Source organism: Peromyscus californicus, unplaced genomic scaffold, assembly GCF_007827085.1.
Source record: "Peromyscus californicus insignis strain IS unplaced genomic scaffold, ASM782708v3 Scaffold_8__1_contigs__length_139910024, whole genome shotgun sequence".
NCBI lineage: Eukaryota > Metazoa > Chordata > Mammalia > Rodentia > Cricetidae > Peromyscus > Peromyscus californicus.
This window is the reverse complement of record NW_026294606.1, coordinates 10042979-10176592: the sequence shown is the minus strand read 5'-3', so window position 1 is coordinate 10176592 and position 133614 is coordinate 10042979. Positions and strand designations below refer to the sequence as shown.

Here is a 133614-nt window from a genome sequence, read left to right as displayed (position 1 = left end):
TCCACTTAGTCAATCAACACATTTCATCTCCCACAGACATAGTTTTACTGGTGGACACATGACCCGAATCAGCCAATGAGTTGCTGCCCTAGAACTTTTGCTAGAGTATCTAGGAAACAGACATTTGTAGGTAGAGTTTTCCTGCCTGGCCCACAGTCAGGGCAAATCTCTCTCACCTGCCAGTCCCACAGCCGTCAGACCCGACCAAGTAAACACAGAGACTTGTATTGGTTTCAAACTGTATGGCCATGGCAGGCTTCTTGCTAACTGTTCTTTCAGCTTAAATTAATCCATTTTTATAAATCTATACCTTGCCACATGGCTCGTGGCTTACCGGCATCTTCACATGCTGTTTCTCATCGTGGCGGCTGGCAGTGTCTCTCTGACTCAGCCTTCCACTTCCCAGCTTTATTCTCCTCCTTGTCCCGCCTACACTTCCTGCCTAGCCAATGGCCAATCAGTGTTTTAATTATTGACTAATCAGCAACACATTTGACATACAAAACATCCCACAGCACTTCCCCCTTTTTTTTTTCAAAAAGGAAGGTTTTAACCTTAACAAAGTAAAATTACATATAATTTGGGAATTTGGGCGTAGCTTCTCTTACTACTTCCTGCTGGAGGGGGGCGCTGTATCTTATGGGGAAACAAAGAAAATTTTAGGATTATGAAATAGTCCATGAGGCTGTATCGTCTGAGCCAGTTGCCTTCAAATCATTCTGGATGTTGGATCATCTGGGCCATGGTGTCATCGGAGACCTTTCAGGGGGTCTTGGCTGGTCAAACCTGATGTGTCTTAATCTGGAACAAATCCATAGCCTCTGGCTTTCTGTGGAAACAAAAGCAGAGCCTCCTTTCCAAAGTAACATATCCTTATATCCAAATTTTGAAGTCAAGGTACCTTTAAAATATACATTTTGGCATAACTCAACAGCTTTTACAATCAAATGTTTTTCTGCAGTTAAAAGTCCCAAAGACAACACAATGCAGATTCTCTGTGTAATATCCATTTTTACGTGGCTTATTTTTATACTACCTTTACTGTCTCTTTAAAGACTTTATTTTTTAAAACTATGTATTTGTTTCTATAACTCTATATATCATCTTTTTTGTCTCTTTCAAGCCTACGTATCTTTTACACACATTGTAAACTATTACATCTGAATCTGTCTTATTGTGAATCTATTGCCTTAAACTGCAGCAGCTGTGGCTGCTGGCTCCACCCACCTCAGCTTCCCAACATGGCCATGGTTTACCGCCAGCTCTGGGAGCTATTGGGGGTCTATGCTTTTAGCCAAGCAGCGTGTAGCCCAGAAACCTCCCCTTTTGCTCTGCACCAGCAAAGGCTAAATCCACTATGCAGCTCAAAGTGCCACTTGCAAAGGCCTCATTCCCGCCATAGGCAGGTCGAGCACGCATGCTAGGAACCCACCAGTAGCTCAAACCAGCAGCTGCCGCTCATTTGAGAGAGACAATTAGGAACTGTTTTTAGCTCCGTTTTAGAATCTTTTCTCAGGTTTTAGGTGGAAACTCTTGCCACCACGTTAGACGCCATTTCACTCTGTTTCTTAGGATAGATGATTTGTTCCTTTTCTTCAGTTGTCTCATTTGTCCAGTGTTCTTCAAATTCGTTAACCTTCATTCTCCTAAAAGACAAAAACAAAAACCTTTCCCCAAGGTTTTTTGGGGATGTTCCTTTTTGACAAGTTATCTGATTAAATGAAAAGGCATGTGTTACTGGTGTAAGTTAGTTTAAATTGGATGTTTACGATAGTTGATGAACTATCACCTCCTCTAATTAAGTAGGTAGAGTTTTCCTGCCTGGCCCACAGTCAGGGCAAATCTCTCTCACCTGCCAGTCCCACAGCCGTCAGACCCGACCAAGTAAACACAGAGACTTGTATTGGTTTCAAACTGTATGGCCATGGCAGGCTTCTTGCTAACTGTTCTTTCAGCTTAAATTAATCCATTTTTATAAATCTATACCTTGCCACATGGCTCGTGGCTTACCGGCATCTTCACATGCTGTTTCTCATCGTGGCGGCTGGCAGTGTCTCTCTGACTCAGCCTTCCACTTCCCAGCTTTATTCTCCTCCTTGTCCCGCCTACACTTCCTGCCTAGCCAATGGCCAATCAGTGTTTTAATTATTGACTAATCAGCAACACATTTGACATACAAAACATCCCACAGCACTCATTCTCATTTCCTTTTTCCTGGAGTTGCTAGTTGTTACATGAAAGAGTGCCTCTCTAAGAAGGAAGCCAGAGTGGAAAGACACTCTTTAAGCACCTTGCATGCCCGGCGCTCTCTCTGCCTTTGGATATTCCATTATGTAAGTCGGTAATTTCCCCTTTCTGCTTAGCAATGCTTGAGATGGCTTATCACATGCATGACCTCTAGGACCAGGACTGAGTGAAAATACCTATGTGTAGAAGACGGTGTGTGCATGGAAGAAAGGATGTGATGTTCACAGTGAGCAGGGCGTGGCAGGAAATGAAGATGCATAGGCAGAATGCAACTAGGACCACAAGGTAGCGACAGGTGCATTGTGTCTGCATCACTGTGAACAAAATGCCCCACAGGCGCAATGGGCAGGAGAGGCTTATGGTTTTGAGACGGTTTCAGCCCATCATTGTCAGGGAGCCACAAGGGGTTCATGGTGGAGAAAGTGAGTGTTGGGGCCTCCTCATGTGCTGAAAGATTAGAAAACAGAGAGAGCAACCAGCCTCAAAGATGGCTATAACCTTTGAAAGGTTGCCTTTAGTGACCTACTTCCTCCAGCTGAACCACATCCCACAACCTCCAAAATAGTGCAAGCTGGGTCCTCACCGATGGAGACGTTCTGATTCAAAGCAGCCAGGCATAGGCTGCCGGAGCCTGGCAAGGACTGCAAAGCAGAGGAATGGCACCTTGTGTTATATGTATGTGCAATCACTCTGTTTATTCAAATGTGTTTAAAACCTAGAAAGAATTCCCAAGCGTGAGCCAGACATTTTTCTTCTCAGGCGGTGTGGAACGAAGGTGCTATCCAAGGTACTGAGAACCCCAAGGGGCTGTTCCAAGAAAGGGAGCAGGCTGAGCTTAGTGGGTGGAGATTGGCATGCTGGCTGGCACATTGAAATGCCACCAAGCTCTACCCCCTTCGCCTCTGCACAAGTGTGATCCATCCTGTGCCATGTCCCTACTCCCTCAGAAGGTGAGGAAAGTCTGTTTCTGCCCCATCTTCTTGGAAACCAAGCCCAGGACACCCCAAAACCTTTTCATAGTAATGAGTAATGCAGTCTTTTAGGGTAAGTGATAGATATCATTATTGAGCCCAGTTTTTACTTCTTCCTATATTCTTTGTTGTGTGATTGTAGAGTTCTTCTCATTAAATGACTAGGGTAAATCCCCCCTTCCTTTGACCTCAGTCACATGACTTGCTTTGGCCAACACAATGTAGTCAGAAATGATAGTGAACCTGTTCCTGGCCTAGACCTTCAGAGGACAGACACTTAGTCTTGTCTCCTTGAGTTCCATCATCACTGTGACAGCAGGCATGAGGGGAAACTACTCCTGGGAGGTCACTCCCCTGCCTCTACCCATCTTGTGAGCAGAGGCCGAGGATGGTTATGTAACTTGAAGGTTATGTAACTGCTGCACAATGATACTGCAGGGTCAAGACACCTATAGCAGGTCACTGAACCCAGCCAGGCTTCAGAAAGCCTACTCTGGTGGAGGCAGTGACAGCTGTTGTTTTGGTCAGATTGGCAGCAAACACAGGTCCTGAAGTAAAGGCCAGTTCACCACCTGGCTTTGGACAAATCACCTAGAGCTACCAATGATTTGTATTTTCAAATAGTTATAAGATATCAAAAGAAAGCCATCACTTGGTGACATTTTTAATGACATGAAATTTGAATTTCAGTGTTGAAAAATAAAGTTTTATTGAAACCTAGTCATGTTTGATCATTGACATCTTCTCTTTCTGCAGCTGCAACTACAAGACTACACCATAGTAGACCAGATGAACAGAGCTGTCATGGCAAAACCTGTAAAACTTGTTTACTTCTGAACTGTTTACTTTCGGACCTTTTATAGAAACAGTTGACTACATAGGAGTCCCCAGTGAATCCCAGCTCAGGTCAGCACCAAGATGTCATAGGGAGCATGCCTATTCGAGTGCTATGCTCCTGAGACCACATGAGGTACAGAACACACCAGGACCAACCTCATCCAGAGCAGCCTACTTTAATATTTCACAAAGATCCATATATGGAGGGCCTCCAATGGGGGTGGTGGAACTGTAAGGACACTGAGTCATCGCAAGGAGCCAGTGCACACATTATCTTTAGTTCCTCTCTTCTTTCACCATGGGGAAGCTTCCTTGGTGCTGGCAAGCCTTTGACACTTTTCTCTTTATTGATGATTTTTAAAAGCAGCTGTTGAACTCCACAGGTGATGGTATCTCTGTCACATAGGACAAGTGCTTGCTTGCTTTATACTTGCTATGATTTTACTTCCTATTTGTATAAGATACTGCTGGCCTTCTGTTTATGTCTGTGTCTTAATGCTCTTCCTCTGCCAGCTATAACCCCGCACAAGTCACTCATCCTCTCTGAGCCTCGATCTCTTTGCTGTAAAATGGAGATAACATTTGTCCCCACAGCTATGCTGTACAGTGAAGTCAGGCTGCCACACTCTCTTCTCTCCATATTCACAGTCCCGGTTTGGTTTGTGTCTACCTCTCCACACGTAGCCATGAGCTTCTTGGGAAACTGAGCGAGAAGCTATTTAATTGCCCTTGGCTTTTGCCGGTGTCTTGTTCAGGAGTGGGGCTATAATAAATAATACCCACAGGCATGAGAGACTTGGAGAAAACCGTTTAGCACCTGAGGGAGGGTCACTGGAAATAACATTCTCTCCTCTGCTGGGGTGTTACTGGTCTTTATGTGGATCCTGAGACCAATCTAACCATTTACTCCAGTGAGGATGACACCCTCACTGAGTTTGAGAGAGCAGTGGTTGGGTGGCCTGGGCTGGGTGAGGCTGTGGAGCAGTTTGCTCAGCCAGTCTGATTCATCTTCCTCGGGCCACCAAGTCTGAGGGCTGCAGCTACAGACAATGTTCATGTTTTGGGTTCAGCATCCCTTATCCAGAATGCTTCAGACAGCATTTGGAGTTGGATCTTTTTTCGGATTTGTGAATGTTAATTTACATAATGAGAAACCCTGGGGTAGGACCCATGTCTAGACATGAAATTCATTCCTATTTCATATGTACCTTTCATCCAACCTGTAATGTCATAGAGAGTTTTTAACAATTTGTCTATAAAATTTCATGCTGTGGAATTTTCCTCTTGTTGGAGCCTCTGGAGTTCTGAATTTTGAAACATTTTGTATTTGGGATTTCCAGAGTAGGGGCACTTGGCCAACATTTGCAGCTAAAAGAACCCTGACACAGATTCGTGCAGTGCACCCCTCCCCCTTCATGTGTTACTGCCCCCTGCCATTCTCTGTGTGATGATACAAAGTCCCTCACCAAATATAGATCTGCCAACTTTGAAAGTCCTGACCTCCAGAACTGTAAGAAATAAACCTCCACTCTGTATAAGCTACCCACTCTCAAGCATTCTGTTACAGCAGCACCAAACAGTCTAAGACTGTGTTTATGACCCACTTCCTTCTTTCTTCGGGTTCTCTGCTTATCTTCCTTCCAATTTCCCTACCTCCTGTAGGGGAAGTGGGAGCCCTGTGACACTGGGTGACTGACATAGCCCTGCAAGGGCATTTTAAGATGTTCCCTTCCAAGAGCCTAAACGAGCGGCCGATTAGAAGTCTCCGGGTGTCCAGTGTTCTTCCCACTGGAGAAGGGTGCTACACACAGAACTTTGTCAGTTTCTGGTACCGGCATGAAGCCAGCCAGCTTGCCTGCAGCTGATGAATTTTAAAGGAAGCATAAAATAATTTTTAATAACCTTGAAGCTGAAAGAGTAATAAATGTTTCAAAGCTTGGCTCGTTTGAAGCCTCTCTGCAGTGGATTAGCTCATTCACCGATGACAGACTTGGCGGCGGGGAAGGGGGGGATAAAAAGATTAACAGATTCCAAAATCCGGGTTGGAAATGAAAGTGTCTCTGACCATTTAATTCTTAGAGACCCCCATGAAGCAGGAATTGTTATCACACTCCCCCAAATCCAGCCATAGCTAGGGACCCAGCCTCAAGCCTGGCTCATCCTCTGGGTCTGTCATGACTTAGCTTTCCTACTCCAGCCTTGAGACTTCAATCCAACCTATCCAGGCTTAAACTCCCATATATACTTGTCCTCTGGCAGTCCCCTCTCCCAGCCTTGACAAAGAGTAAAGGCTGTGAGGCAGGGGCATGGGTCTCCCACCCATGCCGGTTCTCGGTGGGTTAGAAGAAGAGCAAAGTGGCCACACCCCTAGAATATACAAGAGAATGTGGCTCTGGGGGACCCCAAGACAGAGCAAGAGACCCCAGAGAGGCCACAGGGAGACAAGCTTGAAATCCATAGACGACCAGTGTCTTACACAGCTGCCCAACTAGGCAGGAGTAAACTTTCTTTTCCTAGGGGTATGTAAATAGAGACCAAACTGTCACCTCCTGGAATAGGGTGTGGGTGGTTGACAATGGGATTGAAATGACCTCAGTTCTTGGAGAGTTTCTCTGAGCCAGCAGGCAATGTACTATGCCCTAAGTGCCTGCTTTGGCCAACCCTGCCTTTCCCCACAACTCTGAAACATGGAGTTACTACTCTGATTTCACGGGTGCTCAAAGAGAGCAAACAGCTCATCGAGGTTCCAAAGCTTGCCCCTGCATCCACATGTCTCCTGTGCCAGCACGCTGGCCCTTCTGCGTGCTCCTTCCGGTCAGCCCCACTTGTAAAAAACAAGCCAGTGCTGCCTTGTTTATGATGGCGGTAGTCATTTCCAGGTATTGAGTTTGCGTTTGGTTCCTTCCAGCATGTCACAGTGTTGCCTTCTCTAATCCATTCAAGTCAGCTCTCTCACTGATGAAGAACTGAATCTCAAAGCCAGGGTGGCTTGTCTAACACCACAGCCAGTCTGGCAGAGCTAGCCTGGTACAGAAAGCCAGCTATGAGATTGCCCCTATTTCTGCAAGGGCCAACTTGATCACAAGGCACATGAGACCACATATAGAGACAATGAGAAACAGTGAAAGAGGGGTGTTGGGGCAGTGAAAGGAGGGGACTCATATGGACGATGAGAGGCTGAGGAAGACTTTCAGGCCAGCAACATGACTACAGAAAGGACGAGATCAGTCCATGACCCAGTGGTTGGTGTGGGTGTCTGTGTGCTTGGGTGAAGGCCCTACCCGCCCGAGCTTGGGATAAGCCATGGCTTAAAGCAAAGCTCAAGCCTACTAGGACAAGAGGACAATTTGGGAAATTGAGACAGGCAAGTCAATAAAAGCTCACAACTCCATAAACCCGGAGGCACCTGGGCTGCTCACTAGTTCCCAGCAAGGAACACAGTTACTTACCCACTCTGTCCCAGGGAGGCTTGCAGCAGGGCACTCCCAACATTTACCAAGAATGAGTCTCACCTCCTCAGAGAAAAACCTGAGGAGGCAGGAAATGAGGGGTTGCTTCCCTTCCTGTGTCCCCATAACTTTTGTCCTGTCCCTATTCTACTTCAAGACCACCATCGAGGCAGGTGATGTTCCAGGTCCTCCCAACACAAATGCTAGCTCACCCCACATGTAGTACTCTGCAGAGCACCATGCGTCTGTCGCTCTCAGATCCCATTTATGTATTTTGCCTTTTTCCAGATAGATGCTTCATGGAGCCAAGTTTCCAAACACGAGCAGTGGTAGAAAGAGACGGCACTGCCCTGCCGCCTGCCTGCCCTAGCCTGAGCCACCCCCTTAGCTTTTAAGTGCCTCCACTCAGGTAAAGCCAGATGCCTCTCCATGGGAAAGAACTTCAAAGCAAGCCAACATGAATCAGAGGTGGAGTTTGTTGTTTTATTTTAATTTGACATAGATATTAAGCACTGGAAGATGCTCGGGGGTGACAGATAAACCCACCTGTGGATATGAGCTTCCTAAGGGAGAGCCACATTGAAGAGGGTTTGTCTCTTGCTCCCTGAGTATCTCCCAGGGCTTAAGATCTATGTCAAATGACTGTATGTAGGATTTGGGGAGCTCTTGAAACCTCATTGTTTAGGGTTTCTAAGGGACTCTTACCCTGGCTCTATGTTCCTCTCTTCAATGACTGAGAGTGTAGGGAGGCTCCAGACGTTCCTTAGATAGGATTACAACCAGACAGCATAAAACCAGGAGCCACTAAGGTTGTCCAGGGGTCAGAACATGTCCTATCACTGCAAAGGGATTTCTGATGAGACTCCCGGGAGACTTCAGGCTTACAGCTGGGATGGGAAAAATGTCTTAAGCAAACGTAATCATGTTGGAATTCTTGATTGGCAAGAGGCTTCAACCAGACTCCAAGATGGGGGTTCTCTTCCCTTCCCCCCATCCCCATAACTTTTCCACTGTCTATCTTGCCTCACAACCACTTTCCAAGCACTCGATGCTCCAGTCCCCCTTGATCATGTGGTCACTCACTCCGCCTGTCGTCTTGTGGGACACCATGTGCCCATCCCCACATCAGGCACTTTCAAGACCACAACCCTTGCTGCTCTGGATCAGAGTCCATAGGTCCCTTGAACCCAGAGCAAGGAACAATTCAATCACGTTCACACAGCTAGGAAGAGGTGGAGGCAGTCCTCAAGTCCTGTGTCCTCGATGTCACACTGTGCTTGAGCCCTGTGTGCCTGTATGTCTTCAGGTCCTGGTTTCCAACTGCCCTGGCACCTGTCACAGTTTAGCAGGTTACCATGGTATCGCTCCCCAGCACCAGGGCAGCAGGGACCACCATCTGTTTACACTGCTGTCAGAGGAATTGATGTCATGTGAAACTGTCAGCTCAGCAGGGAGGGAGGAGGAAGAGTGGGCGGCTACAAAAGCTTCCAAGCCATCTAAACTCATCTCCATCAAGAGCCACTGCTCCCTGAGGAAAATGGAGAAGGGGGGGGGAGCTGTGAGAGCACTTCCCAGGCGGGGAGAAGTGAGTGGCTATTGTATTATTCTTTCCATTTGCTGCAGCCACAATTCACAAGTTCATGTCACTCTTCTAGCCCCAGGGTGGCCATCATTAGCCGTTCCTCTTTACAGATGTTCTAGGGATAAAGCAAAGGCTGGAACAAGAAGAGCTCTTTCCAGGTCAGAGGAAGCTGGGTCCACTAGGAATAGCTCTCCAATTCTCAGACAGCAAGTCCGGGAACTTGCTCTGAGTCAAGAAAACTCACAGGCTGGCTCTTGGGCAGCAGGTCCAGGGAAGCACCAGGAAACTTGCTGTTGGCCACACATGTAAAAAGAGAGAGAGGAAGGAAGGCCATGAGGAAGACTGGCTATTGGCCATGATGCTGGACTCCATGGTTCAGCCATGACCAATGCTTCAGCAAGGAGAGAGCAACTGCCCAGGACACCATTTCCAAGGAATGTCTAACTGGTCTAGAAGTATAACCAGAGGCATAGTGTGATTTGTCACTTTCCTGCTCAGAATCCAACCACTCCTCCTCAGTCACAGCCCCTTATGCTCCTGTGGGAAACTGCTGGTCTCATCCATTGGGCCTTAAGAAGGCTGATAACCCAGATCTAACCCAACTGATATATCTCAATCTCCATCCATAATGACTGGCTCAGGCAGAGTTCTATGATCTGAAACAAAGCAATGAAAATCAGGAATCAGGAAAGGGACCCTCTCTTCTGCTGGACGGCTGGAAGTGTGCAGCCATCTTGGTTCTGTACAGGAAAAGCTAGCCTGAGAAGGCAGCCAGCAGCATCAGGAAAGTAAGCTCAGGAAGTGGAGAGCAGCAGGTTTTTCTCTATGGACCCAATCAATCCCAAAGCACAGTCTTATCCTGAAGCAATAGCTGGGTTTTTGGGCACTTCTTCCTGGGATAGTCTCAGTGGGTTGACTCCATTCACCTCAGGGACAGAGCCCTGTGGAGTTGGGAAGAATTGATAAAAACTCTGGGTGAGGCCAGGTTGAGATCCCCAGCAGCAAGTTCAATAACAAGAGTGGTTGCTTCCTTCAAGGAGAGCAGAGAATAAGTGGTGGGTTTTAACAAGCAGAGACTAGAAATGGGCTGCTAGAGGAGAGGGAAGGCTCAGGCTGCCCCAGGAGCCCCTCTTCACCTCACCTCTGCAGTACCAGCCACACTTTCAGGCTGCCCCAGGAGCCCCTCTTCACCTCACCTCTGCAGCGCCAGCCACACTTCCAGGCTGCCCCAGGAGCCCCTCTTCACCTCACCTCTGCAGTACCAGCCACACTTCCAGGCTGCCCCAGGAGCCCCTCTTCACCTCACCTCTGCAGCACCAGCCACTTTTCTACAAACGAGTTGACCAGGTATTTAGAAAATATTGCTCAGAAGAGACTCTGGCCTGCCTTAGTGAACCTCTAGTCCCCAGTTAGCCTAAGTACTTTGAGAAAATCCTCTCCCTTCCTTGGGCCTGAGTTGTCTCCTCTCTAAAGTGGAACTGCTTTCTTGCACAGTGCTGGAGCGGAGGAAAGCAGGGAGCACACAAGACACACAGAGCCTCAGGGACAGGAGGAGCTCGACCTCCCACAGCCTCCCTGCACACCAGTCTGCTACAGAACAAGCGAAGATTTCAACTAGAAGTGCTTCCTTTGCAAGTATATCCGCCATTGGTTTTTAAAGACACAGATTGAAATACGAACAGGTCAGACCATCTGATGTCTCAGATTTCCTTCAGAGTGATGTGGAAAGGGAACGTGGGGAGGGGTAGACACAGACACTGAGGAAGCTGTAGTTAGAGGTCAGGGAGGTTCACTGCTGTTTTTTTCTAATGGTGTATCATTTGCAATTTTTAAAATAAAATGTTGAAAAACAAATAAGTAAAAGCCTGCCTGATACCAGGGTGGACTGTTCCAGTGCATGTCAGTGTAACACCCAGCACTGAGTCGGGCCAAAGGAAATGAAAAGAGGTGATCGGAATAACCGTTGGAGAGACTGCACTTCCTGTGATTTCTCTCTTCCTCTATCTCAAGCAAGATTCCTAATTTATGCTTTCTGATTTCCAGGGAGGCTAAGGCAGAGCAGAAACAGTTACTTGAGTCTTCATTGGAGAGAAGGAAGAATGCTATAGAAGTTTTTGAGAGACAAGTGGAGAAGTTTCCCCACAGGTAGAAGGGATCCCACTTTCACAAAGTTCCTCAGGTCCCAAGAGCAGCACAGAAGCCACAGAACCACCAGCCCTGTGGCATCCCAGAGCTGTTGGAGTGAGATGGGGGGCATCACCATGGTAACCAATGGGTACCAATGTCCAGAGACAAGGTGACCCTCAGGGAAGATTCGACAAGGTCCAAAAATGCAAAACCCCATGCCTTAAACCAGAGGTGAGATGTTCCCACAAGGTCTGATGCTGACCTTCTGGTCTGTCAGAGATGATTGAGTTTTAGATTTAAGACGATAAAAACTATGGGCTAGTTACACATGGCAGGGTGACATGGCAAAGCTGGTCATTGTGAGGTCCAAAGAGGAGGATCTGACCTTGTGAGTGAGACCCTGGATATGACCTTTGTCTCCTCAAGACATAGTTGCTTCATCCCTAAAAATAAGAATAACAGGACCTGGGAGGGAGGTGCCTGCTGGAAAGATGCCAGCAGCAGGGGGCCCTGCCTAGTATGCACAAGGCAATCCTGGCCCCTTCTCCCTCCTCCACACAGGGCAATCCTGGCTTCTACTTCCTCCTCCTCTCTACTCCCTGCATCTAGGAAGAAGCCGTGTAAATGGAACTATAATTAATATGCACTCAGCAAAGGCTAATTAAGAATTTATTTTTGCTCCTTGACTAATGACAGTTTGAAGTCTGTTTTCTCTTTTTCTTGGTTGGCGACACAGAGTCCCCGAAGTCCTCTGCAGTGAGTCAGGAGGCCCTGGTTAGATCAGCAAACAGGAATTAGTCATCACAAGAGCCAACGGCACATCTCCAGGTCATCTGTGTCCACCTGCAGTGAAGACAAACTCACACAGGCAACTCTCAGCTTCCTCTCAGCTCGCTCCTTTCCTGGTCTACTCCACCTCAAGCCCTAAAACACCATCTTCCAGAGCTATCTTAGATCACCTCCCTTGCCCACACCTCCCCGTCCCACCCTGAGCCAAGGCTGCAGGCAGCATCCCACTCCCGCCATCTGCCCACTTGCAGCCGCATCCCTGTCTTCTCCCAGTCTCAAGCTGCCATCTCCTCCTAGCCAGAGCTCCACACTGATCTCCATGCTCCATCCTCCCTACACATGACAGTGAGTTTTTCCCAAGTATAAAGCAGAACACTTAAAATATTAATCAAAACTCTCTCCTGGCTTCACAGGGGGCTAAGAGCAGAGGCCCACTCCACCCAGCAGCAGTTTCCCAGTCCTCCCACCCCTTCTCATTAAGCAGGGTTCCATCTTTGCTTATATGGTGTCACAGCCTCTGGGCCTTTCTGTTTCTCTGCCAGCCTTGTTCTTACTATTAACGTCTTTAAATCTTGCCACGGCTGCCTCCTCCTTTCTCCGGTACCAGCTCTGGTGTCTCTTTCCTCAGGAGACACGCTCCCTGACTATACCCTGTAAAGCAAGCTTCTCTGTCTCGTAGCGCTTTGATGTACAAATGTGCCAAAGATAGCCCTGTGTATTGGTCCCAAGGTTATTTCTTCACAGCAGGCTGAGTCTAGTTAACTCAAAAGCCCACAGTGGAAAAATCAAATTGTTACACATCTACTTGTTTTTAGAATAGCTCAATAAAGCAAAGTTTTTATTTACTCTGGACCTGAAGCTTTGCATATTTCATAAAACTACACCTTCCTCTGTTGGATATTAACAAAAATAACTTATAAATCTCAGGGCTCTACTGTCTTTGGGGAAAACTGACACGGAATCCCTGATGTCATCCTGAGCAACATCACCTAGATATGTCAACATAGCTTCCAGCACCTTAGCTTTTAGGGTGCTCTTGTCCTCCACCACTTTTGGATGGTGGCTCCTTGAACAGAACTTCTTTTAAAAGCCCCTGGGCCCTCCCATTCCCCACACCCTTCATCAGCCATGCTGTATCATTTCCTTCGTACTATTACTTTCCGAGACTGTGTGGTTAGTTTGTTTTTTTGTCTCTCTCCCTCATTAAGATATAACGTCCATCTAAGCAGCCAAGAAGGCTATGAAAAATACGTTTGCATCCTGCCCTAGCTACTCTCCCACGGCTGTGAAGAGACCATGGCAAAGGCAACTTACACAAGTGTTTATTTGGGCTTGCAGTTCTGAAGAGAGAATCCATCATGGTGGGCAGATGCAGATGCCTAAGGTCAAGCAGTTGTACTTTTCAGTCTCTACCCCAGAGAAGCATTCCCACACCCTTCCAAGGAAGAATGTTTAAAAATGTTCTGGGTATGGTGCCATACACCTTTAATCCCAGCACTCAGGGGGCAGAGCCAGGTGCATTTCTGTGAGTTCAAGGCCAGTCTGTTCTACAAAGTGAGTTCCAGGACTTCCAGAGCTATGTAGAGAGATCTTATCTCAAAAAAAAGGATGCTTAAAAACTGTAAAATAAGGCTTTGAACCACCAGGAAGATCGAGTAGACATAGTTTTCCCTATTCTTCATGTAGGTACGTACAACTGAAAACCCTGGGAATTATGTATACAGCAAACAACAAAGGACTCGAAGGTAGAAGAAAGAAGGCAGATTGAACAGGGGCCTTAGGACGTAAGGAACACACCTGTGATGTCACAAATTAAAGCTAAGGAAGACAGCTGCTGAGAAAGGTCTATGTATGCTGGCCAAAATGATAAAACCCCAAAAAGGGCTTCCTCTGGGCTAGTTAAGGCTGTTTGCTGCTATGACAAAATATCTGAGAGAAACAATTCGAGTTTGTTTTGGCTGGTGGTTTCAGTGTCTGGTCAGGTAGCTCCTGTTGCTGGGCCGTGGTGAGCAGAGCACCGTGACAGAGGACAGGAAAGAACAAAGTTGCTCACTGTGTGGCAGCCAGAGACAAAAGAGATGGGCTGAGAGAAAGGGCCCCAGGGAAAGGATGCCTTGCAAAGGCATAGTAACCCTACCTCCTAAGTCTCTATTCCAATTAACACTGTCAAATTATGACTCTATCAACAGATTAGTCCATTTAAAAAGTCAGAGCCCTCTTATTCCAATCACTTCCAAAAGCCTTTGGGGGATGTTTTACATGCAAAGGACCAGTAAATGTGCAGCCCAGAAAGACAGAAAGCCATTTACAACAGCTGACAAAGTGAGAGGAAGACCCACCCCTTGTCACCAAGCTATGGCCAAGCTGGGAGACTTGGCCTCCATCCCACCCGGCTATAAGCTTACCGTACCCAACCTTAGATACTATCAGCAATGGTCAGGTGGGGAGCTGTCGTAAGCCCCACTCACCTGAGGTATCAGGGAAGTCTGCCCGAGGAAAGATTATCCCTTCCAACCAGGAGATATAAACAGAGATGTTGTAAGGAGCTAGATAAAATGGGTCAATTCCCTGAAAAATACGACTTTCATCTTCCCAAATAAGAAGTAGATCATTTGGGTAGCCCCATTAAGGACATCCAATTCATAATTTTAAACCTTCCAAAAACAATCTCCAGACCCAGATGGCCTCACTGAAGAATTCTACCAAATGTTTAAAGTAACACCAGTTCTGTGCAATTTCTCCCAGAAAACAGCAAAGGGAGAGACACATCTAAGTTCATTCTACGAAGCTAGTACTACCACGGTACAAAAATCAAAGATAAACACGAATCCAAAAGAGGGGAGAACCACTGCCAGAGACCAGTGTCCTTCATGAATATAGACACAATTTCCTCAACAAAATACTAGCGAACAGAATTTGTAATATTTCACCATGAAATGCATCAATATCTAAAAACCAATCAACGCAACCCTCTACAGTAACAAACCAAAGAAGAAAAATAATATGATACGTAATTGATGTCAAAAAATTCAACAACCCATTCATGATCAAAACTTTGAGGAAAACAGGGCCAGAGCAGACTTCTTCAACTCAATTAAAATGGCTACACAAGATCTACAACAACACTGTAGTTAATGTGCGAACAGTCACGAGATGTTTTCTCCGTGGAATCAGAAAGGAATAGCATGTACAATCTCTGCAGCTTACTCCTCGTGGGCACTAGAAGCTATAGCCAGTGTCATAGTGCAAAAAAATATTTTCAAAGGTAAAAGAATTGGGCTTGCAGAGATGGCTCAGCAGTTAAGAGCTCAGCGTGCTCCTCCAGAGGACCTGGGTTCAGTTTCCAGCACCCACATGGCAGTTCACAGCCATGTATAACTCCAGTTCCAGGTAATCCAATGCCCTTTTTTTGACTTCCACAGGTACCAGACACACATATGGTACACAGACATACACACAGGTAAAGACTCATCCACATAAAATAATAAATTCTTAAAAAGTTAAATACAACAAAGGAAATTAAAAGTATGCGGACTAAGGCTGGGGAGACCACTCATTGAGCCAAGTACTTCTAGTGCCAGAGTGAGGACAGAAGTTCAGATCCCTAGACACCTTGTAAAAGTCGAGGACGAGTGGCCTACCTCTGCCTCAGCACTCAGGGGTGGAAACAGGATGTCTCTAGAGCAAGATGGCTAGCCAGCCAAGCCAGAACTGAGCTCTGGGTTCAGCAAGAGACCCTGCCTCAGCATGTCATGTGGAGAACTCAGTGCCAACCTTGGGCTGGGCCTTCATATTACATACACACACACACACACACACACACACACACACACACACACACACACATGTTTGCATGCACACTGTATTCACATCATACATGCATACAGATGCCCCCTAGAAGTATGCAGACCATACAGGAATAAACGAAAGTGTCAATTACTGTGGATGTCTTTCTATATGCTGTGAATATGTGTTGCTCTGATTGGTTGATAAATAAAGTTGTTTGGCCTATGGCAAGACAGCTTAGAGGCAGGCAAGAAATGCAAACAGACAGGCAGAGAAAGGAGAGGCAAGGCAGATGGGTTAGCCGCCACCAGGAGAAGCAAGATGTAAAGGTATCGGTAAGCCACAAGTCACATGGCAAAGTATAGATTTATAGAAATGGGTTAATTTAAGATATAAGAGCTAGCTATCAAGAAGCCTGCCGTGGCCATAGTTTAAAAATAATATAAGCCTGCGTGTGTTTATTTGGGACCAAGTGGCTGCGGGATGTGGGTGGGAGAGATTCCACATGACTGGAGAAAACTTCTGGCTACAATCAATATTTTCAGATGCCTTAATTATATATGTATAACAATATAAGGAACGTAAATATAAAACGCAAATCTGGAACTATGAGTGAATCTGGCAATAATCTGGGAATCTGGGAAGTAAATAAGTGTGCAAAACTCAAGCATGTTTCTGTATGCTAGTGCCAAGACGTTGCAAGCTCCCATTCAATGCCACTTGCAATCACTCAGAAAAGAGGACGTGCCATACCTAACAAGACATGTGCAGGACTTATGTGCTGAAAATATACAATGCTGATGAAAGAAGCCAAAGGCCTAAATAAAATTATAAAAAAGACTGCCATGCTCATGGAGCGAAGGCTTGACATAGCAAAAATATCAATTTCCCCCAAAATTAATGTACAAATGCAATACATTATCCAAACCCAGGAAATGTGTCTATAGCTATAGGAAAGACTATTCTAAAATTCACATAAAACAGAAAAGCAGCTAGAATAGCTAATGTAATTTTAAAAATCAAGGATAGTGTGAGAGAAATTGGTCTACTTGATTTCAAAACCTAGGCTATCCTCACTGTATAGAAGTTCACTGAGGTGTATGGACTTGGGGTCTGGTTAATACTGGTGTATAATGTTGGTTTTATTTGCAACTTTTCATAATAACATGTATAAAATTATTATTTTAAGATTATATAGTTACAGGAATCAAGGCTATGGTGTTGGTCAAGGACAGATGCACAGATCAATAGGACAGATTAGAGAATCCAGGAAAAGACCCATGTGAATACACCCAAGAGATCTGACAGAGGAGCAAAGGCTGGACAGATCCAGACAATTGGTGCTGAGAGCACTTGGATGTTCACAGCCTAAAAAAAAAAAAAAACCTTCAAACTAAAGCTCACATCTTATACAAAATTTAAAATGGATCATAGACTTACATAGAAAATGTTAAGCTATAAAACCTTTTTTAAAAATAGAAGATCTTCTGGGTCTAAAGCTAGGCAAAGAATCTCTAGGCTCAACATCAAGACTCTAATTTGCAAAAGGAAAAATTGAAAATGGATCTCATTAAAATTTTAGTTTCTCCTCTGTGAATGATTTTGTTACTAGGATGGAAAGGGGAACGGCTGACAAGAAAAGACACGAAACGCTCACCAACACAGGACTGGTGGAGCAGCCGCAAGCAGCAAGTCCAGATCTGAGCTTCACTATTTCATGACACTGACTAGTGAGTGATATGCAGAACTGTTCAAATTCATCATATCAAGCCTGGCCTGGTAGCACCTTCCTGTAATCCCAGCTACGTAGGAGCTGAGTCAGGAGGATGACAAGCTCAAGGCCTGCCTGGGCTACAAAGGGAGCTCAAAGAGAGACTCTGTCTCAAAATGTACAAAGAAAACAAACTGGGGATCTGGTTCTGTGGTAGGGTACTTTCCCAGTGTGGAGAACTCAGAGTTCAACTCCTAGAAACCCCAAAAGCTGTAAATTGTATAATTCCAGTTATATTGCATTATGTTCTGGTTAGTTTTATGTCAACTTGACACACGCTAGTCATCTGGGAAGAGGGAACCTCAACTGAGAAGATGCCTCCATCACAGCAGCCTGTAGGCAAGCCTGTGGTACATTTTCTTGATTGATGATAGATGTGGGAGGGCCCAGCTCACTGTGGATGATACCACTCCTGGGCAGGTGGTCCTAAACTGTACAAGAAGGCAGGCTGACCAAGCCATAGGGAACAACCTAGTAAGCAGCATTCCTCCACAGTCTCTGCTTCAGTTCCTGCCCCGACTTCCCTCAGTGATAGACTGTGACCGTGGAGTGTGACCTCAGAGTTGCAGGATGAAATAAACTCTTTCCTGCCCAAGCTGCCTTTGGTCATGGTGTTTTACTGCTGCAGTAGAAACCCTAACTAAGACATACTGCTTTCCAGAAAATGCAAAACTATCAACTCTTAAGCAAGGGCGGAAAACATATCTGTGTTGCTTGGCATGGGGTTGACTAAAAAGAGGAATGAGGGAATTTGGGAGAAAGTGATAGAAATGTATTATATATTGTTTGAGATAGAAGTTGCATGATTGAACACATTTACCAAAATTAATAGAACTAGGTACCTAAAATATACCCAATCATACATAAACGTCACAACAAGACATCTAATTTAAAAATGACTCTAAGAACTTAGCAGCAAAGCAAAAAGCAGTCCAGCTGGAAACTAAGCAAGAGCTGTGAAGAGATGCTTCAGCCGAGAAGGAGCACAACAACAGACAGTGGTCAGCAGCCCTGGCCACCAAGAGGCGGAGAGCAAGGCCCCAGGGCATGTCGCTACAGCTGCTGGGAGGGCTCCAGTGGAAAATGATGACAGCATTGAACACTGATGAAGATGCAGAGACATCGCACCCCCCCCCTCCGTTGCTGGGATCAGTGTGAAGTGGTAGTCACTGCTGTAATCAGTTTGGTGGGTTCTTAATAGAACAAACTACAGTACACCTACCACACAACCAATCATCAACCACACTCTTGGAACTTCCCATGGAGGAGTCAAACCTAAGCTTATACAAACAACCCATGCAGGGATGTTTAGGATGGTCACAGCAGGATCTGACAAACCAACCGTGGCAATGGCTGAGGAAAACATCACCAAGGCACAGCAGCCTCGATGACTCTCCAGAGAGTTCTGCTGCGTGAAAAAGTCAGTGGGAAAGATTGCACATTACGTGGCTCTATCTGCAGTGTCTTTGGAATGAGAAAGCCTGGGCCGGGCGGCAGGGGGAGCAGCTTAGTGACCATCAAAGGTGAGTGGAGAGGGGTAGAAATGGTGTGTGGCTCTGACCAGGCAACCTGAGAGACCCTGTGCTGTGACTTGACTGTAGCCATGTCGTAGACAGTTTTCTTGTGTCCCGTCTGGTCCTGCAGCTGTTCAGTCCCAAATAAACACACGGAGGCTTACATTAATTATAAACTGTTTGGACTATTGCTCAGGCTTATAACTAACTAGCTCTTACACTTAAATTAACCCATAATTCTTGTCTGTGCTTAGCCACGTGGCTTGGTACCTTTTCTCAGCCCAGCACTGTCGTCTCACTTCCTGTGCATCTGGCTGGTGACTCCATCTCTGCCTGTCCTCTTGCCAGTCTTCTCCTAGTCTGCACTAGGTCACCCCGCCTGCACTTCCTGCCTGGCTACTGGTCAATTAGCATTTTATTAAACCAATCAGAGTGGCAAATCTTTACACTGAACAAGAGCACTAGCCCACAGCACCATGTCAATATCCTGATTTTTGTATTTTTATATAACTTTGCAAGAAACTGGGTAAAGAGACATAAGATTTCTCTGTATTGTGCAAGTATCTCAAATTAAAAGGTTTAATTAAAACTAATGATACGTGGGGCTAGAGAGACAATTCAGTGGCTAAGGGTGCTCACTGCTCTTGCAGTGGACCTGAGTTCAGTTCATAGCACCCATGCCAGGCAGATCACAACTGCCTGCAATTCCTGTTACAGGGACTCCTACATCTGTCTCTTCTGGCCTCTTAGGGCACCTGCACTCATGGGCACATACCCAGCATAGACACACACTCACATACACAAAATTAAAAATAATAAAAATGAATCTTTTTTAAAGTCATAACACTGCATTTGTTAGCAGCATTGCTTGTATTCAAAAGAGAAAAATCTGGAAACTACCTAACTGTTCATCAGTAGAGAAATGGTAGACCATAATGGAATGTTGAACAAAGTATCTAAAGTTATAACACTTCTGTATGCACAAATGTGGTGTGTGTGTGTGTGTGTGTATAAACCTAAGTTTTAATTCCTTGGTGGCAAATGCCCAGAAGTGTACTTACCGTGTTGCAAGATAGATAGATAGATAGATAGATAGATAGATAGATAACAGAACTCTTTATACAGCATGGTATCATTTAAAAGAAAATGTGTACACACAAGTACACACACACACACACACACACACACACACACACGTGTACAAACACAATGTGGCTTCTGTGTAAATACCTATGCCTTGAATTCTAGGCAATTTATTGTCCCGTAAGGGTCAATAACTGATTATTGGGAACCTAAAAGACTCTTGCAGTTCTTATGTCTAGCACAGATCTAAGTGAGCTGATCCACACGTTAAAATCCTTCATGGGAGGAGGTGGGAAACAACAGGGGAGAAATGTCTAAAAGGCCTCTTCAGGGAACAGGAGCACAAAGAAAGGTTCACTACCTGGCCGGGATCAAAGTCCCTCGGCTGCAGCACTGCTGGCATTTGGAGTTTGAAAACAACACAAAACAAAAACACAACAAAACCTGAAGGCTGCTGCATTCCCTTCAGCTGCTCACTAGATGCCAGGAACACACATCCCCAGAGGTGAAGGCCAAAAATGTTCCCCTCACAGTGTCTCAGCTCCCCAGTTGGGATGGGAAGGGGGATGGCAGTGATGGACTGCTGGAAGTGTCAGCCCCAGCTGTGGGGCGGAGCTTGCGTGGGGGAGGGGCACCAAGTGTGGTGGGCACCCTGCTTCAGTTTTGACAGGGAGACTACATGCAGGTCTGACTAAGGTCATTAAAATTTCATTTTCCAAAAGCAGCTCTCACTGGGAAATATCGCCGTGGAGTGGGGAAGAGGCCTGGCAGCCCTGAGACTCCTAGCTTTGCCAGCCCTTCCTCCACTGCTGGAGGAAGGGGGGAACTGAGCAAGAGCTGTCACTGACTTACTGAGGAGGCCACCCTCTGGCAACTGCACCCCAACTCTTGCACACAGCCCCACACTGACCATCTCCACCTTCTCCCTCGGCCTCCACACTCAGGCCAGTCTGTGAGGAATGCTGTCTGTCCCTCCTGGCCGCTAGCCCATCCTTGGACATCCATAGCCTTCGCCTTAGAAAGTTTCCCATCACCTTACAAGCGCTAAACAGCGTGGGGCTGTGATGCCCCAGGATCTCAGTACCCACCTCCACACCGCCACTCCCCCATGCCTTCCATCTGTGTCTAGGCCCAGCTCCTCTGTTTCCGGATTCATCTTGGCTCAGAAAATACTGGCACCAGGGAAAGATGGCAGAGAGGTAGGCAATTAGTTTCCACATGCTTCTTGTCAGATCACCCTTTGGTAGCCCCAAGTTCTCTCTGTGGGCTTTCTCCCTTAGGCCACTGAGCTTCCAGGGTTCCAGTAACCATTCTTCCTCCTTGCCCCTTGAAACTAGCTCCCCTGTGGACATTACCTTCAGAGCCCTTAACCTGGTCCACAGTGTAGAAATCACTACTTCCTTCGCTGAGCCGTTTGTTTCTCTCCCCCGGTCAGCTGCACACATCCCCACTCACCAGGCACCGGAGCAGCACAGAAAGTGTGTCCTCCGGATCTGTGCTCTGGCATGTTCTCAGAAATCCTAAGCGTGGCAGCTGGAGAGACGGCTCAGTAGTAGGAGAGCTAGGTTTGGTTCCCAGCACCCACATGGGGCAGCTCACAGCCACTGGGAACTGCAGTTCCAGAGCATCAAATGCCTTCTTTTGTCCTCACAGACACCAGGAACACATGTGGTGCACGTACATACATACATACAGGCAAAACATTCATATACATAAAATTAAATACTTGAACAAACAAACAAAAAGAGTCTGGGATGGTGCTCACCTTTAATCCCAGCATTCAAGAGGCAGAGGCAGGAAGATGTCTATGAGGCCAGCCTGATCTATATAGAATAGTACAATACCAGTCAGAGCTACATAGTGAGACCCTGTCTAGAAAGAAAATAAAGAATAAAAGGAATGAAGGAAGAAAGCAAGTAAGATCCCACAGGCCGACTGACAGGACTAGGTAATGGGCAGGGTCCAGTAACAGCTCCCTGGATACATGAGTGAATAGATGACATTAGATGGCCAGACATATGGATGGGCAAAATGGCGGTGGCGGTGGGGGGGGGGGGGACGTAGACCTGGATAGACAAATGGGTGGGTGGGTATCCAGATCTCACTTTCACAAACGTTAGTCTCAGCTGAGATGTCTAGAGACCTCACCACTCACCGGGGACAGTGTGGACTCTGTCAAAGAAAAGACAGTCTTTTCTTCCACCCACTCACACCCATGGCAGTAATACCCTACCCCCACCTGTGGTTTTACTTTCCTTTTGGAAAATAATCAACTGGAGTCTTTAATATTAAATGGAAAATTCCAGAAACACATAGTCTGTGAGTTTTCAACTGTGTACCATCCTGACTTGCACAATCCCTTGATCTTCCGGGGATGTGACTCATCCTCTGACCAGCATATCCAGGCTGCACATGCTCCCAGCTGTGTGGTCACTTCATCACAGTGGGGTTGTCAGATCTACCATCGCAGCAATCCGCTGTTTGTGTTCAAGTAATCCCCATTTTACTTATTTATAGCCCAAAGTGCAAAAGCGGAGATGTGAGTCACTCAGATATGCCCAAGGGAAGCCAAGAAATGTTTGAAGTGAAAATGTGTATCATAGACGCATACTGTACATATAGGAATCTTCCAGTTCGCTTCAGCTGTCAACTTAACAAGCCCAGAGTTATCTGAGGGAATCCCAGCTGGGGGATTGCCTCCATCGGATTGGCCCATGGGCATGTCTGTGGGCATTCTCTTGTTCTTGATTATTGACTGGTATGGGAGGGCCCAGCCTACTGTGGGCAGTGCCATCTGGGCAGGTGGTCCTGGGTTGTATAACAAAGCTAGCTGAGCAAGAGCCAGGTGAGCAAGCCACTAAGCAGCATTTCTCTGTGGTCTCTGCTTCAGGATCCTCTGTGAGTTCCTGCCTTGGCTTCCCTCGATGGTGGACTAAGCTGTAAGCTAAGTAAGCCCTTTCCTCCCCGATGTTGCCTTTTGGTCAGGGTGTCCATCGTAGCAACAGGAAGCTCGGGCAAGGAAGGGCGCAGCGTGCATAAGTCTTGACTCTCTGAGCTTTCCAGCATCCTCAGGGTATTGGGTCATGTTCCCTGACCACCTGATAAAGTGGATGCCTCATCATATGCACTGCAGCACAGAGCATGCTCTCTCTGGTCACTGAAATGCACAGGAGTCTCCACACTAACAGGTAGCTCTCCAGCCAACACCAGCTGGGTGTCCTATGATTTAACTCCATCCTGGCATGATCTACCTGGAGTTACAGATCCAAGGCCTTTCACTTGAAAGACCTCCCAGCACCTGAGATGGACATCAAAGTCACAGCTTGTCACCTATGCTTTTGACTTACTATGAATCACGGTCCCCATGGCCCCTCCTTCGGGTCCATTTGTCTGCTAGAGCAACTCACAGGACTTAAGGCCACCTACCTATTATTATTAGAGAAATGATAAAGGTTTCAGACAAACTGATGCATGGAAAGCTGCATGGAAAAAAAGTGGAGTCCTCTAGGCTCTACTGCCCCTTGTTCAGGAAAGAGCGGCTCCCTGAAGCCTGCCCTTTGGGGGCCTTTACAGAAGCTTCCGTACACAGGCAAACTGATTAAAAAAGAAATCACTGTCCAGTGGTGACCAACCCTTAGTGCCCTGCCCCCACTGGAGATCAGGCAGCTATGTGAAAGTTTATCCTCAATCAATTGGCTGGTCTCCCTGGCAACTGGTTCCCACCCAGAGACTCTGCAAGAACCCCCCATGTATGAGACCAAAAGGTATTTCCATCACTTAGGAAACTGGGGAGGTCTTAGGTACTCTGTGTCAGGACCTAGGGCCAAGGATCAAATATCAGAAACCACAATTCTAGTCCCTTCCCCACCCCCATCTCCAGTGGTCTCAGGAGCACTCGGGAATGGAGGGACACAGAGACCAATGTCTCCATTTCTCATTATATAACAAGATCATAATCATCCAGTGTCCATGACAGACTGAGATAGGAATACTGTAAAAAATAAAAAAAAAAATTAAAAAAAGGGGGGACACCCAGGAAAGCAGTAACTCTGAAGGTGGGAGCCGTTTGCTCAAGGTCACAGGTGTGGGAAGGTAACAACTCAATGCACACACTTTCAAAATCCTGGACTTGCGATGCTGATGGCTGATGGCATGGAGATGACTCCAGGACACCATAGTCTGAGACAGGGGCTCACCTGGGCCCTCTCCTGCCTCCCAGAAACCCCCAGTCTCAGCCCCTGCCTGATTCCTGTTCTTTCAGCCCCTGCTTGGCTTCCACACACTTACATTCAGGTTTCCGAGAATGTCTGTTCTGTGTGAGAGGCCCAGAGCAGCAGGGAGCCCACCCACGCCTGGCTGAGAACCCTGTTTACCTCTCCAGCCTGCAGGAGCTTTGTAAATCTGAAGATTTCTGTTCAAAGAAAAACTGCCCAGCTTGTGAGGAACAGCCTCGGGCAACAGCTCTCCTTGGCTTGCCTCCCCTGGCTTTGGGGACAGGGAACGTGGCCATCCCAGCTCCAGAAACAGCACTGGACAGTATTCTTTGAGCCGCAGAGACTTAGGGAGCCTTCGGGCTTCCCTGTCATGTGACAGTGACAAGTGTCTATACACAGCTTACCTGGGCCCCTTCCCCCGACCTTCCATGGCTTCTGCTCTGCCACCTTTCTGCACTGTCTGATTTGGCCTTGGCTGTGAAGACTGATAACCAGCTTTTCCTTCTGTTTGGCGACTAAGAAGCTAAAGTGTACAAATTTATGGGGCCTGTGAGAAGCCACGCCCCCCGCAGGACATGCAAAGCCAGGTTCCCCTGCAAGGTGCAACATTTGGGGCAGCTCAGCTCAGCCAGGCAGCATCCTCGTGGAAGCTACAGGCGGCATTTATTTCCTTCATTATTTATGCGCAACACGTTGGAACAGGGCCCTTGGTGATTAAAGCGCCTCGGGACAGAAATGCCTGCTGAAACATTAGTGACAACACAAAACAACAGCATCAACAGGGACAGCTCAAGACCAGCGCTGAGGAGTGCAGCTGAGGACATGACCTCATCACTTCGCACTTGGGAGATGACCCTTCACCAGGGGCTCTGCCACCTTCTAGATTCCAGCCACCCCAGGACCCGGCTGATCACTATTATCGTTCTTAACTAGGAGTATCATCCATGACTCGTATCCAGCTCTGACAGTTCTGGCTATGTGACCTGGGATAGGTAATTAACCTCTCTGAACCACAGTGTAGTAGGCCATTTACTGCTTGGGGAGTATGTGGAATAATGCACATGAAACTGTGAGCTGAAGGTCTGGCATGTTACAGACTTCTGTTCTGTACATGCTAAAAAGCCTTTCACATACAGTTGTGGGTGGGGGATCAAGAAGAAGCAGGCTTCTAAAGAAGTCTTGTTGGCAGTGCAGCCTGGCTTCAGTTCTGACTCTGCTTGGAGAGAAATGTCTGTGACTCTTAAAGCCTTGTCCTATACACTTCTTGATGAGTCAACAATAGTCCACCCCACTCTGCTGTGTAGCAATCCCCTCATTCTGTCCTGGAGGAAGCTCCTTAAGACTCAGAAAACTCTAAAGGAAGGCTTATAAAGTCTCCAGAAGCAAACAACTCACAAGTCTCAGAAATCCCTGAAGTCAACCAGATTCGCATGGCCCCACCTTCCTCACAATTATATAAGTAGTGATGGCTGTTGAGGAGACTCAACCCAGCCAGCCTGCTTAGAGAAGCCTCTCTCACCTGTTGATCTGCCTAAAAGTCATTCAGAGAGCTCCAGGGCTCCAACTTTTGAGAGTCTTCACCCACACTGTGGGCTTTCAGTTGTCCTTTGAGTTGTCCCTACTCCTGAAAGTGACCACTCACCCAAACTCCTGAAAGTAACTACAATAAACTCATTGATCAACCACGTTGAACTTAAATGTTATGATTATTTTGGACTGTGATCAGTCCCTATCTGGGGTCAGCAGATGTGTGTGTATATATTCCCAGGGAAAGTACCATACAGTACCCCTGCCTCATAAAGTTGTGCAGGGCTGACACGGAATAACACAAGCAACGGGTTCATCTGTGTACCTGTCCCAAAACAAGGGCTCCATCAGATGGATTGAATGTATCTCTCCTAATGTTCAGGACTTGCCAATGGATCAGAGGTGGGCATGTAAGGAGCAGATTCTTTCGTCAAGAACAGGACTAGCTGCCCTGGAAGGGCCCACAGAGGGAGAGTAGGCCTGATCTACTCTTCTACATTCTGCCACACGAGGACTCGGCATTCTTGCCCTCTCAAGAGCACACAATTGAGGCACCAGAATAAAAGCAGAGCACAGCCTCACCAAACAACCCAACCTGCGAACACTTTAAGCCTCAACTTACCAGATTGTGAAAGCATAAGAAACGCAAACCATTTCTGCTCTTTATGTGTCATCTAGTCCTGGATATTACGTTAGAGCAGTGCATGAAGTCTCTGACAGCTCTGGAGCCTCAAGTCAGTACTCTTACTAGGGGACTCGTAAGGTGTCCATTCAACACTGTTTGTAGCCTTCCCAACAGAACAGACTGGGGAAAAGACCAAGCCACAGCTTCAGACTGAGCAAGTTCAAAGTCTCCTCTTAGCTGTGTGGCATCAGTTGGAACACTCAACCTCTCCAGGCTTCGATTTCTCCTCTCTGATTCATTGGTAGTAACTAGCCTTGTCCCTCCAGGTCAACGTGAGTAAGAATTGGGACATGCATTAAAAGTGCCCAGCACCCTACCCCAAACAGCATTGCCTCTATCCCCATCCGTACATCTGTCACCACTTCCCCTGAGGCTTCTGGAACCAGTTAAGTTACCACCCAAAGACTTGAGTGACCTACCCAGTTGACATCCAGTTGATAGAGCAGCTCTGCCTCCCTCAGGGCCCTGCAGCCTCCCAGGCTCAGCCCAGTGCTGCAGTCCTGTTTTCTTCTCTGGTCCTCTCTTTCTCTACCCCACTCCCCTCCCAACCATGATGCCTCCCTCATTCCTCCCACGCCTGTCAAGGAAGCATCTCCAAGGCTTCGAACAGCAACCCAAACATTACTAACATGTCAAAAAGGAACAAGATGACTGACTTCTTCCACAGACTCAGAGCATCCTGGTCAAGGGGTGCTACAAGGACATGAGAGGACAGTAGAATAAGACAGTCCTACCTTGGGAAACCTCCAATAGAACAACCAGGCAGCCATAGCAAAGTGTGAACAATGGGGTGCTCACATGAGCAATCCTCACAGCTGCCACTATACAACGCTCTGTGTGTGCCCCTGTTTATGAACAGTCAAGGTTCAGAGAGATCATATGTCTTTCCCAAAGTCCCACAGACACTAAAGAACGGTGCTGAAATGCAGACCCAAATCCACTCAATATCAAAATGGGTATTCCAAACTGGCAAGATGGTCACCAGTAAAAATGTTTGCCACCAAATCTGACAACCTGAGTTTGATCCCCAGAACCCACATGGTAGAAGGAGAGAACTGACTCTTGCTAGTAACCCTCTGACCTCTACATGCACACTGTAGCACATGGATGTTCAGGAGCACACACACACACACACACACACACACATGCATGCATGCAGGGACACACTCACACATGCAATAAATAAATAAATAAATTTTTAAAATTAACTTGGGTTAATTAAAAAAATTTTAATTTGTTAAGCTTTATCTCCATTGGGAATGCCCAAAAGAAAAGAAAAGAATCAATATGCAGCGTGGAACATGAAGAGCTCAAATCCAGAGCAACCCACTTTGGAGGAGCCCCATGAAGATGGCTGTATCTGGACACAGTTCCCCAGCACCTGCATTTCTATGTCTGCACCTGTGAGCATGTGTCTGTCCACACCTGCATTTGTGTCTATCTACAATGGAGCCCCTACCAGCTAGACTCCCAGAACAGAAACACTCTGTGCTCTGTGTGGTTCGTTTGCCCTCCCGTCACCCCAGGAATCACCACACACACAGAGTATATTGAACTCTGCAGATGGTCAAGTCCATTATATAAAGGGGCAGAGTGATTGCATGGAACCTGTATATAACGCCCCCCATCCTTTAGGTCATCTCCAGAGGACATGGTGGCTGGCAATGTGTGCTATACAGATAGTGGCTTACTGCATTTTAGGAAGTAATGAAAAGGGGTGGTCTGTAGCTTTCCTGGACCAGTGAAAGTTTTAAAGTTATATTTGAGCCATAATTGGTTGAATCCATGGCTGCAGAGCCCAAGGACACAAAGGGCCAACTACAATTGTAATTGAGTTCACCAAGTTGGGCCTCAAGTTGACTAGTCAATCAAAGAGATGAGCAAAGTAGGAAATGTTACAAATGATGAGCTGTACATAAAGATTCTATTCGAACATAAAGCAACGTTTGGTTGTCTTTTGAGTCAGGGTTTCTTTGGGTAGCCCCAGGCTGTCCTAGACTAGCTATAGAGACCAGACTGTCCTCAAACTCAAAGATCTGTCTGCCTCTGCCTCCTGAGTACCAGCATTAGAGAAGTGTGCCACCATGCCTGGCTCTCTAACCTAAAACATTTAAGTGAGCATCAAACAATTTTAAAAGAAGCTTTAGGAAGAGGTCTAGAGCTAGAGAGATGGTTTAGCAGTTAATAGGACTGGCTGCTCCTCCAGAGGACCAGAGTTCAATTCCCAGCACCCACATGGTGGCTCGTAGCCATCTGTAACTCCAGTTTCAGGGGATCTGATGCCCTCTTCTGATTTCCAAGGGCACTGTGCAAGCAAAACACTCATACACATAAAATAAAAAATAAATACAACTTTCCGAAAGCAGGTCTGTACCTATTACAGGAATGTATGGAAATCTCATAATGAAACTTATTCTGTATGATCAATATATGATAATGATCATGAAACAGTCTTGTTGAAAGACTTAATGCTGATGTGATTCTGTTCCCCTTCTGCTCTGAGCCACAGCAAGAAAAATCTTCTGCACTGTACTCGAGGCTGCCCACAGTGGACAAGAAGAAGCAACCTGCCTACAGACCTTTGGAATTTTAATTTTTTATTTTTGTGTGTGTGTAGGGGGGATTTGCATGTCTGTGCACCATGTGTACAGTGCCCCTAAGGGCCAGAGGAGGATGTTGGATCCCCTGGTACCAGAGTTACAGACATTTTTGAACTCCATGTGGATGCTGGAAATTGAACCCAGGTCCTGTGGAAGATCTTACATCTGAGCAATCTCTCCAGCCTCATCTTTTAGAATAATTATGGTTTCCACCTAACACTTTCAAGTTCTCTCTCTCTCTCTCTCTCTCTCTCTCTCTCTCTCTCTCTACACACACACACACACACACACACACACACACACACACACACACAATTGCACAGAACTTCCTTCCATTCCTGTGTTTCATTTGTAAGGAACTCACCATTGTAACCATGTTTTTTGGTTTAGTCCGGTGTGAACCAATGAAACACGATACAGAAGGAGCTGCTGTCCTTACAAAATCAAAACTGAAGCGCTCCACAGAAATGAGTAGTTGCGCCATGACAATGCTACAGACTCCTGCTAGGTTGCAGCTGGCTGGTGACATCACGAGGCTCAGAGAGTCACCTATGGCTGTGGAGTGCAGCTTGCCATCAGCATCAGGCAATATCACTGCAGAGGACAAGTCTCTGATGCAGAGAGGCAAGTTCACACAAGCCACATACCCAGCTGTCCTGTGCTCACTGTGGACTCCTAAGCTCCCCCAGCAGCATCATATGGAGTGAAGAGCAGTCCAAACTCTGGCCCACTCCTCATCCCTCTTCTTATTCTCCCAAGAGAAGGGAATGCACTTGTAACTAAGAGAGCCTACAACTCTGTGCAGAAGACTTTTACCAGAGGGTAAGGCCAGCTCACTGTTACAGTCATGTCTCTCTTCTGCTTTTCTGGAATCTTAGGTCTTATCTTCTACCCCATACTGATGATTTCAAATTGTCAAGAGATTATATTTTGAGGAGATGACAAAGGAGGAGGTATGTTAGAGAAGAGGTCAGGGAGGCAGACAAGGCATCCATTATGAAGACTCTGGATGTCTCCCGAGGCATTTGGCTCTAATCCTACAATGTAGTTTAATAGGTGTTGAATCTCTGCTAAAGAAGTGCTACCAACAAAACAGATATGGGCAATAGATGGGAGGAGACTGGAGGCAGGGAGGCTGTGAAGGAGGCTACTATAATAACCGGAGCAAGAGATGATGAATATTAAAATAATACGGGGAGCTGAAGTGGTGTTGGGGTACCACACAACATGACTGCCCTAGTTCACTTTCCATTGCTGTGACAAAACGTGGACCAAGAGCGACTTGGGAATGATAGAGCTTCTTCAGCTTCCATGTCCCAATTCAAGTCCATCATCGGGGGCAGCCAACGCAGGAATTAGCAGGAAGCAGGGAGACCAGGAAGGGTGCTGCTTTCAGGCTTGTTCAGCTTGATTCCCAAGGGTGGGATCATCCACAATGGGCTGGGCCCTCCCACATCTATCATTCATCAAGAAAATGCTCACAGATATGCCCGCAGGACAATCGGATACTCTCTCAATTGACATTCTGTCTTCACAGATGACTCTACTTTATGTCACTCTGACAAAATAACTGTCCAGCACAATGACCCACCAATAGATTAGGCATGAGAAATGGAAAGGAAAAGGCCTCTGCTAACGCCCACAATTCTGTCTTGTTCAATGGGCCAGACCCAGTGAAATGAAGAAGAAAGTAGGAGCTTTGGGATGGAGATGAAGGCTTCTGTACTGGCCAAATACCTTTGAAGCACCTAGCAGGGATATTCCGTGGACACAAATATGCTTATGCCTACTGGGAAGGTGATATCTTAGTAACAGGACTGTTGTAGTTCCTTTAATTGGGTAAGAACTCTTTCTCTGAGATTTCTGATTACTCCTCTTCCATAATGAGCATCAGAACAAGTAGAGTGGAGAAGCCGTGGCCTTGAGGCCATCTGATCTGACTGGAAACGCCTGGCTATGCTGGCATGCATTCTGTGCAGCTTTGGGTGTATGAGTTAATTAACTCTCTTGTACCTCTGCTCCTTCATCTACAAGGTAGAAATGGATAGTAACACATTCTTCATGAAACAAATGAGCATCCATGAGCTCACAGATAGAAAGCACTAAGCTACTGCCTGGCACATAGTAGGTATTCCATATATGGTGTCAACAAAATTCATAAAATCTACCTATTGTTTTATTAATGCAACATCAAAGATATAAATATTGAAATTCTAATGACTTGAAGAGATTTGAGAAGCAGATGTTTGTCCATCCCAATTTAGCAAACCTTTGCTCTTATCTCCTGGCTCTGCTAAGTTCTGGGAATGGAGGAAGTGCCCCCATGTTTACCCATGCTCTTCTATCCCCCTACAACACACACATCCAAGCAACAATCATAATCACTAAAGTGGAGTGGGGTCCCCCTCAACTGTGTACAAGCTCTCAAGAGTCCCATGCCGAATACCAGAACATAAAGAGAAGTCACACCAAACCTGGACTCCAGGAGCTCAGAGCCCAGTGTCTCAGGGAATCAGCAAATCCTGAATGAGCCTTTTCACAGGAAAGAGTGTCCACCCCCGCCTCAGGCTCCCTGCCCATGCCCAAGGCTGCCAACCCATCTGTGTCCTTGAGAGCATGCTGGGCTCCTGACCCAGGCAGCAGCTGGTCCTCTACCTGCTGCCCTGATCTGGCGTTTGTCCAGTGCTGAGACAGCAAGGAGAGTGAGAGAGAATCTGAGAGCTGGGAAATAATGGGAGGGCATCCAGATTGCAGGGTGTGCAACTCCTTGATCCTGGAGTGAAGGGGGCCTAGACTTAACAAGCTTGGACCTAAGCCAGTTGATTCTTTAATCTGAGCCTCAGTTTCCTTATCTGTAAAACAGGAACAGTAAGTGTCTACAATAGAAATATTCCATGAATTGATATGCTACCAAGACTCCTGATTGAGATGAGAGACACCAACAAAAATCAACAAGGAAGGTGATTAATGTTTCAAAGTGTTACTGAAAAGTTAAACAGAAGGTCTAACTTTAGACACAGCTGAAAGTAGGTACGTGAATGTCACCAAAAATCCCCTCTCTCCCTTCTGTTCTAATGTCCTCCACATGGCTATGTTTTCAAACACAGTTTCCCTTCTCGGTGACAATCTGGCCGCCAGTGGCTCTCAGTTCACTTTCCCCAGCCGAGAGAGTGCTTCTTTCCCAGCAGTCTTAAGGCTGGCCCTCATCACCTCTGATTAGACCACTTGAGGCTCCTTGTTTACTCCCTCAATCAACACTGCCCCTGGGGAGATGCCATTTTCCACTGGCCAACACTGGGTCACGCATCTTTGCCTGGATCCCTGGACTCCAGACTGGCTCAGCTCTAACCAGATAACAGTGGAGAAGGAAGCATGGCAAGGATATCAGGATGCTGTGCAGATGAAGGGAGGCCAAAATAAGAGGTGTTAATGACCGTGTGTAGGAGCCATTTCAGAAGCCGCTGTCGTCTTCTCCATCAGCATCGTTTGTCATCAGCATCCACACGCATTACACTGTGTGTTCCTGTGCCCTAGTGCCCTTCTCCATACCACCTTCCTGTTCATAGAAGACTTCTGATGCTCAGGTGGAGGTTTCTAAGCACCTACGTTCTCCTGCTTGCCTGCCCCCTAAAATTGACCAGCCTTCATGTCATTGTTCTTGTGTGCCAAGGTGACCTATTAGAGCATGGTCTCTTTCATTCCAGCCTGGTCTCTGCTCTCTCCAGCATCAGGCCTGTATTAGTTACTTTTCTATTGCTCTGATAAAACATTATGACCAAAGGTAACTTAAGAAAGAGAGAGTTTATTTTAGCTTATGGTTTCGGCAGGATAAGCAGCAGGCATGGCAGCAGAGCAAGAAGCTGAGAGTTCACGTCTTCAACCATGAGCACAAAGAGAGAATGAGCGGGAAGTGGCTTGCCAGGCTTTTCATCTCAAAGCCCATCCCCAGTGAAGTACTTCCTCCATCAAAGCTGTACCCACTCACTCTGCCTCCCCAAACAGCACCTCTAACTGGAAACCAAGTATTCAAATGCCAGACCCTCTAGGGGCCATGTTCATTCGAACCAGCACCGGCCAGTGTTTACTTAACCTGTCTCTCACCAGTGGGGTCTCCTGACCCCTGCTCTTTACAGACCCAGCTCTGTGTCTCTTTTGGGCAGACTCAGGAAGCCGTGTTCTCTAAGTCTCACCGCACATGGTACCACACTTCTGGCCTCAGCTCTGGGGTCTTCGCCATCAGTGGACTTTATCCTTGACCCCAGAAAACTACCATCATGGAGGAAGTATATTAGCAAACTTGTGTTTGCTCAAACTGACTTCCGAAAAACAAAAGGAATTTTTTGGTTGATGGACATAAAGTGTTCCAAAGTGGTCTAGGCCTCAGAGCACTGAACCAGAAGCTCCCACAGAGAACCCTGTCTTCTTCAGTGTTGACTCCACTCAAGGTGTGTCCCTGAGACTCCTAAAATAATATCAAGTAGATCCAAGAAGTTCATGCTTTTATTTGTCCATAAGGAATTGACAAATCATGTCACCAGAATTCCTAGCATATTTCTGACAAAATTCATGCCTGTTAAACCCACTTAGGTCCCATCTTGATGGGTTTAAGAGAACCATGGTATGGTCAGTCCCAAGCAACTCACCTGTCAAATGAGAGAGAAATGATTTCCCAAGGGAAAAGTGGGATCCTGTTGCCATTAAGGGAGAAATCCCTGACATGCAGGCAGAAGATATCCATTATCAGTAATGTTTAAATGTGCCTGGAGGCAAGCCTGAGGTTTGTCTGTTTTCTCTGGGGTACTCTGTTCTCTCTCTCTCTCTCTCTCTCTCTCTCTCTCTCTCTCTCTCTCTCTCTCTCTCTCTCTCTCTCTCTTTTCACTTAAGCTCTATTTTGGAAACAGGAGGCAATTTATCAAGACTATACTTCTTAGATGAGGAATACAGTAGAGTTTTTCACACTGGTCTTGTCTTTTTTTTTTTTTCCTGTGAGACTGAAATTAATTCCAAACAAGAATTTTAAAGTAACCATAGCAAATGACGCCCATCCTTTGGTCCCATTGCAAGAGTCCTGTATCCCGATACTTTTCTTATTCTTGCACAGAGATGGTGCAAAGGATAAAAACTTGTCCTGGAAAAAAATTTTTGAGGTTTGGTTGGTTAGATGTACATAAAGGAACACATATACCAACCCTTCCAAATGCACTGAAGGGATGGAGCCTCTACAATGAATACCCAAACATGTTGTCAGGATCATAACTCCTAGCTCAGTAGCTCTACTGCTCGGTACAGGCTGTGAGTTTTCAAGGACTGACCCAGAAGTTCTTGTAGCAGTTGCCCTGAAACATGGAAGTATTTAGAACATTGGTCTTCAGAGCCAAAAGAACAGCACACAAAGAACTGTACCCACAGCAGTGCACCCAAGGATCCTTGTTGTTAGAAAACCTGGGTTAGAAGCCAAGATCCTAGATCATGAGCTCACTACCCAGGTAACAGAGAAATGAGACGTGAGGACATAGTGCAAAGAGTGTGTTTAGCACATGAGATAAACATAAATGACTCCCATGGGTTCCTTAGCCCAGAGGTTAGACTGTAGTGATTTTAGAAGATGGCCCTGAAACTCAGACATTCCTTCCACATCAAGGTAACTGTGATTATCTCCTGTGCTGGTCAGTTTTTGCCAACTTGACCCAAACTAGAGTCATCTGGAAGAGAGAGCCTCTATTAAGGAATTACCTCCATCAGATTGTCCCATAAGCAAGTCTATGGACGTTTTCTTGATTAATGATGGATATGTTATGGATGATACAATATGGATATCCCACAGTGGGCTAGATTACCCTGGACCAGTGGTCCTGGGTGGTATAAAAAGGTAGCTGACAGAGTAAGCCAGCAGGCAGCCCTCCTCCATGGTCTCTTTCAGTTCCTGCCTTGACTTCCCTTCACAGTAGACTGTAAACTGAAAGAAACCACTTCCTCCCCAGGTGACTTCTGGTCATGATGTTTATCACAGCAATAGACAGCAAACTGGAACATCTCTCTTTGAGTACAAATGTAGTGATTAGTCAACCCACATGGCAAGAGTTAGTTTGAAATCTTAAGGCTAGACTATAAATGGTCTATAGTGCCCGTCTGTCTCTGAAGATGCCCACTCTTGGGACGCAGACAAGAGAACGAAGCTGTGGAAAGCTTTACAAGGAGAAGCCCACGTGGATGAGATGAAGGTGCCCTCCATTTTCAGTCCCAAATGAACTCCCACTACCGGTCAGCGGCCGTGTGCCGCCATGTGAGTGAGCAACCTCCAATCAGGCGGGCCTCACCATGTGCAGCAGAGACCAGCTTTCCTACTGTCCCCACCCAGACCACAGGTTTGCAAGCTAGGGAGTGATTTTCTCAAGGCACAGACTTTTTGAAGAGGCTGACTCAGAAACTGACTGACACACACACTCTTGGATGGAAAAAGCATTGCAGCGAGGATCTCTCTGGTCTCACCACACTAAGGAGATTGATTCCATCAGGGAAAATGCTCGAGTCCAGGAATATTTTGTGGGAAAAAAAGTCTTCTGGCCAAACATACTACAAAAGTCCAATGAAAATTAATGGAGGCAATATGGTCATCCAACAATTTTATTGGGAAAATATTACATCTTCAAAAGAACTCTCTTTTAAAAAGATTTGTTTCTATTTTATGTATATGAGTGTTTTTTCGGCATGTATGTAAGTGTACCATATATGTGTCTGGTGTCCGTTAAGACAAGAAGAGAGCATTCAAGCCATTGGAACTGGAATTACAGGCAGTTGTGAGCCACCATGTGGGGGCTGGGAATTGAACTCTAGTCCTCTGCAAGAGCAGCAAGTGCTCGTAGCCACTGAGCCATCTCCCCAGCATCCCACCACCACCAATAATTCTCATTTGTCATTAAAATCAGACACTATTTCATTTTTTTAACCTCTGTCCTGTTTTTGCTAAATGTAAGACATTTTAATTTTATCTTATTTTAGACTCTTGACAATCCAAGTCAAATCTTCTAACTTGCCTTTATGTCAAATTTCTAATTCCTATTTGCAGTAATTCACATTGAGTGGAATTTTTTCCTAGTCCCCAGTTATTTATAGAAAATTCTATTAAGCTTCTGCAGAAAAACTCTGTGTGTGCTTATGTGTGTGTGTATGCATGCTATGTATGTGCATGTCTGTATATTTACATATGTATATGTATATGTGTATGCATATATGTGTGTGTTTGTATATGTACATGTGTGCATGTATATATAAACATATATACATATATAGGCTCTGTTTCTCAGGAATGCATACATATGTATATATATGTATGTATATATATGTATATATATATACATCTATGTATGAAAAGATTTATTATAAGGAATTGGCTCACACCATTCTGGAGGCTGAGAAACCCCACAGTCTGCTACTGTCTGCAAGTTGGAACCCTAGGAAAACCAATAGTGTAGTTTGAAGGCCTGAGAGCATGAGAGCTGACGATAAACACCCAGTCTGCATCTAAAAGACTGAGAACCAAAAGGCTAGTGAGAGATGCCAGGCCTTGGCCAGACATAGTGAACATGCCCTTCTTACACTCCCTTGCTCTGCTCAGGCCCTTGGTGAACTGTGTGATGTCCACACACACTGGGAGGGCCATGTACATTATGGGCTCCACAATTTGAATGCTAAGCCCTTACAGAGATTTCTTCACAGACACACTCAAATGTTCCATCTGCCTGGGCATCCCAAGGCCCAACATAATGGGCATAAATGAAGAAGCCAGCTACCTCTGCTGGGTGCCTGGACCATATTGCTGCATCCTTTGGCTCCAGGACTCTGTCTGTCATTCCTCTTTTTTCTAAGCATCAGGAGAAGAGGATTGCCCATGCCCAGCCTCTAAGAGTCATCTTCACCCCCAGTTTCCCTACACATCATAAATGCACATCCCTTCTTTGCACCCACTTAGAAAGATCCTCAAAGATTCCAAAGTCTCATCATGTTCTTCCCTACCACACTTTCCTGCCTGTCTCCATCTCCTTGGTGTGGCATCATTGTTCATCCTGGTTCCCTGTGCTGACTTTGGCATGCCTCTGCACTCCATGTGGATGCTTGCGTATGCATCTCTGAATGCATCTAAGTATGGATTCTTGGTTATGCATGAGTATTCCAGACAGACAGATGCTTGGGTGTGAATCTTCATTGCCTATGCATGCTTCGTTCCATATGCACAAGTCTCCTTCTTAGAGGCACCCAAACCCAATCCCAAATACCAGATAACAATGCAGACACTTATTTATATTGGCCTCCAGCAAGTATTTATGCCATATTCATGAAAAACTTTGGAATGGGTCTTGGGGCAGGAAATCTATGGATAATATTTCATACAGATAACTCAAAATCTAACCTTTTTTTCTCCTGCCAAGCTTTGGAAACTTGTAATCCACTACATATCAGCTAGAACTCTTCGTGTTGAAAATATTAGGAAATGCAATTTAAATTGGTTTGAACAATAGGAGGAATGTGTCACCTGATGGAACAGAAAGGGATGGTAGCAGCTAGCTTCAGGTCAGGCTTGATCCAGACACTCAGATGGTGTGTGGGAGAATTCTGTCTCCTTCCTTTGTTAGTCTTTTCCTTCTGTAAAAGTAAACTTGTCTCCAGGTCTCATCACAAAGCTGGCCCTTTTTCTTAACCAGAAAACATTGTTCAGTGTCTCCAAAGGTTACACATTCACACCCATCAGCCCAAAGAGAGATTCAACACTGAAGCTATTTGGTTCCAGTTGGGTGACTTGGACTCTATGCCACTAGCTCATCTTCCTGCAACCTTTGTGGTCCAGAGGATGTGGCAAACTGGTTAGTCTAAACTAATGAAGTCCACCCTCTGGAAATTCAACTCATATAGATGAGAAATGCAAATACATTTAGGAAAATGGAAATGGGCATTTAAAAGCTAAAGATTCACTCTAGCTCACAAGTTCCACCTACTTCCTGGATGGAGGACATGTTAAATGCTTAACCATCCCAAAGATGGTTTACTGGTATGTGTCTGTCACCTTTTTCAAAATAGACTTTCTTTCTGGAGGAATTTTATATTCACAGCAGAACTAAGCTGGAGGAACCTCCCTCCCCCCACAGCACATATACAGCCACCTGCAGGAGTGACATGTTTGCTACATCTGATGGACTGTATTGACTCATAATAATCATATAAAGCCCACAGTTTACTTTGGGTTCTCTCTTGGAGTCAGACAATCTAGGGTGGCGTTGGGAATAGATAGTGACATCTACCCACCACTCAAGTACTGTTCAGAAAGTTTCGCAGCAACCACTGAGCTTTTGGCTACCTCTGTAGTTTTGACTCCTCTAGAATACCATAGAGTTGGAGTGATATGCTTTGTAGCCTTTGTGGACAATCTTCTTTCACTAATCACAAGTGTTTAAACTCTCTGTGTCTATTCAAGACTTGATAGTGCTTTTCTTTGAACACTAAAAATGTTCCATTATCTGCTGCTCGACACTTGTTTATCTATTCACCAACTGAAGGACGTCTCCAGCTGCTTCCAGTTTTTGCAAACCTAATGTTTACAGCCACAATAAACATCTGTGTCTAAGATTTTCATGGACATAAGTTTTCACATCACATGTGTGTATGTCTGTGTGTCACTGTGTGTGTGTGTGTGTGTGTGTGTGTGTGTGTGTGTGTGTGTGTGTGTGTGTGTGTGTGTGTATCTGTATCTCTCTGTGTCTGTGCGTTCATGTACCAAAGCACACTTGTGTGAGGGTACAGGTTTGCATGTGTGCCCATAAGTAAGAAGACCAGAAGACAACTGTGGGTACCAATCCTTGGGCATCAGTCACCTTGCTTTTTTGAGACAGTATCTTTTGCTGTGATCTGAAGCTCTCCTTGTGACTGGCTGTCCACCCCACCCCCCCGCCACCCCCAGCCCCGTCTCGTCTCTCCAGTGCTAAGATCACAAACACACACTGCTTTGCTTCCCTTTTTTAAATATGTGTTCTCAGGACTGAATTCTGGTCTTCGTACTTGCACGGCGGCAGCCTCTTTACTGACTGAATCAGTAACACTGTGTGTCAGACGTTTATAGTTTATCAAGTTTTTTATCATACACTCCTTTTCAGAGTCTCGATTTTTTTCTGAAAGGCAGATGCCAGTGACTCTAACAGTGGGCAAAACAAGGAGTTTGTGTCAAGAGCTGTAGCAGGAATCTTAGAGAGTCTTATTAATAAAATCAAACCCGAGGCCAGTTACTGGGGTGAATGCTGGTAGATCAGAGAGACAGAACAAGCCACAGCTACCTCACCTCACCGGATCCTCAGCTGGTCTTGTCTCCTCAGACTGGAGGCCTCTGAGTCTTCATCCAGAATGGGTCTCAGCTGAATTGCTGCTCAAAAGCCTGAATGCTTAACCAGCCAAATGCTTAACTAGCCAAATGCTTCTAGTTTCTGGTCCTCACACCTTATATACCTTTCTGCTTTCTACTACCACTCCCTGGGATTAAAGGCGTGAGTCACCATGCTTAGCTGTATCCTTGAACACGTGGATTTCTGCCTCTGGAATGCTAGGATTAAAGGCGTGTGCTACCACTGCCTAACTTCTATGTTTAATATTGTGGCTGTTCTGTCTCTGACCTCAGATAAGTTTATTAGGGTTCACAATATTTTGGGGAACACAATACCACCACATTTCCTCTCTTTTTGTCTAAAATTTTAAAAAAGCTTATAACTAATACAAGAAAAATGATATCCAATAAGTATATACAATATACACAGTCAAGATTACATTAACGATGTCTAGTCCATTAACATTTGACAAATTCAGGCAAAAAACTCCATTATATATATTAACAATGTCCAGTCCAGTAACATTTGATAAACTCAGACAACAAATTTTCATTACTTATCAAATTTAAACAAGTAGTTCCTTTTTAAAAGTAGATTCCATAATCTCCCTTTTTATCTTACCATATCCATATTCTCTCTTTTTTCTTTTCATAATAGATTCAGTAGTCTACCTTTTGTCATTTTTATATCTTCCCCTTTTTCTTCAGTGTAGATTCAGTGATCTACCTATTTATCCTATTATTTCTTTATCTTTTATCTCAGAGTAGATTCAATGATCTATCTCATATCTTATTCTCTTTTTCTTTTTGCTTTCTAGGGGTGAAGATATCTTTAGGGAATCTTGAAGAGAAAATTTTTGGGTTAACTGTCAAGTCCTGTATCATTTGTCCAGTCTCTGCATAAAAGGAAAGTTCAGGGCTTGTCACAAGTCCTTGCTCGAGTAGTCTGTCAGGCTGGATCATCTCAGCTAGTCATCTCGAAATTGTCCTGACCAGTTTGTAATCCAATGTAGATTACATTGGTGTTAACCAGCTTAATGGCTTTATCATAGTCCATGTGGAATCATCTTTGTGGAGTCCTGTCTTCTTTTTGAAGATTTCAAAGTCACTCTTAGGCGTGGTCATGGTTCCCTGAAGACTTTTTTTTTTTTGTGCCTCCTCTGTGGTTTGGAGCAATCACAGTCTGATAAATGTCTGTCTCTTGGAACCACGAATGTTCTTCCCTAGAAGAGAATATCTTCACAGCAATTTCTCCCAACCATTTGTCTTGCCAAACTTTTCCAAACTGACCTTGTTGATGCTTTCTTGTAACACGATGGTCCTGGCAATTCTTCTCTGAACAAGCGACGGTAAACCTTTCTTCCCAGGTAGCAGCATCACTACAGTCACCAACATGATGAGAAGAAGCCAGCAACTCGGAGCAGCAGCCACTGCCTCATGGTCCCGCTGCCACCGTTTGTGGCTAGGTCCTGACCGAAGCTTCTCCTTAGCAAGCCTCTAGGCCAGCCTCAAACTCGGGATCCTCCTGCCTCTGCCTCCTTCAGCAAATCCAACAGGCGTGCACCACCACAACTGGCTGAATGTAGCTCGGGTCTTTTCAAGAATTCGTACCACTAACATTGGGCGCCAGATATAGCATGAATCTTAGAGAGTCTTATTAATAAAATCAAACCCTCTCTAGCACTTTGCTTCTTCCTATTCTCATGTGGTCTTCCTTTACCATGGTCTCCTATTCCTTGTTCTCCCTCTCTGTTGTTGATCCAGCTGGGATCTCCCGCTCCCCCAAGCTCTCTTTCCCTCGACCCTCGCCTTTCATTACCCCCACTCATGTCCAGGCTGTTCATGTAGATCTCATTCCATTTCTCTGTCATTGGGTGATCCCTGTGTCTTTCTTGGGGTCCTGTTTTCCAGGTAGCCTCCCTGGTGATGTGAGTAGCAGACAAGTCATCCTTGTTTCATGTCTAGTATCCTGCTATGAGTGAGTATATACCATGTTTGTCTTTCTGAGTCTGGGTTACCTCACTCAGGATGATTTTTTCTAGATCCATCCATTTGTCTGCAAACCTCATGATGTCATTGTTTTTCTCTGCTGAGTAGTATTCCATTGTGTATATGTACCACATTTTGTTTATCCATTCTTCAGTTGAAGGGCATCTAGGTTGTTTCCATGTTCTGGCTATTACAAACAATGCTGATATGAACATAGCTGAACAAGTGCTCTTATGGTGTGGTTGAGCGTTCCTTGGGTATATGCCCAAGAGTGGTATAGCTGGATCTTGGGGGAGATGGATTCCCAATTTTCTAAGAAAGCACCATATTGATTTCCAAAGTGGTTGTACAAGCTTGCATTCCCACCAGCAGTGGAGGAGAGTTCCCCTAGCTCCACATCCTCTCCAGCGTAAGGTGTCTTCAGTGTTTTTGATCTTAGCCATTCTGACAGGCGTAAGGTGGTATCTCAGAGTTGTTTTGATTTGCATTTCCCTGATGATTAGGGATGTTGAGCAATTCCTTAAATGTCTTTCAGCCATTTGAGTTTCCTCTGTTGAGAATTCTCTGTTTAGTTCTATAGCCCATTTCTTAATTGGGCTGTTGGGTATTTTGATGTCTAATTTCTTGAGTTCCTTATATATTCTGGATATCAGTCCTCTGTCAGATGTGGGGTTGGTGAAGATCTTTTCCCATTCTGTAGGCTGTCGCTTTGCCTTGTTGACCGTATCCTTTGCTCTACAAAAGCTTCTCCCACAGTAATCCACAAAGATACTCACACAACAGACTGCCGGCAATGGTCAAGAGACAGCCCGAACTGACCTACTCTGGTGATGGGATGGCCAAACACCCTAATTGTTGTGCTAGAAACCTCATGCAACTACTGAGGGATCTGGATGCAGAGATCCATGACTAGGCCCTGGGTGGATCTCTGGGAGTCCAATTAACGAGAATGAGGAGGGTTTATATGAGCGAGAATTGTTGAGACCAAGGTTGGATAAAGCACAGGGACAAATAGCCAAATGAATGGAAACACATGAACTATGAACCAATGGCTGAGGGGTCCCCACTGGATCAGGGCCTCCGAATGGGTGAGACAGTTGATTGGCTTGATCTGTTTGGGAGGCATCCAGACAGTGAGACCAGATCTTGTGCTCATTGCATGAGTTGGCTGTTTGAAACCTGGGGCCTATGCAGGATTGTTTGGCTCGGCCTGGGAGGAGGGGACTAGACCTACCTGGACTGAGTCTACCAGGTTGACCTCAGTCTGTGGGGAAGGCTTTGCCCTGGAGGAGATGGGAATGGGGGGGGGGGGGGTTGGGGGGAAGGTGAGGGGGACGGGAGGGGGGAGAACAAGGGAATCCGTGGCTGATATGTAGAACTGAATTGTATTGCAAAATAAATTAAAATAAAAAAAAATCAAACCCGAGGCCAGTTATTGGGGTGAATGCTGGTAGATCAGAGAGACAGAACAAGCCACAGCTACCTCAAAGAGCATCTTTTGCTGCCAGTCACTGAGAAACACTTGAACTCTGAAATTCTGTTTCTTACTGGCACTGGCTCTGGCTTCCTTGGAGATCGGCTTCTAGAAAGTCCGACTCTGAGCAGCTTCCTAAGGGCAGAACACAGCCTGCACCCGTTCCATGCACAGATCTGCCCAGCAGACTGGCCTGCCTCTTTGTCTTGGGGACTACCAAACTCAAGCATCCCATGAGTTTAGCTACAGTATGGCACACCCTTGGGTTCTGACAGTACCTTCATGACCCATTCGATCTACCCAAACTAACTCCAACTAACTCCCACTCTCCTCCTTCCCTCTCTTCCCACAGTTCTTCATCCAGTGTTTATTGAACACATGCCAGACCCGGTGCTCATCCCGCTGTTGAAGTCTCTCTAGTTTTCTGTCCCTCCCCTTAGGCACTTCCTCATTCACACCACTCCAGCCAACTGCCTCTCTGACGCTGTAGGAAAGTTAGTGCACACCCTCAGTTCAGCTAGACCACGTTAGTTTCCATTTTTTTCTGTAACAGTTACCCTAAGAAATGCCTCCCACAGTTATGTATTTACTCTCGCCCCTCCATCCCAGGGGACAGTGAACACCACGAATGTAGAGCTCATTGTCCTGTTTTGTATAATGACCAGTTTTTAAGTATCTGGAATTGTACATTGCACATAGTAGGTATGGAACACAGCAGTGGTAGTTCATGCTTGCAGTCCAAGCACCTAGGAAGCTGGGGTGTAAAGACTGCTATGAGTTCAGGGCAAGGCTGAATCTAACCTCCCATTAGTGAAACCCTTTCTCAAAAGAAAAACACGTAATACTTATGTACATATTACTGAAATAATGAGTGTGGCCAGCCAGCCCCTTCTTTCTGTTTCGTTTGATTTGATTTGGTTTTGGGTTTGGTTTCAGATAAGGTTTCACTATGTGTGTAGTTCTTGCTGGCCTGAACTTGCTGTGTAGACCAGGCTGGCCTTGAACTCACAGAGATCCACATGCTTCTTCCTCCCAGGTGCTGGAATTAAAGATGTGTACTACCACACCCAGCATCAGCCATCTCTATTTTATATCTATCAAAACTCTTATTTCTAGAGTTTTCCAGTCATAATGAGACCAGTTTAAGTGCCCTCAATGCCAGCAGATTGGGATGAACTTCCGGGGCCCTTCCGAAAGCACTTCTCACTCAGAAGGTGCTCTGCTCTGTCCCTTATAACAGTAGTAGAGTGGAGTATCGCCTGCAGAGAAACTCCTTTTTATTCTCTCTTTAAAGTCAAGCTTTTATCCCTCCAGCCTGGGCACACTTGTCTCAAAATCCACTCATGTGCCTTTTGTGAGTGAGTCGACTCCTCAGGTAGCCTGAGAGTGCTCAGTGTCTATACTTTATACTGGCCACTGTAAATCTGGCTGACACTGAGATAGAAACAGCCCACTAACACGTCTCTGCACACAGCATCACTCACTCAGTATAGAAGGGGCTCTGTGGCACACAGGCCCTTATCTCTGTTTTACAGATAGGAAAACTGAGGCACAGAGAACTCTTCCTCTCAGGGAAAAGGTTCACAGATCTTGTGTCTCTGCTCCCTAGATAGCAATAAGGAATGTTGTTCCCAGCTCTGAAGATGCCATCCTGGACAATGAGCCAGGGTGGCTGGCTACTGTTTTCACTGTGGGGTCAGCCTCCCAACAGTCATTAGAAATACCCTGTTTGCAGGCAGCCAGAGCCTGGAGAAGCTACAGACCCTGCCGGCCAGGCCTCCTGTCCACCTTAGACTAAGCAGCTTTATGGGGAGATAAATTGGTGTGATTATTGGCTCAAAGTGAGGGTTAGAGATTATCTGTGGATTTTTCTCTCCCCTTGTGGCAAACACAATGGAGAGGGGATTAGCTGTAATTTCAGAGCCCAGGGGAGGGGACCAAGCACCTCGATAACTCACATTCTTTTAAAGCTTGAGAGTTAGATGAGTTGAGGCTTGAAGTCAAACTCTTTGTCCTTGATCAAGGCCCTTCCTCTTGGGCCCATTATTTTCCTCTATACAAGGAACTAGAGACATACTGTACCAGTCAGGGTCTTCTAAAGGAAGAGAACTAGGAGGATGAACATATCTTAAAGGGCTTTTTCCTATACTGGCTTATGGAATGTGGTCCAGGTAGTCCAGCGATGGCTGTCTCGTGGCAGAAAGGCCAAGAACCTGGTGGTTGCTCAGTCCTTGAAACTGGATGTTATCGGCAGTCCTGATCCAGTGCTGGAGTCCCAGGGGAGTCCTAGAGAGCCACTGGCCTTCTATGTACATTGGGAATCCTGAAGAGGTTGGGTTTAATGCTGGCTGCAGCAACAGGATGGGTGAACTATCAGCTGGAGTGAGGACAAGCAGGTCAAAAGCATAGCTTCTGTCTTCCATGCCCTTTATGTGGACTGCCATCAGAAGGTGTGGCCCAGATTTAGGGTGGATCTTCTTGCTTCTAATAATCGAATTAAGAAAACCCCTCCCAAGAGTGCCCCACAGCTTAGATTTTAATTGATTCCAGATGTGGTCAACATGACAACCAAGATTAGCCATCATACATGCTTAGATGTGTTCATTCTTTCCCATCAGAAGAGAATCACTGTTCAAAGTCCTGCTCTGAAGAATTTTACATACAACCATAAAGTGCCACATTAACCCTGAGCATCTCACCTCTCAGCAACTCTTCTACAACATCTTGAGACAGCAAAGAAGATTACCGCGAACAACAGCACCAGCGCCAGCAGCGACGTTACTGATCTCTTTGCATAAGTGAGCACTTCACAGGCATATTACATTCATCCTTCTCAATAAACAACTCTAAGAAATGCGTTCTATTTTATTCTCGTCGTGCATATGAGGAAACTTAGCTTCACACGGCTTATCTAACATCAGAAGTCAGTGAGGGGTAAAACTAGCCTAGAATGCAAGTCTTGGCTCCCCAGAAGCGATATTTTACCTTTCCCGAAATGTCAGAATTGCATGTGGCATGGTCTCTGAAGTGTATTCTGATGTGGATTTGAACAGGGATCATAGGACTATCTTTATGAAATCCAAATGAGCCCTCACTATATTGGTGCCTGAATCCATTTCTTCATCTGTGAACTAAGGCTGAGAGTTTTGCCTTCAAATGCCCATTTTAAGATCCAAATGAGATATAATGTACATGTTAAAGAATTACATGTCCATTATTCCCCTCTCAAAAAATGAATATAAGTTGACTCACTAAAACAATGACAACCGGGATTTAAGAACATCAGTAAAGACCTGGAGAGATGGCTCAGTGGTTAAAAGCACTTGCTGCCCTTCCAAAGGATCTGAGTTCAGTTCCCAGGACCCACATGGGGCAGTTCATGACTGAATTTAACTCCAGCTCCAGGAAATCTGATGGCCACTTCTGGCCTCCATGGGTACCCATCTCATGTGGGCACTCACCCAAGCACATATACATGAATAAAATATGAAATACTTCTTATAAAAAACATGTCAGATGTGGAATGGATAAAGGTGAAAATTCTGTAGTTAAGTGCTAGTATGTCATGTGCTGGAATTTCTGAGGTATGGTATATTGTTCTGATGGCGAGTGCCTAACAGAAAGGTGTAGAGGGCACATCCTTCCTGACCCAGGACATAGCAGTTGCTTTCTACAATAACCCAAAAACCCTAATGTAGTACTCTGGAAAGTGGTACCTTAAGGGTAGTGTCCCAGATGAATTCATGCTGAGTAGGAAAGGATTCATGGGATACCTTTTTCCTCCTATGAGGACACAGTGTTTGTCCCCTCCAGGTGTCAGCTCACTGATCTTGGAGTTCCCAGCCTCCAGAATTCAGAAAATCAATTTCTACACCTTTATGAATTCCCTGGTCTCAGATACCATAGCAACATAAAGCAGACCGAAAGAACAGGTTCAGGGTAACACAGCAGCCTCGGTTCTCATGGAGCTGGAATTTGGCGAAAGAATGAGAAATAAGGAATAAGTGGACAGACGTTTCAAAGAGCAGAAAGTGTCATCAAAACCAAAATGAGAGGTAATCATACTGTGTATCGGGGTGAAAAGAAAGCACATTGGAGAATGTGGGCAGGTCTGCCTTCTCCTAGGAGACATCTATTCCAGTCTGAATACTGAGGGAGAATCTTCCTCTGTGACTCCACACTGAAAATGAGAGATGTGCAAGGACTCGAAAGACACCGAATGGCAGGTGTGCTGCAAAGTGAGCAGTACTGACCCCAGCCAGCCCTGCAAGCCAGCCAATCCCAGAGCACACTCCAGGAGGGGTGGGGCAATAGGAGGCAGATCTTTTGCACCTGAGGCAAGAGCATCATTAGCACAGCAACCATCCTTTTAAACCATAAACTCAAACGATGGCATATGATGTGATTGTCACACAACAGAGAACACCAGGACAAAAATCCAGGAGCCAAAAGATATCACACAGCAGAGAAGCCCAGACCTGGCTGGGTACTGGGAGCCTGGTGCCAAACATGCCTTTCTGTAAATGACAAGGGAGATGAGCTGTGATTGTTTTTATTTGTTATTTTATTTTTTTGGTTTTTCATTCAGCAGCCATTTTGGAAGCTGAATCCCAGCCTCCCCAAGGTGCTTGGAGGTGGGAAGCAGTAGCTTGGTGCTTTCCAGAGCAGGTATTCTAAGAACCTGTGCACTCCTCATGTTCCTGTCCCTTGAGACTCCCTGTGCACAGTCCTTCCTTCTCCGCTGCTTACTGGGCCCCCGCACAGGTCCAGGTTTGCTGCCAGGTGTTATCAACCAATAAGAACCACAGGCATGGTACCCTCATGGAGCTTCTGACCCCCATCAGCTCCGAGTGACATGTGCAGCATCTGGAGAAAGCACTTTGCACGTCACCGAGGACAACGCTGATGCCTTGGGATGACGAAGGACATGACAGCAGCCGTCAAAGGGGGAGTCTTTGCCCATCGATGGGTCCCCGCTGCCTCAGAGATGAAATGGTGATAACTGAGTCCAAGCCTGTCCCAGCCTGATTTCCTCTCCTTATAGCTTCATGAGCACACAACATTTAACTCCGTGCACATATAACAATCCTTTCATTTTCCTATCCAAAGGCCCCTAGATATTCTGTCTCCATCTGAAACACTCTCCCTTTTTGTCTGCTTGTAAACACCCCTATTTAGGCCTTAAAAGTTGAAATTGAGCCTCTGTAACCATCCCCAAAGGTAGTGTTTACCCTCCCTTCCACTGCCTGGCAGCGCTCCATACACAACGTTTGTTCGGTAGGAGTGAAGACATCCTATGCACAGGCTTTTTATGACCTAGTCATCATATTCAAATTCCTGCTCACCAGAAATTCAAATTCAGTGGCTCATAATGGTTAAGCTCTCAGGCTTTGAGTCAAATAAACTCAGGTTAAGCCCCACCCTGCTGCTCACCAGCTTCGTGATTTCAATTTCCTTTGTAAAACGGGGAAGGATAAGCAGGATTGACTAGCTAAGACACAGCATGCACAATTCTTACCATAGTGTGTCACATCTGGATAGTGCTCAACAAGTTGTAGCTGGTATTCAAGTTTCATTTTCTCCTGATTTGGGTGTCCATTTATGCTGCCCCACCTCTCTCCTGGGTGAAAACCGTTCTCCAGCTACAACCTACTGCTTAGCCTGTGTCTCCCAGCGATGTGAATTCTTAGATGCTCTAGATCCCAGCATGCATCATGGTACCAGGAACAGTATCACCATTCACAAACTATCTGACTTTGGCCAAGTTAGTCTGCTTCTGATGCCCTCGATGGCGTGGGGTATAAGACGGACAGAATAACGTCCGCTGGATACAGTTGTCATGTACATCAAGTGAGAGTGACGGTGTGAATTGCCCTGGGTGGTAAGAAGGAAAAGTGTTTTTTCTGATGTTGCTGCCCAGGGTGGGAAAGGGCTACTGCTCAGGCCTGTGACTCCACCCACAGCCACTTATGGACGATTTCCCTGTTGTGACTGACCGTGTCTCTCAAGGCTGATGTATTAGAAACAGAATTCTCTTTTGGGAGGTATTAGTTCACAGTGGCTCTGTCCTCATAAGTGGATAAATGACAATTGTAACAGAGCTTGAAGTTACAAGTTTCTCTTCCTCCCTCTCCTTCCTCCCCCCCTCCCTGTTCTCTCACTCCTTCTCTCATGGGATAACACAACGAAGAGACCCTTGCCAACTCCTCTGCTTAGGATTCACTTGGACAACGAGCCAGTACATTTCTGTTCATGATAAATTGCCCAGTCTGCGGCACATCCCATTAAAGCATGACAAAATGGCCTAAGGCCCTCTCCCAGCCGACTCTTCCCTTTTAAGGATGTCTATGTACCCTCCTTTCAAGCCTTCTCTGGTGACTTCTGGCCCAGAGGTGATTTCAGTCACCCACACAGCAAGAAAAAGGGGGCTGTGATGTGCAGACTAAGATAAATTCGGCTCAGAATGCTGACAGTACAGCAGGCACGTGGGTCATCTAAGGATCTGGAGGTGGAGGAGACCAAGCGTGGTGGCATGGGCCTGCGATCCCTGCACTTAGGAGGTGGAGGCAGGAGGAGAGGCCAGCTGTGCTACATGAGACCCTGTCCCCAACAAAGAACATGTGGGAAGATTATGTAGGCTGTATGCAAATGCAATGCCATTTTATGTAAGAAATCTAAGCATCTTCAGAGTTTTGTATCAAGTTCCTGGGACCAATCCCCCACACATAACAAGGGATGGCTGTAAAATTATTTCAGAGAAGTAACTACTAAAAAATTGAAATTTGACCCTCGGTACAGCAAAGGAAAATTGTGAAGAAATGCTCCAGAGTAAATGGGGAAAGCATTAAATCAGGAGGCACAGCCTTCCAGTACTGTGATGTGATGCTGTTGTCTACAAATGTGCTGGACACACTTGTATTAAACACATGGTCAGAGACAGCATCTTTGAGGGAGTGGCATTAGAACATTGGAGCTAAAATCCAAATGACTAGAAGGATTCAGCCCTGTGAGTCCAGACGATGAGTGGGGCAAGCAAAGAAAATAGCAACTTATATTCTTTAAGCAGCTCAAGGTGGGAATTGAGGTCATTGTAAGGGGAGTTGGTGACTCAGAGAAGTGTTGGTGATAAGGCTGCCCAGTGGGGCCTTGCAGGCAGCAATGAAAATATAGAAGTCAAATGAGCAGTCCCATGAAGAAAGGGAAGTTCCTTTGAGCTTTGCTTCACATTTGTCCCCGGATCTAGCAGTTATAATTGAACAACTATTGTGTGCTAGGTGGTGGAGATCCCGAGAAGAATATGGATCCAGCTTTTACAAGACTGGTCGCTTAGGGTGGAGATAAACAATTATAATATGGTGTGATCAAGCATCCAGCAGAGGGACTTACAGGTGGACCCTACAGCACAAGAGACTTCACTTTACCTTGTGGATTAAACCTAAGTAAGATTGCAGTCAAAAGGTAAAAGACACGGGTGCAAAGGCCCTGGGGTGAGTCTGCTAAGAACGAGTAGAACTCTGTCACGGTGACAACCAGGGAGGAGAGTCTTCTGCCTTTTGCTGATGAATGACCTTAAATATCCTATTTTCTGAAAGATCTCCCTGAGGGACGGTTAATGACATACCCGAATTTGATGTCAGAGACAGAGCTGAGGGCAGTCTGCAACTGAACAGGTAAGTGTAAGCATATGTTGTAGTTGCTGGCCACAGAAAGGGAGAGAGGTAGAAAGAGATTTCCATGACGGGATATCCTAGCAACACCCCCCTCCCTCACGCGTCCCCAAACTTCAAGACAGAGCTGTGAGTCTGGGGAACTCCCTTGTCTCCCTTTTGCTTCCCAGCCGTTTTCTTCTTCTGCCACTCGCTGTTGTCCCAGCAGCCAGCCCCCGCCTCCCTTCTCAGGAAGCTCGGGTCTCCCTGGGAGCCCGGCTGCCCTTGGGGGAGGCCTCTGAGCTGTGTGCCCTGCAGCTCCGCCAGCTTTCGGGGCGACGGAAGAGGGGCTCCGCGCCCCCAGCGTGGCGCGCGCTAAGCTCGGCAGGAGGGAGCGTCTCGGCGGAGGAGTGAGGAGGACGGGAGGGAGAGGCGCGCCAGAGCCTCGGTCCCGGGCGCCCTGGTCGGCCCACGGCGGAGGAACTGCTGCCTCCAACAGGTTCGTAGCCCGCGCTCGCTCCGTGTCGCCAGCCGAGCGGTCGGGGAGACCCCGGCGGAGGGCGGGCGCTGCCCCGAGCCCCGCACGCCCGCGCTCCGGCCTCTCCCCGCAGCGCTCCCCCCGCTCCCTTCAGCATCGCCCCGGGGACAGCTCCTGGCCTCGTCTGGGCTCAGCGAGCGCTGGGGACCGAGCCGCCCCGGGGCTCCGCGCGCGCTCGCACCCGGACTCGCCCCGCCGCCCTCGCCAGCCGCTGCATCCCGGCGGCGAGCCACAAAGCGCGGCGCCGGGGCCTGGGCGCTCCCGGGGCCGAAGGCTGCCCTGTCGGGGACTCCCGCTCCTCCCCGAGCGGCGGCGGGGACGCGCTGGACCCGGGCCTAGTCACCGCCGCGGCCCCGGCCTGGGTCTGCAGTCACCGCGGCCTGGCGGGAGCAATGGCGGGGAAAGAGGGTGGAGGGGACCGGCATGCGGGGGTCCCCGGCTCCAGCGGGGCGTGCTGGGCCTAGTCTGCACTGGAGGGCGGAGTGCGCCGTCCCCCTTTCCTGCAAACGCCCACCCCACCTCCGGGCGGCGGACTTGGGAGAGAGCAACCCAGAAGCCCGCGGCTGCCCGCTGCAACCGCGGGCTCCGGCTGTGCCCCGAACATCCCTAGAAAGTGTGAGGCTGAGTTTCCGTCGGGGGTGGGGGGGCGAGGGGAGGGAAGGGGCTGAGGAACAACAGGGAAGCGGCAGGAAGGAGCCGGGCAGCTGCAGCCTCCCCTCCCTCTTGCCCAGGGCTCCACCCCCACCTAAAGAGAAATCCCAGCTTGGCAGGGAGGGAGGGAGGCAGAGGCGACCCCGGCAGCAGGTTGCAAACGCGGTTTTGCTCCGAGAAGCTACAATTAGCGAGAAAAGAGGTTGAGGCTGAGAAGCTGGGAGGTTCCCAGACAGGAAAGCCAACTCCTGGGCAGAAAACCAACCGTAGAAGAAAAATCTCCTCTTGGCGAGTTGAAGCAGGGAGGGCCCTGGCATCACGTGATCCTCTAGGTCTCTCAAAGACTCTTCCAGGCAGACAGGGCCTAGGGGGCACCGTTGCCCCCCAAAGTCACTCCACAATTTAGAAGCAGAATTGAGCCTAAAACCCAGGCTCTTCAACCCCTGGAACCTTAAGGAGCCAGAGGAGGAAAAACAGGTGGCCTTTATTCTGAACTCAGCCTCAGCTCTGTCACCATGTAGCACACAAGTGTGCTTACAGGTAAAATAACCTCTGGAAAGCATCTTGACTATTCAAGAAAGGTACACACTATGTTAAGGTTTAATGTCATAGCTAAGCAATGAGTTTAGTGAGATGCCAGGCACATTAATACTGAAAAAAAAATAAACCTTGTACTATTACCCTTGCTGAAAACATGTTCTGAGGATAATTTTGGGAGGATGGAGAAGCGCCCCAAGGATGCCACAGGCCAGCAGAGGAAGTGAAAAGTAAAATTAAAATACGGTGTGATAATTACTCGGGCTAGTAAACAAGGCTGTGGGACTTCAGAGGCAGGACTGTTGGATTGTGGGAGAAAAGGGATCTCAGACAGATGGAGCTGTGTATAAAGGCCTAGAGGTGTGAAATCACAGCTACCAGGGTAATGTCACCATGCCAAAAGGTTCTCAGGATGGGGACTATGAAATGAGAATAGAAAGACTGAGCCCGGTCCCCAAAGTGTTTTTCAGGCTGGGATATTTCAAAAATATTAATAGAGGGGAAAGGGGGGCTAGGGATGTAACTCTGTCGTTGGGAACCAGCCTGGCACACACCGAGCCCTGGGTTCAATACCCAGTACCACATAGACCTGGCATAGTGACACACTGTGTCCCAGATGGAGACAGGATGATCAGAAGTTCACAGTTGTCCTTGACTACAAAGTGAGTTCAAGGCCAGTCAGCACTACAGGAGACCCTGGAGAGGGAGGGAGCAGGGTAGGGGGATAACACCATCCAGCTTCAGTGTCTGGCCAGTTTAATTTTCTCTATACCCATACCCACTCCTCTCTCTCTCTCTCTCTCTCTCTCTCTCTCTCTCTCTCTCTCTCTCTCTCTCTCACACACACACACACACACACACACACACACACACACACACACACTGACTTGTTTTGAAAAAAATCCCAAGACATCATATAAGACTTCGTATCATTTTGTGCAGAGATATTTTCAACATCAGTAACAACTTCTGTCACTCAGATCCTGCACTGCCTCAGATATCATTAAATCTTGACCTTCCTGCTTCCACCAGCTCTGGAAGTTTTGAGGAGTAAGTCATACTGTGGTGACACACATTAGAAGGAGCGACTTAGGGAGGAATGGGGAGATGGCAAGTTTTACCAAGCCAGAACTGTATGAAGATGGTACCTTAATGGCTACCGAGCCACAATCCAGAAAGAAAACCAAAAGACAAACTGAGTCCTGTAAAGAAACAGTGAGTTTCCTTTCCAAGTGACCTTCATCATGAATTCATATGGATGGAGGGCATGGCGATCAGTAAGCCACATTCTACAGAAATACCGGTTTCCCTGGTGCTGAGAGCAGGGCCAGGATCTCTGAACGTATCATCCAGAGAGCGTTTCAGTTCACGAGTTTGTCTAGGTTTGTCCTTGGGGTTCCCTCGTACATACAACAGTACGCTATTTCCTTCCCTGGCTCCTAAAAGTAGGGCAGAGAATGTTTTCCTGATTTCCAAGATGAAGGTCATGTGTGGTGAGTGGTCTTTGAGACCTAACAAGCTGCCTTTTCGTGGGCTTTACAAGTGATTTTAAGGTTAGTGGCTCCAGTCCCCCATGCTCATCTCCCAGGTGGGTCTTCGATTTTTGTTGGCGAAGGGCTCTGAAGTTAGACACGCAGACTTCGTCTCTGTGGAGTTCTGAACAGTTTCTTTTAGTCCTGGTAGGGTTACCCAGATGAACACGAAGCCTCTTTCTCCATTTGCCCTGAATTTGACCACACGTCCCTCTGGGCCACAGACTACAGCTCCTTTGATGTACTCAATGAGTAGTGTTCGGCCCAGGCCCTGGCGGAACTCAGCACTGTTGTGTCTCTTTAAAGCGTGAAATCTCTCCATGACTGATGAGATGTAACAGCTGTGTTGAGGGGGTGTGCCCTGACTGGGCTCTGGTGTTGTGACTTAAAAGTTAGCATTTTCCCTTTTCAGGGAAGCCCCTGGCCTGTGATATGCTGTGAAAGATAATCGCTCATAAGTTACCCAAAGTTAAAGAAAGACAAACAAACAGGCAAGGAGCTCTTAGCATCCTTAGTAAGGAAGTCAGCAGGAAACAGCCAATGAACTTGCCTCACGCCTGAGTGTGAGATCGCAGGCAGACAAAGCCAGTGACTGATTGTGAATGCACTCGGGAAGGTAGCCCAAGCTAACAGATCCAGGTCACTACCTTCTCAGGGCAGTGCTGGATCACCTGTATAGAGTCTCAGAGGGACTCTACTCTTCCTTCAAGACACTTGTCACTGACTGGCTCTGCCACATCAGGCACATCAGGTGCCAGTGCCACAGCAGAACCAGATACATCTGACACCTGCTTTCCTGGGGCTCACACCTCAGAGTAGACACTGTCATTGATAACAATTCAAATGCAAATATGGAAACACCTAAACAGATAGATATGGAAATGGTGATGTGGAAGTGAGGTCCAAAACACAGTCAGGTCCTATTGTGGGGAAGAACACTCTGAAAGAGCAAATGGCTAAGTGTGAGCCTGGGCTGTTTGGGGACAGGTAGGAGGCCAATGTGTCTGGAATAGAGTGAATGTTCAGAGAACTGGCCACAGATGAGGGCAGGGAAGGCCAGGCCAGGCCTAGATAGTGGAGAACCTTCAAAGCCATGGACACAAGGTGGAGTTTTATTCAAAATACATAAAAAATTATTTAAAAATGATTTTGCTTTTTAAATAAGCCTCTGGTGGCTGTGTGGAGAGTGGATGGCCCAGGATGCTGGGCTAGGAGCAGAGGAGGCAGGGGAATGACATTGCTCAACATCCAGCCAAACAGACAAGGACAGCATCAGCTCATGGCAAGGACCAGCACAGGTAATATCACTGAGCATAGACTAAGAAGGATTCACTCAAAGGGGGCCTCTGGGAGCACCCCTGGATGCAGGCAGGAGAGGAGCAGAGCTGATGCACAGGCAGGCAGAGGCAACAGTGGCAGAGAGGTGCATGGCCTGGGGTCTAGGCTAACTCAGATACCAGCCCTCCACTGAGAAGCTTTGTGAATTCGGAGACATTAGCTCTCCCTGTGGCCTCCACTTCCTCGTTCTTCAAGTGGAGATGAAGAACCCAAGTCCCCCCTTCAAGGGGGTTCTGTAAGGACTAAACTGTGAGGTATTCAGAGAGTGAACGTGAGGGCTGGAGGACGGCTCAGTCACAAGGTGCTTGCTTGCCGTGCAAGTGTGAGAACGTGAGTTCAGATCCTCAGCACGCAGGTAAAAAGCTAGGTGTGGTTATGTGTACCCGTCATCCGAGTGCTGGGGAGGCAGAGACAGGCGGCTTCCTGGCCAGCTAGTCTAACCGATCAGTGAGATAGATCCCCGTCTCAAAAAAAAAAAAAAGGTAGAAAGGCAACTGAGGCAGGAACCTGACATTGACGCGCGTGCACACACACACGTACCACACATGCAAAATTAATAAAAATAAAAAAGAAAGAGCAATGTGGGTACTGCTAAATAAAAAGGGGGCCAAAGAGAGTGGGTGAACAAGATGCTCTGAGGGACCCACAGTCACAGGCTAGAGAGGATTGCAGTGCTCTATAATCAGTGAGGGCCATCAGAACATTGTAAGAGGGAGTCGAGTAGTGCAGAGCACCAAAACCCCAAGGCCCAGAGAGGGAAGGGAATTAACCCAGAGTCACACATCTGGTTACCGGCAGGACTCTGCCATCTGTCTCCCCCATGTCTGTAGGATGGCAACAGCAGGTTATATTTTGTTCCTCAGTGACATCCTCGGAGCCTATGAGAGTGCCTAGTATACTCTCGGTCAATATTTCTATAACACATTGCAGAGTCGGTGACCAAATGGGACAGGACACACTAGAAACCTTGAATCCTTAAGAAGATTAATGCATTTAAGGCAACGAGGAAACCACTCTCCTTAAAATGGATCAACAGCTAGAGAGGTTTGTCTTGAGGGGGTCTCAAGCTTCTCAAGCTCCAGGTTCTATTGTGACAAAAGACACCAGTATGTGCACTTCCCTTGCTGTCCCAACAAGCAACCCTCCATAGGGTTCAGAAGTTAATCTTGGTAATGCACCTGCAAGATGGAAACCATTGCCTTGATGTTCAGTGTGGTGATTGCCGATGCAAGGAAAATGCATTTCTCCGTTTTCGAGAGGCAGACCTTTGTGTTCCACAAAAAACAGCCATTAGAATTCCTGTGGCTAACTGGTTGGGAAGTTGTGACAGCCAGGCAAGCAAGTGGGGTCTTTCAGTTCAAGCAGCAGATGGCTGGAGGAGCCCAGCGCCAGCTCTCTGCTGAACGCCTACTCAGAGCAGGGTACAGGGCAGGCACTTCTCCAGCATCAGAGAAGCCCATCTCAGCACCTCATAGCTGGGCCGTGTAGCCAGTCCCATCCTCTGTGCTCCAATTTCACAACCCGTAAAGTGGAGAAGGACTGGTAGGATCCCTGGGGTCATTCTGGCTTTGGCAGGCCATGTACAACTGCGTCTTCAATGCTGTTAATAACCCTTTACAGTAAGTATTACCCTCCTGTTTACCAAATGTGCAGACACAAACCCAGAAGTGTCTCCCTGAGCCATCCTTCCCAGGACAGGACAAGGACCTGGCCTTCCCAGAGCTCAAGTTTAATAGAGAGAAAGAAAACAAACACATAAAATCATTTTCCAGGTTCTATAAATTCTAAGAGGTAAATTAAAATTGAAGAGGTGGTGTGTAACTGAGAGTGGGCCTGTTTAGTAAAGCATCCAGGGAAGAATCCAGGAAGAGGTAGTGAAGCTAACATCTTAGGAAGAAGAAGAAGAAGAAGAAGAAGAAGAAGAAGAAGAAGAAGAAGAAGAAGAAGAAGAAGAAGAAGAAGAAGAAGAAGAAGAAGAAGAAGAGAAGGAGGAGGAGGAAGAGGAGAAGGAAAGGGAAAAGGAGGAGGGGGTGAGGAGGAGGAAGAGGAGGAAGGAAGCTGGCCACGGGAAACCTGGAGGCAGAAGAAACAGAAAGGGCAGACACCCTGTGTCAGGGGAAAACCCAGCAAGGCTGCAGGATGGAAATGGAGTGAGTAGAGGGGAAAGTGGTAGGCAGTGGGGCAAAGGTGGTAGGAGCTGTCAAAGGCTGGCTGCCAAGGTAAGCATGGGGTGATTGCTAGGATGTCATTTGGGAATAGTCAAGGAACTGCTAGGACTCAGGCAGGAGCTGGGGCAGGGACAAGAGCCTACCACAGAGAGTTTCTTAAGGTCTGTCAAAGAATCTCCCCAGGGTGGGTCTTCTGAAGCCTCTCCAAGTTACTCTGCCACCCAGCCTGGGAGGCTGAGTCCTTTCTCACTCAACCAGACACCTCCTCTAGCATAAATTCTGCTTCCTGCTTCTCCGCTCCCCATACTCTGAATCTCTGTTCCATACTTCTCGCTGCCCATAGCCTGGCAAGACGATCCCAAGCTCCCATCTTCCCCCATGCAAAACCGATCCTCCCACTACTCCAGAGGCACAAATCTGGGGCCCATCAAGGGTTCTCTACCACCCCTGGCTGCTCTTAAGCCCCATGCAAGTGTGCTCTGCTGACCCCGCCCCAAGCCAAGCCACATGCTTCTAAGTTTCCATATGGACCACATTGTCTCCATGATTTTGCAGGTGATGGTCCTTCTATCCAGCAAGCCCTTCCTGTTCCACTGCCCTCTTGGTCTCTCTAAGTTTCAGGCCCCGGTCCATCTTCTCAGGGAAGCCCCTGCTATTCCTGGAGGGGGGCACCCTTGACAAGCCTGCAGTAGAGTGGGACTCATTGAATTTCAGTTGACTGCTTTCTTGGTAGCTGTCCTCATCTCACTTGTCAGGTAGGATAGGGGATCTGGGCTTCAACTATGGGCCAGAGCCTTCCTGAGCCTCCTTGCCATGCTCTGTAGAAGGGAGCTGTGACACTGGATTGGCCAGATAGTGAGATAAGGTAGGGTGCTGGAACTGAGGCCCTCCCTGTGCAGTTAGAACAGCTAACTTGTGGAAGGGTCTGCAGCCAGCCTGAGAGCTGATGCATTTGACAAGCCCTGAGATGGAAGTTGTCCTGACCTGCTCTCTGCCTGCTCTCCCATTCACTCAACAGTTGACTAAGCACCTACTATGTGGCAACACTTACTATGTGCCAACACCCCAGCTAACTGTTTGGGACTCAGCAGGAGGTTGACACCAAGCAGTTAACCATACCACCCATTTTTCTTTGTTGACTTCTCAAAGGTCAGGTACTTGACCCTGCACCCAGGTGGCCCAGCCAAACACACACAAGTTGCCATTTACACTGGAGATGTTGTTCCTGTGCAGAATGCAGTCCCTCCATCCCTTTGTTCCCCAAAACACACACACACACACACACACACACACACACACACACACACACACACACACACACACATACACACACACACACTCACTCACTCAGCTCCAACTCCCCAACCCAGCCAATCAGAAAACAGTAACTTGGCCATGGTTTCATTCCAGTTGCTGATTTTCCCTGAGAGTAGGAATCACATCTGCCCCTTTTACTGCTGTACCACAGCATTCGAACATGGCCTGGCCTTCTCACTCAGCCACACAGTTAACTCATTCACTCATTCACCAGACACCTACCAAAGCCCTGCTCAGTCCTGGGCTCTGGGGAGCAGCCTGAAGGAGCCCCTATTCCGACAATGAGCTTAAAGGCTGGAACTGTGTGTGGTGAAAGTTAAGGAGGGTCACACAAGGTCGGGGGGCGGGTGTCAGATGGATGCATTGTCCAAAGTGGACCTGAAGACTGACGGTGACAAATGACCCAGAGTCCTCTCTGTGGGACACCCTGTGTCACCACACAGTGGCTCTGTGAGCAAGGCAGCCCTTCATCCTTCTGCACCTCAGTGCCCACACTGGTAAATGACAGATACACCTGCTCCTGGGGTACTGGAAGAAGGACTGTTATAGGAAAGAAGACAGGGAGAGTCCAAGAGGAAATAACAAGTTGTGCTGGGAGAAAGTAGATAAGCAGGCATTGAAGACCTTGCCACAGCCCACATCTGGTGCTCAGTCAAGAAGAGCTCCCCCACGCCAGGCCCTGAGATCAGCAGCTGGGGTGGACAGTGTAAGGAGTATGGGTTGGGGTCCCAGCTCCATGGATACTTCTGTGTACACTTGACCGTCAGGTCAAATGCCCTCCTGCCTCTCTTCTCCATTAAATTGACCTCTAATCCTCAGTGTGTAAAGACAGCTCCACCAGACCATGGGAGCAGGCTCAGTCAACAAACACTGGCGGGGCACTGACATTGGCAGACCTGGTGCAAGGTCTGGAAACAGACACAGATGCGCCAACTCCTGCCTCTTAATGGTGAGGCTGGCACCCCCAAGTCTAAAGTGAGGGAAGAAACTAGATTTGAGGGGCTTGTGTTCTATGTGTCTTCACAGCCAAGGTCCAGTTCACATGCAAGGAGTGAGTGCCGTTAAAACCCCGTATTACAGGAGAGGAGGCACAGGGTCAGGGAGATGCAGTGGCCAATCCCAAGGCCAGAACTGGAAACCAGACATGACTGACAAAACAAATATGTCTGTTGACACCACTCAGATATCCTGGTGGCACCATCCTAGTGTTTTGTGAGCCAGTAAACAAGATGGGCGACTGCCAGCAGATTAAGTGGAGAAGGAGCCAGGAGTTGGATCTGATGCCAGACACAGCCCCATCCCACCCAGCCCTTTGCTAGAACCGAGAGAGACAGCAGTGGCCTTGGCTGGAGACAGCAGTGGCTGAGGACACTGGGGTCTCACGCTCACTTAGGAAGCCCAACCCCTGGCTACACTCTCTCAGCTCCGAATCCTCTCTCCCTCTCTAGGAAGTTAAGCACCTCTGACATGCCATCTACCCTGCTTGGTGCCTGAGCCTCCTGCATCCCAGCTCATCCAGGAAGCACAGGTAAGGGTGCTGCCCAAGGTCATAGCCATGGGTGGCATTTGGGGAGCCTTTTGCCTGGGACAAAGATGAAAGGGGTCACTCTTCCGTTTCCAAGCTGGCGTGAGATGGGTCGCCTGGGGGACCGTGCGATGGTTTAGGCTGCATCTCTGAAGCATTAGCTTATCCAGTGCTATCTCTCAGGTGAGCATTCTCATCCCTCCTTCCAGATGAGAAAACTGAAGCTCAGAGGCTAGCCCAGTGTACAGGACAGGGCTAGCCCAGTGTACAGGACATGCAGGGGGCCAAGGCTGAATTCCCATCCACTTTCCTTGTCTGTCGTCCAGGAACCTATGCATACAGGGGGACTTGGTTAGTGTTTAACAAATGAGAGAACTGATGAATCGTCTGTGATGAGATGACCTGGCTCTCCTGTCACCACCAACTCCTCGTCCTTTCTACTGAATCACAGCACCCTTCCCCCTCTCCTAGCCTGTCCCCATATCTCAGTAGTGGTGTCCATAGCGCCCTTCTGCAAAGACAGAAGGACCGTGGAGGGAGCAATCAACTTCACCTCTCTTGCAGGTTAGCAGGCCGAGCCTAGTCACCCCACCCCCAGCATTCTTCAATCCACATCGTCTCTTCCCCACCATAGTGTGCATAGTTGTAAACTTGTTTCTTTAAATAAACAGTCTTGAGTTTCATAGCAAATAGTCTTTTAAGAGGAGGAACGTCTCCAGGCCACCTCATATTTAGCATACAGTGATCCACATATTTGCACAGAGAGAGAGTGTGTGGATACAGAGATCGCTTGAACGCTATAGATACCATGGCTCATCCAGATGGGAGCTATTTACGATGCTGAGTCATTCACAGACAACGCCACTGAGGAATCCCAGGCTGGGCTCTGAGCCCCAGCACCACAGACCTCATGGCTGTCTGCCTAAGTCACGGGGGTTGGGGGGAGGGAAAGGAGAAATCCCATCACAGAACACGAACAGAGGGGGCATTTTGGTTAGGAGAAATGGGAATTTTCTCATTAGTATATCCTGTTTCAAGCTAGTGTTCTCCACCCAGGGCATTCCACCTTCCCAGGTCATCAGAGCCAACACTTCACTGTATAGGAAAGAAAACTAAGACCCAAGAAGGTAAGGGTCCTGCCCAGTATTCCACAGTCAGAGACAGAAGTGACGCCACCTCCAGCCTTCTGGCCACAGCGTGGAGGTCTTTCTGCCCCCTGGCCATCTTCTGCAGCTCCCTGAGGAGCTGTCCCTACAGCATGAAGACTTCTCAGTCCTGCCTTCCTTGGGTGCTCTCAGAAATGAACAGAATCCTGCTTACTCAGGCTGCCCTGTGTTTGGATCAGGGCTCACACACACTGTGTGCTCAGTGCCTGTAGCCTGTGCTTAGTCAAACCTAACTCAGTAGCAATTCCTGGAGAACCCTAGTTCTCCATTTGAAAAAGAGCCCATTATCTCCACCCTCCTTCTTGTCTCTAAGCCAGTTCTCTATCCATATAAAAATAGGCTTCCTCCCACTTGCCACCCACTTCTGCCCAATTCTATAATGAATCAATTTTATTAATAGGCTTTGGGATAGAAACTTAACAAAGGCTTTTTGTGAAAGTCACCATTTATCTCCCCATATAGTTCACTTCTCAAAGAATTCTAATAAACTAGTCAGGTGGGATTTGGCCCTTCCATAAAATACCCATTAATCCTCTCTTTCCCTCCATGTAGAACGTGTTTCTTTAAGCACTGGTGACTACAGTCTAGTTGGTTGTTCTAACAGACAGCAGAGAGAGACGGGAAGAGCATGACTTTGGTGTCAGGGCTGAGTTACATTCTAGCTGGCCACTTAAATGGCTCTAGACTTATATTGATTACGCAGAGACCTGGACAACTTAATTGTCACAGGGAATTAAATGAGCTAATGTCTGTATATTACCGAGCACGTCTGTACTAAGCATTTAGTGAAGGACTTGTGAGTAAATAAACAACTGACTGAATGAGGAAGGAATGACTCCAGATCCTTACCCAACAGACCCTAAAAGGGGAGGGGCCAGCTAGCTCTGCCATGTGAGGTGCGCTGTTAAGTACTCCAGGAGGGGGTTTTAACCGTGAAAGAGCACCTGCCGGCTATTTCAGGGAAGACAGACTGTTTTGGCTCATGGTTATAGAGATTCCAGTCCCCTGTGGTGGTGGGAGCTGCGCCATCTGCAGCAGCGAGTGTGTGAGGTAACAGCTGTTCACATGGTGAAGACCGGGAGTTAGCCGGGGACTGAGGGCACACACAGGCACCTTCTGCCAGGCAGACTCCACCTTCCAAAGGCTCTGCAGCTGGGAACCACCATTCAAACCACTACAGCAAACCTTAGGAAGAAGGCCAGAGGCAGAGGGCTCCCTCTCCAGCCTTTCATGCACGGGAAATGTTTTGCTCAGGGAAATTTTGAGACTGGAATCTTGATTCAAAGGAAAAAAATTCCTGAGAATCAGGAGTGCATCGTGTTCACTACTGGATTCTCTTTCCCTGATGACAGTCTGGCAGACGAACAAGCAGGGGCACACAGTAAGTAACTGGCTGTTGTTGACTGACTTGGTTTGACATGAGCAGAGTTATCTAATTGACTTGACATAAATTGACTTGTGAAGTTTTGAACTTAGTAATGTACGTGGGTCCACTGAGACAAACCTTTCCAGAACTTGGGCTTAGCCTTAGCTGAGATTTGGCCTTACACCACAAGGGAGAGCCCCAAAGATGATGTTCTGAGGACGTTTCAGGGCATCTCAGAGAGGACCAGAACCATATTGAAGACTAAGAGAAATGGGTAGTAGTAGTGTTGGTATGGTCCAAGGGTACAGTGAGGTAGAGTATCATTTAGAAATATTTAAAATTTATGGAAATTCTGTCCAGACCTGCCCATATTTTTAAGGCAATAGGCTCCTCTCTTTCTGGGCAAAGAGGAGCCTTTTGGAGCTCCCATTTCACAGGGATCAACCTCTCAGTTAGGGGGTCATACAAACTCTGCAGTGAGAAGACAAAGCAGGCCGAGGCCGAGAGCCAGGCGATTGCAGGGATCCATACAAACGGCCCTCGTTGGGAAGAGGATGTGAGGTGTGACTCTAACTCCAGAGTAAGTCAGACACTGCTGAAGGAACAGTGTCTTAGGATCAAGGCAGGGCGGGGCCCCAACCTCTGGCATCACTGTAGAAGGCAGCCAGCATCCCTGGGGCACATTGACTGGCACTATCTCAGTCATTACCCAGAATGCAACCAGGGTCCTGAGGAAGACAGGAACCTGAGGAACAAATGAGCTTTGGGTGAGCAGGGGACACTCATAGCTGCACTCTGGGCATGCCTGTGTCTGTCTCCGATACCAGTGAAAACCTGTAAAAAGAAAGATCTCCTAGTTTTCCCTGCCCGCTTTGTGCCCTCTAAAACACTGGGTACAGGCACATCAGTAGGTGATGGATAAACAATGAGGTCAGAGCAAGGCTTAAAAAGCCAGCGGAATATTTCAAGATGGCAAGATGGAAAATTTCAAAATATCAAGGTGGCCAAAGTCTAAAAGCAGAGAGAGAGAGTCCCAACCAGGAAGGACAGGATAGGCCAACAACTCACCCCTCAGGAGTCTATAGAGAAAGTTGGACTAAATAGAACCAAGGAACAGTAACAGACTGGGTTTGAAACCATGTCCCTATGAGTCACAGGCTTCTGAGAAAGGGTCTGACTTTGGTGGAAGGGAAGCCCCCCCACGCACACAAAAGAAGACCTGGATTCCTAGCCCCATTTTAATTCATAAAATCTCTGCTTTTATTGTTTTATGTACTGGACTCCCATGTAATGTTTTATTTTTAAAGAGGTCTCTGGATTTAAAAATACATATATTTGAAAAGCACTAGAGTTGAAAAGGCTTAAGCATCCAGAGGTAGCCGGTTGGATTCACATCCAGCACCATCCCTTCACACTGCTGAGACTTCAGGAAGGACTATTCCTGTCTGTAAAGCAGCCCCCCGGAGTGTTCGCTTCATTAGCTGAGATGCTGCAGGATTTCCCAAAGGCTGGCACACACAAGATTGACGCCGTGTAAGACGACTTTAGGTGGTATACAGATGCACGTTTGTTATTTTAGCAGTTCACAATCAGTGCACGTTAGAAATATGGAAGCCATGTATCAAACTCCAATTTATGGAAACAATACAGCATTTTCTTTGAACATAAAATTGTGCATTTTTAAAAAGGCAAATCAGTGTAAAGAGAACTACCAAGTAAATGAATAGTACTTGTAGGGTAGAAGTCATGGAGGTGGAACATGAGTAAAACTGGAGGAGATTTGAAATAATCTACGTAAAACACCAATCGTGGTGTCTGTTGCTTAGGAAGGACTCAAAACTTTGAGTTCTTATTTCTGTCTCTTCACTCTAACTTTCTTATGTATGTGGACCTAGTGCCACACTCATTCACTAAGGCAGAGCAGGTGCCCAGTTCTAGTCTAAAGAAAAAACTGTATTTAAAAAAAAAAAAAGCCAGTTGTGGTGACACACACCAGTACAACATAATAAAGAAGCAGGGACAAGAGGAGCTTGAGTTTGAGGTCAGCCAAGGCTACATCTTTTGAGCCAGTGAGATGGTTCACGTAGGGGGTGGGGATGTATGCCTCCATACCTCACAACCTGAGTTTGATCTCCAAAACCTACATGGTAGAGAGAACTAACCCCCAAAGGTTGTCCCTCTGACCTCTAAGAAGCACACAAACAAGCCAATAAGTAAATAAATAAATGCAATTCTTTAAAATGTGGATAGTGCCTGAAATGCAACACCAAAGTTGTCCTCTGGCACACATGTGCGTACATGCATACACACACATACACACACACATACACACACACACACACACACACACACACACACACACACACACACAGGAAAAATAATGTTGGAACCTTGAATTGTGATCTTTTCCTGGGCTGTCAATATGCTGTATGCGCCTGTCTCCAGCATTGCCTGCAGCGGCAGGGAGCCCAGCTCCTAGTCAGCGCCCCAGCCAGGAAGGGAAGCACAACACTCCACATGCACTGTGGTGCCAAGCTGGGGCATTCCATAAAGGTATTTAGATGGGTTTCTATTTACATTATTTTCTCTTCTTTTTCTATTTTATTTGTATTTTAAATCTTTTCTTCATTTTACATACCAACCACAGTTCCCCCTCTGTCCCCTCCTTCCACTCCCCCACCTCCCCCCACCCTCCCATCCCCCACCCCCATTCACTCCTCAGAGAGGGTAAGGCTACTTACTATATTTTCAACTTACGATAAGTTTATCAGGATGTGACTCCATTGTAAATCAAGAAGGGTCTATACTGGATTCTTGCTTATAATGGATCTCATGCCCCCTTTTAAAAACATCGCTGTTAAAGATGAGATGGTGAGACACTTCCTCTTGTGACGCACAAACTGTAGAGCACTACAAGCAAAATGTGCAGGAGTCAAAAAGGTCAGGATAGCCCTTGACTAAGGAAGCGCTCATGGAGCAGGAGCACTGTAGGGTCCCTTAGCTCAGAGCCCACACTAGCCCATACGCAGGATGTCTCTCGCTACCACACCTCCAACCTTTAGGGGTCATCTGGAGGGAGTAACGCAGGCATTGGAGAAGGGGGAAGAATGCTAAGGAAGGGACTGAGGGTTTCTTGATTGAGACAAAGGCCTAAAGACCAGGACAGCAGCTTGGCCAAAAGTCAGTAAGACCTGGGCCGTGGCTAGAAGTTAGGTCTGGCACAGATCTCAGGCCTCTGGTATCTAGCAAGGCTGATCTTAAAAAGAATGATTGAGTGACTCCACCAGGAGGGAGCTGAGGGTCCAGATGAGGTAGCTTGGGCCAGCTTAGCATTCTGAAGAACCAGGTGTGAATCCAAACTGTTCACACCAGCCCTTGAAGGGTCATGTGTGAGTTCAGCTATGTTGATAATAGCACCCAATGTAAGGTCTGCTATCTCCATAAAGGGGGTTCCCACGTGTCATCTGTTACCCAGGACTCAGAGGGTCTGGAAGAGGAGCTGAGATGGCTCCTCCTATGGGATGCATCAGTCACAGAGAGCTTGAGATTCACAGTCCCAGTGGACCTGGCTCTGTGTAATCTGGGCCAAGAGAAAACATGGAAGCTAAAACACACAACATGCAGGAATGTAGCTGAGAAAGAGCTGAGACAAAAAGAAGGAAGGAAGCATTCCAGGAAGCCCAAACCAGTAGTGGTCCCTTCTGAAGAGCCAAGGGATACCCAGCAATGTGATCCCCTCAGCCTGACTCTTGGGGACAGTCCTTGGGGCCTCCTTTCTCTCACTATGGCTGGACAAGGGTCACCATCTCGATCAGGCCAGTGCATAAGCTCCTGACCACCCCCCAGGTTTCCAGAATCTTCTAGATTAGAGCTCTAGGGAAGATAAAGAGGCTAAACCAGTGGCCTTGGCCTCGTGGTTGAGGTCTAAGATGCACAAGACTGAAGAAATCTAAATGGTGTGTCCTACCTTTTGACACTGCAATAATGGCATTGTCACATACAAAGTTGACACTTGAGAACCAGGAAATAAAGCTACACAAAGAAAAGGGGGTGGGTGGGGAAGACTCATAATGTTTTAAGTACATTTACAATTTTGTATTGGGTACAGGCCACCGGTAGTACACACCTGAAATCTACTGACTAAGGCGTTGTGAACCCTGCTGTCTGCAAGGCAGTCAGAGGACAAGATGCTCCCCAGGGAGCTGTAGCCTGTCCATATGACAGTCACTGCCAGCTCAAAGCAATTAATTGTCACCACACAGGTCCTAGCATCATTTGTTTTGGTTTTAGTCATTTTGTAATATTTATTTTGAAGTGAAATGTCAAATCCAGACTCCTACAGGAAACTCATTCTTAAATATCCCCAATTAACAAAAGATATTAATATTGTGCTGACTGAACAATAAATGCCAGTTGGTTGATTCTGAATTCACTTCCGTTTGTCCACTCTAACTCAGCTGAAGTGTCACTTCCTGGAGAAAGCCTCCTGTTATCTTCTGCTCCCTCCTCCTTGTCACCCTTCTTTGGTGCCTTCTTCCACGCTCCCTCTTCCTCCTGTCACAGTACTGAACCTCTCTGTTCAAAACACTTAGTGGTTCTTGTCTGCCGTTCTTGGGCTGCAAGCCCTGAGGAGTCACTATGCTGGAAGCTAGGCACCGTGCTTCACGCACAGTACTGCGGCAGTGACAGGGGGGCCTACCTGTGGAAGACCGCTAGGTCACACTGTGGTAACCGAGAAAAGCCGAGGTCTGTGTGGCTCGACACAGTAGTGGGCATTTCCCTTACATGACATCACCTGCAGAACATGGAGAGTTTTCCTTCCAAGTGGTGACTCTGGGGACAGACTGGCTTCATCACTGCGCAGCAGGGGAGGGAAGGCGTGGAGGACCCGCCTGTTCTTAAACACCTCAGCCTGGAAGTCATAGTCACTGATTCTCTTCTCAGCCATTGGCTATAAATAGTCTCAGTAACTGCCTCACTTTTAGAGATGGAGAAATTATTGAAAGCATGTATCCCCTAAGCCTGTGTCCCCTACAACAAGGATCATGGCCTGCAGCCAGTGTCCACGAACACTGGAGTCCAGAGGTGACCTCAGACTCCCAGAGTCTCAGGCACCAGGACCCAAGGTCCTCACAGAGCAATGGGCTCTTCGCAGTGTGTGTGGAAGCATCTCTTCCTTTGCACAATCAATTCCGGGTGCCCTGAGAGGTAGGAAGAGCAGGGAGAACATGCGGAGTTCATGACAGTGTGCACGGGAAGGCCCTCACTGATGTCATTTCCCTTCATTTTCCCCATTGAGTCTGGAGCAGTGGGTCTAGTGTCCTTCCAGGGACTCCCAGCTGCTGGCAGCCAGTTCTCATTCACATATCTCCAGTGACAAGAATTTCATGACTTCCCACCCTCCCTCCAATATCCTGCTCTGTGTTGAACCACTCCCATACTGTTCATAATGAGAGGATCTGGTGTCCCTGGGAAATAAGGCTTAAGGAAAGGGGTCTGCCTTGTCCCCTGACCAATCACTACTTTGGCGTCCAGAAGTTGTTCTCTTGAACTAAGTGTGGTGAGGATGGAGGTGGTGGGGTCAGGAGAAGGGCTGTGTGCCCATTTGTGTTTCACTAACAAAAGAAAAAGAAAGAAAGAAATTCATCCTGTGGGATACACAGTGTAAATATGTAAATTGGGGTCATTTATCCTAGAAAAATAGAAATCTCTGGAACAGCAGTTCTCAACCTATGGGTCAACAACCCCTTTGGGGGTTGAATGATCCTTTCACAGGGGTTACCTAAGACCATCAGAACATACAGATATTTACATTACAATTCATAACAGTAGCAAAATTACAGTTATGAAGTAGCAACAAAAATAATTTTATAGCTGGGGTCACCACAACATGAGGATCTGTATTAAATGGTTGCAGCTTTAGGAAGGTTGAGAACCAACCACTGCTCTAGAAGGTGTGTCACAAGACAACAAAGAAAGGTCTACCTACATCAATAAGGCAAATAAGAGCCTAAAAAAAAAAGGTTTCCTAAGTGGAGTCTAGTGGCACACATCCTTAATCCAACATTCAGGAGGCAGAAGCAGACAAATCTCAAATGAGTTCAAGGCTATCTTGGCCTACATAGCAAGCTTCAGGCTAGCCAGGGCTATATAGTAAATCCCCATCTCAAAAAAAAAATATTTTATAAAGAATAATTTCCTTCAATTATCCCCCAGCATGCTGTTGGACCACCATGCCCAGGCTCTATGCTCAGCATGGGAACATAGAAATGGATCAGTCATTGGTCCTGATGTTGGGGAACTGGCTGGATAGGATAACAATACTAAACCATATGAGAACTGCAGAGATAAATGAGGGTATGTGATGGGGCCATGGGAGCTTGGAGGGGGGCATATGGCCCACCAGGGAGAAGTGTTCAGGAAAAGTAGGCAAAAGCCAAGGTGACAAGCAGCCTGGTGTAAAGAAAACCTGCCTACTGTCCCCTGCTGTTTAAGGTAGGGAGATGCGTCAGGTGGGTGGCCACAAACCTGAGGCCCCATCCCAAGCTAAGACAAAACCATAGATGGAGTTGCTATTTAATCCTTGTTTTTAGATTATTTCTTCAGAAAATTTTTCTTGACATATAACTGTGTTAGTTAGCTTCCTATTGCTGTGACGAAACATGGAAGAAAATCAGCTCAAGAAGAGGGGAAGCTGCAGAGACCACTCAGAGGTTAGAAGCACAATGGCTGCTCTTGCAGAAGAGCCAGGTTCAATTCCCAGCATCCACATGGGGGTCACAACTGCCTGTGACTCCAGTTCCAGGGATCCCACGACCTCCTACGACCTCTGTGGGGACTGCACGTATGTGCAGACAAAACACTCATACACATGAAATAAGAATAATTCTTTTTCAAGAAATAGGAAAGATTTACTTTGAATGAAGGTTTCATTCCATGGGTGGTTGGCTCTGTTGCTTTTAGACTGTGGCACAGAAGAAATGCCACAGCAGAAGGGGTGGCAGAGGAAAAGCTGCTCACCACAGGGCAGCCAGGAAGCTGGGAAAGGGGGGAATGGATAGGCTCTTCCAGGACACACGTAGGGAGAGGACATCCTCCAGCTCTGAACTCATCAGTGAGTTACCCCTCTGGTGTAGTCAGTGTTCTCACTAGCCCACTACCTCTTAAGACCCCATTGACGAGCCCTGCTTCATGGGAACCAAACCTTCTAACAAAATTTTCCTAGGGGCCTGCCCTGAGAAGATTTCTCCCAGAGTCTGAGGGAAAGAATCTATGTACACCAGTTTCTTATATCTGTTTACTTTATTTCTCTAAGACAAACTTCTGTCTACACAGCTTCAGTTCCGTTCTGACACTCAGTTCCTCTCTGTCCCTTCTTTTTCGGTCCGCTCACAGCCCTAGTAATAACTAAGCTCTTATGCTCTTGATCTCATCTTCATCCTCTGTTCCATCTTTCCTTCCTCTCCTCCTCTCCTGACCTGATTCAAATGCACCTACAACCTGCAAAAACTTTTCCTTGCTCCTTACTCCTTGGCCTGAGTCACTCTCTACCAAAACTCTGCCTTCTTCCTCTCTCCTCTGGCCATGAGACTCTGACTGGACCAGGAATTCTGCCCCAGCCTTCACTTGCACCTGGATGTGCAAAAAAACCCTTTGTTCTGAGTCAATAGCTCTGGAATGCCATTTGGCCTGTCTGGGGAAGGAAAGTCTGAGCTTCATTTGCACAAGAAACAAAGGTATGCATCTACAGTCCACCTGTCTCCTAGGCTCTTTAGGGGTGTTACCGAGTACAGATAGGCAGTAGGTCTGAGAAGCTTATACTGCTTGCCATGTGGCATAGTAGTATATGAGTGCACAAGAAATTCATAGCAAGAAATGGCTGAATATTAAAAGCTGAATAACACCAAATATTCCCTGATATATGGATTACCGCTAGAAAGATTCCTTGACCTTTCTAGGTATAACTATATTATTTACAGCTGAATCTCTATAATATATTCTTGTGGCTTATAGCAGTCTTCAACACAGGAAGCTATTTCAACCATGCATTCACAAAGGTTTTCATATTGTTCCACAAGAGACAGTGCCTACATTACCCACCCCAAACCAAGAATGGAAGTTGACAGCATCACAGACAGCCCTATTTTCTCTTCTTCAAGGTTCCCACCTCCCCACCAAAGGAACTGCCCCCCCAACTTTTAACCTCATAAGAGCACTTGGTTTGGTTTTGAACTTTATATAAATGAAGTCACATCAAGATTAAACTCTTAAGTCTCTGTCTACATTCCCTCAGTGTTATAGATAAGATTCTTTAGTGCTTTTGTACTTGGTTATAATTCTTTCTCATCACTAGATTATATTCCACTGCCCGCTTTCATAAACTGTCTCTTCAAGCCCCTGGAGGGATTTGGACAAGACACACATTTTGTTTTGGGTGGAGTGACTTAGGTTGTGCAAAGGGCCTCAGGTCTATGGCTAATCCATGTAGCATCACTTAGGGTCTTAGTAGGCTTCACTCACTTCCTCTGCCTCCTTGAATCCTTGCTGTGCCTTAAGGTTTCCAAATTGTTATCAGCATCTCACAGATAGGGGAGATTTGCCCATTGTCCCACAGTTGGAGATAGGAATGAAGCCTATGAGTTGGGGCCCTGTATCCTTTTTCATACCAATCTCAGATAGGAACAGGCAGTCCCAGGAAGGATTAGAACAGAAAAAGAAAGAAACAATTCCAAAAACATCCATCTCACCCCTCTTTTGCTGGACAGCAATTCTGCCTGTTTGTTCTTCCTCGTTGGCCCTCTCACACCAAGAATCCTGGCAGAGATGAGCAGCCCACCCTGATGTCATGTTGAACACCCATCCATTTAGACCAAGTTGATCAAGCCCTGGGTATGCCACAATTGTAGGATGAACCTGGGCTGATTCCTTTAGCTCCCTGAGCTTATGTGTTTTGATAGTCTTCCTCTGAGCCCATGTTGAGAAGGGTGTGGGGGATGGGACACGATACACAAACTAGCAAAAGAAAGTGTCCAGCATGCCCTTCCTGGTTTACTTGGCACACATTCATTCATGTCCCTCCCCATGTTCTAAGACTGATGCCCCCTTCCTGCCCAGTCCAGTGCTGAGGCTCCCTCAACTCTAAGTGGTGATGTTAGCATCCTTTTGCCCTTACAGAGACAGCCAGCCCCTCATGGGTTTCCTTGCTGCCTGAGAGCAGGTGTCCCAGGGGTTGGGTCTGCATCCCTCCCTCAGGACCTCCCTGTCTCCAGTCTCCCAGCAGCTGCTATGCCCCAGCTCACAGCACACAATTAGCCCTAGTCAAAAGGGCCTTTTGCTTCTCAAGGGCTCTCATCTCACAGCTTAGATGCCTTTATTTTCGGAGCCTTGCTTGGTAAAATGCTTCATCAACACCACATCAAAGCACGTCCCATCCCCACCCCATCTATCCACCTGTCCTCCCATTCACTAATCTGCCCAGCATTCTGTGAGTGTCTCCAGGTGCTAGGCTAGACACTGGGAGACCCACAGAGTCCCTGCCTTAGAGTCTCCCACAGTGGGAGAGACAGACAATAAACAAGCAGATGGACAGAATAAATGAGATTACTCTAGACAGTCCTCAGGACCACAGAGGATAAAGAGAAGAGCTGTGATGGACAGGGACTGCTGGTCAGCCATCTGGTTCCAGAGCAGAGGGGAAATATTCACAGACCAGCAACCTGTGAAGCTGGGTCCTTTCCTGGGTTAGAATCCAAAGGCAGCTACTGAAGGGAAGGTTCACACCACAGACTCTGGGAAAGACCCGTGATGCAGCAGCACCAAGGCACCTGGCTGCTTCCAGCGGCCAGCTTTCCCACCTTTGGTGGCTGCTCCATCCTTTCGCCATGGTCTTGCATGTCATGCCCCCAGCAGCAGGAATAGGAACTATAAGGACTCTGCGCACCCACCCATCCTATAGGATTATTCCTCCCAATTCTATGGAACTCTGGGTAGACTGAGTCCTTTCCAGATGATCCCCACACACACAAAATATGACGGGGTACTTTCCAAAGACCAAGGCCAGATTGATCGGAGAAGTCCAATGGACTCTGAGCTTCAACCTAGGCTGCACTCCAGTCTCTCCGCAGGTATCCATCTTCCCTGTCTACATTCCTCACTGACTTGGTCTCTCCCTGTTTCACTTGCTTTTCCTGCCTCTATCCTCTGTCACACTCACATCCTGACTTTAAGCCTTATCTGGCATTCATTTCCTTCAAATAAACTCTTTTTAAAAATATGCATTCAGCCCCGACTGGGTGCCAGGCATGGGGTTAGGAGCTCGGGTCTAATCACAGCCGAGGAAGTCGTAGACTTCCCCAGAGGAAGATGAGTCATACTCGGTGAAACAGGGAGACCAATGTGACCAGTGATACAAAGGAGACATGGGAGGACTCGGGAGTCTCCAGAAAGGAACCTGGGGGAGGGCACTTCCTAGAGGAGGTCAGATCTTGAGACACAGTCAAGAAACAAAATACGGGCTGACTGGGAGGAGCAAGGTCCTCTATGGTGGGCCAGTTGCCTGGATGTCAGCTCGTTTGGCCGGAATGTAGCAAACTTGGAGCTTGGATGCGGTTACCTCTTGTCCACTTCTATAATTCTCCCATTCTAACTCACTCCCTTGCAAGCCCATCTCCTCTCCTCTTTTTACTCAGAATGGTCCTATCACAGACCAGTGCCTCTGAGCTGTCTCCAGGTCCTTTCCATCCATCCTTTCCTCTCAAATCTGAGTCTTTCTCTAGCATCCTTTCTGCTTCATCTCTGCAGTCACAGAGTAAGGGCTGACTTCCCTGTCTAGCAGGCCAGGGTCAGAGTCTGCTCTCTGGACTGTCTAGGCCTTCATTTCATCACCTGTAAACAGCCTCCTGGGGCTGTTGTGAAATCAAATAAGACAAAGGATGTGGAAATGTGTCCTGCTGTTATGGGAGGATCTTGGCTGTTAATGAGGGCTCTTTTGACTGCATGTGACAGAGCCCAACTCCAAATGGTTTAAAGGGAAAGCCTGGCATTGCTGCGAGCAGACAGGTCTGGATGGGGGAGTTCTGGAGAAGTTTAGGACTGCCTTCCTGTCTCCATCTGGTCTCTACTTGTGGTCCTCACTCTCTGGCAAGCTCTTCCTTCAAATGGCAAAATAACAGACCACCTCTCTACCATCCAGGCAACTCTAATGGAAATAGGCACCCTGCTTCCCATGGTGCCAGCTGTGTTCTGGGACTGAAGATCAACAAACATAGCCCTACCCCCTTCCCACAGCCAGACTCAGGTCACATTTCATCACCTGGAACTGGTGACAATGTGATCTTCCCACCCAGGCCAAAAAAGACCATGAGGAAGAAGGACAGGAAGGGGAACTCCTCCCAAAGGGGTACTGTCACAGCGAGTAGAAACAAGGAACCGTGGGGAGAGAAGGAGGCACACTCCTTATCCCTCAGGGGTCTGCTTAGGCATCATCACATTAAACACAGTGTCCAGTATCCACCAGGATTCCAGAGTGCCTCTCCCTCTGCTCCTGTGGCGCCTTGCCCTCTCCTATACCCACTGTGTCTATTACAGTAGTATTCACCTGCATGTTGTCATCACAAGATTTTAAGTATTGTGGAGGGGACAAACCCAGTCTGTGTTGTCTGTCCCTGTACTCTCAATATTGACAAATGCTAGACTCTTAGTAAACAGTGAGTGGATAGATGGACAGATGGAAGAGTGGTTAGATGGACGGATGGATAAAGAGGTGGATGAATGAGTGGTAGTAAAAATGATGGACAGGTGAATGCGTAAGGAGTGAGTGAATGTATGGGTGATGGTTGGCTGAGTGAACGGTGGGCAGACGGATGAAAAGACAGAACTAGGACAGATGGAAGGAGTGGATAGTTGGGAGAAAACTGGTAATGTCAACTTAGAGCTGGCTAGCTTGAACAGCCAACAGCTGCCCCGCAAGCAGGTTGTAGATGGACCTGAAGATCAGGGCGCAGTTCTGTGTTATAGACGGAGGTGAGGAGCCATTGATAAGGACACTAGGATGGGAGCCATGAAATAAGTCAAGAGAGGGGCAAGGCGGTGCACCCAAGGTCTCTTGGTGCATAAGGAACTCTAGAGCCTGGGGCTGTGTGGTATCAAGTTCCACTGTTACCCCTCACTACAAGACACCCTGGCTGAGACCTGAGGTGGCAGTATAGAGTTAATAACTCGTCCCTCCCCTCCCTCCCCTCCTCAAACCACTCAGCCAGAAGGGAGCAGCTGCCTGGGAGGACAGAGAGACAGATTATGTAAACTGTGATTGCCACCCACAGGAGGAGGGGAGAGAATAGGTATTGAAATGTGCTTTCAATAATGCATGTCCTCCTCCGCACAGGCTTGGGGCTCTGGAGAGGGAGAGGAGCCTTAAAGGGACCAAGCCTTCTGTCCAAGCCGCAGCACCCAGGCCGTCTGCTGTTTCACAGGTCCTCTGTCCACAGCCGGGCTCTATGGCTATCCACATAGGTCCCACCCTCTGACCCCAAATGATGCTGTGATTCCCTTCTTGGCCCTCTCGGGGTTTGGCTTTTTAAAGAGTGTGTTTCCCAAACACGCTGAATTGAAGTCATGATTAATTCATTTCCCCCATTTTTTATTAATCAAAGGCACTTAACTGCCAGTCAGAGCTTTGATCAGCAAGAGGTAAGCCACAAGGTGAAATTACTCTAACTCAGAGAGAAGAAATAAGACGATATTGGTAGTCAGCTTGCCTGGCTGCCAGATACTCTCCATCACTCTCCTACGTGGGGAGAACTCTGGAAATAGTCAAGCCATAGCTTGGGGAAGAGGGACGCTCCACAGCACTCTCCTTACCTAGACTATACAACTGAGACCCAGAAACGAGACCAGGCTTGCCTCCATGGCAGGATCGGGGAGATTTGAAGGCAAGAGCCTGGCCCCTCCAGGTTTGACTGACCTAGAACTTGGCAATGAGACCAGCCACCCAGGAGACCCTGACAGTAGAGTGGAGAATAGGACGTGGCTTCGGAGCCAGCACCTCCACTGTGTCCTCACTACACACCAGACTCAGTAGAGTCCCCTGGAGGCAAGTCCACTCCCTGCTATACACAGAGGAAACTGAACATTTAAGGGTTTACATAAGCCACTCAGCTGGAAGTGAGGGGCTGGGATTCCCTCAAGCTCACCCAACTGCCTGTGAAATTCTCTCCTCCTGGGACAGCATCTGTTTCCCAAGCCAGGATCATTCATCCCAAAGACTAGAGAGATGATTGGCTGGTGCCCACCCTCACCTCGGCACACTGTTTGGGACGATGCCCTCTTCTTCCACCCTCCCCTCACCAAGCTGGCATAGCCAGAATGTGCCTCTTGTTTGCTTCTGTCTTTGGTGGTCTCCTGGGCTGTGGGACAAGAGACTGTTGCTTTTCCCTGTTGTCAGCTAGCTGGGCTGTTTCCTCTGGCTTGCCGATTCTAAGACAAGGGCTGAAGATGAGCTCCATTGCTCTCCCAGCTGTGGCCAGCTGCTTCGATTCCTGTTTTGTTGATGCTGTGTTGGGGATGGCTTGAAAATTTCCACATTCCCCTGGAAAACCTGTGTACTTCTGAAGGCTGCCTCGTGAAGCTGGAATGAAATCCCAGCTCCTAAAAACTAAAGGAGGTGACCCTGTCCCCTTCCCTCCTGTTTCTCGGACAGGATAGAAGTTGAGTGTTTGACTGGTCCCTTCCTGGAAGTTGCTCTAAGTGAAAAAATTTAACACACAAACACACACACACACACACACACACACACACACACACACACACACACACACACAAACACACACACACACACACACACACAGCCCTTGGTAACTTAATGACTGGGCTAGAGCAATGAGCAATTTCTCAGACAGAAATTCAATGTGCAGCCATCCCTTGTATTTGTAGGGCTATGTCCCAGTGCCCAAACTCACTCTTTTTGGTCTTGGATGACAGAGTACCTATAGGGAGGAAGTAAAGTGAGAGTGGCCCTAGGTGCTGTGATAACCAAAGTGGTTGCTAAGTGACCAAAAAGTGGGCATCATGTATAGCATGGATACTCTGAACAAAAGGATGATTCATCGATGGAGGGAAGACATGGGATAGTTTGAGATTTCACCCCATTACTCAGCAGGGCATACAATATAAAACTTGTGAATTTTCTGGAATCTTCTGTTTAATGTTTTGAACGATGGTGATGAAAGAAATTGAACTACTAAAAGTGAAGCCTGAACAAAGGAAGCACCGCACAAGAGGCTTTGGAAGTACCTCCCTGCACCAGTGTGGGCAGGGCTCCAGTGTGGACAGGGCTCCAGTGTGGACAGGGCTCCAGTGTAGACAGGGCTCCAGTGTGGACAGGGCTCCAGTGTGGACAGGGCTCCAGTGTGGACAGGGCTCCAGTGTAGACAGGGCTCCAGTGTGGACAGGGCTCCAGTGTGGACAGGGCTCCAGTGTGGACAGGGCTCCAGTGTGGATAGGGCACCAGTGTGGACAGGGCACCAGTGTGGACAGGGCTCCAGTGTGGACAGGGCTCCAGTGTGGACAGGGCTCCAGTGTAGATAGGGCACCAGGGTGGACAGGGCTCCAGTGTGGACAGGGCTCCAGTGTGGACAGGGCTCCAGTGTGGATAGGGCTCCAGTGTGGACAGGGCACCAGTGTGGACAGGGCTCCAGTGTGGACAGGGCTCCAGTGTGGACAGGGCACCAGTGTGGACAGGGCTCCAGTGTGGACAGGGCTCCAGTGTGGACAGGGCTCCAGTGTGGACAGGGCTCCAGTGTAGATAGGGCACCAGGGTGGACAGGGCTCCAGTGTGGGCAGGGCTCCCGTGTGGGCAGGGCTCCAGTGTGGACAGGGCTCCAGTGTGGACAGGGCTCCAGTGTAGATAGGGCACCAGGGTGGACAGGGCTCCCGTATGGACAGGGCTCCAGTGTGGGCAGGGCTCCCGTGTGGGCAGGGCTCCAGTGTGGACAGGGCTCCCGTGTGGGCAGGGCTCCAGTGTGGGCAGGGCTCCGAGGACTCAGAGAAGGGAGGGGCCTGGGCCTGTCCTCATTGAACAATCAACCTTGAGAGAGAAACTGTATGGATCCAAGTGAGAGCCAAGGGCCACATAGGGCTTCAGTGTAGCTATGTGCAGAAGAATTAAGCTACTGGTCAATGTCCTTCTAGTGGAGCCCCAGACTGGCCTTAGTACCCCCAAAGCATGAAGGAAGAGACTAGGGAGAAACAGTTCCCCAAGAGGAAATGGGGATGCCCTTACACACACACACACACACACACACACACACACACACACACACACACACACACACAGGATGGTGGCATAGACTACAAGACAAGCAACTCACTCAGTACCCCCACAGCAGCCTGGGCTGCCCAGGGTGGCCCAGAATTACAGTAGTTGACATCCACACCATGGTATTCTACCAGGTTCCCTCAAGACATGTGTGAAGTCCAAAGGCTGAATGAACACACTGGAATATCAACCAGCCAAAACTAGCCATCTATCTGTGTCTTTGCTCCAGTGTGTGTCCCCCAGCTCTGGCAGGCACTGAGTTAGAGAGACCCTGGCTCTGGCCTGCAGGAGTTCACAGTAAGGAGAGGCCATTGTCGGCTGTGACAGTTTGGCATGGACAGAGCCACCTTCCAAAACCTGCATTGTACTGCATACTTCCCCCAGCCCCTGGATGCTTTCATCTGCTTGCCAACTTAACTGACTTCTGCAAAAGTCAGGAATTGAAAATGCCTTTAAAATCCTCCGTTTACTTCTGAGTCAATTTTGTTTTCACTGATAAAAATACCTAATTGTTATTACATTTATTGAACGGTCTCACAAAGGCAGCCTCTGGGAGCTTCATGGTTTATCCTCTTTCAAGTCTGGCCCTGCATTCTGAGGAAGTGTGGTCTTCAGTGGCGGGTGGGGGAGGGTCTGGAAGCCTCTGGATTAAGAGGAGCTATACAATTACAGTCCAGACAAAGACTCGGAGCATGCAAGCTCATTGTAGAGGGTCAGTGTGCAGAGCCATACTTGTTGATCTAGTGACTGGGAGCAGGTTTTTAGCTCCATGTAATAGCTAGGGACCCTAGCTGTTGTAAAGGCACAGATTGCCATAGGAGGTAGTGGACTCCTTGTCCCTAGAAGTGTGGAAGGTCTCCAGCTTTTTCTAGAGAGTAGCTCTCTGAACCGTGGATCATAGTTCTAGCTTAGTTACTGTTCTTTCTGTGTGGCTTTGGATGAAATGTCACCCCCTCTGAGCCTTAGTGACCTAGCTAACCCCTATGGCCCCTTCACTTCAGAGTGATTTGCCTTCTCTTGGTATCACGCCTGCCTCTGCACATTTCAAAGCTCCCAGTGTCTGGTGTCTGCACAACCAGCCCAGCAAGCCTGCAAGTGTGAAGCACTTCTGTCTCAGGCTTCTGTCTAGAGACGCTGGGATTCATCACTCCAGGGAGCACCTCCCCTGTGATAGGCAGAGAGTGAAGTCTGGGGCAGGAGACTAGCCACCAGGCCAGCACTTCCCACCCCAACAAACATGCTGCCCTGGACCTGTCCCTCACCCCCTCGTCCAGGTCCCATGACAGTCTAGTCAGCCAAGGTCAGACGTAGGTCGACTCTAGAGGTAGAAGCAAGATCTACCCTAGAGCTGGAAAGTGTCCCCACTGGCCCTTCTATAAGCTGCCCAAGGTTCTTCTCATCGAGGCCTTACCGTGACAGCCCTGCACAGGAGGCCTTGCCTTCTCCAACTTGTGGGGGGGTGGGGACTGAGGCTCGGGGATGTGGGCAACTGTTTGTGACCAGTTAGCAATCAAGTGGTGGTGAGAGCTCTGGAGTCGCACCCCCTGAGGATAGGTGGGAGCTGCCCTTGAGAAGTGGGGCCCACCCCTCCTAGGAGACAAGGTGGGAGCTGCCCTTGAGAAGTGGGGCCCACCCCTCCTAGGAGACAAGGTGGGAGCTGCCCTTGAGAAGTGGGGCCCAGCCCTCCTAGGAGACACTGCTGAGATGGATGGACAGACGGACGGACGGTAGGCCAGAGTCAGACCTGAGCTCCAAGTCTCTCTGTACTCCAAAGGATGGGGTGGGAATTAGGAGAGCTCCGCCTGCCCTCTGAACTCACTGGGTCGTTAGAAGTCACTCATTTGCTCTCTCTGAGCCTCCATCTCCCTATCATTTCATGGGTCTTGGTCTTCCCAACTCTGCTCCTAGGAACCCACCCTAGGAACACTCTCCTCACCCCAGATCCCCAGCTGGCCACACTCATAATGTCTTACACCGCTAGTTTTCCCTGATAGAACCCTATAATATAGACAGTATGGAGCCTGGTGTACAGAGGAAGAAACCAGAGGGTACCTCTCACCCCCAAGACCACAGGAGGCAGAAGTCAGGGCAGAGGACCAAACCCTTTCTGTCATATGGTGCTTACCCAAAGCTCTCCCAGAAACAAGCCCAGACCTTCACCCCCATGACAGTGTCTACCCAGGGCTCTCACAAAGACAGGGACAGACCCTTACCACTGTGACAATGTCTTCTCAGGGTTCTTGAAGAGACTTAGTCTGTGGCCCCAAGATTCACACTGATGTGAGGAAAACGTGGGTGCTAGCTCTGGGCCCACCAGCTGCCAGCTCCTGTTTCCCAGGGCCTCACCAAAGCCATTTCTGCTCCATCAAAATGTCAGTGTTCTTTGCCTTTAATGGGATCCGGTCACCGCCTAGTGGTCCCTCTCCCCCCCCCCCCCCCGCCCTCCCCCTTGCCTGATGTCTCTCTGAGCTCTCTGAGATTCTGAAGATGAAAGGAGGCAATGCCTGGTTATTCAGTAGAAAGGCAAAGTGAGCTGGAAGGGCAAACGGTGGCCATACACACACAGGGGCTAGGGAGGTCGATAGGCAGGAGAGCAAGCGCTGCAGCAGCCCGGGTACGTGACTCTGCAGCTGGGTAAGGCCCGTCTGAACAGAAGACAGGGTGGGCTGTCTCCTGCTTTCACTCTCCTGCGCAGACACGATGAGGGCAGACAGAACTTGCTCCGCTTTCTTGCTAACACTGATGCTCACAAACATGAGCCATAGCCAGTCAGGTATAAACCGCCACGGTGTGCTGTCCCCTGGATGTATATCAGGATATGTGTGAGGCAGGCTCCCTCCAGGAAGGCAGGTTCTACGTGGAGTAGCCCAACCCTCACCCCTGCCCCCAGCCACTCTTCCTCTCTTCTTCTGCCCCAGGTTCCAGGGCAGCAGCAGGGACTCTGGTGGTCTCTCAGGCGGCCCCTTGCATAGGGCTCTACCAGCGGGCATGGGGCCAGGCAAATCCAGTCTTTGGAGCCTCATTCCCCAGAGCTTTCCTGGAAACAGCAGGAAGTTATTTTTAAAAAGCACATCCCTCAGCAGTAACCTGGGAGACAAGCTTATCCCCATCTTCACCCCTGTGGGCCACCCCGCTCAGAGCTCAGCAGCTGTATCTCCCCCACCTGCCCAAAGGTTATGGGAGAGGCTGGGGCAATCACCTGCCAGAGGAGAGGATGTGGGTCTGCTTAAATGACCTCATCTCCACTAGTGGGAGGGGCCTTGGATTCCCAAGGGGAGTGCTCTGTGCATGTATGCACAGTGTCCATGTTTGTGGCTTCGATGAGACTATGTTGAGTTCAGCCTTCCAAGTCCCAGCTGAGAACACAGGGTGTATGTGTTTCTGCAGCAGCCCAAGTGTCTCTACATCCTGTGCAAATGTGGTATTTAGGCACGTGTATGCATCTACATGTCTGAAAGTCAGTACGTGGTGATCCGCTTCTGCATTTATGTATTATATACCCCTGCATGTGTTTGCTCCTGTGTGCATATGTGTAGGTGTGTGTATACATGAGTATTTATGTGTGTCTGTCAGTCTCCAAGAATCCCAGGAAATAAATATATTGAATTCTAGAAGTAGGAGGAACATTGGCTTTCTCGGCAGCTCAATTCCTTCCCTCCCACTGCTCACTCACTCACTGCTCCAGTCAGAGACGTACTCCAAGGGTAGTTAGCTGCGAAGAGAACCAGAACCCAGATGTTCTTCTTGGCTCCCAAAGCCTAGTCATGTGGTGGCCCATCCAAGTTCCATTTCCAGGGTCAACAGCTGCTCCCTCCCTGCTTCCATGGATGACACCAACTGGACCACCCACCCACTGAGCTCCAAGGGGGTGGAGGAGAAACAGGTACATCCGATGCACGTGCTATAGACTCTGAATAGAATCCTGGCTGCCTCAACAAGCCTCACTGTGAGGAAAAGGAATCAACTCAACCCGCTAGCCATCTAGCTCTGAAACCATGGGGATCCTGGGAGGAGGGACATGGCCTCGGCCTTCAAGAACTCACAGTGTAACAGGAGGACGTGTAGGTAAACTGAAAACTATGGCATGAAGCTCAAAGGGCCTAGTGATGATGTAGGTAGGCATGGAGGCCCAAAAAGGCACAGAAGGAGGAGCAACTGAGTCTGTCCAGAGGGCTAAACAAAGCTCATCAGGAGATGACATTTGGGTCAGAATTTAACAAATAATCAAGTTTGACACAGAAAGAGGAAGGGCATTGCAAGCTGAGGGCACAGTTTATGCACCAACAGCTTCCTTTCCTTTGTTCTAGAGATTCAGCCCCCTCCCCGCTGCTCTGCTTGGTCTGCCCTCCACGTCTCTTGTGCAAACTCTAGTTGTACCCATCATCTGGAATTCATTCACTCATTCCCACCATCTGGAATTCATTCACTCATTCCCACCATCTGGAATTCATTCATTCATTCCCACCATCTGGAATTCATTCACTCATTCAGCAAAAACTACCAAATTCTGAGCATGATCTGTGTCTGAAGGCAGGGGCCGCTGCAAGCCCCCATTTCTTCCAGGCCTGGCTTAGGGCCAGAGCAGTGAGGAGCAGAGAAGGCCTGGCCAGAGGCAGGAGCTCTCTGAGCACTGTAGTATGCCCGATGTGGGTCCTTGCAACAATACAGGAAAAAAGTGCTGAAAGCCCTGTTTCTAGAAGGAAGCTGGGGGATGAGACAGAACTAACTGAGCCCATCTGTAGCCCGTCATGCCAGGACAGGTCCATGTGGTACCAAACCTGGGGTCCCTCTTGAAAGTCAGCCTCAGCTTTGCTGACACTGAAGGGGCTCTTCTTTTGCCTGTACTCATCTTGATAGACTCCTGAGCTTCTGGAAAAGATAGCAGAGCTGGCAGATGCAAGGCAGGAGGGAGGTTGTCAGCCACCAGGCTTAAAGAGACCTACCTCCCCTATAGAGGGACCAATGTGGGCCCAACAGGCTTGAGGCCAGAGGTAGGGTGATGGGGGGTACGTGAAAAACTAAGGGGACCTCAGGTTTCTGTCCCGCCAGGAAAGTTCCTCTACCCAGAACCCTTCACGGCCCAAAGTAAAATGAAGAAACATACACTGAGAAGGCCACAGTCAGAAAGTGATTGGCACCTGCTCTTCAACTTTAGCCCAGAAAACCTGCTTCCTTCACATTGGCCTCGGCTATAGAGTTTGGGAGCCCTTTGGAACCTCGTGTATTGCTGAGTCTCCAGTGTGTGGCCTCTGATGAGAAACTGCCGCCCTCACTTTGCAGAGGAAAACCACTGGCTGTCATGATGGAGAGACTGAAGAAGTCCAGTCCCCAGCCTCCAAGAACCTGTGCTCAGTAATCACACCTGGCATGGTGGGGCACACCTTTAATCTCAGCGCTGGGGAGGCAGAGGCAGGTGGATCTCTGTAGTTCAAGGCCAGCCTGGTCTACAGAGTGAGTTCTAGGACAGCAAGTACTGTGTAAAGAGACCCTGTCTCAAAACGAAAGAAAGAGGGAATGAAAGGAGGGAGGGAGGGAGGAGAATAAGAATAAGAATAGGAGGGAGAGGAAGAAGAAGAGGAGGAGGGGGAAGAAGAAGAAGAAGAAGAAGAAGAAGAAGAAGAAGAAGAAGAAGAAGAAGAAGAAGAAGAAGAAGAAGAAGAAGAAGAAGAAGAAGAAGGTGAGCCGGTGAGCCTCCAGGACAACACATCTGGATTAAGATGAGCAGGAGGGGAATACAAGGAACTCTCTTCCCAACATGGAGAATCTGAAAGGCTTCATACATGTCCAAACTGAGCCCTGAAGATGATCTAGTCTGGAAGTTTGGCAACAAGGATGTGGAGTGAACTTCAGAGACTGGACAGAAAGTAGCTGGTCCTAGCCCCAAAGTCAGCAAGTTCCCAGACTGGAGGGGGCTCTCCACCTACAATAGCCAGGCTCCTTGGAAATCGGGGCTGCTGCTGCCTGCCCGTACTACCTCACATCTCCTTTCCTGCTGAGCAGGGAGCCCATCTGACTTAGAAGTGAAGCTTCTATGGGTGCATGACTTCAGCCCACAGATGGAGAAATGGCAGTCCTTCCTCCCTGGAACACCCTCTCTGGCTGCGTTCTGTAAGACTCCGCTTACAAGTGAACCCTAAGGCATCCCTAGGCCGCCACCATCTTGGCATGGAACTGGAACTTAGAGGAATCCCTGGATTTGGAGCCCAGGGGTGCAGCCTTTGACATTAGCGCTGCCATTTGTAGAGCGTGGCAAGTCACTATGTCTCCCTGAATCTGTGTCCACAAATACAAAATGGGTGTTGTCAGCAAGTACATGAGCCACTCTGAGATGTGAATGCCGGCGTGATGACCACCATCATGAATAGCAACAAACATTCACTCAACAAGAATTCTACCAGGGTCCCTGTGCCAAGCTCTGGGCCACCCATTTCATGTTTTACATGTCTTTAGGTTGCACGGGGGCCAGTCAAATGACTGACATGTCCCACCTAGGTTTCTGCAAGTGCTGTGACATTCACACTATGACTCATTTCTCAGGACGTGTCTCCATTGTTAAGTGATGCATCGCTGTGATATGGCTTGTGCCTGAGTAGATCAAGCATGGGGGACAGAGTTGCCAAGGGGGTCACCTAGCCCTGCCTGGGAGGTGCAGAAAAGTCTTACAGAAGTGTCATCCCAATGGAGCAAACCAAGCCAGGCTCTAGGGAAGGTATCTGAGAGAAAGATGACAGCACAGACCAAAGCCAGGAGGCAGAAGCAGGGGCCAGCCTGGGACACCAGAGTGAAAGAGGAAGCAGAATCCATGGCAGCGTAGGACCAGAGTTAACTGCATTCCTTTCATTTCTTTTAAACAGATTGCAAACAATTTGTTGCATCTTTTGAAAAGTAAAAACTGAAAAATCACAACACATAAATTTAGATCATATTACAGTCATTGGAGCCCGGTAGAACCCAAAACAAGAATCCAGGGGAAATGTTGGGAAACAAAATGTTGGGAAATAGTTCACTCAACACATAAGCCAGAAATAGTGGGTAAAACAGCTTTTTTTTCTAAAAGTAATTTATAGCATCAGAAATCTGAATCGTGATTCACCGGTAAATTCCATCAAACATTTAAGGAACAAATAATATGAATTCTATTCAAATCTTCTAGAAAACAGCAGAGAACCTTCCCAACTCATTTTAGGAGGTCAGCATGATTATGGTCCTCAAGCTAGACAAGGCACTGTAAGAAAACTACAGCCCATGCCACGTAGGAACACAGACGCAGAAACTGTATAAAACACCAACACATTTAACACAACCATCCACACCATCTCCACAGCTGCCCACATCTGAGTTAACCCTGTTGTTGAAACCTAAGGTCTTGTTAGCACCAAGTGTTTACTGTGGTAACTCAGTTAGAAAAGCTTCAGTTGCAAGTGAAAGTAAAGTGTTGCATCACATGGAAGCTCAGGTGTAGCCTGAACCCACTGTTAGTGTTCAGGGAGCCAGCTCTCTCCATCCTTCCTCTTCCTCTTCCAGATTGTGCCAGTGTCTCGGGCAAACTCTGCCCCAGAGGTGGCAAGATGGTGTCCTTAACACCAGGTGTTTCTCCACCTGACTGCAAGGCATCCTGGGAGAGAGTTTGGGTGGGTTATCTGTGGGGTTTGTCCACACGTCCACCTCCAACTACCTTCCCTGCACAGAGGCATTTGCTGAGAGTAGGAAGGAGACAGGAGTCACTGTCCCCACAGCATTGACCTTTACATGTAACGGCCATTGTCTTGTGGCCTTTACATGTAACACAGGGTCTCCTTCCCTGAGCAAGGCAGGGAAGTGCCGCTGTCACAGCCGGTTTACACAAAGGAACACAAGGTCCGAAGTGGAGGTGTTCACACAGGTAGCAGGACCAAAGCTCGGGTTCAGATGTGTCTACAGGATTCCATATCCCAAATGTTCTCTGATCTTAGGAAGCCTCTGCAGGGAAAACTTCACCCCCACCCGCACCCCCTCCCACTCCCCCACTCCCCCTCCACCCCAGCTTGGGTCTCCTAAAGGAGGGAGGAAGAACTAAGGTCCCCTGTGCTTCCTCACTGCTTTTATGCTCCCCTCAAGGCAATGCCACCAGCCTGAGCCTTGAGAGGTGAGGGCCCTGCTCAAGGTCATGTGTCTAGGAGGCCATGCCGCTTTCCTGTGAGCCTGGCAAGGCTGCTGGAGAGACCTCCCACCACCCACGGCTCAATGGAGTTCATTGGAAACCCAAGTCTTGCTCACTTCCCACTTGGTCCCACCCTCCTTCTCCCCACCTGAAGCCAGGGCCATCTGTTCTCTCTTGTAAGGATGCAGGGAGGATGAAACTAAATTTAAATACTGATAATACTTAACATTTGTCTGGAAAGGGTTCTGCACACTAATTGCTGATTAATCCTCTGGCCCCAGAGAGCCATCTCTGTCATTATGTCCCATTTTGCAGACAGGCTGGTGACTTTCAGACTGAAAGAAGCTGAACCCAACATCAGAAGGGGAGATTAGGGCTTAATAAATACATTTATTCAGGCCATTGTTGCCCACCGCTAACAAAGTTGGGAGCTGGGTCCAAATGAGGCCTTGGCTCTGCAGCAGTGACTTGACCATGGGAGCTCTCAACCCACCCCAATCCTTGGTTCTCTTACCTGTAAAAGGAAGATAGTCCAAGCAGTGGTGGAGGCACACACCTTTATTCCTAGCACTCGGAGGCAGATCTCTGTGTGTTCAAGGCCAGCCTGAGCCTGGTCTGCAGAGGGAGATCCAGGACAGGCACCAAAACAACACAGAGAAACCCTGTCTCGAAAAACCAAAAAAAAAAAAAAAAAAAAAAAAAAAGGAAGATAATGTTCCCTGTTGGCCTGCCTGGTCCTAACCAGGGTTTCACTATGTTGCCTGAGCTGACCTTGAACTCTAGACCACTCTGCCTCAACCTCCCAAGTGCCTGGAGATAGATAGATAGAGATATATAGACAGAGAGAGAGAGAGAGAGAGAGAGAGAGAGAGAGAGAGAGAGAGGCAGACTTCTTAAGTGCTCACCATGGGCTAGCCATTGGGCCAGCACCTGAGATGCCGAACTGATCAGGCAAGGTCCTTCTCCCGTGCTGTTCACAGTCTACTTGGAGAAGTGAATAAAAACAAGAAAATAAGTAAAAAAAAGCAAGGTTACAACTCACCATCACGGGGTTGTTAAGACAACAATCTTGTATATGTATTTTTAAAACTTTATATACCTCAAAAATCCTCCCAGATGGTGGAGTCCTATTTTTCTTGCCACATTTATCAAGAAATCTCAGATGTTTTCCCTAAGAACACATCCTCAGAAATGGGAACAGTGGACACAGTCATGGACCTGTGAGTTTTGTTGGGACGGCCAGGGAGCACCCTAGGGAGTCAGTCCCCGGTGCTAAGGGCACTCAGAGCCGGCAGCACGGTGTTCTCACGCTCTTTTGCAAGGGCGGCCATCTCTAGCACTTTTACTTTCATACCTTTCCTCTTTTGTCGCTTACCTGGACTGGGCTTTTCTTGGGGAATTGGTCACTGTAGCCACATGGGTGTCCAGCTGTGTTCTTTGAAGTCCCAAGATTCCACAGCAGGTCTCACTGGCCACCTCAGAGAATGAGAGCAGATTCGGGGGTCCCTAAGGCCACCACAGCCTCAGCCAGCATCAATCACCAATTTGGTTTCCATACTAATTCACCTGAGCCATGGGTTCCCTTAAGCGCTTCAACTTGGAGTCAGAGGACCAAGATTTAAACCCTGGTTGTAGCTCCTAAAGGCACACAGCCCCAAGCAAGGTGAGCCCACTACCTGTGAAAACTGGAGTGCTGCCTGGCAGCAGAAAACACAAGTCACGTGAGCAGCAAACTCAGTGTGATCTGAGCTCGGTGGGAGCACTTGGTCAACATTTCTAAATCTTCACCTTTTCCTTGGGTGTTTAACAGGCAAAATAAAACAAGGGTGAAATATCCATCTTGTCCACCAGGTGGACCCTGCTTGAGAAAGCCTTAAGTCTGTGAAGCCAATTCACACCTGAGTTTATAGAGCCTACAGTAGCTTCAGAGATTCTGTATATCCCATTTATCTTAAATAGAAAATGTCTCTCTAGTCTGGAAGCTGGATGGCTAACCCTCCATGAAGGTGAAGTACCAGGGTAGAGGCAGAGTAAGGAAAGCCCACTTAAGCCACATTTTTTCCATGCCAACACATGCAGTTATTCTGAGACCCACAGCAGGTTTATGAAGGTCTCACGTGTTCTGTACAAGTTGGTGCCGGAGAAAAGGATGAGCATGGCTAGGATATACTAAGATTGCCTTGTAAGAGTGCCAAGGCACCATCCCTGCTTACACACACATGGGGAAGCAAGCATTCTTGCACACGGCTTGACAAGGTTTCTTTCTACAGAACACTTGACCCAGAGATTCTCCTCAGGCACAATGGTGCCACCTCCCAGACACACACAGTCTGACTGTCCCCATCTCACAGGACATCAGCACCTAGGAATGTGGGTAACTCACTAGCCTCCAGCACAGCAAATGCTGATGGTGACATTCAAACCAAGGACTCTCTGGGGAGCCAGGCCAGGACTGTTTGAAGGTGCACACAGGGGAGCCATGCCAGGACTGTTGGAAGGTGCACACAGGGGAGCCAGGCCAGGACTGTTTAAAGGTGCACACGGGGGAGCCAGGCCAGGACTGTTGGAAGGTGCACACAGGGGAGCACTGGCTTTCCATGCTCCACTCATGAAGCAAAGACCCTGAGGTGCAGGAAAGCCCAAGACAATGGTTGCCCAAGGCTCCAGCTCCTTGTGCTCCCTCAGGTGGCTTGTCAGGCTGCACCATCCCAGCTCCCACACAGGTGCACACATGCCCCAAGTGTGCAGGCTCAGACATGGATACAGACCCTGCGACACGTGATCCGAACTCTCAACCGCACAGAAGACACTCCGTGGTCTCCCAGGAGGCCCACACCTGGCCTACATGCATTCTCACAGGAAGGGGACAGCACTCAACTGGGGACAAGGCCCCCCAAGGAAGCCTCACACCTAGGAGGAACACAGGAGAGGCCACTCCAGGAAGCTGCTGATACAGTTTACAGAGGGACCTGCAACTCTGAGCTGCTCTACACCACAAACACCCAGCACCCCCACTCTTGTTGCTACGAGAGCTCTCTCTATCTCTGATCCATAGACTCTAGAAACCCTGAGGCCTCCTCCACATGGCAGGCTTAGGAGGATCAACTCCCTTCCCCCCAGCAACAAGTACACAACGCATCTTACTATACACGGTCTCAGGATCCCTCCAATACATGGGGGTCACAGGACTCCAGGCATGGGGGCTAGGACAGGAGGTGTCTTCTGTGTCTTAGACCAAACTGTCATAGCAGTTAAAAGCACAGACCGATGAGACCCCAAGCTCCCCTCCTGCCTGGCTCGGAGACCTCAGACGTACCCCCTTTTCTCTTAGAACCCCTCACTGTGCCTCCTCCCCAGGTTCAGTGCTGTTATAGCTTGGATATGGAGTCTTCTCCAAAATGCAAATTTGTGTGGTCACCAGGGTCTTTCCCCAGCAGGATCTGAAGGAGCCCTTGTGGGGAGTAGCCTACCCTGAGGGGGCCCAATCTTGCAAAAGTTACCCGCTTCTGGAGGTTGCCCCCCTAGAGTGACACCTCTCCCCTTTCCTTTCCCCTAGTGCCTACCGGGACTTACTCTCTTCAGAGCATCTGTGTCTGTCCAGACTGATCCTGCCGTTTGTTTGCTTATGTGTTATCTGCCATTGGTACTGGTCCCAGGGCCGGCACTCTGCCGGGCACAGAATAAGAGAGGAGGGTTTGCAAGATAGCTGGGTGAATGCTGTGCCTGTGCTGACATCGCTGTCACCTAACAGCAGCTGAGCCCCCTCTCGGCCTCTGCCTCCTAAGGCCCAGTCTCCTTCCAGGGCTTCAAAGGGCACCCGCTGCTTCTAGCCCCTCCCCCCCACCCCCACCCCTACTCCCACCCCAACCCCGCTTCATCTCCAGCAGCCTAAGTAAAAGGAGTGTCCATCTACTCACCTACCCTTGCCAACTCTGTCCCTCCTGGAATCAGTGGGGGCCAGATCTTAGGGAGTGACCAGTCCCTGGCCACACAGCTCCCACAGACTTTCCCTCGTTTTAAGGTTTGTCTTAAAACTGTCCACTTCTGGGTAGACACTCAACCCTCACCCCAACACCTGACCACATCCTCTCCAGAGAAGGCAAGGACCAGCCATTAGCCATTTTGTATGCAGTCTGCAGCCCCACAGGACAAGGATGTCGCATCAGCCCTGTACTCATTATGCTTCTGGGACAAACATGATCAGCTCCACGGTGGAAATGATACAAGAGGGCTCGGAGAAAAGCCAGGAGGAAGGGTCTCAAGTGAGCTGCTTCCTGACTCTGAGGTTTGCGTTCCTTGTCTGCAAAATGAAATAAAAACAGAGAATTAATGTTCTCAAGGGAAGTTTTTGTTCCAAGGAGAAAGGGAGTTTTTCTTAAGATTTGGTGCATTTATTAAACCCCATTGTATACTGTTGTCCCGTTATATTCTCACAACAAACCACACTCCCAGACAGAAAACAGGAACCTGCCCAAGTCCTCACAGCCAGTGGTGGCAGAGCTGAGACTTGGCCCCGGCCCGCTTCACTCCTTTACACCAGCTGCTGGGCGGACCATCACCGCTCAGGCCTCCCTCGGTGCCCACCCCAGGCCTGCAGGGTAGCCCTTCTTCACTAGCCATGTGTGGATTTGTCTCCGCATCTGGTGTCTGGAGGCCCTCATAGCAGCAGGCCTGGGAACTCAGAGGCCCCCACAGGTTTGCAGAAGCAACTAGAGTCCATCTGGACAGCCTTGGGTGTCAGGCAGCCTCCTCCTCCTTACACATAACAGAACCCGCTGCTTCTTATACTTGAGGGCGCTCCTAAGACCTTAGGATGTAAAGGAAGAGTGAGGGACTGCAGTGGGCTCCCAGGGATGTGAGGTCACAGGTAACTCGAGGCCATTGCAGAAAGCTTAACAGGGAGGTGACAGTGCAGTGTGATGTGCACGGTATTTCAGGAAGGTTCTTTTGGCAACAGAATGCAGGTTGAGTTGAGGAGCTGTGTGGGGGAGTATGAGCGGTATTCATGCCTGGAAAATACTTGCAAACGGTCCCCCCTCTAAGCCCTCCGGTGTCTAAGGCAATGTGAGAAATGGGCCCCCATCCCAGATTGCACCCAAAACTCCAGGGCTGTCAGTATCCCCCAGGGAATGGAACCAGGCCCCTCTTCTGAGCTGCACCAAATCCTTTACTTACCATAAAGCACTTTTGCTATAGCCATCAGGCTCAGAGCAGCCACCAGAGCAGAAGGGCTGGCTTTGGAACCCAGGTGTGCAAGACCGCTCTGTGCTAGCATGACAGATATACAAAGGAACAAAGCCTTCCATGTGGAGGACCACATGGAACCCCAGTATGCTTCTGATGGGCTTCCACAGACAGGAAGCCCTATGCAGCCCATCGCCCCACCACCCAGGGAGCGCTGTGAGCCCACAAACAACAACAAAGACCCCATTTCTTGGGAGCAATACTTTAGTGCTTCCGCCAGACCCCACTAGTGGAGCAACAGGCCCAGAAGGGAAGGCCTCAGATGCTCTGCCTGGACCCCAGCCCCCTGCTCCTATCCCTGCTTAAGGAGACACCGCCTCCCGGCCACTGACACCACTGGTCCATATACATAGCTTATACACAGCAAGCGGTGGCCTGTTGCCATTCATTCAGTAGTGCTTGCTTGGTGCTAGGCCTTGAGCCGGGTCCTGGGGCCAGCTGAGCATTCAGGCAGTCCTGTCCCCAAACAACCCTGAGGCTGGCAGTGGATATCACGATGGTAAAGGGTGATGGGGAAAAACAGATGGCCCCAGGAGACAGGGATGTTACCTCATTCACCAGGTTCCAGGAAGGTCCCCTAAGGTGGGACAGGGTACCCAAGGTCAGGGAAGGAGAAGGACGGAGGAAGGAAGACAGGGTAGGGGAAGGAGGGATCCATGAAGGGACACAATAAGGGACCCAGATGGCGACTAGCAGGGCCAGTGTACAAAACAGGGTCAAGAGGTGCCCTGAACCAAGTGGTGTTGGGCTGAGCTGTGTGGGCACACACGTGCAAACCAGGGGACAGGAGGGGACAGAAGGCAAAGTAGGAACAGCGTGGAGGCCGGAGAACAGGAGTCAGCAGGGGCAGCAAGTGGACCACCGTGACTGAAGCTCAGGGTGACTGAAGGAGCGGCCGGTGGGGGGCGGGGTGAGCCACCACCGGGCAGTGTGGGCAGGGTGCTGCAGGGTGCAGAGGAATGTGTGGGGCCTGAGCCTCCTCTCCTCGTGGAGATGCGCTTGTAACAACATAGATGCAAGCAAACATATCCAAACAAAGACAGTTTTAGATGGCAGAGGTGCTACAAAAACAGAGCATTGTGATAGGAAGTGACGCCATGCTTTCAAACGCAGCACACAGTGGAGGAAGCACATTGATAAAAGATCACTGAAGCCAGAGTGCAGAAACCAAGGGGCCAACCAAGTGAGGACGTAAGAAAGGAGTGCTTCGTGCAGAGGAATAGCAAAGGCCAAGGTCCTGGGGCAGGAACAAGCCTGGCAGTTCAAAGCAGACTAGGAGCCCAAGTGGCTATCTCCTGTGTTTGGACTCAAAATAGCGCCCTCTGTGTGGTGAATAGCAAGCTAGCTACCCTCCGCCACAAGAGAAAAGGGTGCTCATCAGGCAGGATGGTGAGTTTCACGACAGGACCTCCGGGTGTGTCTCTCTAGGACTGTCCCCTAAAGGCTCAGAATCCTCCTTAGACCAAGAAATATTGGTCCCTCGTTTCATGCATACAAAGTGCAGGGAAGCGGCACCCTGGAGAACTTGTTGGACTTGGAGGGCATCCCTCTGGAGAAGATAGATGTGCATGGGTCAGATGTCCTTCCTGACCCTGCGGTGCTGCTCAGTGGCCTGAAGGAGCCTCGAGGGAAGAGATGGTGGAGGGTACTGGGCAGACAGACATGGGTCCTGCCTGAGTCCTTCCAGGAAAAGAGCTGGGGAGCTGTTTCTACCCGAGGGGAATTCTTGGCGTGGTTACTTTCCAGCATGGCATCTTGACAGGCTCTGTCACCTTTGGAGCTCTCATTTGGCAATAACCAATGCAGTGGGCTCTCTCTGTATCTTCAGTCCCTGCTAGGCTCTCTGTGGAATCATCTCTGCAGGGGTGATCACGTGACTGAAAGTGCAGGAAGCATGTGGTTTCTCATTTCATCTTTCTTCAGGCCATCTGTTTACTACTGAATGGACTGGGGTGGGCAGTGCACCGAATGGGCCACATGCAATCATGCAGCCCTAGCACAGGGTCCTGACACTCATCAGGACACAGCCATGGTGTAATGTGGCAGGTGCCTGCTGGCAGTGCTCATTAAAACACTGAAGTTCACAATGAATTTTTTTTCCACATTAGAATATATCCAAAAGGTTCATCAGACTTGGTGTGACCTAACCAGCCAAATTCAGGGTCCTAGGGTAAGAAGAGAGCAGAGGCCTCCCTCCTCATGTACCTGCCTCCTTTACTTTCTGCCACTGCTAGAGGAATTGGCAGCAGGGCCAGGCATGCTGGTGTTTGCCCTGTGCAGGTTAGGACATGTGAGAAGAGTGGGCCTGGCGGGAGGGGAGTGGGCAGCAGGCAGGCAGGAATGCCCCAGGAGGCCCGAAGAGCATCTGGAACTGTGTTGCTTTGGTTTGTTTTGGCTTGGTCTTTCTTTTTCCTTTTTCTTTTTTTCATTCATCTTCTTTTTCCTCTCCTGAAATTTTTTGGATATCAGAGGATTGGCCAGAGCAGCTGTTGGATAAGTAGATGAGAGTCAGCCCCAGAAGGGCCTTAGCCATCAAAGCCAGGAGTTTCAGCTCCAACCAACATACCAGCATTTCCTAAGAGTGCTGCCCCTGCCCTCCACGCTCTGCATCGGAAAAACTATGAGCAAGCAAGCTCTGGAAATATCACATTGTGTACCCTCTCTGAAAATCACAGCTCACAATGGCATATCCACGGCCCTGGGAGGTCCTGTGACCCCAGCCATTCACATTCCCTTGACCACAGGCCCTGCACAGAGAACCCCCCACTTAATGCCCTGCACAGGCCACTTTGGAAAATGCCATCTAGAAAGAGACAGTTGGGGACTGACTTTTTCAAACAGGGTCAGAGCTGAGCTTGCAGAGGCGACTTGAGAGGCAGACAGAAATGAGACAGGGATGTAAGAGAGCAGGGGAGCTGGGCAGAGGCTGGAGGACACACGTAGGAGGTTCCAAGGTAGCACATGGAGTGTGAAGAATGCAGAAGGCAGGGTGGGTGAGGAACGAGTGCAAGACGGATGATGCCACACACACCTGGGAATCCAAAGGTGACGTTCCTGGGAGCTGGAGAGTCCACTTCTGAGCACCTCCTGTGGGGAGCCTGTGGCAGGTGGCTGCCCCACTCTTCTCTCTCTCTCCCTGGAATGAGAAGCTTCCTCCATGGGTTTGAGTGGCAGCACCTCACTGAAGCACACCAGCGCCACTCATCATTACTTATCAACATCTATTCGTCCCCACCTCTCAGAGTTGGAGGACAAGAGGAGTCATCAGGCAGGAAAATAAGGGGCCTGTGAATTTGCGCAAGGGAGCAGTCCTGTCCAGGGTGAGTGCATGGACCCTGGGCTGTGAACAGTCCCAAGAGAGAAGGCTTGCAGGGAGAGGGTTAATGTGGCTTCAGGATGCATAGGGGCTTGACTGGAAGGAGGCACCAGGCTGCGGGGAGACTCCACTACAGCTTATCAGTCCTTCCGGGCCCTGCTTACCTGCCCGTGGAACAGGTGTCTGCTGCTGCACTACAGCTCCTCTGTAGGGCCACAGGAGAGCGGTTTGGACACCCCAGCCTTGGGGCCACACAAGTGAATACTCCTCAATACCAAGATGCTCCTTCATGCCCCCCAGAGCTTGGGAAGTGGTTGCCACTGGAACCAAAGCTGGTTGTCCTCAGCTCCCAGGAGTCAAGTTCCAGATGTAAGCGTCTGGCATCTGCACTGTGGTCCTGGCTGCGTCTCAGGATCCGTGGGCAGCGTAAGAAGAGGCAGATGTATTTTGACAAGGCTGCCACAGCTTCAGCAGCATCCTGAGTCAAAATAAGCCCTTGTCTTGGGCAGCCCCTGGGACGGGCTATTTCTGCACCATGTTCTTTCCACAGGGGGCTGAGCGGTGACTCCAGCTAAAAACAGAAGCTGCTGTGACTAGAAACTGCAATATCCCTCTTGATGGCAGTCACTTCCACTGTCAGGAACCCAGACCCTTCCTTGTGGGCTTATATTTCCTAGGAGGCAGGCTGGCTGATGCAGGAGCACACTGGACCTGTCACTGCCGGGGAGTTGTAGCGAGCAGAGATGGGACTTCACATGTGTGGGAAGTTTCACTGTGAGACAAGGTTGGCTCTACAGAGACCTTGCGAGTAGCTGCTACCGATCCATTTTAGAACCTGAGCAAGCTGTGGCACAGAAAGGAGAGCTGACCCTGGAGGACTGTGAGGGAGGACTGTGAGGGAGGATTGTGAGGGAGGATTGTGAGGGAAAGGACTTGTACCCATGGCTGTCAGATTCTCTGGGCAGTTTCTCAATTTGCTCAGGATCAAGGGACAGTACCAGCGTTTCCATTCTTGGTGCCAGGCAACTGGCCATCACTTACACACACAAACACACACACACACACACACACACACACACACACACACACACACACACACACGGCGCCTGATTATAATCCTTTGGAAATGAGAACCATACCTGCAATTTCCCAATTGCTAGGACTTGGGGAAACTGAGGGTCAGAGCAGCAAACCTATCCATGTCTTTGGGCTACAGGATAATCCACAAAGGAAGCCTGTCTGACTCTTCAGCTCTTTTGGTGTGCATACATCATTTGTATGTGAGGACCCAACATGCCCTTAGCACTGCTCTCTCATTTACCCCCACATTTCACTGAGCATAGGGCGAGCCTCAGACTCAAGGCCCATCCTGAGACCCAGTGCCTCAACAGCCTGAAGCTCACTGTTCCCAAGGCATCTTTCTCATTGCTTTTATAGAGATTGTTCATCCTGTGCACAGAAGAAATGCAGGCTTACTGGTGTAAAGTGGCCCTCTGAGGGTTCTTTGTAAAATAAATGCAATGAAGGGTTTTATTTTTGTAAGTGAGTGCATTAGAGAGGAATGTTAAGTCAACAGCACAGGTGCCATGTAGACATGGCAAAACTCATGGAGGTGCTACTCCAGGGAATAATACCAGAGACACAGTGCTCCTGGGGCCAGGTCCTGGTACCCGACACCATTCCCTGGGGTTGTCATGATGGCCACACGAGTGCAGACAGGTGGAAAATCTCCAGCGTCCCTGGCCTGCAGTCTGCACTCACACACGGTGCCTGAGACGTGGTGTAGACAATCTCTGGTGTTATTCCATTCCTGGCGTCAGTTCTGGAAAGTGAACTCAGAGAGGTAAAGCATCTCACCCCAGGGCACACAGCCAAGATGTGCTGGGACCCAGACAGGAACACTTTAAGGCTATACCCTTTCTCCAGCCTTCCTGAGCTCTTGTCCACCCCCCACCTTTTGACCTAAGGCTCTCCCTACTCCTCACAGGTCCTCATTCCTTTGATTGGTCCCACAAAGGTCTCTTTCTAAAAGAGGACAGCCAGGCCTCCACCAAGCAAGTCAATCTTGCATGTCCACCATAGACTCACCAGAAAACAAGGACTCTTGATCCCAGGAAAAAGAGTCCAGCTCAAACTGACGAGACAAAAGCAGGCAGAGAGCCCTCCGGGCCTCGGCTTTCCACGGGGGGCAGTGGGTCACAGACGTGCATAGGGCAGCTTCCATGGGACTAAATGAGGAGACGGTGGGAGAGCCCCGCAGCTGAACCTGCCACACAGCATGGAGCATTACTGGTATATTAGTTTGTGCTGCTGCTATTATCAGTATCACCAAGGAAAGAGTCAGCAATATTGGCCGCTCTCGACAGTATCCAACCCACACATACAGAGGCAAAGAAGAGGGCGATTATGGCTAAGGAGCCACAGTATATTTATATATACATATAAGTAGATGCTATTTATTTACTTACTTACTTATTTAGTGTGTGCTTGTGTGTGTACATGCGTGGGTGGGTGGGTGTGATGGGAGGGCTCATGTGTGTAGAGGTCAGAGGACAACTTGCTGGAGCTGGTTCTTCCTTCCACTTTCACGTGTGCTTTGGGGATTGTACTCAGGCTGCCAGGTTTTTGTGGCAAGTGCCTTTCTTTACCTGCTGTGCCAACTTCAACCGAGCAGGAAGGAATTCTGCAGAGTCAAAAATAATTGGGCACTTTCCGACAAATGTGGGCACTTTCCGACAGATGTGTGATTCTTTGCTGGGGGTGAGCCACAGGCCAGGCCCTGGACCAGAGCCTCGAGGCTGCCACAAAGGCCAGACCAAGGTCATTGCTGCCCCATTGCACTCCCACATAGTATAAGAGCTAAACCTGGACCACATATGATATTGAGGTTCAGTCAAGCTAAGAAACCATCAGGCTGTAATAACACCTTCCAGGAGACAGTTTAGTCTGAAGGTGTGGCCAGCAAAGGCTTCTTCCCTAGGGAGGCAAGGACAGGAGAGGAGAGAGAGGGGCTGGATGGGAGCTAGAGAGTAGGCAGCACATAGCCAAACTACAGTTCCATCCCCAGCACCAAGCAGGGCAAGTAAGCCAGCCTGCTGCCATAGTACCAAGCAGGGCAAGTAAGCCAGCCTGCTGCCATAGTACCAAACAGGGGTGGGTAAACCAGCCTGCTGCCATAGAACCAAGCAGGGCAAGTAAGCCAGCCTGCTGCCATAGAACCAAGCAGGGCAAGTAAGCCAGCCTGCTGCCATAGTACCAAGCAGGGGTGAGTAAGCCAGCCTGCCACCATAGTACCAAGCAGGGGTGAGTAAGCCAACCTGCCACTATAGTACCAAACAGGGGTGGGTAAGCCAGCCTGCTGCCATAGTACCAAGCAGAGCAAGTAAGCCAGCCTGCTGCCATAGTATTAACTAGGAGGTCATTGTCAGTACTGAACGGGGGCTCCGCAGGCCTGCTACCATAAGATAGAGTGGCAGAAGTACAGTCGAGAGTCAGAGTGCCCAGGTTCTAATCCCAGCCTTCCCATGTATCCTTAGCTAATGTGACCCATGTCTCTTAGCCCTGTTCCCTTTTCTGCATAACAGACACATTAGCTGCCTCACTGGCTTAAGTAAAATAACAAACAATGGCACACTAAGCACAATGTCACCAATTCTATTTTAGATGCAGTCGGTAGAAAAAGGAGCTAAAATGGCTTCTAAGGAGTGATACTGGTTCAAGCGATGGATAAATGTCAGGAGTGAACTGGAGTTCAGGAAAGGCTTGATGCAGCTGCTTGCCCTTGTCCCCGGTCCCCAGATTCGCTCCCTGCTGGCTCTGCTTACCTCCAGCCTGACCCCTGGTGAGCAAGCATTTCCCCCCCACACCATGACTCTGCAGCTCTACACTTCACTCTCTCCTGACTCAGCAATTCCAAGAATATTTTCAAATATTCCTGAGCAAGTCCCAGGATTGTGTCTCACTAGCCCCTCAGGCGTCTGCCCAGTCCTAAATCAAACTGAAATCAAATGCCTGGGTTCCACAGCAATATCTAGAACTTAAGGGGAGAGGGATTCAATCCTGTCTAGACAGCATGGCGGGGGCAGGGCAGCTTCCCAAAGGAGTGTTGAGACTCAAAAGGAGAGACTCGCAGGCCGAGGAGGCAGCCCGTGCCCACCACAGCAGTTTGTCTTAGCCCGTGTTTTCTGTTGCTATAACTGAGCACCTTCGAGTGGGTGGCTTGTAAATAGCACAGGTTTGTTGTGGTGGTGAGCCACCCTAGGGTATGGTAGACCTGCTCTTCTGGTAGTGACAGCCTTGTGCCGCTTCTGCTTGAAGCTGAAGGTGGAAGGGCCAGTGAGCCCACGAGAAAGACACAAACATTCTGGAACAATGTTCTCTGGCAGTGACTAATCAGACCTGACAGAGAGGACTCACATTCAGGAAGAAGGCATTCACCCAGTGTGAGGGCTCCACCCACGACTTGAGCACCTCCCAAACAGGGCTGCAATGAGAGATTTAATTTCCTTTTCAGGAACGTTGGCAAAACACTCTCAAAGCATAGCTCAGCCACGGAGACTAGGCCGTATAGGCAGTCTCCTGAGACTGTACACAAGCGTGGAGTGAACCCATCTCCATTCAGAAGGACAGAAGGCCCGGATGCAAATCCTTCTGGCACCCTCCAGCAGTGTGACCTTGGCCTGTTTCCTGCATTCTCTCTACCCTTTTCTTCATCTGAGAAAGGGGCCTGGCAGTGGTATCTATCTCACAAGGTTGTCGCACAGCTTAATGACAGAGTGTGTGTGAGATTGACTTTCAGTGATCCCTTCCATGTGCCTCACACCCAGCCAAGCACTGTAGGACAGTCTTCACTCATCTTAGACATCAGCTGTCATACCCCTGCATTTCAACCTGCGAAACTGAGGTTCAGAGAGGCACAGTGATGTGCCAAAGGTCAATCAGCCGGTAGATGCCCGAGCTAGCCCCAGCTCTAAGCCTGGCACTGCTGCCCGGCTCCTGCCTCCTGCCATGCTCTGCACAGAACTGAGCAGGGAAATCTGACAACCCAAGTCCAAAGACAGAACAGGTTTCCAAGGAGAAGAGGGAGAGGTGTTGGGAACATGCAGTTATTTACAGGATGCTGTGTGGGCTGCTGCATGCAGGAGGGAGATGTCCTGAGGTGAGCAGTGACAGGGAGATGCTGGGTCCTCAGTTTCCTTACTTATAGAAGGAAATGACAGAGAAAGGACATGGTGAGTGTGATGTCTGCTCTGCCCAGAGTCCAGCGAGGCGAGAGAAGGGCAGCTAGGTGGTAGTCTTCATCAATGAGGCCAGGATATGACCCCAACCACTGTGGGCTTGGCTTCCCCAGAAGTGACAGCGGAGTCTATATAGAATCTTTAGAGCCTTTGGGTCTCCAAAAACAGCCATTTGCTAAAGAAACTGACCAGATCAAAGAAATCAGTGAATTTGAAGCTGAGGACACGCCAATTCGGCCATGAATTCATGGTGAACTTGTTTGTACAAAGAACAACCTCTCAGCAGGAATTGTGAATTTCAGCCGAGGGACACTCCAACCACACTCTCCTCTTTGCTCCTCATCCCTGCTGACACTTTTTTGATAAAACCCAGCTGGAACCCACAGACAAGGGAGCCTGTTGAATGGGACATGTGGGCCAGGCTCCATGGCACAAAGCAGGGTAAGGAAGAGAGGAACCAGAAGAACACATGGGAAGTGCCCTGCGAGGTCATTGCTTGGCCTGGAAAAACTTTGTGACATCCTGACTCCCTCCCCCTACTGCTCTGCTCCTGAAAGCCACATACTAAGACCATGGCTTCATGAGCTGCTGGAACCACCATGAGTCCACACACACACATGCACACACACACACATGCACACACACACACATGCACACACACACGTGCACACACACATGCACACACACATGCACACACACGCACGTGCGCGCACACACACATGCACTCACACACGCACGCACACACACGCGCGCACACACACACACACACACACAGCTTCCTTCTTCCCACTTTTTATTGCCTTGCACACTTGACCATGATGGTGGGAATGAAGCAAACAGAGCAAGCTGAGGAGAGCTGGCGGAGAGGCCACTGGAAAACAAACGGCACCTTTGGGAAAAGGTTTTTAAACCAGATGCCTTGGAACCAAGAGATCCACTCGGGGCAGGGAGGCCGAAAAATTATACAGTCCAAAAATACTCCAAAAGTCACCTTGAAAAAGACTATACAGCCAAGAATAAGAGACCTTTCAAATATATCAAACACAAAAGAGGTCAAAGTCCTGGGAAGACGCTCGAAGGGACAGCTCTCTGGGATAGAGCTGGGAGCTGAAGTGATCCAGAAGCCCCGTTCCCACTGGGGAGGACCTTGGGGAAAATTCCTGCCCCCAAACTGTCTTTGTAAGCAGAGTCCCCCCCGAACACTGTTACCATGTGGGGGGAAATTCTAGCTGCAATTGACAAACTAAACTCAGACAAGTCTTCAGGAGCAGCGGCACCCACTCAACGAAGCTGACGCATTCAGGGGTTGAGGGGAGGTGGGTGGACTGCAGACGGAACTCTGTTACTGTTTTCATTGATACGGCCATGGGAGATGGAGCCATGGATACAGAGCTGGGACCCAGACACAGCTAAGTTGAGATTCACATTGCAAGCTCCTTCTTGACCTTGAGTTCTGTGAGTGTAGGGCCATGCCATGGCGGGCCACATGCAGCCTGGAGGCCAGCAGTGCCTGGCTCCTCCTTTAAATGTAAAAGTATTACACAGCAGCCCTTTCTGAAAGAGAGAAGGCACACCAGAAGGTCTCCGGTGGGCAGAAACTGCCACAATGCTGCAGCACAGTAGAAAGGTAGTGGTTAGTGGCCATCACCCCTGACCACATGAGCAGAGGAGGTGGAAAGGAATATGGTCCTCACAGTATTAACAGGGATTCACCTTTTGCCCTTCTCAAAGCTCTGGGCTTCTCTGTGCTGGTATTGCCTTCAAGTGAGCTCTCCTGGAAGGTGGAAAACACACCCAGAGCCTCAGCCCTACAAACCCCACAGCTAACACCCAAAGCTAATTCTTACTGACTTAATGTCACTTGCCATGCAGGGACAGTTCCCGAGGCCAGGTAGGCACCTAGTGCTCTAATTAAGCTGGCTCTGAGTTGGATGTCCACCCACAGAAGTAGGACATGAAATCAGCTCCACCCAGATCATAATGACTGAGGTACTCCAAATAGGCTCCAGAAGGACAGGTCAAAACAGTGTTGTCCCCACAGAAAATGACTTCTAAAACATTCCAAGACAGAACGCCATTGTGGGCTCAAGCATGGAAGAAATCCAAAGAGGTTATGCGTGTGACTTCCAGCTAGGTGAGTAGAGGATTACAACAAGAGTCCCAGAACTATCTATTTGCCCAGGGCCTGGGTCTACAAGTCCCACCCCTGAGATAGAAATATCAGGTGCCACAGGCCACCTCAAGCCATTGCAAATGGCACGATACCACACATGTGCTCCATGCATTCTAGAAACAGTCACTGACCATCAGACAAAAGAGAGGCTTGGGTCTGACCCTGAAGACTTACAGATGAAGAACACACGTTCTGTGTCCTCCAGCTTCTTGTATCCAGTGGGAGCAAACAAGACGAAAGAAACATTATAGGGAGTGGAGTTTGGGAGCAGAGGCACAGTGCACAGGCTGGGAAGGAGGAAGAAGCCTAGCCAGGGCTCATGGATCTGGACTCCGTGCTGCAGGCAACTGTGAGTCAGAGGAGGAGCCCCAACATGGGAGTGACAGGAGCCAGAGGAAGCTTCACTGTCCTAATGGAGCCAGATGAGGCACAGTGGAAAGTCACAGAGCTGATCAAAGGGGCGACAACAGGCCTGTGGAGGGAGCCGCAGAGTGCAGACTGGAAAACCAAGACAGGGGGAGCCCTGATCAAAGTCATGGGGCAGCCGACTGTCCTGCCGCTGGGCTGAGGCAGGAATGAGCAGCACTGGGGAACCAAAGAGAACGTGGCTTTGTTCAGCTCCCATCAGAAGAAGTGAGTACTGCACACACAAAAGATGTCACTTATATAACCGTGACCCCGCCCACCCCGAGGGATATAGTCTGAAAATGGGAGAATAAATCACCACCGAAGAGTTCTGAGAGAGTCCTGGTGACATCGCAGAGGAAGGCTGGGGGCCATTGCTGGGTGTCTGGGGATGGTCCCTATTCATTTACTAAGCAAATTCTTCCTGGATCTCTGCTCTGGTGTGAAGACTCTTGTTGCTAGAGTTTTCCTGCCTGGCCCACAGTCAGGACAAATCTCTCTCACCCGCCAGTCCCAAGCCGCTCAAACCCGATCAAGTAAACACAGACACTTATATTGGTTTCAAACTGTATGGCCGTGGCAGGCTTCTTGTTAACTGTTCTTACAGCTTAAATTAATCCATTTCTATTAATCTATACCTTGTCACGTGGCTTGTGGCTTACCGGTACTTTACATCTTCTTTGTCCTGATGGCGGCTGGCAGTGTCTCCCCCTCTCAGCCTTCTACTTTTCAGCTCTATTCTCCTCCTTCTCCCGCCTATACTTCCTGCCTGGCCACGGGCCAATCAGTGATTTATTTATTGACCAATCAGCAACACATTTGACATACAGACCATCCCACAGTAGACTCTGGACCCAATGACTCGAAACAGCCAGCTACCCCTTGTCTTACTCTGTCTGCCCCAGCCCTATCAGGAATCTCCCTGACTCTGTGCCAAATTCCACTACTAAAGAGGCAGAAGTTAGTGTATGTTTTCTCAGGAGTTTCCCATACCAAGAAAGACTCCAATGTCTAGCTCATGCTCAGAGAGTCACCCCCTGGTATCCACAGGGGACTAGTTCCAAGATGTCCTAAAGACATGGAGGCCCACAGATGTGGATCATCTGTAAGGCAGGCATGGGGGTACACAGGGATAACCCTAGCACTCCAGATGTGGAGCCAAAACTAAAAGGAATTCAAGGTCATCTTTGGCTACATAGTGAGTTCCAGGCCATCCTGGGCTACATGAGACCCTGTCTTTAACATAAACAAACAAACAAAAAACAGAAAACATCTCTAGATTATTTATAATGCCTAACATGGTATAAATGCTGTGTGAAATCCACTGTCCTGTATCACTTGAGGTATAATGTAAAAGAAAACTCCATATATCCTCAGTACAGAGGCAATATTTTTCCAATGATTTTTGGATTATAGCTCAGTTGAGCCCAAGTAGATATGGAGGGCCTCTGTGTTTCATCTGGATCACACAGCCTAAGCCAAGAACATCAACACACACGGTTATCCTGGCTGCAAAACACACACCCAGGTTATATAAATAGTGCTCTGTTTTAGACAAGAGACTTGAGCATCCAGGAATGTTGGTATCCACGGGGGTCCTGGAACTGATTCGCCCATGGATACTGAGGGACCGCTACACAGATGGCTGTCGGCACATGAGGGAGGAGTGGGTGCTGGGTGGGAAAGGAAACCGTGGCCACCATGTGCCTTCAGGAGAGGGATGCAGTCAGATGTATGTTCTACACACACCATTCTCCTATAGATCTGAAAGCAGTTAGGAAGAAAATCAGCCGGCAAGGACAGAGGCAGGAGGTTGAGGCTGAGTGGAAATGAGCACAGGCTTGCTAGAGAAGGAAGGTTCTCACGGAAGTCCTCAGGGAAGCATTCTGGAGCCTTGACCTAAGCTCCCATCACTTGACCAACTTCAGAGCTGAAACATCCAGCCCTGTTAAGGAACAATCCCTGACAAGGTCACCAGGATGTCCCATCAGAGTCACCCAAACTCTAGGACCAGTTGCCCTGCAGCTACACATCCATCCTGGCCTTCTGGAAAACTACCCAGCTCTTCTCCAGTGCTATGACCAACTATAAACACATACCAACTTCAAATGCTGATGCTGATATTTCTTAGCTCTGTTACCCTGGACAAGGAGTTTAACCTCTCTGCACCCGAATATCACAAACTGAAAATGAAGGGGAGGCAATAATAGGCAGCGTACGGACCAAGTCCGTTAGAGACTGTGAATCTACCCCCGAGAGGCCTGGTGACAGAATCCCCTCTTCGGTCATCCTCTAAGCTTTTTTTCTGGCTATGTCTTCGTAAGACCTTTTGCTTGCCAAATAAAAAGGGTTTTTTGTTTTATTTTCTTTTCTTACCAGAAAGAAACAGCTAGAGGTTGAGAAGAAACAGAAACAGCCATTTCTAAATTGGTGTGTGGAAAATTCCTCCTGTTCTTGAGCCTGACTGGACTTCCTTGGGGTGGCTCCCGATGGGGAGTACCGCATCTCAGGCTCCTGTGTATGGAGAGGAAGCCCGCGAAGGGCAAGAAGGAAAAGGGCGGCACTACTTAGTTGAGCGTGCGTTCCCTTCTTTTCTTTCTCATCTCAACTTAAACTCTGGGGGATTTGAAGGCAGAATTCCTGGCCAAGAAGGTCATAAAAGTAGGCTGTGTCTAGTAGCCACACTGTCCTGGGCTCCAGAAGAGAGCCCCATGTGTGGCCAGAGAGCTGGAGAGGGGCTGATGCTCCAGGGGGTGAGCTGTCATTTTTAAAAGCAGAGCTCCATCCAAGCCTTCCAACTGCCCTGGGAGGTAGAGATGGCTCTCCCATTGTACTGATGAGGAAACTGAGTCTCAGTACTCATCACACAGACAAGAAGGCCAGAGGGCAATTGAGACTCCACCCTCCCCTCTCCATGGCAGAACCATGGCCGTCTCCTCTGAGGAGCATCTGAGACGATTCAGGTGCCCTAGAGCCTTTGAAGTCAGGAGCATGTAGCCTGTGTCTCTTCCCTGCATGGAACTTTCAGTTCCATCTGGCTGGCAAGCTGTGTGTTTTCTTTTCCCTCCAGCTCCCTCTCCGTTAGGACAGCACTTCGCATGTTGTAATAGTGTGGACTGTTTGAGTATCTCTCCCCGGCTCACGTCAGTCTGGGAACCAAAAGGACCTTGAAAGTGTGACTAAGAGCATATGTATCTCTTGGTGTGAAGCAGAGGAGGAGAGCAGTTAAAAAGCACTTGGTATGCCATAGGCACTCCATCCATGTTTGACAAATAAACACACACATGAAAAAGAGCTACCACAAAGAGTAGTTGTATGGCTGTACAGCTGGCATCTGTAATGTCCCTAAAATAGCACCTAGGATGAAGGACATTGTTAAGAAAGGTGTGGCTGGGTGCTCACTTGCAGCTACAAAGGAATAGTTACCTAGGAATTAGAAGGTTCATGAACTTGCTGTGTGACTTTAAGAAAGGTTCTTCCCTTTTCTGGCTCCATTTTCCCAACCGTACAAGTATAGAAAATTACTGGTTTTATCATTGACTGTTTCCCCTTTTTATGTGGTTCTCCAGAATGAACTTAGGGCCATGTGTTTGCCAGGCAAGCGTTCCACCACTGAGCATTAGTAACTTTTGATGCATGTTTAACTGCTTTCTGTCATCCCTGCCTTCTAAACACATGTACTCCTCCCCACCATCAGTCTCAAAAAATAGCATTCTGGGGCCCTTCAGCACATTCTTTCATTTCCTGACCAGAGGCTCAGGAGCCTATTATCATCTGTCCATGATCTTCAATACCTCTTTCTTTAATAAAACAGCAATAACATCCTCGCCAATTCATTTTATCAATAAGCAAGATCTGCCTGTGGGCCAGCACATGCTGGTCCTAACTGGACACAGACATCATTTTCTGCTCACCCACCCCAAGCACAAGGCCCTGCCGGTCACCTTTGCACCAAAGGGGAGAACATCGGGTCTCACAAAGGCAAGTGGCATGTGACAACGGTCCTTGAAGGGGAGGGGAGCTTTCCACAGCAAAAGGAGCAAGGAGCCTGGAAAGTAAAAGTCCTTCCCAGACGGAGAACCTCCCAACTCCAAGCTCTAGACACAGATTTGCAGAACTGAAGGTTGTGGCACCAAGTGAGTGTGTGGAACCTCTGTTAATCCTAAGACAGTCTGTGACTCCATGATTCATTTTTTGTATAGGATTGGGTCCTGAATCACAGCATTCTCAGGTTCTACAGGCTCAAGACTGGGGCTTTCCAGCTAGCACATGGGTCAGAAACTCCTTGGGAGCCAAGAAAATGCAATTCTCCAGGCCCAGAGACTACTTTGTTGTGTGTGGGAACGGCCTGAGAATCTGCAGAGTGTTTGAAAGCATATTCCTACTCTGTATCTTCTGAGTAGGAACGGGGCCCTTTGACACACTGCATCTGAGAGAGCAGAGTCCCGTGACTTAAAGTGGGATTCCCACATGGACTTCTGCTTCCGTGAGCTGTTTCCACATGCTGAAAGAGAGGCTTCTGTGTGGCAAGGACCATCTTTGAGCAGGTTTTTCACAGGAAAAGGAAGAGGCCAAGAGTCTAGAAGGATCATCAAGAAGGGGGTCCTCCAAGACCTGGGTAGCAGAATTTAATACTGTACCCACTGTACAAAAGCAAGAGCTTGGAAATTAGGGACTGATAGAATATGCTCAGGAGGCCATCAGAGGACAGGGACATCTGACCATGTCCAGAAGGGCTGGAAGGGCTAGGGGTAGAAATAAGGGGGTGGAAGTCCCACAGGGAGCTTGAAAAAGAACGTGAGACAAGAGAAGGGAGAATCAGCACCCAAACACCCTCCTTTTGGTGGCTGGTGGGGTACTGCAGACTGGTACACAGACATGAAAATGCAAGGCTTCAGAAAAGCTCCAGATGAGAGGAAGCTACTATGTAGGGATGCCCCAGGGTACACTGTGTGGGCTGGAACAAGGCTGCTTTGACATGCTAATGGGTGCCTGGATGGGGATAAGGGCATGCAGGACCCATGAGGAACTGGTAGGCGGATGCAGGGGGCTGGGCTGAACTGGAGACAAGGCTCTCAGGACAAGAAAGGATCCCTAGAGAATTTCCACAGACACACCCATATGTCACCAGTGAGTCAGGGTGCAGATGTGGAATCAGAACTTTCTGAAAAACTGAAGTGAAAAATGTGGGGTTCCAGGATTCTTGCTCCCTTCCAAGTGGGCAGGAACTGCATGTTGGCTTGCTTGTGGCCTTTATGGCACAGAGGAAATGGAAAGGAGAGCTCATCACCTCCAGTAACATGTTCTGCATGTTTGCACAATGGTTTCTGGCTGCACTTGTACACATCTACACACTTCTGCAGACCCACCCAGTGACAGTAACCTGTGTGCCCACCCCTTGTGGGCATCCACAGCTGCTGATGGTGACACAAGACCACCATCCTAATATCTGGGTCAGCTCTGGTTGATAGCAACATTAGTAACCAGAAATAATGGCACGCTATTAGAACCTGGAATCTGGCAGTCTATGGAAATTGGGCACCATGGTACACAGACTACACAATTGTGTGTATACCCTTGCCTTACAACAGAATCCTCCATAGTACCATTGACATATTATGCTGTAAAAATAAAGTTAGCTATGTACCATCACACTGGTTCTTAACAGGACAGGAGGGACTCACTACCAAATAATGAGAATCACATGGCAGCAGACCCACGCATGTCATACAATACAACAATAATGTCACCTGCATCCTCCATGGCTGCTGTATGGTCCCACACTGGCCACATGCACAGGTACACCATTGAGCAATGATGAGTTTGCCTTCACACTGTGCCATTCCATGTTGACAGAGGTAGACTGGGAGACTCACATCATACCCTAGCCATTGTTGGTGACAAGAAGGAAGGCACTCGCCAGAGGAGCAAAGTGACTCCTTCTCTGTGCTCCAACCCCCACAGTTCTCTTTCTTCTTCTGGCCCCAGGCCACTCTTTCAAACCAAGGCCAATGCTGCCCCCCCAGGCTCAAGCTAGAACCACAGGTCTATGTGGGGCAGCTCAGGTCTCCCTGCACCCAGCCCATAGGAGCTGAGGTGAGAAGCAGGCAGCAAAGCCCCAGTTCAGAGCAGATCTGTCACGGAGTGCTCCCTGGAGTGAGGTGACTGCAGGGGAGAAATGAGCTGACCTTTGGACAGACACCCTCTGAAAGCCGTTCTCACTGACGGGCACATTTGCAGTCTATGACAGCTGTCGTTCCTCACACACTGTTCCTCGGTCCTTGTGGAAGTCCTACCATTGGCATTCCTAATTGGCTTCCTAGTGAACATCCAAGGCATATCCGCACCATTTCATGAATCTTTCCAAACCTGGCTCCCTCTCCCTGCTCTCAGCACTCTGTGAGGACCAGAGGCTGCCTGCTTGTACCTTCCACGCTCGTGCTCACTCACAGTAAGCTGGATTTAGAGAGACAGGCAAGGGAAGGAAATACTGCAGTCTGCATGACATGAGAGCCCTGATCTGACTGTAAATATATGTGTGTGTGTGTGTGTGTGTGTGTGTGTGTGTGTGTGTGTGTGTGTGTGTGTGTGTTAGAAACTAAACAACAGAAATGACTATAAATGCCAGGGCTATATATACATATATATGTGTGTATGTATGTATGTATGGATGTATGTGTGCTGCAAAAGTTCCACTTGCATAGGCTGTGGAATGTTGCAGTGTGTCAGGAGAGAAGCAGCCCATGGTGACATAAGGCCCCCACAGCCCAATGCTATATCCACTGGAACCCTGGCTCTGCTGAAGACTCACTTTCTGCCCTGGGGCATCAATGTCTGCATCTTGAAAATGAGGGTTTATAGAATTTAAATGAGGAAGTGTGATATATAAAAGCCCAAAGTCAGCACCTCAGACCCTTGGGTGCTTCGATCATTGCTGAGGGTAGTGGCATTATCATCATTAGGTGATGTTTGCAACAGTCGGCCACTTTTCTTAAGTAGTAACTGAGAATTTGGGAACCATGTCAGGGCTGCTCACAATGAACAGGAAGAAAGGACTCCTTCCTCCACCTCTTTTTGTCCCTGGGAGAGACCCACGGCTCTGCTGTGCGTTACCCCTAATGGATCAACAGGACAAAGCCACCAAAACTTGACCGAGCTGAACTTCTGTTCATCAGAAGATGTCTATGACTAGGCTCAGTTCCTGTCAAATAATGAGGATTTTTTTTTAAATAGATTCACCAAAGGCTTGGCTTCAACTGTAACTCCCGCCTGGATGGTCCTCTTATCCAACTGCGCTAATGGCCTCGAGCCGGGAAGCACAGGCATGGATGGACAGCATTAACTGAGAACTGGGTCTTCCTCTGAGAGCTTCATCCCACCTTTCTTTACCTTCTCCATTGCTCTGAGGTCACCCCCAGCAATGGTAAAAATAATAATATTATTATTAATTAATTAACTTTAAAAATGGTAGTTCTAGTCTTCCCTCGCAATGGTTATTATTCACTCAGCAAGCATACCCTTAGCATCCACTTTGTCAACTGTTAAACTGAGTCAGTTTTAATTAAGAAAGACTCATCAGCCCTTCCAGAACTAGTGCCCCATCAGTTCTGTCCTGACAGTAAGCCATCCTCAAATCTTTAAATCTCTCCATCCCCAGACTGGCCTCTTCTCAAGAGCAATACCCTGGAGCTTACCAAAGTCCATCTTAAGTGCAGTGTCCAGGACCAAAGTCCATCTTAAGTGCAGTGTCCAGGCCTGAAGTCCATCTTAAGTGCAGTGCCCAGGCCTGAAGTCCATCTTAAGTGCAGTGCCCAGGCCTGAAGTCCATCTTAAGTGCAGTGCCCAGGCCTGAGCTCGGTCTTTTTCTGAAGCCTACGTTGGGTTTTAATCCTAGTTTGATCAATGTCCATGTCAAAGCTGTAGGCAGAGTGCTGCTGGCTCCATTCACAGGGCATGTTGCTGAAGAACGTTGTAGAGAGGGAGAAGGGGGGAGGGGAGACTGCCACTCTCAAAATGACAGAATGTCAGATCTCTTGACTTAGAACTCCCTTCAGGCATTAGTGGCAAGTCTAAGTCACTCCAATCAAACAGGAGTGCACGCGCATGCACACACACACACATGCGCGCACACACACACACACTTTAGATGACCTTAGGAAACGAGAGGGAAATAATGAGCATGCTATGCTGACGCCCCAACAGTGCTAAAGAGAGGGTCTGCCTTTATACAGTCGCCAGTCTGAAAAGGAAAAACAGAGGTGAACTCCACAAAGGCGACTCTTCAGGAAAGCAGGGTGTGTACACCAATGTCTTCTGACTTATGAGGCTCCCCATTTTGCGGCGTCTGCTGCAACCCCCCCCCCTTCCTCTCCTGGATCCTGTCCTCCCACAGCTCTCCCTCCTGGGAGAGAAGCCATCCCTTTCAGAAGCAGAAGCAATCTCCACTCTGACATACCCCTGATGGATGCATGAACTCTTGCACAGCTGTCAAAGGCCAGGTTCAAGGCCCTCCTCCCTGGAGCTGTTTTCCTGTACCGTGGGCTGGATTAAAGGAAGAGGTTGAGAGCCAATAGATGGCAGGCAGACTGGAAAGACTCATTAGGAGAGAATAAGAGAACAAAAATGAGTGTGAGGGGCGAGAGGTGAGGCTGAGGATGGAGCTGATGCTGCCCCCATCATTGGGGTCCCTTCTCTTTCCTGGGCTTAGGAGGGAAAGGAAGGCCTTCTAGAAGAATACTACCAGAGGTCTGTCTCCTTCTGAGGATGGCAGATCTACAGAGGACTTGGGAGCAGCTCACCTAAGGTTCCCCCTGCAATTTTGCAGCAGCATGTTGCTTCTGGGTCCAGAGCAGAGAGTCCCTCACCCCCTAGGAGGGCCTTCTTTATCCTGTGCACCAACGGTTTTGGAGTGAGTGTGTAGCTGGACACTGTGGTCACAAACTGCAGAAATGATCTGACAGTGGACAGCCTAGTCCAGAAGCTGCTCACAGGCAACACACAAGCAAGCAGGGGGTGATGGTGGCCGAAACTGGGGTTCCTTTAGAAAAGTGGGCACCCCAAGGAGAGTATGCCTATCCTAGTGTGCCTAGAAGGGTCGAAGAGCGTTTCCCCGGGAGGCAAGGTTTCTGCCTTAGAAACCAGTTTTCCACTGCTGCTGGCATCACCCCTCCAAAGCTGCAAGCTTGTGGCTCTTAGACTGTGCACACCGAGGGGTTGAGAAAGAAGCTGGCTGAAGGCAGATCAGGAGGGCTATCTGCGACAAGAGTCACAGCAGACAGGGAAGGTGACGGAGAAAGGGAAAAGCCGGGAGAATAAAGGAGGGAAAGGAGAAAAGGAAGGAGGGAGGAGGGAGGAGGCAGCAAGAAGAAAGGGAGGAGGGAAGGGGGAGAGGGAAGGGGGAGGAAAAGAGGGAGAGGGGAGGGAGGGGAGGAGAGAGAGAGAGAGAGAGAGAGAGAGAGAGAGAGAGAGAGAGAGAGAGAGAGAGAGAGAGATTTTGAATTTCCCTTCTGGCAGAGGAGCTGTAAGGCGTCAGGGCCTGGCTGAGGGGTGTGATTTTAGGGCGCCTTCGGCATCCGCCCGCAGCAGCCGCGGCCGCAGCTCGCCTGGCGGAGTTACACCAGGCGGCGGCGCGAGCTGGCTGAGCACACGGCACCGCCTGCTGGAGTCGGCCGGAGCCCTGCAGCGGCTTAGACGGTTGCTGGGACCACCAGGTCGGTGCTGGCCTCGGGCCGGGGAGGGGGAGCCGGGCTGGGGGCAGTCGGGGACCGCTCTGGCCTCAGAACTGTGGGGAAGCCGGGCAGTGCGGCTTTGGGGGGCTCCCCAAGCCCGCGGGGCGCCGGCGTGCTGGGAACTGCGCCCCTGCCCGCTCGGCATGGTGCTGAAGGGACAGCTCCCCGCGGAAGCCAGGCTGAGGGCTGGTGTGGTGGACACAGGGCAGGCAGATGTGGGAGGGCAGATGTGGGCACCTAGAGCAGAGACAGTGCGGCTCGGGGAGCCCGGACCGCCCCGAGTGCGGAGACTCAACAGCGAACCTGAAGAAGAACTTCGAGCCCACAAGACTAGGGTGGGGGACGTGGTCCTCAGCTACTTCGGGGTGTGGCTACCCCCAAGCCCTCCGGGGGCCCTCTGCTCCCTCAGCAGAGAGCCGTCCTCAGGGGTAGTGTTCGGTTCCCCAGGGGAGAGTCTGAGGGTGGCAGAGGCCAGTTGGAGAGAGGAGTGCCCACGTCGATGGGGGGAGGGGGACTATTTGTCCTCTTCCCGCAGGAGTGCAGTTGGAGCAGCTCGAGCCCGTGTGGGAGTCACAGGATGCTCCCCACTCTCAGACTGCCCCTTCTACAGCAAAGTTTAAGATCAGTCTGGGGCTCAGGGTTTAGAGGTGTGGGCTCGGGGAAGGGGACACGCAGTGGCCACCTGAAAGCCCCAGGGCAGAGCTGTCGCGAGGGCTGGTCTCCATGAGGGCCTGGGGAGCAGCGCCTGGGAAGCCTACCCTCTCTTCCGTAGGTGGAAGCCCCCGCCACTTTCGTGACCCAGACAGGCATCCTTTACTCTCACCCATCCTTGGCCGCCCCTTCTCCTCCCCCCAGGAAGTATTACTTCAAGGGGCGTGGGATGGGGAAGTAAGGGAGATGTCCTCTGTCTTGGCCACCACCATTAGCGTGGGGTCCCTTGCAAAAAGGAGCTGGGTGTTGAATTGAGTTGTGATTGTAGTCCGTACTCGAATCAGAAAAATCAGAAAAACAGCCGCAAAGACAGACACTGCAGGTGCTCGAGTGTGCTTGTCAGAAGGAGGGGGCCGGGTCCCTGGGACTCGACGGAACTGGAGCAGGTGCCTTGGCTGCCTGTGGGCTGGGACTGACTGTAGGAGTGTTGGGGGGAGGGCGGTCTGGAGGGAAGGTTGAGGGCCTGCCCTGGCTCTTCCGTGACTGACAGCATGGAAGCCTTTGCATCAGCCTACCTCCCCCTCTCCTTCCCCAGTCCAACACCCCACCAGCAGCCTCCACCCCCACCAGCACCCTTCCCGCGCGGAGACAGACGGCAGCTTTCCGCAGCCGCTGAGGAGCGCCTCCTGGCGGTGAGGCCGTAATCCTCAACTACACACAATCCGCAGGACCTCTTCCTCCCAAGCCCACCCGTGTGTGGTAGCTACAGGCACATGGGGACACACACACACACACACACACACACACACACACACACACACACACACCAGTGTCTGGGAAGCTCAGAATCAGACATGCAAGCTCACCCTTTGAACACATGCACACAACATTAAATTCCACTGAGCAAACAAGCTGAGGATGTCCTGTGGGGATACTCCCGATAGGTGAAATGGATAAGACACAGGCAACAGAAAAGCTTCTGTGATAACAAAGGAAAGATACCCAGGCAGATAGAACATGAGTTAGAGGCAGAAAACTGTCCTAGAAAGTGCCTTAGACCTTTAAAAAGCAAGAATCCATCCCATCTTGTCAAGGAGAACTGGGAAACTGCATGGAGGGAGAGTGTTGGGAAAGGATCTCAGAAAGTTAAAACTGCCACTGTTGAGGATGGTTCTGGTGACAATGAGGACGCTTACTACATGCCAGACACTGGCTTAGACACTTGATTTGCATAATTTCGGTGCTCACAGCAGGCCTTGCACACAGCATCAACTGTCTACATTTTACACATGAGAAAACGTTAAGTCAAGTACACAAGATCATTTCCTAAGTGGTAGTGCCAAGATCTGAACCAGTGAGGTTAAGGGGTTCTAGGGCTGTAGGAATAGTACGCCCAAATCGCCCTGCCTTGGGTGGAGGTGGGAGTACTGTGTCAGGGGTCTGGTTAAGACACAGCCATGTACAAGAACAAGAGGCAGAGAACCATGGCGGGTGCTCCACTGCAGGTTTGAAGGTTAGAGCACAGACTGTGCTAGGTTTAACAAGACTACGGGAAGCCAGTGCAGGGCGATGGGTTTACATGTGCCTTTCAGGAAGATCGACCTGAGGGTCATGTGGAAGATAGGTAAGAGTAGAGGACAGACAGAGCCATGAGCCAAGGCACTGAGGCAGCAGGAGGGAGGAGGTGGGGTGAACAGTGTCCAGAATTCTTCCCTGTGCCTATCGTATTCACCACATCAACTGAAGGCTGTGACAGCCAGTGTGTGAGGACACCCTTGTTCTCTTCCACGGTGCCTGGTAGACAGCAGGTACTCTCAGAGTACAGGATGACTAAGTGAGTGAGTGTGTACTGGTGAGAAATACTGACTGGAGTTTTTGGTTGAAGCAATTTAAAGAAGGCATGCTGGAGGACAAGATGGAAGCCCAGCAAGGATGAGATTGATCTTCCAGAGATTGAATTAGAAATGGCATGTGTAGTGCTATACAGCAGAGGGTTAAAAATCTGCAGGCTTTAGCGAGAAAGACATGCGTATATGTGGCTAACTAGGGATCCTAAATCAGTAGGCACAGATGGGAGGTTTCCATGGGAGGGGCAGAGGAAAGGAAAAGGGCGAGTTTGCTGGAGAAGAAAGAGAGCCAGCAGAACAGAGAACAAGGACCTGTTTGGAGAGAATGAAAACCACAAGAGTGCTGTGCCATGGAATTCAGAGCTGAGAGGCTGGAATTAGGGGGAGGGGAGTCATGATCAACAGCAAATGCTACAAAAAGCGAGAGGGGGCAGAGGGCCGTGAGCACTCCTGATCAAGATAGGTCTCCTAGGCACGCTGATGAGGGCGGCTTCTGGGCTGTGTGCTAAGACAGCAGATCTCGGGAGCAGTAGACCTTCACCAGGAGATGAGGGGAAGTGGCGGCTGCGGCGGCGGCGGCGGCACAGAGTGCAGACTCTCTGGCACACTAGAGGGCAGAGAGTCAAAGAAGTGCATTGTTTAAGGAAAGGCTTGGAAAAGGGAGGCCCAAGAGACTAGGAAAAGGGCACTAAAGATTTAGGAAGGCGTGGTGATTCGTGGATAAAAGAAGAGATACAAAGAGAAAAACTGGATTGGCTTCATCCAGGGGGAAGGAGTTCCCTGGAGCTAGGAGAGGGGAGGTTGCAGGTGTGTGCAATCACCACCATTAATCACTTTAATAATAGCTTTCATCTACTGAGCACCTGTCACGTGACAAACACATCCCACAGATGATTTCTAACCTTCAAACTGGCCATGGAGCCCTCCTTTTATAGAGAAGACTCAGTTTCAAAGAGCTGTCTCACTGGAAGGAAAGGCCCCTCCAACAGCATGCCTGACCTGCAGGGGGAGGTCTCCTGTAAGAGGCAGGGCTAAGGAGCAGGTTGGGCCTCTGAAGTCACTTAGGATTATCTTAACCATATGAGCAAAGAGTGCCTAACAGCTGAGAGGGCCACACTAAGATCAGACAACAGGACTTGGGAGTACACCTAAGAAGCCCAACTAAGTAATGCCTCAGAATTACTTAGGACCCACCCGGAGCAATAGAGATAGAAGCATCGAGAAGATTCAGTCCTTGAATAGATGTGCTTTGAAGATGGGGGCCGTGAGGGGTAGCAGTGATGGCCATTGCTGAATGAATGCATAAATGCAAGTGTCCAAATAATTAGGTAATTGTTGATGCATGGCGTGTTGCATTTGAGTAGTGCCCACGGAACACCCAAGAGAACACAAATGCATCTCTTAACTTATTTTTTTGCACATTTCCCCAAATACATGCACCCATACACAGACACCTCAAAATGTAATCTGCTTGCGGGCACAGCTTTGTCTCTCTAATTCACTGTTAGGTCTTTGGTGTCTAGGAGACTAACACATAGTAGGTTCTCACTTAATGCTTGCTCCATGAATAAATACAGGGCTCTAAAGCCCAGATAAGGTCTAGGTGTCATTTATGTAAGTGATCAATAAAGCCTCTAGTCTGAATGAACCCCACCAAAAGGAAGTTTACAGAAGAAACAGAAGCAGGGCTGAGGCCAGAGTCTGAGAAGCCAGCAGAACATGAGCCAGTAAGGAAAAGGGAGTGATGAGGAAATGGAAGTGGGAGACAGAGAGGAGGGAGGGGAACGGAAAGAAGTGAGCTGTGGAACCAAGAAGAGAAGGGGTTGAGGGTACGGTGCATAAGCCAGCAGTTAAACCACAAGGTACTGCTTCCCAGGGAAGGGCGCAGGAGAGCATCTGGTCCCAAGAGAGACTTGCCCGAGTCATGCAGCAAGTCGGGCAGAGCCAAGCTGCAGCCCAGGTGTCCTGCCTTCCAATTTGAATCATCTCAAATTAGAGTCCTCCGTCTTCCACTACCACCTGGTAATTCTTTGAGCTCTATGTAAACACTGCGTAGAAACTCAAGAGTTCCTGAAATCACTCAGTTTGTTCACTGTTCGTTTTCTGTTCTTAGAAATTAAGTCTTCTCCTGAGGTCTAAAATCAATGGGAAGCATCTCAACAGAGCTGGGCAACCTTCAGACTCAGATTTCTGGGTCAGGGTGGGTTCTCTCGCCCTTACTGGAAAGCCCGTGTTCCTTTTAGACTTACTGTAGTCCCATAGATACGTAGTCGGCAATAACTGCCATTTGCGTAAGCTCTGGCTAACATCTCCTGGTGCTTGACCCGAATTTTTTCTCCTTTAAATATCAGTGCAAAGATCATCTTAACACTGCCCCATCTGGAACCAGCTGGTGTGTTTCCAGAGACTCAGCCCCGTCTAGAACCTTTAACCAGTTATGTCTGACGCCAAAACCCTCGGGAACTTTTTCATCTAGTACATTATGATTTTTCTCCACCAAAACAACCCATTAAGTGGTCTAATCCTATAGATACCTTCTTGGATCCCTTATTATGAAAACTCACAGTCTGCTAACTCATTTTGGAAGAAACAGGAGAATCCATCAACGAATAGCCTGTGACCTTGAATTCAACTCGGTTGCAATAACCAGCCTGGTAAAATTCTCTGCCATCATTTCCCCAAACCCTTTTTTTCTTCCTAGAAAGTAATAGAGACTTGAAGTCTATAAGAGATGAAAGGCCCTGGGGGTGGGGGTGGCCTAATCCCAGTTAACCTCCACCCACATCGCATTTAGGACAGTTCATGGGTGCAGCCACACAGAACAGAGAAATTGGCAGCTGCCTTATCTGTGAAAGAATCAGTATAACTCTGGAGCTGGAGAGATAACTCAGGGGTTAAGAGCACTTGCTGTTCTTGCAGAGGACCCAAGTTCAGTTCCCAGCACCCACATGATGGCTCCCAGCCGTCTGTAACTCCAGTGCCAGCAGCTTTGACACCTTCTTCTGAAAGGCACATATGTGGGATGCAGACAAAGACCCATACAGATGAGTTAAAATAAACATTAAAAAAAACATTTTTAAAGAAGCATTACAAGTCAACAATTAAAATAGGAGACCTCTACGCTGGAGCACTGGGGTCATTCTCAGAGGTGGGGGCCCCGGAAGGAGGACCCCATGCTCTAATCTGCAGACCCCTCTACCGCCAGTGGTTAGCCCAGTTTCTCGTACTCTGCATACTGTATTGCAATTATGACTTTATTTGGAGAAAATCTTCTGAGACAAAATAAAAGTGATAATAAAAACTGAAAGTCAGTAATCTAGGGAGAAGGGTAGAAGAACTAAGGTCAGCAGAGAGCTCAGGAGGACCTCCCTCTGCAAAGGCCAGAAGCACCAAGATGATAACATCCCCAATGCCCTCATGTGGTTCAAAATGAAAATCAACATTAAGCTATAAAACACAAAACTATACATATGCTACAATAACAAATAATTTGCTTCTCTATTTGTCTAATTTCCAGAGTCTGGATAGGTTCCCACTCATGCTGGCTATACCTGTTTGTTTGTTGTTTGTTTGTTTGTTTGTTTGTTTGGTTCATGCACCTCTGATTTTCTGGGACCACTTAGCTAGCACATGTTCATTTGCTTGGTGAGTTGAACCAATGGCCCAGCCTGTCTCCTCTCTGCTCTCTGCAGTAGCCCAAGCCCTGCAACTTCCATTTCAGGAAAGAGGAAACTGAAAGTCTAAGGAAAGGGTGTCACTCATTGAAGGTCACATGACAAATGACAAATGAGGATGTCGTTAAAACACAGCTCTTCCAAGCCCAAATTCCAGTCTCATCCCAACACTCCTAGCTTCAGTCAAATTAGGGAAAACATATTCAAATGAAGGCTTTAAAATAGGAACCGAGACTGGAGAGAGAGCTCAGAGATTAAGAGTGCATAGTGCTTTGGCAGAGGACCCAGGTTCTATTCCCCGCACCCACTTGGTGGCTCACAATCATCTGTAACTCCAGTTCCAGGAGATATGATGCCCTCTTCTGGCCTCCACAGGCACTGCACTTACACTGTGCACATATCCTCATGCAGGGAAATATTCATATACACAAAATAAATGAATCTTCTTATAAAATAGAAACAGAAGCTGTCTAATTGCACATCCATGCCTGGCCCATGATACACACTCAATAAATACATCCCTCCTATCTCCTCTTTCTTCCTAACAGGGCACTGAGCCTTACCCTCAATTGGTGATGCCCTGTGAGAACAAGAGTAAGGCCACCATGCGTCAGTCTCTACCTCCCTGCCTGGGAAGAGAGCTTTACCATCTGACCCCTGACCCCACATCCTCTTTTGCAGGTGGACTCATTTCCCGGAGGCAGACCAGCCAGGAGTGCTGAATGCAAATTCAGTCACGGGCTAGGGAGCACTAAGCAAAGCCTGCAGGATGGACTTTGTCATGAAGCAAGCCCTTGGAGGTGAGCCCCATCACCTTCCCCATGTACCCCTGACCACGGGAAAGGGAACCTCACACCACCTGCCTTCTCACCCCAACTGATCACACCCTCTTCCTCCCGTGACCACTCCACATCCCTGTAGGGGCCACCAAGGACATGGGGAAGATGCTGGGAGGGGAGGAGGAGAAGGACCCTGATGCCCAGAAGAAGGAGGAAGAGCGACAGGAGGCCCTGAGGCAGCAGGAGGAAGAGCGCAAGGCCAAGCATGCACGCATGGAAGCCGAGCGTGAGAAGGTCCGGCAGCAGATCCGAGACAAGGTCAGCACCCCCTGAAAGCCCCACCTCTCACTCCCTGAATCCCAGCTCTCCTCTTAGACCCAGTTCTCTCTGAGCCTCACTCTCATCCGGAAAAACGAGTGTCTTTGGAACATGTCCTCAAGGATTGTACAGTAACTATATAAGCACACAGAAAACGCAACAATGTGGCAGGTCCAACATCACTGCCAGAGCCCCTGAGACTAAATAGAAGTGGAATTCAGACTGTGTGGATATTAGAGGAAAGTCCATAGTACCTGAGCACCAGGTATGGAGCTCTACCCTTTGTCATTCATTTAGTGCATGTCTGATAGCACTATGCTGCAAAGTAACACCACAAGTAGCCTTCTGTCAGCCAGCTGTATCGCAAAAATGTGCCTCAGAACATAGGAAGACATTCAGTGTTCAGAACTCAGAACTTAGGGAATTTCAAAAGGACAAAGGGGTATTATCAGTAAGCGTTAATCTTAAAAGAAACCGAGATATGCCCCTTTTTATGTTTTGTTTTGGTTTTTGGAGGCAGGGTTTCTCTGTGTAACAGTCCTGGCTGTCCTGGAACTTGCTTTGTAGACCAGGCTGGCTTTGAACTCACAGACAGCCACCTGCCTCTGCCTCCCAAGTGCTGGGATTACGCCGCCACCACCATCGCCCAGCTTGAGGCATGGTCTTTTATGTTAGTCCTCTACTAAGGACTGGGCTCAGTGCTCCAGGGAAGGCAGCTTTCCTGGAGAGTTTAAAAGTACGGATAAGGAACATCCCCCAAGTCTGAGTGAGTGAAAAAGTCAACCCTCTCTTCCCCTGACTCAACTTCATGCCTTTCTGTCCCTCTCTTCCCTAGTATGGGCTGAAGAAGAAAGAAGAGAAGGAGGCAGAGGAGAAGGCAGCCCTGGAGCAGCCCTGTGAGGGAAGCCTGACCCGACCCAAGAAGGCCATCCCTGCAGGATGTGGGGATGAGGAGGAGGAGGAAGAGGAGAGCATCCTGGACACGGTGCTCAAATATCTGCCTGGGCCGCTGCAGGACATGTTTAAGAAGTAACCCACCCTCCCGCCCCATCCACGTTATGACTTTTTTGTTGGTGGTGGTCTTTCTTTTCTTCTCTCTTTATTCAGTTAAGTATCAGTTCCAAAGGGGAAGACCTCAGTTGGCCTCTGCCCCCTTCCCCAGCCAGGGGCGCCTCTCCCCTCTGCACTCATCCCAGGGTTTCTAGTCTTGTTTCGCTCCCAAATAGCTTGAAAAAGGAAGACAGCTTTACTCCAGCAGGGGGCATTGAATCCAGAGCCAAAGGCAGTGGGTGCCCCTCCAGAAGCCCAAGGTCTGTGTTAGTGTGGTTCCCCCCCCCATACATTCCTTCATGCTCCCCACTGCCAGGAGGACCACTGTCCCCAGCCAGCCAAAGTAATGACACATTCCAGCCCTGCCCAGCATGCTGACCATTGGCCTCTGAATTCCCAGTGGGAGTCCAGGTCAGGGCAGAGGCACTGAGTGGCCTGGCTCTGAGAAAGGCTGTTCACAGTGAGCCTGCCCTGAGAGGGCCTAGCCCTGAGAGGCTCTAGCTGGATCTGGCCAGGTTAGAGTCTGGGCAAGAGGCTTGGGCTGACCCCTTCCCTCTTCCTGGTGACACCCACCCAGGATCACACCTCTCCCCAACCCTACCTTGAAAAGCACGGCCCCTGCCAAGCTGCTCCCTTCAAATGGATCCTCTTCGGACTTTAGCACATCTGTGGAGGAGCCGAGGGCAGGGCAACCCCTTATTCTCCCTCATCTGACTTAGGCCCTGGGACCCCACTGCCAGGCTAGGCCCCAGTTTGCCCAGCCAAGGGGCTGCCCAGGCCCCCAGAAAATACTTTTGGAGCCATCGGGCAGTGATGGTCTGTGCCATGGGACCTGTCATTGGTACAGCCAAACTGCCCCCATTCCTATCCACCCTTCTTCCCTTCCATGTCCTGTTCATGTGCTTCCAAGTCCCCATTGTCCCCAGGAGGACCCTTCTTGGTCAAAGCCCAAGCAGCTGGGGAAAAGCCAATTCCCACCTGACAAAAGACTGTCCATTCGTCCCACTGGCCAAGAATCAGCTCTCCTTGGGGATGTATAGGGCTGCCATCTGTCCTCACACCCCGCATTTTTGAGCTGCCTGCTCTGTGACTTGTGGAGAAATGGAGCAGGGACAGAGGGGGAGGCACAGAAGAGGGATGAACGTGTGAGTCCACACACACACATCAGATAATGAATGGCAGACCCCATCATGCATCTATGTATGGTTAGAGTGTGATGTCTTGAGATCGCATGTGTGTGTTAGTCATCACACCTCTGTGCTAGAGGTTGTTTATATGGTGTACCTTGTGTATATGTGTTTGTGGGATGTGGTGTGCCTGAGTTTCAATTATATTCTCAGTGTGTGCCAGCCATCTCATGTGTTTAAAGATTGCATGTGTTAGCTTGTATATGCATGTATTTTCAAAACGGCATGTGTGTCAAGAGTGCCAGTTACCTGTTAGATGCAGAAACGAGTGTTTGAGAGAACTGTCAGATGGGCCAAGACTGGTGTTCATGTGTGTGGGTCTAAAACAGGCAGTTGAATGCATAAGTATGTGCTTGGACAGCAAGAACCAGAGTAAGATGCCCCCTCCCAACTCTGAGACCATTAGTCACAGGTGGCCACATCTGACAGGAGATCTTACCCTTGGCCTAGAGTCCTCCCACCCTTGGGGGTTTCCTACCTGAGGTCCTCAGAATTCTACTGGGACAGACCCAGGCAGTGCCCCAGGAAGCCATGCTGGGCCCCCACCAGGGCCTATCCCAAAAGCAGGGGCCCAGGAGGGGCGACTTGCCCACTCCCAAAGCCTCTGTCCCGCTGGCCCCATTGTGTTCTGCAGGTTTTCCATTTTAGTGGACTTACGCTTTTATTTCAGAGAAGACATGTGTCTTCCTGTCTGTTTCCAATAGTTAAAGCCATATCAGTTAGACCGCAATACTTTAAAGATGAGACTAAACAATTCATATGTTTAGGGAACCAGAAAAGTCCCCTGGTCTGTCCCTTCTCTAAGGAGCAGGGCTTTGGCAGCTCCAGCTCCTGGGACTTACCCTTCCCCCACACCCCCTTGTGCCCCTGTGTCATCCTATAGGGGGCCAGTGTTTGTGTCTATGTCTGTGATGGGGAGCCATCTTGCACCCCTCTTGTCTGCTTGTTTCTGTCTTCTATCCTGGGCAGGATGGTCATTCTCAAGAGCCTTGGGGTCCTGGGCCAGAGATAGGCAGGGACCAGTCCAGGGGCCCTAGGCCTCCCTAAACCCTGAGTAAGACTCCCACCTGAACGCAGGGATGGATACCAGTGTTAAGAAAGGCCTTCCCCTTGACAGGGACCCTTAGACCTCAAAGGTGTTGGCAGGGTATAGAGCACCAGATGGGTAGTAGAGACCAAGACCCGGGGACCTGCACATAAGCAAGAGAACCCACATGGGCCTGAGGGAATCAGACCCTTCAATTGGTGTCCTTAGTGGTTTCCATGGCCCCTCTGGGTACCCAGAGTGGGCTCAGGGCTTTTCGTCTCCACCCACAGCCCTTCAGCTGGGCTAGCTTAGTCTAGGTCTCAGTCTCCTCTTTTCCATGCCCAGGCAGCAGATTTTGAGGTTCTTTTAGAGGTACGGGTAAGAGAGAGAATTTCTACTTGGTATATATCTGGTTCCACCCACACAAAGCCCAGGGGGATATGATGATTGACATTTCTGACACAGACCTGACTATGGGGAGAAAACAATGGGTGATCCTTAAAGGATGCTGTGTATAACATTTATGGGAGGACAAAACTTGGACACTTGAGCAGGGGAAAGGATGTTTGTTCACCTGATGTGCCTAGAGCAGGAGGTGTGTGTGTGTGGCCCACAGAATGAGCAGATGAATATATCACGCAGAAATGTAATGTGCAAGTGACACACTGAAAAAAGGCTCCAGAATTCACTCACACACACACACACACACACACACACACACACACACACACACACACACACACACACACAGCATGGTAGGTGGCTGGAGATAGAATGAGATGCTCCACTGACATGGGACCTGTGCACTCTTGGGGAAAGCCGCCAGGCTCCTGCGCCTGGGACTCACCATCAGAGAGAAGAAGCAAAGGGATTCTCCGGGTCTCTATGGAGATGACACAGGGTTTCCAAAGTGCATATCCTCCATTTCAGCTCCAAAGCACCGGAAAGTGAGTCCTTGGCAGTGAAGCTTCATGAGTGCCTCCTTCAGTAGAACCGAGAGGTCTGTAGGCCATCCCAGGCATGGGAAAAAGAGAAAATGAGAGAGCAGAAAAGAGAAGTGTTGTGGCCCAGAGCCCCCTTAGACATGGTGGGCAAACCAGCCGTCCTAAAGACTTGTGGCTAGAGTAAGGATGGCATGGCATTTCCAGCCCCAAGGGCTAGCACCCAGCTAGTAAAGTTGCCCAACCATAGCACCCTGTTCCATCTGCTAAGGTTCAGCCATCCCTTGACTGTATTGGGAGGCCTGGGGATCAGACTGGCTCCCATGGGAAATGCCTCCCAGCAAATGTCCCCCGCTCTAGTCCCCAGTCCTGTTGTCCCACCTTCTTCACCGGGAGAGAACAGAGGTGCTCCTCCTGGCCCCGGGGGGGGGGGGGGGGGGTGGGGAGCCCCACTGAGACCCAGCTGAAATGACCATCCTGCTGATGTGGGGAACCCCTTTCCCACAATTGTGCTCTCTGTCCTTGTTGCTCTGCTTCCTTTAAATGTGTCAGTATCTGGGGGAGGGGAGGGCCACCCCCCTGCACTCCCTTGAACCTGACCAAAAGCCATGGCTGTGCTCCCCACTTTGTGTGATGCAAATGCTCAGATGTACAAAACCAACCATGACAACAAAGAAAAAGACCTTGTACAGCAGCTTCCATCTGTCTGCCTCCTTCTGTCCGTTAGCACCAGCAGTGATGGGAGACAACCAACACAAACAGCTCAAGGCAGCCCAACACGCTCTATGTCTCACCCCCAGCTTCCAGCCGGGACACTGTAGAAATGGCCCTGGAAATCAATGGAGGCTAAAGTTGGGGCAGGCCCAAGTTCCAGGATCACTCTGCCTCTGAAGGCCGACTCTGCAATCCCAGAGGAGGGCTTGTGCAGGCTGCCCTTCTCTACCAGTTCCTTGGGGTGTGCCATCCCGAGAACACCATGAACACAATAGATGGGCAAATGTCTATCAGTAGTTCATTCCACAACATGGATGGGGCCTTCCTTCTGGGCCTGGGAGGCTTGCGGGAGGCTGAGGACACACAGAGAGGACAGCACTCAGCATTCCTCTTGGACACACACACAGCTTGTTGAGGGCTCAGTCTAAGACCCCTTTTGCTTCCATGCCCCCACTTCAGATCAGTCCGAAGTGAGGCCCATTTCTCTCGGGCTTCTCAGCACTTCCCATTGTCATACATGGGAAGTAATGTCTGTCCCCACATACTGGTCTACCTCTTCCTTTCTCTCCATCCTTCTCCCTGACACCCCAGCCCCAGCTAGAGGGTCTATCTAAAATGCAAACGTCAACATGTCACTCCCTGCCCAGTACTTCCACCTGCCTATAGGATGGTATCTATCTGGCAGACAGTATCCAGATGATCAAAATGGCCCTGTATGATATGACTCCAATGATTCCAACCTGCTAAGTCAAAGCCACAGGAACCTCAGTGTTCCATGAGCACTCAGACCCCCTCCATTCAATGCTACATCACATTTGCATAAACCCCTCGGCCCTCGTAACCTCGGCACAATCCTCAAGATCTAGCTCCTGTCACTCCCCTCTGCACAGCCCACTGATATAGCTTCCTGTCTCTTGACCAGAGCAGGATCTGTTACCATGCACACAGAGCACAAAACATCACGGCTTTGTGTTGCAATAAAAGCCCCAAGCATACAGACGGGCGCTTCCACCCAGCAGAGTGATCTTGAGCAAGACACTTAACCCCTGTGAGCATCTTCTCACAAGGGAAATGGAATGATAACAATTATTCTAACCTCCACTGTTGTAGAGTAAGTAGAGTTTTTCACAAATGCCCTTATCATTGAGTACTAAGCACTCATTAACCAGCACTGTAAAGTCTATTTTTAAGATATATGAATACACACATCTCCCCAACGACTGCAATCTCCGTAAGGACAACACATTTGTTACCTCCCAGTGTCTGTGGGTTAGGAGTCTGGGCACAAGGTTAGCTGGATTCTCTGCCTTCAGGTCTTCATGAGGATGCTAGCAAAGTGCAAGCCAGGGCTGGGGTCCTCATCAGAAGGCTCAGCTGAGCAAGGATCACCCCCAAGTTCACACAGTTGCTGGAAGGATGCAATTGATGGATGTTGGCTGGAAAATATCCCATGTTCCTTGCCATGTGGGCCCCTCCATGGAGGCAACTCACAACATGAAGCTTGTTCCACCCCAGTGTGAAAACCAAGGTAACTCTAGATGAATCTGCTAGCAAAATGGAAGCCACAATTTTCTATCACCTAATTGCAGAAGGATGTGCTGTGTGCTATCAGCTAGAAGCAATTTCAAGTTCTTCCTACACTGACAGGGAGAGAACCGCACCAAAGTGAGAATAGCAGGGCTGAGCCCAAAAGCTCCCTCCCTCAGGAAGGGTCAGAGCCCCTGACCTTGGCAGGCAGCGTCTTGGGAGGTGAAGATGTCTCACAGAGGTGCAGCGGCCATTGGTGAGTTCTCTGTGGAGTTCTGCAAGACAAAGTCCAGGCCCAGACCATGGGAAAGAAAGAGAATGAGGACTTCAGAATTCCCTGCCAGAATTCCCTGCCAGTCACACAAGACACTGCCCCATAAAACCTGGCTTTGTGACAGCTTAGTCACAAACAGACAGTCAATTCTTCTCTCTTTTCCTTACAGTGCACCTGTGTACTGGTGGGTAAACACTACCACCCTCCTGGTTGTAATCGTGAAGTTTTTCTCCTAAGTGTCTTAATCCCCTTAGTTAAATCAAACATCTGCTATGTGCTTGGCACTGCACTAGGCACCGAGAATACCAGGCACACAACCTGATCTAGCTGACCAACTACTTAGAAGGGGAAGACAGACCGTACCCCGCCGCAGTGTGTCCAGTCACTCACGTGTGTTTTGGCCTTTGGTGAAGGCTCCCTTGAGGAGGCAACAACTAAAATGAGTCTCAAATGAGGAGGAGACAGCTTAGTGGGGAAGGAGAGCACTCTGGGTACCAAGAACAAAGGCAAAGGGAGAGGTGGAGACAAAGGTAGTTCCATACAGGAGGCTGAAAGGGTGAGATGTCTGCCGGAGCCGTCTGAGCTGTTGGTGAAAGCTGAGTCTGGGCAAATGCAGTGCCAAGCAGTAAAATTTGGGCTCTACCTGCAGGCCACCAGGAGCCGCTGAAGGGCACTAAGGTGAGAAACCACAGGAAGCACAAATGGCATTTTGCGTGGTCTTGTATCCCAGATGGAAAGGGCGTTGACCACTGACTTCACCACAGGACCAAAAGATCTTGAAGTCAAGAAGCCTAGAGTGGGCAGGGGATTAAAGTCCAGCCCACTCTCCTATTCATTCAGGAATCCCTCTGTGCCACCCTTGGATGTGGGTACTTTTGTGTTTGCACTCCTCACAGTGTCCTGGAGCTCACTCTAGTTTGAAAGCTCCCTTCTTTCTCTAAACTAAAAACTGCCAGGAGGCAGAGAGTTAATGAAACCTCCTTCGATATCTCACTAATTGACTGCAAAGCCCAGCTTCTAGACCATTCACTTAGCACTTGTAATTAATTGGGGTTTCTTGCCTGATCTGAGAGATGATTTGATACTGCCTGAAGACAATCTTTTCTCAGTTAGGCTCCTCCAGCTGGAGACATCCCTCACACCAGACCTCTGCATGCATGCTGACCCGGGTATAAATTCAGACTCCAGTCCTTCCTCCTTGTGAGAGCTCAGGCAGGTCATCCCCAGCTCCAAGCATAGAGCTGACAAAAGTTTTAGACTCAGAAGGTTGGATGAGAGCTGGCATCACCATATCAGTCTCCAGACCCAAAGCATCCATCCATCCATCCATCCACATAGAGGCAGGCCCAGGGCTCTTCATCTCTTGGTTATATCAATTCCCTGTGTGTTCACTGTGAGACAAACTTGGAATGACCCTATCTGCGTAATGGTCATGTTGCTATAATAAGCTAGGGAGGAAAAAGGAACCCCCCTCCCCTACTCAGAAAACACTTGCTCTATGCCAACCATAAGAACTGATTGCTTTAAATACATGACCTATCTCAAAAGCAATCTGTAAGTTCAGCATTATCCCCACCTTATACAACAGAATGAGAAGCTTCCTTTTCCTGGGGACACAAAACAAGCCAAGAGGATAATGAGGAATAACTTTCTCCTTCAAGAATTCCTCTTGTATCTTAAAATGATAGCAGTGTGTCACAGTTATCTACCTGCAGGCACATACAAATGGCCCCCAACTTAGTGGCTTCAAGCAGTAAACATTCATGTTCCTTTGGGGCCATGAACTCTGGAGTGGGTGCCCTGGTGATTCACATGGGGACCTATCATTAAGTAGCCATCAAGAGAGCAGCCTGAATTACTGGGAGTGGTGGTGCATGTCTTTAATCCCAACACTCAGGAGGCAGAGGCAAAAGGAGCTCTGAGTTTGAGTCCAGCCTGGACTACATATCGAGTTCAAGACCTGCCAGGAATACATAGACCTTGTCTCAAAACACACACACACACACACACACACACACACACACACACACACACACACACACACACACAACAACAACAACAACAACAAAGATGGCAGCCTGGGCTACAATCTTATCTGAAGATTCAACTGCCCAAATGTGTCCAGATGACACACCTCTGAGACAGCTAAATCACAGCTGTGACAGTTCTGGCTATTGGCAGGTCTCCTTGCCAGGGAAGCCTCTTTGCAGAAACTTTTGAATGCCCTTCCATCACAGCCTCCCCAGGAAAGAATCATCCAAGAGAAGCAGGTGGAAGCTGCAGTCTTTAGGACTTAGCTTCAGAACCTCACACCTCACACCGCTGCTTCTGTAGTATTCTGTTGGTCCCCGACACCGGCTCTGACTCAATGTGACTCATACTCTGCACAGTATGAATCCCAGAAAGGAAGATGGCTGGAGACTGGGACATGTTGGGGGTCACCTACTTCACAATATGTACCTCGACCTACCTTACAGATCTTTCTTCATTGATCCATTCATACAGTAGACGTTTCCTCATTCCCTTCTCTGTTCAGCAAACAGAGGCCTTCCCATGCTCATAATCTAAGTTAGGCCTACCTTTAGACTTGCATCTGCCAAAGTCATGGGAGCTTGGAGTCGGTGTATACAAAACAAGACACAGCCAAGCACCAGGAGAAAACCTTTGGATTTTTTCCCAGGAAGCCTTGTTTGGAACTTGGGAGTCATTCAACACTAGATATTGGGTTTCACCTCTTAGGAGTTGCATGGCAAAAGGATAAGGCCTGTGACAACTAATTAGCCACAAAATGTATTAAAATGCCTCTCCCAGGCATCAACTTCTCAGTCCATGATACCTAAGACTATGAATACTATAGATCTTCATCAGGCATGGTGGCTCATGCTTATAATCCCAGCATTCAGGAACCTGAAGCAGGAAAATTGTGAGTTCAAGGCCAACTAAGGCTACATAGTAAGTTCCCAGACCAGCATGGGCTACATAGCAAAACCCTACCCAAACAGATAAACAAGCTTAAAGACTATTAATATTGCAAGTATAAATAAATTGAGATTATAACACGCCCCCCCCCCCAAGCCTTGGAAGAGAACACTGGGTTCTTGGACCCAACACTGGCCTTCAGCTCATGCCTGCTACCTCCTCCCATAGACTGGCTGAGCCCTGACTTGGCTCAGACAGCCCCAGGCTCCCTGGCTGCCAGCCCTAATCAGCAGCTCCAGCCAAGACCTCAAATTGATTTGCCATCGTTTAGCTGGAAAACAAGAGCTCTTCTTGACTCGCAGCCAAAATCCATTCTGTGATAGCAAAGTAATCACCTCCATAGTGGGTGTCCAGAGAAAGTGATAGAGATCTGGAACAAAAAGTCTCCATCCAACCACCCAGAAGCTGAGGCCAACCGCAGCTCCATCTCCAGCCCCACTCCTTCCTTCTGCGTGGGTGTGGGCAGCCTGCCATGTGTGTCTTCCCATGGGAGTGCATGCCCACCTGCACTTCACATGGCCAGATACAGTGGCTCTCGGACTTAATAGTACAGTGGAATAAACCTGGGAAAAATCTCCTAAAAAATACAATGATGCCCAGCTTCAGACCCACCCCCCCTTCTGGTTCAGTTGGTGTGGTGTGCAGCCTGGGCACTGGGGTTGTTTAAGAACCCCACAGATGGCTCTTCTAGCAGCAAGGCTGCAGAATTCCTACATACACAGTACTTGCTACCCCTGGCTTCACGCACCTCTGCATTATTTATTCAGTCATTCCAACATGACCATAGAGAACAAGGTCATTGAATAACATAGAATTGATATTCTAGTCAACAAGCCTGACAAGGAACAGTAAAATGCAGAGCATGTCAAATAGTACATGTCTGAAATGTCCCACAAGGCCAGAGCCCTTTTCACAGGACATATGAATTGCTCGTGGACCTGACCTGTGTACTGCTGACCAATGTATGAGCCCAAAAATTCAGACTGAGCCATCGGCTTAGCCATACCATGATCACTCCCTCACCAATTCAGATGCACCCCCAACCCTGACCATACTAAACCTTAACATCAAGCACAGGGGAGGGCTGAAGTCCCATGATAAACCAGAGCCCTGGTTCATGTTTGCTCCTGACTGTTCATATGCTCAGCCTGCAAATTCTCCAGGAACCCAATGCTTACTTCCCCACAACAGTCCCGCTGGCCTTTTTTAAACATTATTTTATTTCATGTATATGAATGTTTTACCTGTATGAATGTCTATACACCACATGTGTGCAGTGCCCACAAAGGCCAAAAAATGCCATCAGGTTTCCTAGAACTGGAGTCACAGACAGTTGTTAGCCATGATGTGGGTGCTGGGAACTGAACCCAAGTCCTCTGCCAGAGCAGCAGGTGCTCTTAACCACTGAGCCATCTATCCAGCCCCCCTCTCTCTAACTTCTTATGGAACATAAGCCCTCTCTGGAGCCCCTGCAGCCCTGCTTCAAATTCTAAACATCACTCTTGCCCACAACCTTCTCTACAGAAAACACACTATGTTTTCTAAGGACAGTTACTACTAACGTCTGCAAGCACAAGAAAGCAGATGGGCTAGACAGATGGGGAAAGCCTCCACGTGAAAAGGTTGTAGGAGCTGGAAGGTCCCTTAAAGAGCATCCAATCCCACCCTTCCTTCTACAGAAAGGCCTAGAGACATCAATAAGTTGCTCAATATCACACAGCAAAGGGCAGCAGATCCAGGAACACTGTCCATGCTCCCTAGGACAGAGTGGGGACTGTCATTCATCTGGTGCACAGCAACCAGCATTTCCTTTCGGAATCTACCGTCCCCTGTGCCTGCTACCGATTTGGATTAAACACACCCTAATCAGCCTGAGGTTTGGGTGGGGTGAAGTGGGGTGGGGTTGGAGGCAGGTGAGGGAGCAAGGCACAGTGAGGTTTGCAAGCAGGTGAGGCTGCTGCGATGTGGGAACCTCAGGTGGCCTGAAGATGAAGCCAGTCCGAGACAAAGACACCTGTGAGCTGGAAAGAAGTAGAGTTACAGGAACATCACCTGCACCCCACACCTGGAGAAATGCCTCTTCACAGCTTCCCCCCCCCCCCCCCGTGCATCAATCAATTCCTCTTGAAGGAGATCTGCCTTTGTCTCCAGGGAATACGTTCCAAGGCCCCAGGGGAACTGGACCCTTAGATAGTGACAACTCTGCATAGAATGTCCTTGCTATACATGGACACCTGTGATAAAGTTCTACACATAAATTAAGCACAGTAGGGCATTAGCAACACTAATTAATAGTAAAATGGAATGATTATAATACTATACTGTATTACAATTGCCAGCATTACTACCCCTGTGCTTTGGGGCCATTGCTTACTTGGGGCCAAGGCTTGCTTGAACACAAGCCCTGTGACTCTGCCATGGTTAGTCTGATGAGATGCCTGCCAGGCACCAGATAGATGGATGATAAGCACCGCGTGGGCACATAGAACAGAGATGGTTCACAGCTGAAGGGCAGTGCCAAGCAGACCTGGAAGAGCGTATAACTTAGAACTTCGACATTGTTTCTTTCTGTTCAGGGTTCTCAGACTTTAGTTAACATGAATAACTGAGAAGCCAGAATGTAAAACGGCAGACAATCGGGAATTCTCTACCTCAAGCCAGACTGGGTTGTCTTCCCATCAGTGTCAAGCTTATCACCTCAATGGGAAGTTCCTTCTGGCTCTCCCTATGCCAAACACTCCTACCTGCATTAAACTTTCTGCTTTCTAGGGCTGGAAAGGCATCTCAGCAGATAAGAGTACTTGTTGCTCTTGTAGAGGACTGGGGTTCGATTCCCAGCACCTACTTAGTGGGTCACAACCAGCTATAACATCTATAACTCCAGTTCCAGGGGATCCATGGTCCCAGGTACACACGTGGTACACATACGTATATGCAGGGAAAACACTCACACACATAAAATAAAATAAACAAATCTAAAAACAAAACAAAAAACAAAGACCTGCTTTCTCATCTCCACTGTCCTGATGGCCCTAACCTTTGGAATTTCAGAGAACATCCTCCTCTCCCACGTGGTCACTAGCTTCTGTACTGGCACTGTGGTGGGCAAAACAATGTCTCCTTCCTCAAAGACAGCTGCATCTTAATCCTGAGGCTATGTGAATTTGGTGTTGCCATACATACCACGTAGGAATTAAGGCTGCAGATGAAATGAAAGTCACTAAGGGTCCGACCCTAAAATAGGGAGCTTACCCTGTTGTGTCCAACTGGGTTCAGTGTAAACACCAGTGATGTTGAAAGTGGAAGAGAGAGGAAGAGGAGGGAGGAGAGACAGTGTAAGTATTCAGCCCAACACTTCTGAGGCCAAGGGCCAAGGAAAGTGAGTGAGTTCTAGGAGCTGGAAAACACCAGCAAGCAGGTCCTTCCATCAGTGTCCAGAAGGGAGAGAGACAGCCTGTCCACACTTGGATTTCCACCCAGTGAGACTGAGCCTGCCTGGTTGCTAACCAGAACTGGTAGAGAATGGATTGGTATCATTTTAGCCACTAAGTTTGTGGTCATTTGTTACAAAAGCAATAGAAAACCAACATTGCATCAAAAAGCCCTGATGTGGGCCTTGGAGAGATTGATTGACAGGCATTCTATTCCTTCCTGTAGTCATGGCTAAGCAACAGGCACATGCCTGGCTCCAAGCTGGGTGTTGGAACCTCATGATGAACACCACACCAGCCTGGGCCCTCCATGCTCTCATAGTCAGCTAGAGGACAGAGCTAAATCTATAATTCTGGAAGTGTAAAGGATAATACCTGTAGCTAGAGTTTTCCTGCCTGGCCCACAGTCAGGACAAATCTTTGTCACCCACCAGTCCCACAGTCACTCAGACCTGACCAAGTAAACACAGAGACTTATATTGCTTACAAACTGTATGGCCATGGCAGGCTTCTTGCTAACTGTTCTTATATCTTAAATTAATCCATCTCTATAAATCTATACCTTGCCACGTGGCTCGTGGCTTACCGGCATCTTCACATGCTGTTTGTCATTGTGGCGGCTGGCAGTGTCTCTGACTCAGCCTTCCACTTCCCAGTTTTATTCTCCTCCTTGTCCTGCCTATACTTCCTTCCTGGCCACTGGCCAATCAGTGATTTATTTATTGACCAATCAGCAACACACTTGACATACAGATCATCCCACAGCAGATACCAGAGCCCTTTACATGGGCATGAAGGGAACACATTCAGGGGATGTTTCATAGAGGAGTTTGAAGCTTCACTCACTCTCTTATGAGCTGAGATTTA

The 133614-nt window shown here is 48.7% G+C and overlaps 1 protein-coding gene across 2 annotated transcripts; it reads left to right on the top strand.

Annotated features, from left to right (window-relative positions):
* The first annotated feature begins 50850 nt into the window (after positions 1–50850).
* Positions 50851–124516, top strand: Cplx2 (complexin 2). Of its 2 annotated transcripts, XM_052727651.1 has the most exons (5): positions 50851–51153; positions 60184–60263; positions 119202–119320; positions 119442–119617; positions 120453–124516. In XM_052727651.1, exons 3-5 carry the CDS (start codon positions 119290–119292, stop codon positions 120648–120650), a joined length of 405 nt encoding a protein of 134 aa, XP_052583611.1. In that variant the 5' UTR covers positions 50851–51153; positions 60184–60263; positions 119202–119289; the 3' UTR covers positions 120651–124516. The 2 variants fall into 2 exon arrangements, with proteins under 2 accessions (XP_052583611.1, XP_052583612.1); XM_052727652.1 differs by lacking the exons at positions 50851–51153; positions 60184–60263 and adding an exon at positions 112099–112330.
* Positions 124517–133614: the final 9098 nt, after the last annotated feature.

What these genes read in the sequence shown, in the direction of transcription:
- Cplx2 (XM_052727651.1), top strand. Translation starts at nt 119,290, where the DNA reads ATGGACTTTGTCATGAAGCAAGCCCTTGGAG. An exon ending in CATGAAGCAAGCCCTTGGAG is followed by an intron (nt 119,321 to 119,441) that starts GTGAGCCCCATC and finishes ACATCCCTGTAG; the next exon opens with GGGCCACCAAGGACATGGGG. An exon ending in GGCAGCAGATCCGAGACAAG is followed by an intron (nt 119,618 to 120,452) that starts GTCAGCACCCCC and finishes TCTCTTCCCTAG; the next exon opens with TATGGGCTGAAGAAGAAAGA.